The 144,179-nt window shown below is 41.3% G+C and overlaps 6 protein-coding genes, 1 long non-coding RNA gene and 3 pseudogenes across 13 annotated transcripts in view; 5 read left to right on the plus strand and 5 right to left on the minus strand.

The window, feature by feature from the left end:
- Positions 1-17,088: 17,088 nt before the first annotated feature.
- On the plus strand, positions 17,089-25,829 carry LOC139421954 (ectodysplasin A2 receptor). Of its 5 annotated transcripts, none has more exons than XM_071173093.1 (9): positions 17,089-17,574; positions 18,585-18,684; positions 19,913-20,091; positions 20,289-20,377; positions 20,733-20,894; positions 21,099-21,212; positions 21,343-21,959; positions 22,442-22,487; positions 23,190-25,829. In XM_071173093.1, exons 2-9 carry the CDS (start codon positions 18,601-18,603, stop codon positions 23,480-23,482), a joined length of 1,584 nt encoding a protein of 527 aa, XP_071029194.1. In that variant the 5' UTR covers positions 17,089-17,574; positions 18,585-18,600; the 3' UTR covers positions 23,483-25,829. The 5 variants fall into 5 exon arrangements, with proteins under 5 accessions (XP_071029194.1, XP_071029196.1, XP_071029193.1 ...); XM_071173095.1 differs by having other exon boundaries at positions 21,099-21,200; XM_071173092.1 differs by having other exon boundaries at positions 17,241-17,390; positions 21,099-21,200.
- Positions 25,830-28,760: 2,931 nt separating this feature from the next.
- Positions 28,761-35,826, minus strand: LOC139422426 (G-protein coupled receptor 83-like; annotated as a pseudogene).
- A 266-nt stretch (positions 35,827-36,092) lies between these two features.
- Positions 36,093-38,309, minus strand: LOC139421955 (uncharacterized). Its single transcript, XR_011635690.1, has 3 exons — positions 38,206-38,309; positions 37,979-38,046; positions 36,093-37,654 (listed from the first exon to the last, which is right to left on the minus strand). It is a non-coding gene; the product is annotated as an uncharacterized lncRNA (long non-coding RNA).
- Positions 38,310-46,205: 7,896 nt separating this feature from the next.
- On the plus strand, positions 46,206-63,560 carry LOC139422427 (uncharacterized; annotated as a pseudogene).
- Positions 63,561-75,791: 12,231 nt separating this feature from the next.
- LOC139422961 (moesin) lies at positions 75,792-101,270 on the minus strand. The gene is made up of 13 exons (XM_071174481.1): positions 100,743-101,270; positions 87,318-87,401; positions 83,753-83,848; positions 82,639-82,913; positions 82,413-82,496; positions 81,923-82,069; positions 81,654-81,750; positions 81,054-81,217; positions 80,521-80,651; positions 80,078-80,238; positions 79,764-79,856; positions 77,197-77,427; positions 75,792-77,001 (listed from the first exon to the last, which is right to left on the minus strand). Exons 1-13 carry the CDS (start codon positions 100,752-100,754, stop codon positions 76,837-76,839), a joined length of 1,740 nt encoding a protein of 579 aa, XP_071030582.1. The 5' UTR covers positions 100,755-101,270; the 3' UTR covers positions 75,792-76,836.
- A 1,480-nt stretch (positions 101,271-102,750) lies between these two features.
- LOC139422962 (LAS1 like ribosome biogenesis factor) lies at positions 102,751-108,210 on the plus strand. 2 transcript variants are annotated; one of them, XM_071174482.1, is made up of 14 exons: positions 102,751-102,807; positions 102,924-103,078; positions 103,285-103,410; positions 104,954-105,023; positions 105,193-105,274; positions 105,454-105,621; positions 105,717-105,763; positions 106,190-106,299; positions 106,429-106,514; positions 106,681-106,887; positions 106,981-107,128; positions 107,245-107,576; positions 107,683-107,833; positions 107,965-108,210. In XM_071174482.1, the coding sequence occupies exons 2-14, from the start codon at positions 102,933-102,935 to the stop codon at positions 108,053-108,055; spliced, it is 1,764 nt and encodes a 587-aa protein (XP_071030583.1). In that variant the 5' UTR covers positions 102,751-102,807; positions 102,924-102,932; the 3' UTR covers positions 108,056-108,210. The 2 variants fall into 2 exon arrangements, with proteins under 2 accessions (XP_071030583.1, XP_071030585.1); XM_071174484.1 differs by having other exon boundaries at positions 102,782-102,807; positions 106,687-106,887.
- Positions 108,211-108,568: 358 nt separating this feature from the next.
- LOC139422963 (probable ribonuclease ZC3H12B) lies at positions 108,569-117,629 on the minus strand. The gene is made up of 6 exons (XM_071174485.1): positions 117,255-117,629; positions 114,211-115,007; positions 113,934-114,073; positions 113,323-113,557; positions 113,131-113,237; positions 108,569-113,033 (listed from the first exon to the last, which is right to left on the minus strand). Exons 1-6 carry the CDS (start codon positions 117,450-117,452, stop codon positions 111,598-111,600), a joined length of 2,913 nt encoding a protein of 970 aa, XP_071030586.1. The 5' UTR covers positions 117,453-117,629; the 3' UTR covers positions 108,569-111,597.
- Positions 117,630-118,780: 1,151 nt separating this feature from the next.
- On the minus strand, positions 118,781-119,762 carry LOC139422428 (shisa family member 2a). The gene is made up of 2 exons (XM_071173610.1): positions 119,516-119,762; positions 118,781-119,310 (listed from the first exon to the last, which is right to left on the minus strand). Exons 1-2 carry the CDS (start codon positions 119,760-119,762, stop codon positions 118,781-118,783), a joined length of 777 nt encoding a protein of 258 aa, XP_071029711.1.
- Positions 119,763-123,855: 4,093 nt separating this feature from the next.
- On the plus strand, positions 123,856-128,558 carry LOC139422429 (phosphatidylinositol-3,5-bisphosphate 3-phosphatase MTMR8-like; annotated as a pseudogene).
- Positions 128,559-139,578: 11,020 nt separating this feature from the next.
- Positions 139,579-144,179, plus strand: part of LOC139422964 (APC membrane recruitment protein 1-like) — a 6,739-nt gene continuing 2,138 nt past the window's right edge. The window contains exons 1-2 of one of the 2 annotated variants that reach the window (XM_071174487.1): positions 139,579-139,791; positions 140,591-144,179. The exon at positions 140,591-144,179 is cut by the window's right edge and continues 2,138 nt beyond it. In XM_071174487.1, coding sequence (XP_071030588.1) covers positions 140,624-143,887 — 3,264 coding nt within the window. In that variant the 5' untranslated portion in view covers positions 139,579-139,791; positions 140,591-140,623 and the 3' untranslated portion in view covers positions 143,888-144,179. The remainder of the gene's footprint in view (positions 139,792-140,590) is intronic. The other variant, XM_071174486.1, reaches the window with a different exon arrangement.

A 144,179-nucleotide genomic window follows, 5' to 3' on the forward strand; every position in this document is an offset into this window, starting at 1 on the left:
GGCACTGGTGGTACTGGGCCGAGGACACGCACAGGAAGCCTGGTGCGGGGAGCTGCTACCAGAGGGCTGGGGTGTGGAGGTGGTACTGGAAAGACCGGACCGTGCAGGCGCACTGGAGCTCTTGAGCACCGAGCCTGCCCAACCTTACCTGGTTGAATGCTCACGGTCGCCCTGCCAGTGCGGCCGAGCGCAAGGCTGGTGCCATGTAAGCCGGCCCAAGGAGACGCACTGGGGACCAGATGCGTAGAGCCGGCTTCATGGCACTTGGCTCGATGCTCACTCTAGCCCGGCCGATACGCGGAGCTGGAATGTACCGCACCGGGCTATGCACCCGCACTGGAGACACCGTGCACACCACAGCATAACACGGTGCCTGCCCGATCTCTCCAGCCCCCCGGTAAGCACAGGGAGTTTGCGCAGGTCTCCTACCTGGCGTAGCCATACTCCCTGTTAGCCCCCCCCCCCAAGACATTTTTGGGGCTGCCTCTCGGGCTTCCTTGCCAGTCGTGTTCCCTCATATCGCCGGCTCCTCTCTCCGGCTGCCTCTGCTCTCCTAAGTGCCTCCACCTGTTCCCATGGGAGGCGATCTCTTCCAGCCAGTATCTCCTCCCAAGTGTAACAGCCTTGCCATCCAAAACGTCCTCCCATGTCCATTCCTCTTTACGCTGCTGTTGCTGCCTGTTGACACGCTGCTTGGTCCGTTGGTGGTGGGTGATTCTGTAACAGTTTTCTAGGTGAGAAGGAGAGTCGGACCAAACTGCAGCGTGTCGATTGCGATCCATGTTTATTTAACAAACGAAACACGAATCTAAATACAAACACTACAAAACAATAAACGTAACGAAAACCGAAACAGCCTATACTAGTGAAAACTAACGCATAGACAGGAATAACGACACATAGGACAATCACCCACGACAAACTCAAAGAATATGGCTGCCTAAATATGGTTCCCAATCAGAGACAACGATAAACACCTGCCTCTGATTGAGAACCACTTCAGACAGCCATAGACTTAGCTAGAACACCCCACTAGCTACAATCCCCATACATACACACCACATACAAAAACCCATGCCACACCCTGGCCTGACCCAATACATGAAGAAAAACACAAAATACTTAGACCAGGGCGTGACACATAGCCTATAATAAAAAGGTTAGAGTTGGCTGAGTGTAATGGACATGCACACAGCAAATTCTCCAGTGTTAAATCAACACTAATAGTGTTACATTTAACACTGGTCCAGTGTCTATAGGGGTCTACACTTTTTAGTGTTCAATTAGCACACTGCTTAGTGTAAAGCCTTATTTGCATATTTCCCAGAGTACGTTGCCTTTCAAGTGAATTGTAGCGTTACCACCCATGACAGTATTTGTTAGTGACATGGTTGTTGCAGTCATTCATCTTCAGTCCTGTGATCTTCACCAAGTGAAATCCTAAGTGAATATATTACCATTAAAATTACATTCTTTTACACAATACAACAAGTATTTACCCTAATACAGTGGCCTGAAACTCAAGGATTTCAGGACCCAAGTCATATTATGATGGCTTACAAAGTTACAGTGGCTTGCAAAAGTATTAACCCCTCTTGGCATTTTTCCTATTCTGTTGCCTTGCAACCTGGAATTAAAAATGATTTTTTTTGGGGGGGGGGTTCATTTGATTTACACAATATGCACTTTGAAGATGCAAAATATATTTTATTGTGAAACAAACAAGAAATAAGACAAAAAAAACTGAAAATTTGAGCGTGCAAAACTATTCACCCCCCCAAAGTCAATACTTTGTAGAGCCACCTTTTGCAGAAATTACAGCTGCAAGACTCTTGGGGGATGTCTCTATAAGCTTGGCACATCAAGCCACTAGGATTTTTTTCAAGGCAAAACTGCTCCAGCTCCTTCAAGTTGGATGGGTTCCACTGATGTACTGCCATCTTTTTAGTCACACCACAGATTCTCAATTGGATTGAGGTCTGGACTTTGACTAGGCCATTCCAAGACATTTAAATATTTCCCCTTAAACCACTCGAGTATTGCTATAGCAGTATGGTTAGGGTCATTGTCCTGCTGAAAGGTGAACCTCCCTCCCAGTCTCAAATCTCTGGAAGACTTAAACAGGTTTCCCTCGAGAAATTCCCTGTATTTAACGCCATCCATCATTCCTTCAATTCTGACCAGTTCCCCAATCCCTGCCGATGGAAAAACATCCCCAAAGCATGATGCTGCCACCACCATGCTTCGCTGTGGGATGGTAGTCTCGGGGTGATGGAGGTGTTGGGTTTGCGCCAGACATAGCATTTTCCTTGATGGCCAAAAAGCTCAATTTTAGTCTTATCTGACCAGAGTACCTTCTTCCATATGTTTGGGGAGTCTCCCACATGCCTTTGGCGAACACCAAACGTGTTTGCTAATTTTTTTCTTTAAGCAATATTTTTTTCTGGCCACTCTTACATACTATGGACAGATACTCCATTCTCAGCTGTGGAGCTTTGCAGCTTGTTCAGGGTTATCTGTGGTCTCTTTGTTGCCTCTCTGATTAATGCCCTCCTTGCCTGGTCCGTGAGTTTTGGTGGGCGGCCCTCTTTTGGCAGGTTTTCTGTGGTGCCATAATCTTTCCATTTTTTAATAATGGATTTAATGGTGCTCCGTGGGATGTTCAAAGTTTCTGATATTTTTTTATAACCCTACCCTGATCTGTACTTCTCCACAACTTTGTCCCTGACCTGTTTAGAGAGCTCCTTGGACTTCACGGTGACGCTTGCTTGGTGGCGCCCCTTGCTTAGTGGTGTTGCAGACTCTGGGGATTTTCAGAACAGGTGTATAGTATATACCGAGATCATGTGACAGATATTGAGAAACTTAAATAGATTGCACACAGGTGGACTTTAACTCATTATGTGACTTCTGACAGTAATTGGTTGCACCAGATCTTATTTGCACCAGATCTCAGTGTTGTTGTTTTTGTCACAATGCTTTGCTTTATCTTGGCCAGGTCGCAGTTGTAAATGAAAACTTGTTCTCAACTGGCCTACCTGGTTAAATAAAGGTACAATAAATAAATAAATACTAATAACATTTAGGGGCTTCATAGCAAAGGGGTTGAATACATATGCATGCACCACTTTTACGCTTTTTATTTTTTAGAATAAAAAAATATATATATATTTTTTTGAATTTCACTTCACCAATTTGGACTATTTTGCGTATGTCCATTCCATAAAATCCAAATAAAAATCAATTTAAATTACAGGTTGCAATACAACAAAATAGGAAAAAACGCCAAGGGGAATTGTCACGGACGTCGTCGTGGAAATGACCGGACCATGGTGCAGCGTGGTGAGCGTACATTTTCCTTTATTTATATAAATGTCGCCAACAAAACAAGAACCAAAGGTGAAGCTTACTAGGGCTATAGTGCCACTAACAAAGTAAACTACCCACAAAATACAAGGGAAAAAAGGCTGCCTAAGTATGATTCCCAATCAGAGACAACGATAGACAGCTGTCCCTGATTGAGAACCATACCCGGCCAAAACATAGAAATAAAGAAACTAGAATGCCCACCCTAGTCACACCTTGGCCTACCCAAAATAGAGAATAAAAGCCTCTCTATGGCCAGGGTGTGACAGGAATGAATACTTTTGCAAGGCACTGTATGTGTAATTCCTATTGGAATCCAGCCAGAGTGGGGATACCCAACATTTTGAATTTTTACACACCTGCATTCAGAATGACTTCTAGGTTGGAAAGACTAAGATATGAGCCTACCTTAACCATCTAAACTGGAAAAAACATTTCAGTAACATGTGCAATAAGTCCAAGTAACAGATTGTATTAGTAAAAAAACATGTATGTAATTTATATTTGAATAGAAAAATATTAATTAATCAATGTACATGCAAAAACATAGGTATTGAAACAAATAATTTTTAAAAATCAACCTGCAATGGAGCACTGAAAAATCAACACTAGGTAACGCTGGCCAATTTGCTGTGTAATGGCAGAGTACAGGTCTAATTACATCATTATGTAGGATGATGACACATCTCTGCTCATCATACAATGCTTGTAGCTACTAGAAATACGTGTCTGTTTCACCACAACAGGCTTACATTGCTGACACAGTTATCCAAAACAACCTTCATTCACTTTAGAGTCTAGGCAGTAGCAGGTAACGCTTCCTTCACAAGAGCATGTACTTGTGCCACCTGGGATAAGAATCATCAAACATGAATGCAGAGTACATGGGCAAAGATCTGTCTTTCCTAAAAACACAGGTTGTTATATAACAACATTTTAAATAATTCCTTGTAAAAAAAAAAGTTATAATTCCAACACCCTTTGAACACCCGCTGTAAAGTAATAACTATGCAAATGTCATCTAATGTGTCCAAAAAACATATGTAAAATGAAAATCCCCAAAATTACACACAACAAATATTAAAAGAACATTCTTGCACAGTGTAGACCTAATAGATACAAAATACAGCAAGGATGGTTTGGTAGTAAATTATATTCCTATTCCGCCTATAGAAAACACAAAAAAAGGATATACCACATGTAGGGTATTTTTGAATAGGAGGAAACTGAGTTACTTGTCAGAATTCTGAATACTTACACAAGTACTAAATGTATGTATGTAGCTTCATATTTATCAACACCATGAACTTTTGTATATTAATTAACAAACATCACACCACCACCCATCTATTGTAGGCTGGGTCAAATCTCTAATGAAAGTCAACCTTGAAACAGAACATTGTATATAAGAGGGTTAACTCAAGGCTGTCTGCAGGCTCAGTAAGGCCATCCCATTCTATACATGCCTGGTTAGGAATTAGTGATGTTTTTTGTGGAACTATTTCAATATTTGAATGTATAGACAAATAGTATATAATAATCCATAAAACAAAACACCTTCTGTTATCATTATGCCAATCTGGTGAGGAGACAAAATAATTGGTTGCAGCACAAATAACTGGTATAATAGAGGCAATGTTTTAACCAAGAGTTAAGTTAAGCGTAAGTGACGATGGTATAATAGCTATGGGGTTCAATATGGGCAACATGTCCGATCAGATATCAATGCAATATCACTGTGAACCACTGGGGCATCTGGTCTTCAAGATCTCTCTGAAACAATATCCTCCTGATCCCAACCCCCTTGTTGCTTCCTGGTTACAAACTGTAGGCTACAAACCAACAGCATATCCATATAATGTATTTTATTATGTATCATCAGTAGGGACAGGAGTTTTCCAGATCACTTGACTTGACCAAGTAACCTCTGGGTACTAGTTGTCAGACATAACAAGAAACACTTTTCAGCTTCGGTCTTTACCATATCCTTGTCTTTTCAGAATTGGGCTTACAGTAAGCTAAATAGTTGCCATAGGATATAGTAGATGAGATTCATTAACATCACTTCAGTTTATACCTAAACTGACTGTTAGAATATGTATCGTCCTCCATTTTGAAGGAGAGTAAGAACAGGGAGTTCTATTATGTGCAAAAGACAAAACATGCAGGAAATAACTCGATGGGGAGTACTGTTGAAATCATTGAATCAAGAAGGGCTTTCATCTATGAATTACAATTACATGATTGAAAAACTATGAAAAGAGTCATCTTTTGTGGTTCCATGCTTAGATAGAGATGTTGTCCATGGACTATCCAGACCACCCTGAAACATACACAATAGAACCATCTACAATGTATGTACTATAAGTCCCATTGTATTATGCGATTAATTAATTAATTGACTTCAAAAGAAAATACAAAATAAATTACTGTCCCAGAATGCTGTAGCAAAAAAGTTCATTTAAATTGCACTTTGTCTTGCTCCAAAGGCATACTTATGCACTAGTTAGAATGTCAGCTCCAGCGAGGTACCCCTACAGTAATAAGCAATAGTGACATTGTTATTCACACATTTGATCAAAAACAGTGTCTCAGCTGAAATGACTTGTCTCTCTGTACCCTCGGAATTTATCTTAGGGATTCAACTTACGACTCCCAATTTAGCTCAAAATGAGATATGAGACAAGATTTGTGAAAAAAATAGTAATGTGCTTTGTTCATGCGAGTCTGTGATTTTCATTCTTTAATGTAAGGCTGGCCAGCTGAAACAGGGTGAAGGGAGAGGAGTGAATGTGTGGGAGAGGGAAAGAGGAAAAAGGCAAGGTTTCCAAAAGAGGAAATGCCAAGGCTAAAGCATTTTTTTAAAATTAAAGGTTACAAACAGTGAACAGAGTAATAAATAGTTTTTCCACCTATGGCTGGGATTTTAACCCACTGCAGTTTTGTCCGATTGATACAGTATTACAACTTTAATAGGTATTTGGTAGCATTGCCTTTAAATTGTTTAACTTGGGTCAAACGTTTTGGCTAGCCTTCCACAAGCTAAATGAGGGGATATCTCATTAAATATGCACATATTTGCATATCCTGCAAATCCATTTTTTTGGTCTCTGTGAAGTGAGCCTTAAAATGTTGGTTTCCTTTTTTTGAGAAGCTACAGGACCAGACATTTACATTTCTATCTGTAAAATACTGAAGACGTGTACATGAAAAGCATTTTTGGCACATTTTTCTGAAGAAAATGTTATCCGGGATAAACAATTCCCTCTGTAAAAGTCTTGTCACGACTTCTACCGAAGTCGGTCCCTTTCCTTGTTCGGGCGGTTTTCGGCGGTCGACGTCACGACCTTCTAGCCATCACTGATCCATTTTTCATTTTCCATTGGTTTTGTCTTGTCTTCCTTCACACCTGGTTCCAATCCCATCCCACATGTTGTTTATTTTAACCCTCTGTTTCCCCTCATGTCCTTGTCTGAGATTTTTTGATTGTATGTTATGTGCAAGTTATGATTTGGTGTGCGACGGGTTTTGTACCCACTTTTATTATTTTGTATATTTTGGTTTTCTGAGTTTTGTGAGCACCATCTGTGGCCGCAGAGGTCACACTGCCGGTCGGTGCCGGGTTGGTTCCTCTGGGAATCGAGGCAGCAGGCAGGGCGCTCTGGCGTCACCCCAGGTGAGCCGACACCATTCTCACCCAGAGCCCTCTGTTGCACATATGTTTGTGTCTGTCACGTTCCCTGAGTTTTGCGCGCATTCCCAGCATAAGGCGCTCGTAAATTCAGGCTGGGAATTTTATTGATAGAGCTTTAGCCTATAGTTTAGGGATCCCCATCGTTCCCGTGGATGTGCCCTTCCCCGTTCACGCCTTAGATAGTCGACCTTTAGGGTCAGGGTTGATTAGGGAGGTCACCACGCCTTTGGGCATGGTGATGCAGGAGGGGTCTTACAGAGAGAATTAGTATCTTCCTCATTGACTATCCTGCATTTCCCGTGGTGCTGGGCCTACCCTGGTTAGCTTGTCATAACCCCACTGTTTTTTGGCCACAGAGGGCTCTCACGGGATGGTCACGAGAGTGCTCAGGTAGGTGTTTAGGGGTTTCCGTTGGTGCTACTATGGTGGAGAGTCCAGACCAGGTCTCCACCGTGTGCATTCCCCCTGAATATGCAGATTTGGCTCTCGCCTTCTCCAAAGAGAAGGCGACTCAATTACCACCTCATCGACGGGGCGATTGTGCAATAGATCTCCTGGTAGACGCTGCACTTCCCAGGAGTCACGTGTATCCCCTGTCACAGGCGGAGACGGAAGCTATGGAAACATGTCTCCGAATCCCTGCGTCAGGGGTACATTCGGTCCTCCACTTCACCCACCTCCTCAAGTTTTTTTTTGTGAAGAAAAAGGAGGGGGGTCTGCACCCGTGTATTGACTATCGGGGTCTGAATCAGATCACTGTGAGGTATAGTTACCCGCTACCGCTCATAGCCACAGCGATAGAGTCAATGTACGGGGTGCACTTCTTCACCTAACTAGATCTCAGGAGCGCTTATAACCTGGTGCGAATCCGAGAGGGAGATGAGTGGAAGACGGCTTTCAGTACCACCTGTGGGCACTATGAGTACCTCGTCATGCCATACGGGGGACATGACGCGGGACAGAGGGACATCAGAGACTGTAACGTTCTTTGCTTCACGGAAACGTGGCTCACTGGAGAGACGCTATCCGAGGCGGTGCAGCCAACGGGTTTCTCCACGCATCGCGCAGACAGAAACAAACATCTTTCTGGTAAGAAGAGGGGCGGGGGCGTATGCCTTATGACTAACGTGACATGGTGTGATGAAAGAAACATACAGGAACTCAAATCCTTCTGTTCACCTGATTTAGAATTCCTCACAATCAAATGTAGACCGCATTATCTACCAAGAGAATTCTCTTCGATTATAATCACAGCCGTATATATCCCCCCCAAGCAGACACATCGATGGCTCTGAATGAACTTTATTTGACTCTTTGCAAACTGGAAACCATTTATCTGGAGGCTGCATTCATTGTAGCTGGGGATTTTAACAAGGCTAATCTGAAAACAAGACTCCCTAAATTTTATCAGCATATCGATTGCGCAACCAGGGGTGGAAAGACCTTGGATCATTGTTACTCTAACTTCCGCGACGCATATAAGGCCCTGCCCCGCCCCCCTTTCGGAAAAGCTGACCACGACTCCATTTTGTTGATCCCTGCCTACAGACAGAAACTAAAACAAGAGGCTCCCACGCTGAGGTCTGTCCAACGCTGGTCCGACCAAGCTGACTCCACACTCCAAGACTGCTTCCATCACGTGGACTGGGACATGTTTCGTATTGCGTCAGACAACAACATTGACGAATACGCTGATTCGGTGTGCGAGTTCATTAGAACGTGCGTTGAAGATGTCGTTCCCATAGCAACGATTAAAACATTCCCTAACCAGAAACCGTGGATTGATGGCAGCATTCGCGTGAAACTGAAAGCGCGAACCACTGCTTTTAATCAGGGCAAGGTGTCTGGTAACATGACCGAATACAAACAGTGCAGCTATTCCCTCCGCAAGGCTATCAAACAAGCTAAGCGTCAGTACAGAGACAAAGTAGAATCTCAATTCAACGGCTCAGACACAAGAGGCATGTGGCAGGGTCTACAGTCAATCACGGACTACAGGAATAAATCCAGCCCAGTCACGGACCAGGATGTCCTGCTCCCAGGCAGACTAAATATTTTTTTTGCCCGCTTTGAGGACAATACAGTGCCACTGACACGGCCTGCAACGAAAACATGCGGTCTCTCCTTCACTGCAGCCGAGGTGAGTAAGACATTTAAACGTGTTAACCCTCGCAAGGCTGCAGGCCCAGACGGCATCCCCAGCCGCGCCCTCAGAGCATGCGCAGACCAGCTGGCCGGTGTGTTTACGGACATATTCAATCAATCCCTATACCAGTCTGCTGTTCCCACATGCTTCAAGAGGGCCACCACGTTCCTGTTCCCAAGAAAGCTAAGGTAACTGAGCTAAACGACTACCGCCCCGTAGCACTCACTTCCGTCATCATGAAGTGCTTTGAGAGACTAGTCAAGGACCATATCACCTCCACCCTACCTGACACCCTAGACCCACTCCAATTTGCTTACCGCCCAAATAGGTCCACAGACGATGCAATCTCAACCACACTGCACACTGCCCTAACCCATCTGGACAAGAGGAATACCTATGTGAGAATGCTGTTCGTTGACTACAGCTCGGCATTCAACACCATAGTACCCTCCAAGCTCGTCATCAAGCTCGAGACCCTGGGTCTCGACCCCGCCCTGTGCAACTGGGTACTGGACTTCCTGACGGGCCGCCCCCAGGTGGTGAGGGTAGGCAACAACATCTCCTCCCCGCTGATCCTCAACACTGGGGCCCCACAAGGGTGCGTTCTGAGCCCTCTCCTGTACTCCCTGTTCACCCACGACTGCGTGGCCACGCACGCCTCCAACTCAATCATCAAGTTTGCGGACGACACAACAGTGGTAGGCTTGATTACCAACAACGACGAGACGGCCTACAGGGAGGAGGTGAGGGCCCTCGGAGTGTGGTGTCAGGAAAATAACCTCACACTCAACGTCAACAAAACTAAGGAGATGATTGTGGACTTCAGGAAACAGCAGAGGGAACACCCCCCTATCCACATCGATGGAACAGTAGTGGAGAGGGTAGCAAGTTTTAAGTTCTTCGGCATACACATCACAGACAAACTGAATTGGTCCACTCACACAGACAGCATTGTGAAGAAGGCGCAGCAGCGCCTCTTCAACCTCAGGAGGCTGAAGAAATTCGGCTTGTCACCAAAAGCACTCACTAACTTCTACAGATGCACAATCGAGAGCATCCTGGCGGGCTGTATCACCGCCTGGTACGGCAACTTCTCCGCCCTCAACCGTAAGGCTCTCCAGAGGGTAGTGAGGTCTGCACAACGCATCACCGGGGGCAAACTACCTGCCCTCCAGGACACCTACACCACCCGATGTCACAGGAAGGCCATAAAGATCATCAAGGACATCAACCACCCGAGCCACTGCCTGTTCACCCCGCTATCATCCAGAAGGTGAGGTCAGTACAGGTGCATCAAAGCTGGGACCGAGAGACTGAAAAACAGCTTCTATCTCAAGGCCATCAGACTGTTAAACAGCCACCACTAACATTGAGTGGCTGCTGCCAACACACTGACACTGACTCAACTCCAGCCACTTTAATAATGGGAATTGATGGTAAATGATGTAAATATATCACTAGCCACTTTAAACAATGCTACCTTATATAATGTTACTTACCCTACATTATTCATCTCATATGCATACGTATATACTGCACTCTATATCATCGACTGTATCCTTATGTAATACATGTATCACTAGCCACTTTAACTATGCCACTTTGTTTACATACTCATCTCATATGTATATACTGTACTCGATACCATCTACTGTATCTTGCCTATGCTGCTCTGTACCATCACTCATTCATATATCCTTATGTTCTTTATCCCCTTACACTGTGTACAAGACAGTAGTTTTGGAATTGTTAGTTAGATTACTTGTTGGTTATTACTGCATTGTCGGAACTAGAAGCACAAGCATTTCGCTACACTCGCATTAACATCTGCTAACCATGTGTATGTGACAAATAACATTTGATTTGATTTGATTTGATTTGATTTGATGAATGCACCATCAGTCTTCCAAGCCTTTGTAGACAAGATTTTCAGGGACCTGCATGGGACGGGTGTAGTGGTGTATATTAATGACATTTTTATATACTCCGCTACACGCGCTGAGCATGTGTCCCTGGTGGGCAGAGGGCTTGGTTGCCTGTTGTAGATGGAGAGTGACCGCATTGCAGCCGTGTGTAATTGGCCGACTCCCACCCACCAGCCATGTGTAATCGGTCAGACGGTGCGCTGTCTTAGTGGGAAGTACTGGTGGCCCACTTTGGCTAAGGATGTGAGGGTTTATGTTTCCTCCTGCTCGGTGTGCACTCAGTGTAAGGCTCCTAGGCACCTGCCCAGAGGTAAGTTACAACCCTTACCTGTTCCACAACGGCTGTGGTCGCACCTGTCGGTAGATTTCCTGACTGATCTTCATCCTTCACAGGGTAACACCACTATCCTGGTCGTTGTGGATCGTTTTTCTAAGTCCTGTCATCTCCTCCCTTTGCACGGTCTCCCTACGGCCCTACAGACTGCGGAGGCCCTGTTTACACACGTCTTCCGGCACTACAGGGTGCCTGAGGATATAGTGTCTGATCGGGGTCCCCAGTTCACGTCGAGGGTCTGGAGGGCGTTCATGGAACGTCTGGGGGTCTCGGTTAGCCTTACCTCAGGTTTTCACCCCGAGAGTAACGGGCAGGTGGAGAGAGTTAACCAGGATGTGGGTAGGTTTCTGAGGTCTTATTGCTAGGACCGGCCAGGGTAGTGGGCAGCGTTTGTGCCCTGGGCAGAGATGGCCCAAAACCCGCTCCACCACTCCTCCACTAATCTCTCTCCCTTCCAGTGCGTACTGGGGTATCAGCCGGTTCTGGCTCCTTGGCATCAGAGTCAGACCGAGGCTCCTGCGGTGGACGACTGGTTCCGGCACGCGAAGGAAACATGGGACGCCGCCCATGTCCACCTTCAGCGCGCCGTGACCGTCACCGCAGTGAGGCCGGTGGACCGGGTCTGGCTCTCGACCCGAAACCTTCCCCTCCGCCTGCCCTGTCTGAAGCTGTGTCCGCGTTTTGTAGGGCCATTTAAAGTCCAGAGGAGAATGAACAAGGTTTGTTATAGGTTACAGCTTCCCCCCAATTACCGTATTAACCCCTCATGCCATGTGTCTCTCCTCAGGTCGGTGGTGTCTGGCCCTCTCCAGGAGTCTGAGGTGGACATCAAGGGGGCCCCGGCGTACTCCATTCGTTCCATACTGGATTCGAGACGTCAGGCGAGGGGCCGTCAGTACCTCGTGGACTGGGAGGGGTATGGTCAGGAGGAGAGATGCTGGGTCCCAGTGGAGGAACAGCTCCATCACTCTCTTTCTTGATCAAATAGCCCTTGCACAGCCTGGAGGTGTGTTGGGTCATTGTCCTTTTGAAAGGCAAATGATAGTCCCACTAAGCGCAAACCAGATGGGATGGCGTATAGCTATATAATGCTGTGGTAGCCATGCTGGTTAAGTGTGTCTTGAATAAATCGCAGACAGTGTAACCAGCAAAGCACCCCCACACCATCACAACTCCTCCTCCGTGCTTAGTGGTAGGAACCACACATGAGATCATCCATTCACCTACGCTGCATCTCACAATGACACGGCGGTTGTACTCATCAGACCAAAGGACAGATTTCCACTGATCTAATGTCCATTGCTCGTGTTTCTTGGCCCAAGAAAGTCTCTTCTTATTGTTGGTGTCCTTTAGTGGTGGTTTCTTTGCAGCAATTCAACCATGAAGGCTTGATTCACACAGTCTCCTCTGAACAGTTGATGTTGAGATGTGTCTGTTACTTGAAATATGTGAAGCTCTCATAAAGGATTGTCATTGTATATTGCATAACGCCTGGCAGGTACCTTTTGGCAAAGGCACCTCTTGTTTAGGACTCTTGAACCATAAGGGATTTGTTGTTTGATATCATTGACCGAAAGCTCATTCACTATTAAAGAAAAGTGCATCTGACTGGCAGTCTGCAGAGACTTCTTCCCGTTTCTCCAGTTTTGCCTTTTGCCTCCAGCACCTCCCTAATCACCTCTGGGTGTGCAGTAGATTCTGTCTATTGTCTGATATCATTTAAAGCTTGGCTTTATAAACATCTTAAAAGATAAGCAGGATTCTGCTGAACGTCAGCAAGTTTGCTCAGTTCAACCTGTCATAAGCAGGTACAGTGTAATTAATTACGTTGTTATAGGCAATACATTCTTCACCAAGCCATGATGAAGGCTACTGAGGATAGTAGAGCTCCTCAGTTAGATTTTGGTATTACAGGTCATGAGCGCCATCAACGGAGGTGACTTGCAGTGCATTGAGCTATTAGTGCCTAGTGGCCTACAGCCACTCTTCCTGTAAGGCAGTGGTTCCCAAACTTGGGTTCCCAAACGTGGGGTCCCTTGAAATTTAAATGGGGTCACCTGAAAAAAAATCTGTAATCTTATCAAACAAAATAAGAAATGTTTTCTCTTCAAATGGGTATAGAATATAACCTTTTAGCGTCATCTAATAACTTACACTATTAGAATGCGCTTTCATGTCATTATTATATGTTGAGACAGTGTGTAGGACCTACAATTGAATGAAAATGAACACACAGGGTTAACTAGGGAATATAATTTGTCCATGTGTGGTTCCCTGCATTTTCTAGTGTCAATTTGGGGTCGTGTCGAGTAAAAGTTTGGAACCACTTCTGCAAGGCTCTGCTGTGGTTGTGTTGTGCTGTACTCTGAGGCTACCCACAGATTAAATATTAACATCATCGGTACCGTAACCATCCTTTCAAAAGAGAAGAAGTCTGATATTCCAATTTAATTTTGGGCTCTTCCTTCCTAGTCACATCCAACATGTCTGGTGTGTAAGAGATGTGGACCAATACACTTGTGCCAACAACCATTGTCTGCAATGGGCCTATGAGAATAAAGGAGAAGCAGCCAGATGGAACTCACTAAGATTTATCAACGTCATCTGGTCAGTGTTCACTGTGCCATTGGATGATCTAAAATCACATACAGTAGCTCAGAAATTTGATGTGGTAAAAGTAGAAAGTAGTTCATATTTTTTATGGATTCATACAAGTCACCACTAACTCTGCCGTGACAGGCACACTGCGACAAAACAGTATAAATCCTCCCAGGGGTAACATTAAATTACTCTATGTCTTGTTATATATACTACATTTGAAAGACACTGACTGTGTCTGCTGACTGTCCAGTCAGTAAAATGAAATTTATTAGACCAAAATGACATCGGCATCTTTGTCTTTGATAAAGTAATATGGACAAGTATATCAGACAATAGCGCAGCCTACATCATATCTTACTTTCATAAAATGCTGTCCTTTTGTCGGTAATCTTTTGAATGATGTTTAGGCTTCAGAATGGATGGGATGATTACTGTAATGCTCTGTTTTATACCCTTGAAACCACTTAAGACAAAGCATGTTCCAGGTTATAATATTATCAGAACACTGGAAAATTCCTATTTCCCATGGTGATGAGGAGCTAAGGATAAACTGGTGATAGTCTCTTTATGGAGCTGGCGAGGTTACTTGGGCAAGCAACAAATGTGTTTGACAAAAATATAACTTTTTCCCTTTGGCTGCAGGTGTTAAATGTTTCCGTCAGGGTTCTTATCTTCAACATTTCTGTGTCCGCCTGTCTGTGTTTGGCAGTCCTTCATGGCCTTCGGAGGACCAGCTCCCACTGGATTAAAAAACAGTCTTTCAAGTAGGCTACACAACACTAGGTAAAAGACCACTGGCTACTTTCTGTCAGCACTCGAGATTCCTTCCAAAGCAGCTAAGACAGCATTATGATGCATTGTTAAAACGGTCACATTAATGCTGCGTTTGCTTATGTTTATGGTTAGGTACAGAAGCCTCTTTGTTGACCTAGCAAAATATGGCTACATGTTTGAATAACGCTTTGACATTGACTTATTTATGTATTTAAAAAATAATGACTCTCCTTTGGTGGTAAACAAAGTAAATAAATCCATGGTTAACACCACATGACAGTAAACTAAACATAAAACTATTGGTGAGCACTGGGTGACAGTTCCTTTTTGAGTTTGAGAAATAAACATCTTGAAAAGTACTTCATGACACCAAAAGGAAATGATTGTGTTAAATCTTGAGTTTAGCTATTTTAAACATTGTTAAAGAAATGGGAAGAAAATGCTTTAACTGCAATATTAGAAAATTGAGAAAAAAAAACGAATTAGCTACAAAATAACATTCCACACTATACAAAGTCAGCACTCCACTTTCTTAGGTGGTCTGAGTGCTTCTTCTGAATAAGAGAAGCACAGTGAATTAGCCAGTCTCCCTGCTGGGTCTAAGGGAGACATTGCAGGCACTCTGAGACAGTGGGCGGAGCTTCTTTCCATAGTAGAGTACAGTTGTAGAAAGTAACATTACTGGTAATCAAACTGTTTGCATACATTCACACAATAAATTGCCATCAGCCTATTGTTATTTTTTTTATCATAATGATGTTTGCATTCTTAGAGGACTACATTTGATATTAAGAAAATGATGTTGCAATGACAAAGACAGTAAGCACAACCGTGTAATACCAAGGTCACATCATTCACTGCAAATAGTTAAGATTATGAATATGAGAGAATTCACTATCTTCTTGTTTGTAGTCTACCAGAATACAGAAGGCTCATCCACCTGTAACAATAGCATTTAAGTCTGACGTAGAGTGTGCATGACCTCTGTTTCCTCGTCCAATGGAATTCTCTAGTTCTCACAAAACATAACAACTGTCCAACAGCTACAACATACATATTGGCGACAAACAATACTTAGCTTCCCATAACATTCTCGAAAAGATTATGCAAGGCACATTCAACAATCAGACATCTCTATGTTATCTATATCAAACAATGGAATTTGGAGGCTTTTCAGAAGAACATTATGTCACGTCTATTGAATCCATACATACCCTATACTATAGCAGCTGTGGTGTAACTGACCCGATATTGATAGAAGGTCGTCCTCTTGACTTACATAATGCTGCGTTATCCCACTGCCCTGTATAGTTTCTGGCTCTAAGGAGATGGCAGGAGTCTTCAGGTCTAAAGGAAACATCACTCATCACATAAGTACAGTTCACCTCCATTACCAATGGTCCACTCTGACCTGCTCCTCTCCACATCACCCTCTGCAAATGATAAACATCAGCTGGGCTATATGAACTGAGTCACATCTACATTGTTTGGCTGCTTTAAAATAAAGGATTTAGTCTACAGTTCAAATGAGAGGATTGAGCATTTTGATGTCCTCTTACAATGCGAGGATATTGATTCTCTGTAGCCTACCCCAAAGGTTTGTTTTAGGGGGTTATGAAGACTGTGTGAAAGTCATCCCACACTTGGATTACTCCCTGTCCTTTGTGAAAGATGATAAGTAAGTAGGCCTATGTAGACTGAACAATGCTTGGCTTGGAAAAAGATAACTTGTTTCAAGCAGTAACCAGGTCAGCGATGGAATTTAGTGGATGGAATTTAGTCGTAAACAATGGAGATGGCACAAATTGAAAGTACACTATTGAGAGAAGTATCAAAACTTGACAGAGATTTAGTCTACCCTGGATGAAGGGAAAATGCATTGTCCAACATTAGCCAACATGCTGGTGTGTTATGTTGTGAAATTATGAGGAAAGATTATTATGTTACGGCAGTTTTGATCCTACTGACAAGCACATATTAAAACCCCAATTGAAGCAATTTGATGTTTACTTTTCATACTATGACAACAATTTCTAATTAACTCAAATTAGCCATAATTCTCTAGCAGAGAGAAACAGTAAAATGTTTTCATTGTCACAAAAACAATTTTATTTAATTCATATTATTTTTGATCATTTAAATTACACAGAGACATACTATTAGCCCACACAGTCCTTATCTATTACATACTGTACACATGCTATTATAGGTCTACTATATTGCATAGAGTAGCTCTAGTATTACACAGACAGACAGGCAGTCTTCTACCGTTTGTTTATTCTCTGTTATTAGCCAATATTCCAGCACTGCTCTAACAAAAATACGGCTGCATATTCTCTATAGATAATTTTACGCAGAACTTCAGACGTTTCCCAATTAGAGCGCATTGAGGATGGTTTTGGCCGCCCGACGTGCAGTCTGTAAGGCATGTCAGGGCATGTCCAGATTGGATGAAGTGGCACTGTCTATCGATAGCGTGCTAAAGTATAGGCTCGTGAAAACGATTTTAAAAAGTGTGCTTAAGTATCTTCGTAAAACTTATGGATCAAGGTAATGTGACAGTGAATATATATTTAAATGTGTTGTGATACTACGGGTGGGAGGTGTAATTTATTAGCTTGTAGCCTAAATGATGGATGTATCAGATACGCACCGCTGGTAATGAATGATCTTTCCAGTTGCCAATGAGCTGTTCAACCTTAGCGCTTTTGCTTTGTAGCATTTCATAAAACTGGTAAGTAATCTCACCAATCAATGTTAGTATAGCAGGGTTGTAATTTAAAGTAGAGGATACAGTATGCTAAAACCTCTGCATGTATTATTTGTCAATAGTTTTCTCTTGCTTTTCACCCCTCAACACAACACATAGAGATGACGATGGAGCCTATCTGATTTCAGCTTTAGACATTCTTTGCCTGTAATTCTATATACTCTTGTTTGTGTTTTGCATTTTTACTGTACTTCAGTGACATCCAGTTATGGGATATTGAAAATTGTTCAACATGCACACAAGCAAAACTTTTAATTCAATGTGTTCAATACTCCCCCCTATCTGAGATATCTACTGCAGCCCACATCCTCCACATACACCACCCGTTCTGCCAGTCACATTCTGTTAAAGGTCCACAAAGCTCACACATCCCTGGGTCGCTCGTCTTTTCAGTTCGCTGCAGCTAGCGACTGGAACGAGCTGCAACAAACATTCAAACTGGACAGTTTTATCTCAATCTCTTCATTCAAAGACTCAATCATGGACAGACAGTTGTGGCTGCTTTGCGTGATGTATTGTCTGTACCTTGTTGCCCTTTGTGCTGTTTGTGCCCAATAATGTTTGTACCCTGTTTTGTGTTGCTACCATGTTGAGCTGCAGCCATGTTGTATTGCTACCATGCTGTGTTGTCATGTGTTGCTGCCATGCTATGTTGTTGTTTTAGGTCTCTCTTTATGTAGTGTTGTGTTGTCTCGCATGTAGTGATGTGTGTTTTGTTTATTTGTATTTTTAATCCCAGCCCTGCAGGAGGCCTTTTGCCTTTTTGTTGGCCATCATTGTAAATAATAATTTGTTGTTAACTGACTTGCCTAGTTAAATAAAGGTTAAATAAATAAAATACAATATTCAGTGCAGTGGTTAAGATACAGCAATCTCTATGCATTTTGTTTCCATTTTACTCAGTGTTAATTATAAAGATAAAAAAGGAGCTAACTACTGAGCTATAAACTATCATACATATTACATTTTCCTAGGAGTTACATTGCTGTCATGGATTGTTCTGAAACCCAGTACTACTTGAATGGGAACTGCCACCCTTGTCTGCAATGTGGACCAGGACAAGAGCTCTCAGAGGTGGGTATTATTACATTATAGAGGAATATTTTTGTTTTGGAAGAGAATTTACTGTATTTTCACTAAGGACAACAAACAGATAGGCCATGTCTAGTAGCCTATCCACTCAGCTGAGCAGTAATTGTGTGACGAATGGAAAACATTTATTAACGTTTAAATGGGCATTTTGTTATGGGTTTCGAGTTAATAATAAGGAAAATAAAAATATTTAAAATTCCACGTGAATTCACAATGCAGCTGTACCGCTGCCTGCAACGGTTTGGGTCTCATGTTTGGGTCACACGGTGCATCCCTTTCAAATGATTAAGCATTACACCTGTACTACCATTACTGTAACTCGATTCCACCTTGCATTAACTTCTCATTGGAGTTCTCAAAGTATTGCCAAACAGGATTTCACAGTTGTCGCTTGCATTTCTCTGCCATTTTTTCAACTGACTTCAAAATAATTGATTAATCGACTACTTGCACGTCAACTCCCGGTGTCGACTCCCATTTCCCCATTTCTGAGTGTCAAGATTCGACTCCTCTAGGAACGGAGGAGACTGATTAGCTCTGGTGCTTATGATAACTCGGTTAGGGATTTTTCTTAATGTTTAGGATCCCAATTTCCTTTAAACGTTTTAAGGTTTAAATGTTCACACCCTTTACTGCAGAACCAGGATTTCTCATTACAGGTGTAGGATCTTAATTGTATCCTTAATTTGCAGGATATCTTTCCTGCAATGCAGGAAATGTAAAACGTGTAGTGTATTTTAGGTTTAAAAATTGAGAAATGTCCGCCTTGATTTTCCCTTTAGAAAAATATAGCCTATCAACCCCTACAAAAATGTCCATTGGTTATCCACATAATAATTCACATTTCCTGTTGCTGTAGCAAACTGGTTCAAATGAACATCCTACAATTTTATGAAACCACAAAAAGCTTGGTTTGACTGTCTGTGGTGATCTCACTCTAACATAATCCCACTGGCAGAGAACCTTGTTCCAAGTTCACACAAGTCCACATGGCAGGCATGCTAAGGATCTTCACATTTGGGTTAACCCATGACCTAAAATAACCCCAGTGCTCATTGGAAGGGGAAACAGTAATGTATTTTGTAATCTAGACCTCTAATCATCATATTCATTTCTGTTTTGCAACCGTCTGCTTCAGAAATTAACTTCAGTGAAATCCTTAGCTGTAAACAGATCTGCACTGTATATTTTGATTCTTATTTCCCGGCAGGACTGTGGTTATGGAAGTGGACGGTCGGCTTATTGCATCCCCTGTAATGTCAAGACTTATAAAGAGGGTTGGGGTTACCACTTCTGCAGATTCTGCCAGTCATGTAAACGCATAAACAGGCACCAGAAGTCACTGTGCACCTCTAAAAGCAATGCTGTCTGTGGGGAGTGTTTACCAGGGTTTGTACTGTGCATTATCTCATCGCTTTCTTACATATAGTATCTACAGATCTTTATAGTTAAGACATAGCTGTGCTTTTTAGTCATAAAAGCTCTTCATCCAGACCAGAACATGTGGACTTAGTTTTACTAGCTTGTTTACTTGAAATACCACTATTTCAGACTTTTTTCCCTGCTTTAATTTGATCTGATTTCAGCTTTTACAGTAAGACACGGATAAATGGCTTGCAGGACTTGGAGTGCATGCCATGTGGTCCCTCCTCCACCACTGAGCAGCAATGCAGCCGTAAGTCTCAGTAAAGCTTGGACGGGACTCTGAGAAAGGAAAACAACTTCATTATTGAAGTCAATTGTGTAGCCTACTGTTATATTAGAAAATTATCTCCATATGCTGGAAACTTAATTACCCATGTTTTTATTAGCCTAATTTTCTGTGTGCAATTGTTGACGTAGATAATTAATTGTTTGGGTTATGAGATATTTAAGAATTATAACACTGTTCTTTATTAATAGAATAGTGTTATAATAATTGTATTTGCCAAAGGATCAAAGTCAGAAATTGAAAACATCAAATAAATGTTGTGTGTAAGCATTTGCTCAGCCATTTGCTCAGCACCAACCTCAATTCTTTTGTTTTGCAGGAAGCAGAGAAGTTGATGTGGAAAAAGTCTGGAGCCCAGAAGGCCCAGCCCATAATGCTGCTGTTACCGCCACCATTTCTGTAGCCCTGGTTACCATGGCAATCCTAGCTGCTGCCTTGTTTATATACTTCAGACATACCTTACTAAAGAAAATATTTAAAGGTATCTCATTATCCACACGCAAATCTCTCCTCTAATGAAGTTTTTGTTGCATGAGATGTTCACACAACCACTGATGAAACTGTAATAATGTGGATTCTGTCAGTGTGTTTGTTGAAATCTCTTTTATAGTAACACGCAGGGTACAAGTAATCCTCCTCAAACTGTGCCTCCTCTGGCTCATTAATTATCTTCTCTCTCTGAAAGGATGCCTGGCTCCTCAAAGCACAAGTCAGAATGACATGGAGTGTGCAGCATACCCAGTGAACAGGGTCACACTGAACCTGGAGCAGGAAGGCCAAGGCTCAGGTAATTATCAGAGTAAAACAGCATCCACCACGCCTTAAACATCCCCTAATTGACTCATGTTCTAGTCAATTTGTGAATGCATGGTTCATAAGGGGTTTGTTAGGGTACTAATGTAACCCTCTGATGACCTGTCTTCCTACAGGTGCATGTGCTAACTCTACCACCACTGCAGAAACATTGGCCAGACTGCAGTCCAAAGTGGACATGATTGTCCCTCTGGGGTCCATTGTACTAAGCCCTGACCTTAAAACTCAGGACCACAGATACCTCCTGGAGACCCAGCCGCTGGTGCAGAACTCCACCTGCAGTAACTGCTCATCTGGGTTTGTCTCTCAGATATCCTCTGAGCCGCCCTCAGTCAGTGGGGACGTCCCAATCACAATGGAGATCCCTGTGGGTCCAATAGACAGTGGGGAGTATGTGGCAGGGTCCTTGTTCCTGCAGAGCAGTGAGGGATACTGTGCTTCTGAGCTGCAGGAGAGCCCTCTCCATCAGCATGTCCCAGTGGAGTGCACTGAGCTAGACTTCCACACCACTGCAGCCTCAACACTGGACCTTGACAGCACTACAGACCCAGACTGTAGCTCTGTGAGCCTGGGGATTACTGAGATATCTGAGATTAGGGACGGCTCCTCCGGAGAAACGTTAGGAGGAAGACAACTGAGGAGGAGTCCATCTGACTGCCCAGAGGAGCAAACTGACAGCTGTTGGAGCAGCCATCAACAACCCTGCAACAGCAGTCTGCGAGGCAGTAATGCGGTAATTACCTTTAGGAAAGACAGAGATGTTTCACCTGCTGTTCTCACACAGGTGACCATTTACTCAACAGTAGTGAGTTTGAGTGAGCAGTCACTAGATGTAGCTGTATTTTATGCTTACACAGATTATTTTTTTTAAAGCAAATGGCACCCTTCATTTCACTCTTAAGTTGTGGCCCATGGGATGCAATGTAAACACACACACGCACACACACACACACACACACACACACACACACACACATTACACACACACACACACACACACACACACACAGGCTGATATCATAAGTTGTGATATCCTCCCATTATAGGCAAGAGACTGGATGCCCATAGATAATTTGTTTCATGTTTCCCACTTGTCATTTAAGACATAATTAGCTAGATATGACAAGCTAAGTTTACAGCTTCACTTATTTAGTAGAGAATGTTTCCCTGGACGGAGCAAAAAAAGTATTCATTCATTAATATTTATATTTGTAGATGGAAACAGTGAGCCTGCTGAAGAAGTGTATCCGAATCATGCAAGGTGGGTTATTCTTCAGTTTACTTGATATCTAAAGCTTATTTTAATGCTGGAGCACATTCAACAGAAACCAAACGAAACATTGCAAATCTCAAAGAAACCACAATACACAGTAAATGTGACTGATGAGGTGAAGTTCTGTTGCTGGATTTAGTTGAGCTACGTATTCACAGAATCTAATCTTGTTCTTGATGGTTCTGGATTTCAAAGTTAATGCAGCAGTTTACACCAGTAGTTTTTAAAGTTGTTTTTCGTTGTGTCTTAATGGTTTTAAAACGTTTCTTTATCTTGGCCAAGAGGAATAGTCAAATATACAATGTCTTACTGTTCTACAGGCCACATGGAGAAACAGACAATCGTTGTGCCAAGAGACTTAGCTGCATACTAGGCACCACTGGCTAAATATTCAAGAAGAGGATAAATGTTTTCCCTTTACAGCATGGGCTAGTCCTGAGGTAGTAATGATGACAGCATGATACAATTTGCTACCTGTAGGCTTCCTGGTGAAGCAACACACCAACTGACCTGGTGTGGGGTCCGCAGAGGATTAAGTTATTTGCACACTGTCACTGTCCATGAGACATTCTCAAATGTTGAATGTAGAAACAGTAACATCCAGTAATAGCTGAATAGTTAACCTCTTGTGGTAGGTGGACAGGGGGATCTGTGCTTATTTCCCCATTGGCCTGTGTATCTTCTGTCCAGGGGTCCGTCTAGGCAGGCTGCCGCAGGCCTTGGTGGATTCTCTGGCTCTGAAGCTGGACCCAACGTTCCCAGGAGTACAGAACTACCAGCATGTGGCGCTGAAGATGGGCATATCTCACGAGTTGCTGAAAGACCTGCGCGGGTTTGAACAGGTCTTTCGGTACCTTTCCTCCTGCACTCTGCTGACAGTACCTGAACTGCTCCACACCTTCTATCTCCTGCAAAGGTTTGACACCCTGCTCCTGCTGTGTGAATATGCCCTGCAGCGCTATGTCACAGGATGCACATACTAACTGTTGATGCTAACAACACTTCTGCCAACACAACCTAGAAGGCTGACATCAACAGGTATGATATGATCAGTATGCGTACTACTGAACTAGAACCTACCTGGAACAACATAACTGCTCAAACTCAGATGTGGATGTGTAAACATTTAGGGGTTCACAGCAAAGCTGTAAAACCTATTGTTATTAGATTATTTGTTTTCCTTGACATGGTCAAATAACGCAAGCATAGATTGGTAACTTTTTTCTAATTTTACACACAGAAACTAGAGACCTGAATAACTTGGTCAAAAATAATGGCACTGATTGACCTATATGTGGCACTGTTATAAGCAGTCTCACTTAAACCCTCATATCCGCCATCTCGTTTGACCTAGAGACGTGAAACGTTGTATCTAGGTGGTGTTCTTCATACTGAACAAATTTGCCTCAAGGACCCATAAGATCTGTCGGGACAGATTTTCCTCCATCTTGTACATTTTGGAAAACCTTTGAAAAATTTCTCATGAACCATAGGTCACTTTTCATGAAATTTGGTATGTAGGCGCATGGTACATTTCATAAGTTAGTTTGAGAAAAGCTAAGCCATTGGTTAAGAGATGGCTGAGTTATTGTTAAATCAGGAAATCCCATTTTACGTGTCCATTTAAATCCTTTGTAAATCCGCCCCACAATGGCCTATCAACTTGAATTTTTTTAGAATAATCAAATACATTACCACAATGAGCCATGCTACACTTGGAATTGATATCTTAAAAATATGGACACTGTTAACAATTATCTTTTTTGACTATGTAACGCTAAACTTAAAATAATTTTTAAAAATCCTCTCATGGACTAAAAGTCAGATTCACTCCAAATGTTGTCTTTGGACAGTAGTCCATAAAGCATTTGAGAAAATAATTATTTGAGGAAATAATGTTGGTTCAAAGATGGCCGCACTATACCAGTAGATTCATATTTGAAATCTAAGTCTCATGAACCATAGGACCAAATGACACCAACTTTGGAATGTAGACCCATGGTGCATGTCTTAACTTAGTTTCAGCTAACGTATTGGTCGAAAGATGGCTGAGTTATTGACAAATCAAAAATCGGATTTTACGTGTCCATTTAAACCACTGTAAATCCACTACATAGTGGCCTATCAACTTGAAACTTCATCATCGCTATCATGGATGTCCTTGTGGTTTTGAGACATAAACATGGTAATGCTTTCACTGATTCCACATGAAGGAAGATAGTTCCTACATGATGGGGTGCTTGATTTTATCCTATTAATCTTGAGTCCTTTCTGTCATCGAGCTTGGTCAGCTATATTTGTATTTTTTATTCGGAATAGATCAAATGTTATTTTTTACCTGGTTTCACATGTAATGTATGTGAATGTTAATGTGACATAATTTACTCTATGTTTCAGATATTTAGTCATGCATCAAAAGCTATCCATGAAAATGATGCATTCATATTTGAAAAGTTTGTCAGAAGATACATTCTTTTAAATGCATACTGTTCAAACTATGTTAATGGCTGTACTGAATGAATGAAGAAAAAGTATTTCATTTTGTATTAGTATTACTTTTTATACATGTTTTGGACTTTTGTAAACAAAACTAAAATTACATTCCTATTCATGGAAATTATGTTGTGATGTAATTTGTTATAAACCTTACTTAATAAAGAAGTATATAGTCATAGACAAATTTGAACAGAAAACATGGCCAGTTGCTGTATTTCTGCAACACATAATTGAAAAGCAGACTTAAAATTAAGATTTGCAGAACTAATGCCACACTACTGACATTTCTACTAAGCTACCGTTTAGCAAGGATTTTACATTGTGTAACAACACAAATTTTTTTGTTTTGAAATTAAACTTGAGTTTTTCTCAGCATTGTTCATTTACTTTTCCAAACAAGTACAGCATAGAATCACAAGAAATATCCACAAAGACATCACAATACACAGTCAAAAATAAGAAAAAGTACAATAATTATACATCTGTAGGAGACTGGATATTATTACTTTTATATTGTATGGTCAAATTAAGCAATTTTACTGTTTTACAGTCATAAACAAGCTGATGGAGCCCTCTGATGTTCTCTATGTGTATTACAGTAGATATCATGGTTTCAGTGACATCAATGAGACAACCAATTTGTATTAGCAACCAAAATCATAATGTATTGTTTACAACCATACCAATATCAATTGCTTATACCTTATTGTGTGTTTTTTTTTGTGTGGTAAAACTGTAAACTGTTACAAAGCTGACTTCCCTGAAATACCATCTAATTTGAGATTGACAAACATGCCATATGTAAAATAAAATGTGTCTTATTTTGTGATATGACATTTCTAGTTGATGATCTATTGAAAATAACAATATAATTCTGACACTTTAATCCATAATATGATGAAAATATGGTGGAAATTCAAATGTGAGGTAGTTCACAATATTTTACACCAGGTGGCATGAGTAGGATGATGGTCTACTGCGATGAAATATTTTCTTATAGGCTTTTAAATCAAATCCAATTTTATTTGTCCGGAGCGACAAGTCTAGGTCCAAAATTGTTGTATTCACATGCGCCAAATACAACAGGTGTTGTATTACAGTGAAATGCTTACTTACAAGCCCTAATTAAAGAGCAGCAGTAAAATAACAGTAGCGAGTCTATATACAGGGGTACCGGTACAGAGTCAATTTGCGGCGACACCGGTTAGTCAAGGTAATTGAGGTAATATGTACATGTAGGTAGAGTTAAAGGGACTGCATAGATAATAAACAGAGAGTAGCAGCAGCGTAAAAGAGCGAGGGGGGGGGGGCAATGCAAATAGTCTGGGTAGCCATTTGATTAGCTGTTCAGGAGTCTTATGGCTTGGAGGTAGAAGCTGTTAAGCCTTTTGAACCTAGATTTGGTGCTACAGTACCGCTTGTCGTGCAGTAACAGAGAGAACAGTCTTTGACTAGGGTAGCTGGAGTTTTTCACAATCTTTATAGTGCCTTCCTCTGACACCGCCTGGTTTAAAGGTCTTGGATTGCAGGAAGCTGGGCCCCAGTGATGTACTGTGTCGTACATCAAATCTTTTCAGTTTCCTGAGGGGGAATAGGCTTTGTCGTGCCCTCTTCATGACTGTCTTGGTGTGTTTGGACCATGATAGTTTGTTGGTGATGTGGACACCAAGGAACTTGAAGCTCTCAACCTGCTCCACTACAGCCCCGTCAATGAGAATGGGGGTGTGCTAGGTCCTCCTTTTCCTGTAGTCCACAATCATCTCCTTTGTCTTGATTACATTGAGGGATATCCTGGCACCACACAGCCAGGTCTCTGGCTTGTTGGCGTTAAAGGTATAGATCACCCAAATAACAAAATTACATATTGGTTTCCTAACCATCAGTCTATTGACAAGGTATGACAGCAATCCATGCATTGGACCAATAGTAGCATTTTTCTGTAATCGGAACGATATTAGCATTTTTCCCGCATCATGTTCAAATCATCTATAAATGACTTTGTTGAGCTTCACAATACATTGTAGATTGTTTTGGATGATTTTACATGATACGTGAAAAATGCAAATATCGGTCCCATGACTTGAATGGGATTTGTGCCACAAATGTTATGTGGAAACAGTTCCAGGGAAACTAAACCAAAGTATGGATTGATGTCATACCTTGCTTTATTTTTCTAGATCAAATAACATTGAAAACAACCACTTTCTGTGCAGTATTAATTTACCATCCTTACAAACCACTTAATGTAAATATTCATTACTGTATTGTACATAGGCTGGTCATCTAGGTTTGTACCTGTAGACTTTCCATCACCATGAAGAAAAACAATGCACAATACAGTAATTGATTACATTGAGACATCGAGTGGTTTGTGATGATGTAGCTCAGTTGGTAGAGCATGGCACTTGCAACACTAGGGTTGAATGCACTCACTACTGTAAATTGCTCTGGATAAGAGCATCTGCTAAATTGTAAAAGGAATGAATAGACCATTTCAGTTTTCAAATAGAAATACGTTCTATTTGCAAAGTATTTCAAGAAACTGGAAAACAAGCAAGTACTTTTATATTCCACAAGTATTATCAGATTAACTGTTTTGTACAGATAATTATCGGACTCAAGTTACAAATGCTGGTAAACACTCAAATACAAATACATTTAGTTTAAATACAAATGAAATACTCACACATAAGCACATCTGATTCCCCTGGCACTGACACTATTTCATAGTGTATATTCAACCAATTTTATACATGAAGATTGTCTATGATTCAACCAGCAGATGGTGTCGTGAGAAAAGTACATTTTTCTATCCGTCATGCTGATTGGTCAATCCAAGCCATTCAATAACTTTGTGATTTTTAATGATCATCTATATATCTAATGATATAAATTCAGGAAATTATCGAATTAAGCAATTCTAATATTTTTTTTATGGAAAAGCAATTATATTGGTAGATAGTTCTGCTCAGATTATTTGAATGATTTCAAGTATCATTATGGGTACTCCTTTAAAGGTAATTCAGTGAAAAGTATTCACACTTGCTTAATCTTGGCTCATCAGATCTGACTAATTGCATAATGCTATGGCAGGGCCAGGAAAAATCCTTGAGGGCCACACACATAACTGGTGGTTTTACTTCCTCCATCTGATCAGGGACTGAATGAATCAGCCCTGAGAATACATTGTGGGTCAAATCTAAGGTCAATGACATACACTGATCAACTAACTACCAGGGAGGAAAGAAAAACAGCAGTACTACTGTACATCTCTTGAGGGACAGAATTGAATAGCCCTATGCAATAGTGTGCACTAATGAATGATTGTGAATGTTTCGAGTTTACTCTGTGCACAGTTACACATTTACAAACATTATACTATAAAAGAACGGTAGACACTGAAACAAATATTTTTTTACTTGAATTGTGTAGGCTATCATGTTTTGAAAAAACACATAACATGCTAAATCACATTCGTTTTATTTACCATTATGGTATCCATACAAGTGTTTCACTAATATTCTCTTTCCTGATTATTTACAAAATATTTTACTACTTCACCATTTGATTATTTATTTTTTACCTCCCCTTAAAGAAATAGACTTCCGTTATTCTCTAATATTTCATATTATAGGTCGACCTAGATCTAATTATAAATTACATCAACCGAATGGAGCCTTGACAGAATCTTATGGAAAAATGTTAACCTCTGTATTAACCTCTATATCTTTATACATAATCTATGTAGTTATAGAGATGACAACCTCAGCATGGATGTACTGCCCTCTTGGAACGCCAAATGAAAGGCAGGGACTTGAGCTCAGTCCTGAAGCTTCCGTTCAGCCAGCAGTAGATAAAAGGATTGTAACAGGTGCTACTCATGGCAAACCAATGGAAGGTGAAGTAGATAGCATTGTTAGTGTTAATGGCCTGGCTGGACACCAAAATCACATAACAGTTAAAAGGGAACCAGCCAATAGCAAAAACAGCCACCACCAACATCAGCATCTTCAGAGTCATCTTCTTCCTTTGTCTGTGGGCAACATCCCCTATAGCATTACGCATCCATAGCTTCTTAGCAACGATAATGTAAGCTACGGAGATGATAGAAAGTGGCAACAATTAGAGGAGGAAAAACGTGGCCAGGTCCAAGTATTTCCAAAACACATCTGACGGCTGTGGAAAGCTGGGCAGACACACCATTCAGACCTTTCTGTGATTAGTGAAAAACAGGATGTTTGCTTACAGTCTCTACTTTTATGAGTAAGTAGTTATGGGTTTATAGAGGCTTATATTAGTTATTATAGAAGCTATTAAAGGTAAAAGGTACATTCAAAATCAGAGGCTGTGTTGGCTAAGAATGACTGTAATTGGGTTTTACTCAACTCTGGAAACAGGAGCCATTTATTAGTGTCTAAAAGGAAGCATAAATATTACTGTATGGTACTGATTGTCTGGAGAAAATATGTAATTTACATAAATATATAATATTGCTCCCTTACCCAAAGTCAAACCACAGCAGCTTCTGATAAATGGCATGAGGTAGAGAGAAACACGAGGCCGTCACCCAAATCATGCCACAAAACATTGATATCCGCTGCCTCATCGGATGCATAACTACCTGCAAAGAAAATGTGTTTAACTGAAATCATTGTTTAATTCAAGTTGAATAATCTTTGGATCCCGACAGCATTCGCACTTTTGGAAGACATAACTTGGACTGTAGACTACAAAAATCTATTCCTGCTCTTTTTCCGCGATCCATCAAACACATTTGTTTGGTGTGTCGTCATAGTGGTCTCTGACTTGTGGTCAGACTCGCTCAGGCGGAAAACAAACTTGCGCCATTTTCCAATACCGATTTGAATGTCATAAAAAAAAACAGAGAAGTGTCAAACATTTTTTTCGAAAACATCCTTTCTGAATTTAAAAGTAATCCTCGACGTAGTCATCTAATTTTTCTAAAGTATCTGTAATCTGATTACAATATTTTTGCTGGTAATGTAACGGTTACAGTTATCGTTTTTGTAATCCCTTACATGTTCATCTGTCACCCCAGACAGGCTCAAGCAAATACATTTGAATGGTTTATGAATATTATTTCAAATCACACGCTTCGTAAGCAACAAGTGTAGACTAACAGTGATGCTTACTTACGGACCCTTCTCAACACAAAGAGAAATAAATTAGAGAAATAATAGAAAGGTAATAACAAGTAATAATAAATACACAATGAGTAACGATAACTTGACTATATACAGTATATGGGTTACAAGTACCGAGACGATGTGCAAGGGTACGAGGTAATTGAGTTAGATATGAACAAATAACTAGGAATAGTGTTACTAGCCAACATGATAGATAAGAAACAGTAGCAGCAGTGTATGTGATGAGTTACAAAAGTTTGTGCAAAAAGGGTCAATGCAGATAGTTAAACAATTAAGCAAATAGCTACCCAGAATAAACATTTAGCAGTCTTATGGCTTCGGGGTATAAACTGTTCAGGGTCCTATTGGTTCCAGGGCATCAGTACCGCTTGCTGTGCGGTAGCAGAGAGAACAGTCTATGACTTGGGCTGCTGGAGTCTTTGACAACTTCCTCTGACACCAACTGGTATAGTGGTCCTGGATGGCAGAGAACGCGGCCCCGGTGATGTACTAGGCCGTACGCACTATCCTCTGTTGCGCCTTCCGGCTGGATGCCAAGCAGTTGCCAAACCAAGCGGGGATGCAGCCAGTCAAGATGCTCTCAATGGTGCAGCTGTAGAACATTTTGAGGATCTGAGGGCACATGCCAAATCTTTTCAGCCTCCTGAGGGGGAAAGGTCGTTGTCATGCCCACTTCACGACTGTGTTGGTTTGTGTGGACCTTGATCGATCCTTAGTGATGTGGACACCGAGGAACTTGAAGCTCTCAACTCACTCCACTACAGCCCCGTCGATGTGAATGGGTGCGGCCTTCCCTTTCCTGTAGTCCACGATCAGCTCTTTTGTCTTGCTGATGTTGAGGGAGAGGTTGTTGTCCTGGCACTGCCAGGTCTCTGACCTCGTCCTTATAGGCTGTCTCATCGTCGTCAGTGATCAAGCTAAGCACCTTTGTGTTGTCAGCAAAGTTAATGATAATGTTGGAGTCATGCGTGGCCATGCAATCGTGGGTGAAAAGGGAGTACAGGAGGGGGCTAAGCACACACCCCTGAGGGGCCCCCGTGGTCAGTTTGGCGAATGTGTTGTTGCCTACCCTTACCACCTGGGGGTGGCCCGTCAGGAAGTCCAGGATCCAGTTGCAGAGGGAGGTGTTCAGTCCCAGGGTCCTTTTCTTAGTTATGAGCTTGGAGGCCACTATGGTGTTGAAAGCTGAGCTGTAGTCAATGAACAGCATTCTCACATATGTGTTCCTCTTGTCCAGGTAAGAGAGGGCAGTGTGGAGTGAAATGGAGATTGTGTTTCCAATTTATGTACAGAATAATACTAAATCCGCTGAGACCAGGTTGTCTCCATTGGTGGATAGGTCGAGATAATGGTTTATTTCATTACATGGTATCAATAGACACTAATGCTGAATTATTTGACAAAATAATCACAAATACACAATAAATCCATCAATACAATAATCATTATAATATCCTAATAATACATTATGTAGGCCTATACTCCCATTCTTTCATTCTAAATTAATGGATTTTACATTATAACATATTTATATTTTATGGCCACCTATGGAAACCATTGAAGGTTTGTTGTTCAATGTAGGCCTAGCATAATACCTTATTTCTGGTGCGAACGTAAGTCAAACAGACGACCTGAAAGAATAGCGCTGGATCTGTGGTTAGCTGTGCTTCGAGTCAAATGATCTGACCAACCAGTTTAGACGAGGAGGAATACATGCTACAGCATCTGTCTAAATACATTTTATAGACACAAATGATCAAGAAATGGTGAAGTGAAGTTCCTCATTGCAAATTCGCATGTGTTAGTTTTCAATGATGGAAAGAACAAATAGTTCCGCATACTTTTTATAAGATTTTTACACACAGTCAGATAATTTATCATTTTTGAATTTTTATGTTGATGAAGAAATGTACGGCAACGGAACTAAATATGAGACAGCGTCACAGAATTCATCAACCAAGACTTTACTCATTATAGTTTATAATTTCACTTTTTGGGAATATTGTGGTTTGCTACGTTGTGATAAAGAACAAGAATATGCATTCTGTCACAAGTTTTTATTTTTTTTTATTTGGCGGTTGCTGATTTAATGATTACTCTACTCAACACTCCTTTTACTCTGGTAAGTTACCCGAGCTAAATAGTTACCACAGATATGGTCTATACTTGTTTGTGACTATGTCGTAGGCTTGTTGTTTTCAAATGCATTTCTGTGCAGTCTTTAAAGGCACAGTCTGTCATTTTAAATAATGACTATATTTTGAATAGGCTTCTTATAAAGACCTTACTAGTAGCCTAAAACCCAACTTGTTAAAATGTTTGTTGACACTTGAGAATTTATTCACAAATGTAGCATAATGTTTTCTCTCATGGAAAGATACAAATAATTTGCTCTATTGTTTACATTTTTATGGGTGGACCACTCTTTGGGGTAGACTGTGGTGTAATTACATATCATGTTTTTTTTATTTAGCCTTTGCAACTAACAGGCTACTGTAACAACTACTGTAACAGGTGTACTGTGTGTAAGCATTGTACTGCAATTACATCTGGGCTTTTGTGGTACAGTCTGATAGCTCGCCTATGCACTGTATGAGTTACAGTTGAGAGCTCTCACTCCCTCCTGCTACACTGGTGGCAGCGGTGGGATACACCCCATTTCTCTCAAGTATTGGGGAAGTGTTTTCTGGTTCGCAGCTAGGGCTCCGTGCATGAGGACACTTTTCCTGATACGGGGAATACTGTAAAAGGTGTACAGTATGTGATTGTTGTACTGCCTCACAGAGGTCCAGGTTTTTGTGGTAGGCTTCAGGCTGTTAGGAGCTTGTCACTGCACTGTAGGAGCTACAATTTGAGTCCCCCTTACAGATTTTACTATGTCCTGCTACAAACTATCATCAATTTTATCCTTCTGATAAAGGTGATGAATAATTATTTGATTAAATGCACATCAAATGCATAATGATCAATATGACGTCTGTGCCCTGCACTCTTAGAAAACAGGGTTCCAAATGGGTTCTTCCACTGTTCCCATATGAGAACCTTTTTTGATTCCAGGGAAAAACCTTTTTGGTTCAAGGTAGAACCTTTTGTGGCCAGAATATCTATACTGAACTAAAATATAAACACAACAGGTAAAGTGTTGGTCCCATGTTTCATAAGCTGAAATAAAATATCCCAGAAATGTTCCATACGCACAAAAAGTGTATTTCTCTAAAATGTTGTGCACTAATTTGTTTACATCCCTGTCAGTGAGCATTTCTCCATTGCCAAGATAATCCATCACCCTGAGAGGTGTGGCATATCATGAAGCTGCATAAACAGCATGATCATTACACAGATGCACCTTGTGCTGGGGGCAATAAAAGGCCACTGTAAAATATGCAGTTTTGTCACAACACAAGGTCACAGATGTCTTATGTTTTGACGGAGCATACAATTGGCATGCTGACTTCAGGAATGTCCACCAGAGCTGTTGTCAGAGAATTAAATGTTCATTTCTCTACCATAAGCCAACGTCGTTTTAGAGAATTTGGCAGTACATCCAACCGGCCTCACAACAGCAGATCACGTGTAAACCCGCCAGCCCAGGACCTCCTTCTTAACCTGCGGGATCGTCTGAGACCAGCCACAAGAACAGCTGATGAAAATGTGGATTTGCACAACTGAAAAATTTCTGCGCAAACTGTCAGAAATTGTCTCAGGGAAGCTCATCTGCATGCTCGTCTTCCTCAACAGGGTCTTGACCTGACTGCAGTTTGGCGTCGTAACTGACTTCATTGGGCAATACTAACCTTTAATGGCCACTGGCATACTGGAGAAGTGTTCTCTTCATGGATGAATCCTGGTTTCAGCTGTACTAAGCAGATGGCAGACAGTGTGTATGGCGTTGTGTGGGTGAACAGTTTGATGATGTCAGCGTTGTGAACAGAGTGCACCATGGTGGCGGTGGGTTATGGTATGGAAATCAGTCAATAGAAATACATTTATTAGGCCCTAATTTATGGATTTCACATGACTGGGAATACAGATATGCATCTGTTGATCTTATGGCTGCCGCAGGCATAAGCTACAGACAAGGAACACAAATACATTTGATCAATGGCAATTTGAATGCACAGAGATACCGTGATGAGATCGTGAAGCCCATTGTCGTGCCATTCATACGCCTCCATCACCTCATGTTTCAGCATGATAATGCACGGCCTCATGTCGCAAGGATCTGAACACAATTCCTGGAAGCTGAAAATGTCCCAGTTCTTCCATGGCCTGTATACTCACCAGACATGTCACCCATATTTTTGTTTAGTGTAATTGACTTATTTTTAAAATATGTCTACACTGTTCTAAGCATGGCTTTGATTGTGCAAGTTTGAACAAATGTTTCAATTTGATGGTCATCCAAATTGGCATAATTGTAAGGGTTGACTACCACTTGTTTTATATATTAATAAGGAAATGTTAGGAAGTGTTTACTAAATGAAAACCTCAGATTGTGTTTGTATTAAATGTGTCCTGTTTTTCAGGTCAGGTTTGTAAACAGCACCTGGGTCTTTGGGAAGACCATGTGCCATGTCAGCCGATTCGCACAGTACTGCTCTGTTCATGTGTCAGTGCTAACCCTAGTGGCCATTGGCCTAGACAGACATCAAGTAACTCACTTATTGTATCTTCTTACTTTCTTCACTTGAACTTACTTAACGCTTGGAGGTAAGGATGACAGCAGTGGTGTAGTCTATGGCAATACGGATATAACTTATTATTGATATCTACATAGCACATTGATGTGAATCATTCTTACTGCTGCTCTCTCATTTAGCTATTTGTGCCCTTACGGATTGTGGTTGTTGTGGATGGCTGTTCACAAATCTAAATGTGTATTTGAACCCAATAATGGTTGAATTCAAGAAGTTTAAGCTGCCTATCAATCATTGTTTTTTAAACCAGTGGACAGCCAGTGAAAAATGCGCTCTTGCAACAGCTGCACAGTGCGGATCCCAGCTAGTGAAATAAAAGTGGGGCTTTTATTGCTCAATCTAATTCACGCTGATAAAAAAAATCCATAGGCCTAATGGACACATGCTCAAATTTACACACTTTTGACAGATTTAAAGGGGCAATCTGTAGTTGCTACGTCAATTTCTAGACTTATTTTTAGACTGATATATATATTTATATATATACAGTGGGGCAAAAAAAGTATTTAGTCAGCCACCAATTGTGCTTATTTTCCACCATAATTTGCAAATAAATTCATTAAAAATCCTACAATGTGATTTTCTGGATTTTCTTTCAAATTTTGTCTGTCATAGTTGAATTGTACCTATGATGAAAATTACAGGCCTCTCTCATCTTTTTAAGTGGGAGAACTTGCACAATTGGTGTCTGACTAAATACTTGTTTGCCCCACTGTATTCTAATGCCTCTTAATTCTTTTTTATTTCTTTTTTATTTAACCTTTATTTAACGAGGTAAGTCAATAAAGAACAAATTATTATTTACAATGACAGACTACCTTGGCCAAGCCCTAACGACACTGGGCCAATTGTGCGCCGCCCAATCACGGCCAAGGCCTGATACAGCCTGGAATCCAACCAGGGTCTAGCACAAAGTGCCTTAACCCGCTGCGCCACAGGGAGCCCTGTGTAGGCTTGAGAGCCCATGTAATCTAAAAGTAATGGAATGTAATCAAATCAAAACTTTATTTGTCACATGCTCCGAATACAAGTGTTGCCCTTACCGTGAAATGCTTATTTACAAGCCCTTAACCAACAGTGCAGTTCAAGAAGAGTTAAGAAAATATTTACCAAATAAACTAAAGTAAAAAATAATCAAAAGTAACACAATAACATAACAATAACGAGGTTATATACAGGGGTACCGGTACCGAGTCAGTGTGTGGGTGTAAAGGTTAGTTGAGGTAATTTGTACATGTAGGTAGGGGTGAGGTGACTATGCATAGATAATAAACAGCGAGTAGCAGCAGTGTACAACACAAATGGCGGTGGGGGGTCAATGTAACAGTCCGGTGGCCATTTAATTAATTGTTCAGCAGTCTTATGGCTTGGGGGTAGAAGCTGATCCTTTTGGTACCGCTTGCTGTGTGGTAGAAGAGAAAACAGTCTATGACTTGGGTGACTGAAGTCTCTGACAATTTTATGGGCTTTCCTCTGACACCGCCTATTACATAGGTCCTGGATGGCAGGAAGCTTGGCTATTACCTTACTGAGTTTGGGTAATCCAAAAGATACATTACTGATTACAATTTTGGACAGGTAACTAGTAACTGTAACAGATTACATTTAGAAAGTAACCTACCCAATCCAGAGTATACCTTTACCTGACTGATTGAAGACTCCCTTCGAGGCCAACCAACAGGGTTGAATTAGTCTAATCTCAGAGGAAATCACAATGGGAAAGTTACTGTATGGAAATACATACAGTATAGTCATATTTTGTGGTTTTGGTACCATGTCGGTAAATTACAACGATATTCAGTGTTACTGATGACACATGACACTGATGGGTGATGACTATATCTTTTTTGACCGCCATTTCAATGCAGTATGTGAGTCACACACTGCTATCTAATCACAAGATAGCACAGACATCCGCTCTTATTCTAGCTCATATGGCTTTGTGAGCACAGGAAAGCATGTGGGACTGACAGATAAAGGGTGGTGTTTTATATAAGTATCCAAAGGCAGGTTATTGACCATAATAATAGGCCTTGTAAAAGCACAGAGTGCAAGATAAATAAGTGATATATCGTCCCTATATCTCCCTTAATTAGTTGAAAGCAATGTTTAGACTCTGCTTCATATTAGCACAAACTCTCCTTTAATTTCCTCTGTCATAACTGCTTGTGCTGAGAATTATAGAGCAATGTGCCACCACTCACTGTTCCTGTGCATCACCCAGTGATTACTTTACATTGGTAGTAGTGGGTCAGTCACCCTTACACATAATGCAGGCCTACATAAAGTGCATAGAAACCTGATGAAAAGTTATCTATATAAATGCAATCGTAATTCCATTTCTATTCATTCCTATTAATCTATACACATCGTCTATAAATATACTAGGGACCTCAATGTTTTATAACCCAGTACTTATTTAATGCAGTATTTAATACAGAGACACACACTTGTTACACAGTGTACTAAGTTCCATCATACAAACTTACACAAAATACATGAGACATTTGTGACAGTGCGTGATCAATTGCACATAATCACTCATAGTAGATAAACATAATAATTTTCACATAATCAAAATGTTTTGCCTCTGAAAAAGTCTTAACAGTGAAAGTCACTTGGAGGTTAATGAAGTGTTCTTCTTTGAAGTTAGTCTGATGGGAGATGCTCAGCAGACAAGTGACCCCTCACTTGGGGTATTTGACAAACTGACACCCTGTCATACTGAGTGTCCAACTCAGCTTGACAAATACACTAAGTGGGGGGCCTGCTCTCACAGTTGCAGACTATAAACCTGTAGTATGAACAGAAGAGACATTTGGGTAATGTTTAAACATGAATGTATTCCATGTCCAAACAATTAACTCCAGGTTATTTTTTATGTACTTTTTTGTTTTGGTGTACTTAACTGTACTTCAGTGAAACCAGTGGACCAACATGGACCAGCTCATTTCAACTGTTTGTTTAGGGTAGATATAAGACTTCCATTCATATCTTCATGAAACTACAATTATTATTTATTTAACTAGGCAAGTCAGTTAAATAACAAATTCTTATTGTCAATGACAGCCTAGGAACAGTGGGTTCCTTGTTCAGGGGCAGAATTACAGATTTTTACCTTGTCAGCTGAGGGATTTGATCCTGCAACCTTTCGGCAACCTTTCGGTTACTAGTCCACTAGGCTACCTGCCTCCCCAAGTCAAATAGAAACAATGACTGAAGAAGACCCATTACATTTAGAAAAAGCAATACATTATACTGTATTATATATTCCAAAATTGTGCAGATGTTTTATGTAAATTTAATGAATTAGAAATTAAACCATGAAATAATATAATGTTATACCTGAATGATTTGACCTCTAGTTGAAATGGTGGATGTTTAGTTGGTGCCCCAATGATTCCTTAGTTGAGTTCTCTCCTTTAACCAAACGGCGACAGGGACGCTGATGATACTGTGCATCTGACAACACGCCTGATCATTAATAAGCCTTAACATCACAAAGAGGAAGCTAAAATGAGGAAGACAACTGCAAGGCTAGTTAGCAGGAAATATCTGGAACCACAGTGACAACATGCCACGGTTGTGAAATGCTTCAGATGGCAGTTTGAAATTGAGCCACTTTGTCAAAACAGTTTCAGAGATCATGAAATACAATGTGGAAAAGGAATTAGCTTTTGATGAAAGTAAAAGCACATTATATCTTATTTGCGTTCAATAGTCCACAGCTACTGTGACAAACAATATATTACTTACAGTGCATTCAGAAAGTATTCAGACCCCTTTACTTTTTCCACATTTTGTTACGTTACAGCCTTATTCTCAAATGGATTTAATATTTTTTCCCCTCATCAATATACACACAATACCCCATAATGACAAAGTGAAAACAGGATTTTAGACATTTTTGCAAATGTAATAAAAAACAGAAAAATGTTATTTACATAAGTATTCATAAGTACCCTTTACTATGAAACTTGAAATTGAGCTCAGGTTCATCCTGTTTCCATTGATCATCCTTGAGATATATCTACAACTTGATTGGAGTCCACCTGTGGTAAACTCAATTGATTGGACATGATTTGGAAATGCACACACCTGTCTATAAGAGGTTCCACAGTTGACAATGCATGTCAGACCAAGCCATGAGGTCGAAGGAATTGTCCGCAGAGCTCCAAGACAGGATTTTGTCAAGGCACATTTTAGAATAAGGCTGAAATGTAACAAAATGTGGAAAAGTGAAGGGGTCTGGGGGTCTGAATACTTTTTGAATGCACTGTATTCTTTACCAGCCTGACAATCCTTGTTACTTGTCAATGCAATAACATTAGAGGGACTCGATAACCTTGTAATAGAGTGTGGGTTGTGTTTGTTTCAACATGTCTGCCATGTCATAGGTAATGTCATACAACACAATTGATGCATGTCACACAACACAAGCAATTTTCTTGGTACTTAAAGATATTGAACCATAGAAGTCCATGTTCTACAATAGCTACAGAATCACCCTGCGTATTATCATGGTTAAATTGTTTATCAATGGTACCGCAATTATACAACTGTCAAAATGAATGTGTAGTAGTAACGTGTAGTCATGTTTAGTTAGGTACAGCCTAGCAGCTTCTACTGTAGTATCTTTCAGTTGATTTCTAGCGTATATGATTCCCTTAATTGAGGCGAGTCTAAGAAATGTCGTCCATGATAACTGAAAATGAGTGCATGTCAGAGATAAATATATAAACTCACAGCTTTGTTTCACATGGTGTGTGAGTGTGAACATTCAGTTCACCTCTAAAAGAAAGAAAAAAAAACACTTCCTCAGATCATTCATTCACTTCTCTCTATTATTACACTGTGTGGTTGAAGGAAATTACAAGCCACTTAAGACACTGTTGAAACAAGAAATGTTTGACATATGAGTGTAAAAAGGCTCAGTAGAATAAGTAATATCTTCTTACAGCAAATAAGGTGTCATCTCCTGTAGGGTAGGCCTATCATGACCCTATGACCCATGTTCATAGCACTGGATCTTTTAAATGCTTTGATGGGTAACACTAGTATATTTGGGAGTGAGCAAGCTGCTCAAATATGCAGAACTGTAAAAGAAGAGGGGGTGGAAAGAGGGGGGAATAAAAAGGCCTTTGATTGAATGGTTAGAGAAGAAAGGTGCTCTTGCACTTGTGTGTTGACCCCAAACTGTGTGGTATTCATCTTGAAGCTAAAACCATTTCAATTCCGCGTGCACCTCTTTCGTCCTACAACAGTAGCTCTTCCTAGGCCTACACATATTTCTCAGCAAGCAAATCAGATCCTATTAACCCATGTCAAGTCACTATTCTTGGGGCTGAAATATATAGGCTAGCTCCGCTCGCTTGATCATTCATTTAAAGCAAAGCTACCTTGCTTAGCTGGCTATACCGTCTTCTAACTCCTTAGCTTTGCACATCTCTCTTTCAATGCTGTACTTTCTACACCTTACGAAATACACATGCCTATACCATGTGAAAATTATTAGAATGCATGCCAATCCATTGAGTTCCCATTGAGTTCACTATCTTAGAACAAAAAGACAATTTCTCTGCCAGATTCATTGATTGTTATTGTTCCCTCTAAAACACTGATCTATAAATCTGCTGCCTATACAGTGTGTATGATGTGTGTATCACTGCATTGTAATGTAATATTGTCTGTTGTTTCCTCTGCTCCTCCTTTTTTCACAGTTTTGAACTTTTTTTTTAAAGTACAAAATTCTGGCTTGAAATGTAAGCCCATTTTAAAAATGTGTTTTATTTTTTACCTTGATATAACTAGCCAAGTCAGTTGACGGCCTACCCGGGCCAGACCCGGACGACGCTGGGCCGATTGTGCGCCGCCCAGTGGGACTCCCAATCACGGCCGGATGTGATACAGCCTGGATTCGAAACAAGGGACTTTAGTGACACTTTGTTAAAGTGAAACTTTGCAAGGGCAGTGTGTGGTAACTTTGATTCATGTCTCTGCAAATGAAGATCATTCATCATGAGGTGTCACAGTATAAGCTGCTAAAAACACATATCTGTTATGTCAGTGCTGCCTTAGATAGCTTATTCACAAGGGGATGCCGTATTTATGATGAATACCAATTACTCTATAAACATTCAGAAAATGCATCACGTAAGATGGCACCGGAGAAGATGGCAGATGTTTTACATGCCCCCAGCCGATTGTGTTTTTTGTTTGCTTATTTGCATTGTTTGTAACTTATTTTTTAAACTTATTTTGTACATAATACACCGGCTCTGACGTTCGTCGGATGTGGCAGGGCTTGCAAACCAATACGGACTACAAGGGGAAGCACAGCCGAGAGCTGCCCAGTGACACAAGCCTACCAGACGAACTAAACGACTTCTATGCTCGCTTCGAGGCAAATAACACTGAAACATGCATAAGAGCACCAGCTGTTCCGAAAGACTGTGTGATCACGCTCTCCGCAGCCGATGTGAGTAAGACCTTTAAACAGATTAACATTCACAAGGCCGCAGGGCCAGGCGGATTGCCAGGACGTGTACTGCGAGCATGCTCTGACCAACTTGCAAGTGTCATCACTGACATCTTCAACATCTCCCTGTCCGAGTCTGTAATACCAATATGTTTCAAGCAGACCACCATAGTCCCTGTGCCCAAGACAACTAAGGTAACCTGCCTAAATGACTACCGACCCATAGCACTCACGTCTGTAGCCATGAAGTGCCTTGAAAGGCTGGTCAACACCATCATACCAGAAACCCTAGACCCACTCCAATTTGCATACCGCCCCAACAGATCCACAGATGATGCAATCTCCATTGCACTCCACACTGCCCTTTCCCACCTGGACAAAAGGAACACCTATTTGAGAATGCTATTCATTGACTACAGCTCAGCGTTCAACACCATAGTGCCCTCAAAGCTCATCAATAAGCTAAGGACCCTGGGACTAAACATGGATCCTTGACTTCCTGATGGACCGCCCCAGGTGGTGAGGGTAGGTAGCAACACATCCGCCACACTGATCCTCAACACAGGGGCCACCAGGGGTGCGTGCTCAGTCCCCTCCTGTACTCCCTGTTCACTCATGACTGCACGGCCAGGCACGACTCCAACACCATCTTTAAATTTGCAGATGACACAACAGTGGTAGGCCTGATCACCAACAACGACGAGACAGCCTATGGGGAGGAGGTTAGAGACCTGCACCATCGAGAGCATGGTTGAATCACTGCTTGGTATGGCAACTGCTCGGCCTCTGGCCACAAGGCACTACAGGGGGTAGTGTGAACGGCCCAGTACATCACTGGGGCCAAGCTTCCTGCCATCCAGGACCTCTATACAAGGTGGTGTCAGAGGAAGGGCCTAAAAATTGTCAAAGACTCCAGCCACACTAGTCATAGACTGTTCTCTCTGCTACTGCACAGCAAGCGGTACCGGAGCACCAAGTCTAGGTCCAAGAGGCTTCTAAACACAAGCCATAACACCCCTGAACATCTAGTCAAATTAGTGACGCCTTGTTAAAGTGAAACTTTGCAAGGGCAGTGTGTGGGAACTTTGATTCATGTCTCTGCAAATGAAGATCATTCATCATGAGGTGTCACAGTATAAACTGCTAAAAACACATATCTGTTATGTCAGTGCTGCCGAAGATAGCTTATTCACCCCCTCTTTACACCACTACTACTCTCTGTTGTCATCTATACGTAGTCACTTTAATAACTCTACCTACATGTACATACTACCTCAAATAACCGGTGCCCCCACAAATTGACTCTGTTTCTGTACCGCCCTGTATATAGTCTCGTTATTGTTATTTCACTGCTGCTCTTTAATTACTTGTTACTTTTATCTCTTATTCTTATCTGTATTTTTTTAACTGCATTGTTGGTTTGGGGCTCGTAAGTAAGCATTTCACTGTACACCTGTTGTATTCGGCGCATGTGACAAATAAAATTGGATTTGATTTGTGTGTACATGTTCTCAATTAGAAAATGTCCCAATTTTCATAAGAACAACTTAAAAATATATATATATTTAAAATCAAGCTGAAAATGCCATCCATGTGCATTACTACTAAATACAGGGAACATTTATATTATTACAATTGGGATCGTCTGATAAAAATAAATGTTTGTAGCAAACAGGGAGATGTAGTGACTCAGACTTGACATGTGAAATGAGCATGTAATTGTTGATACCTGACTTGTGTTATCTACAATATGATGGTGAATATTCAGGTAGTTCAAACCAGGGCAACCATATTGTGTGCTATTTATCTTTCAACACCTCAAGTTTTGGGTTCCTCCCTCATGTCACACGGGAAGTACCAAACCACTACCCCACTTTGCTGTGGTTGGAAGGGTTGGTTGCTTGGTTGCTTCAGAGATACAAGTGGTTGTTTTCCATTGTGTACTACATTAACAATTAACTTCCTATTACACTACTACTACATGTACTACTTTCAGGCCTCAGGGATCCTGGGTTTTTGCATTTTTCAAAATGTTCAAATATACATTATGTTGATTATTTTTTTTTTTTACAGGGACAGGGCACATTAATCAACGTTTCAGTAAAAGTGCCGGTTTTAGCCTGCCGGCTAATTTTCAACCGCAGTCCCTGGGACAGGATAGGATGTACCTATCCTTGACTTATTGCTAAACCCATGATGGATTTTTGTTATATGCAAATGTAAAGGTTTGTTTATGAAATGGTGGACACAATGTTTACGAATATTTTATGGATGCAGGACCAATCTTGGACTATTTTACTGTATCAAAATATGTTCTGTATGCAACCAACATCAATAGTCTTGGCTCCAAATTGACTCCATAAATTCAAATATGTATTATAAACAGTCTACATTGTACTAATGAGAGATGGTATGTTGAGGGAGATTTACAGTAATAACAACAACAGATGCACTGCTCCTACAAAACATGAGTAGTGACATTTTCATGGATTTACTTTCCATCCCCAGGTCCACAGCTTGGGATGGGGAGCTCCAGTCCCGGGAAGGGGGTGGTGTCACACATTTTACCCATCCCTAGCAAACACAGCTGATTGAACAGAACTAGGCCTTTATTACTACAGTATGAGTTGTCGTGTCTTTACTATCATTAACTGAAGAATTATAGTTTTTTTTATCAAAGATTCTCTGTAATTAAGTATTACACGATTAGACTGATTAATCATCAAATCAAATCAAATGTTATTTGTCACATACACATGGTTAGCAGATGTTAATGTGAGTGTAGCGAAATGCTTCTGCTTCTAGTTCCGACAATGCAGTAATAACGATGAGTAATCTAACCTAACAATTCCAAAACTACTACCTTATACACACAAGTGTAAAGGGATAAAGAATATGTACATAAAGATATATGAATGAGTGATGGTACAGAACGGCATAGGCAAGATGCAGTAGATGGTATCGAGTACAGTATATACATATGAGATGAGTAATGTAGGGTATGTAAACAAAGTGGCATAGTTTAAAGTGGCTAGTGATACATGTATTACATAAAGATGCAGTAGATGATATAGAGTACAGTATATGCATATACATATGAGATGAGTAATGTAGGGTATGTAAACATTATATTAAGTAGCATTGTTTAAAGTGGCTAGTGATATATTTTTACATCAATTTCCATCCATTTCCATTATTAAAGTGGCTTCCCTGATCAAGGCCCTTCTCCCCTGATTGCTCAGTTTCACCGGGCGGCCGCCTCTTGGAAGAGTCTTGGTGGTTCCAAACTTCTTCCATTTAAGAATGATGGAGGCCACTGTGTTCTTGGGGACCTTCAATGCTGCAGACATTTTTCAGTTCCCTTGCCCAGAACTGTGCCTCGATAAATTCTGTCTCAGAGCTCTATGGAGAATTTATTCGACCTCATGGCTTAGTTTTTGCTCTGACATGCACTGTCAACTGTGGGACGGTTAATGTCCAATCAATTGTATTTACAACAGGTGGACTCCAATCAAGTTGTAGAAACATCTCAAGGATGGTCAATGGAAACAGGATGCACCTGAGCTCAACTTCAAGTCTCAAAGCAAAGGGTTTGAATACATATGTAAATAAGGTATTTCTGTTTTTATTTTTAATACATTTGCGAAACAAAATCTAAAAACCTGTTTTCACTTTGTCATTGTGGGGTATTGTGTGTATATTGATGAGGAAACAAATGTATTTAATATTTTTTTTTATAAGGCTGTATCGTAACAAAATGTGGAAAAAGTCAAGGGGTCTGAATACTTTCCGAATGCACTGTATCTGCCTAAATAAAGGAAACACCAACATAAAGTGTCTTAAAAGGGTTGGGCCACCACAAACTGCCAGAACAGCTTCAGTGTACCTTGGCATAGATTCTACAAGTGGACCTAAACCATGCCAAGAAAATGCACCCCACACCATGACGCTAACTTTGTATCCCTTGTTGACTCAAGTGTTTCCTTTATTTTGGCAGTTACCAGTATGCCTACAGTCGTGATGAAAAACGTGAGCCTGCAGTTTGGAAAGCAAATGCCGACTGCTGAAAAGAGAAGACTAATCTGTCTGTAGAACCAATAGAAGAAAAAAATATCTCAACAATTCCCATTTTTTTGCTAATAGCAGCATTGTTTTTCAAAGTAGCTCATCTTGATATAGGCTATTGACACAATGGGCGCATCAGCCATCACCATGAGTAGCCCTATGGCTTCATCTTCATCATTAGGTGAGTCAGTGTGCCACTGGACATGTTATTTAGTAGCCTACTGTAGCCTATGATATATATATAGGCTACTGTATATTTCTTCCTAATAATGTACAATCTGTGTAATAATAGATATTTTTAAGCTACCTGAGCCTATGATTTCTTAAACCGGCTCTGTAGGCACTTTTATTCTCACCAACCTCAGTCCTACCACAGGCCTGAGCGGTTGAGAGCACTGTGCAGCCTCAAGTCCCCACAACTTCCTCCTTAGTGCCCCCTGGATGAAGGCAGGGTAATGAATTGTAACCTGAGAAGGTCCTCTTGACCGACTGTCTGCCCCAACCTACAGTGTGAGGAGACTAGGCTGGGATATTTTTATTTAGTTAGTGAGGAGGAAAGAGGGAGGCCCAGCCCAGAAAGCAGTGGGGTTTGGGAAAAAGCAGGAAAAGGGTGCAACTGTAGAGGGCTATCAGCAAAAATGCAATTATTTTGTCAAAAAAAGTGTGACTTTGATTGCTTGCTACCTCTCTGCAAGACTTTTACAAACATTTTAAATGTTCCTCTCTAGTGAATGTCAGCATCGAAGTGCACTAGGACATTACAGTAGGTGACTTCGTTTGTGACCTTACCGGGCTTAAAAAGATGACCCCTCAACAAAGCACTGGCCCCTACCCCAAAGTAAACCACAATGAGTCAAGTATTCAAGAGAAGGTGAAGGTAAGTACTAATCATACTTCATTGTCATTAATGTTCTACAGTAGGTACTGTGCTATTTCAATTCACTGTGTGTGTGTGTGTGTGTGTGTGTGTGTGTGTGTGTGTGTGTGTGTGTGTGTGTGTGTGTGTGTCCACTCCAGGACCTTGAGATGCTTCTTACGGAACCACTCCTTAGTTGCCCTGGCTGTGTGTTTCGGGTCGTTGTCATGCTGGAAGACCCAGCCACGACCCATCTTCAGTGCTCTTACTGTGAGAAGGAGGTTGTTGGCCAAGATCTCGCGATACATGGCCCCATCCATCCTCCCCTCAATACGGTGCAGTCGTCCTGTCCCCTTTGCAGAAAAACATCCCCAAAGAATGATGTTTCCACCTCCATGCTTCAAGGTTGGGATGGTGTTCTTGGGGTTGTACTCATCCTTCTTCTTCCTCCAAACACGGCGAGTGGAGTTTAGACCAAAAAGCTCTATTTTTGTCTCATCAGACCACATGACCTTCTCCCATTCCTCCTCTGGATCATCCAGATGGTCATTGGCAAACTTCAGATGGGCCTGGACATGCGCTGGCTTGAGCAGGGGGACCTTGGGTGCGCTGCAGGATTTTAATCCATGACGGCGTAGTGTGTTACTAATGGTTTTCTTTGAGACTGTGGTCCCAGCTCTCTTCAGGTCATTGACCAGGTCCTGCTGTGTAGTTCTGGGCTGATCCCTCACCTTCCTCATGATCATTGATGCCCCACGAGGTGAGATCTTGCATGGAGCCCTAGACCGAGGGTGATTGACCGTCATCTTGAACTTCTTCCATTTTCTAATAATTGCGCCAACAGTTGTTGCCTTCTCACCAAGCTGCTTGCCTATTGTCCTCTAGCCCATCCCAGCCTTGTACTCAGCTCTCTGGTCTTGGCCATTGTGGAGAGGTTGGAGTCTGTTTGATTGAGGGTGTGGAAAGGTGTCTTTTATACAGGTAACGAGTTCAAACAGGTGCAGTTAATACAGGTAATGAGTGGAGAACAGGATGGCTTCTTAAAGAAAAACTAACAGGTCTGTGAGAGCCGGAATTCTTACCGGTTGGTAGGTGATCAAATACTTATGTCATGCAATAAAATGCAAATGAATTACTTAAAAATCATACAATGTGATCTTCTGGATTTTCTGTCTCTCACAGTTGAAGTGTACCTATGATAAAAACATGCTTTGTAAGTAGGAAAACCTGTCAAATCGGCAGTGTATCAAATACTTGTTCTCCCCACTGTATATAGAGAGATGTGCAATACCATAGAAAACACTTGCACAGCACACATTACATAGCAAGTGAATCAATATTTATATTTTTGTGTCCATCCAAATGGATCAAGATATTTGACCCGATATTTGACCAGATTATATAGCTCTATCACCATGGGCTAATAATACAGATGGGTGCATCTGTGGAGTGAAGGAAGCCCTCAACATCCTATCCCACAAGTTGCTTTCCATCAGCTATGGACAAAACATGTTATTTATTTATTTATTTATGCAGTACTACAATGCCTTGATAACAGCTTTGCACACTCTTGGCATTCTCTCATCCAGATTCACCTGGAATGCTTTTTCAATAGTCTTGAAGGAGTTCCCATATATGCTGAGCACTTGTTGGCTGCCATGCTAGTTAAGTTTGCCTATAAATAAATCACAGACAGTGTCACCAGCAAAGCACCCCCACACCATAACACCTCCTCCATGTTTTACGGTGGGAAATACACATGCGGAGATCATCCGTTCACCCCGCGTCTCACAAAGACACGGCGGTTGGAACCAAAAATCTCCAAATTGGACTCCAGACCAAAGGACAGATTTCCACAGGTCTAATGTCCATTGTTCGGGTTTCTTGGCCAAAGCAAGTCTCTTATTCTTATTGGTACCCTTTAGTAGTGGTTTCTTTGCAGCAATTCGACCAGTCTCCTCTGAACAGTTGATGTTGAGATGTGTCTGTTATTTGAACTCTGTGAAGCATTTATTTGGGCTGCAATTTCTGAAGCTGGTAACTCTAATGAACTTATTCTCTGCAGCAGAGGTAACTCTGGGTCTTCCATTCCTGTGGCGGTCCTCATGAGAGCCAGTTTCTTGATGGTTTTTGCGACTGCACATGAAGAAACTTTCAAAGTTCTTGAAATGTTCTGTATTGACTGACCTTCATGTCTTAAAGTAATGATGGACTGCCATTTCTCTTTGCTAATATGAGCTTTTCTTGCCATAATATAGACTTGGTATTTTACCAAATAGTGCTATCTTCTATATACTTCTCCTACCTTGTCACAACACAACTGATTGGCTCAAACGCATTAAGAAGGAAAGAAATTCCACAAATTCCCTTTTAAGAAGGTACTTAATTGAAATGCATTGCAGGTGACTACCTCATGAAGCTGGTTGAGAGAATGCCAAGAGTGTGCAAAGCTGTCATCAAGGCAAAGGGTGGCTATTTGAAGAATTTCAAATATAAAATATATTTTGGATTTGATTTTTTGTTGTTGTTTTGTTTCCTTGCCACGATATTAATGAATATCGCAAAACTTATAATGTCCCAGCCCTACTAACCATGTGCACAGTAGGCCTACAGATATCAATTCCTAGTATTACCAATTTGAAATGGGCTCTACCCAGTGGGCAAAATTGTCAGTGACTGCCTGACTGCACCACAAATAACATCAGTATGATGTCTCATTTATTTCATAAAATATTTATTTAACCTTTATTTAACTAGGCAAGTCAGTTAAGTACAAATTCTTATTTACAATGACGGCCTAGGAACAGTGGGTTAACTGCCTTGTTCAGAGGCAGAACAACAGATTTTTACCTTGTCAGCTCGGGGATTCAATCTAGCAACCTTTCGGTTACTGGCACAACGCTCTAACCACTAGGCTACCTGCCGCCCAAATTGTGCCTGCTGGCTTGTAGATTTTTCAATTATAGCCAAGAGAGAGCATAGTCTGTAGTTCAGATTTCTTTTCTTCTCTGCCACTGACTGCAAACTTATTTTCCTGCTGCGTTAACGTTTTCTAAATTACAGTGCAGAGTCAAATTAAGGTTCTCCTTGGCAAAATGACATGAAGGTCACTGCACACCAAGTCATTATGAAACACAACCCAATCACTTTGAAGGTTGGTTGTATGTAATTAAATAATAACAATAATTAATAACAATGAAAACATGATCTCCTCTCAAGAAGTGTTTTCCACAAGCGTGATTAAAGCATAATTAAACTGGTAAAGTTAGCAGTTGGTGTCAGTGTAACAAATGCAGTCTGTAGGTCTGCGGTCTGTGGGCATACGCCACAAAAAATCAACTGACACTCGACTTTTCCTACTAGCACTGACTTTGCTGATAGCTCCTTTATTGAGGGAAAATGTACTGACTATGACTGAGATATATGGTTGTCTCACCTAGCCATCATAAGATGAATGCACTAACTAACTGTAAGTTGCTCTGGATAAGAGCGTCCGCTAAATAACTGAAATGTCAAATGTAAATGTAAACCGTCTCTCATGTTCCATAGAATACTTACAAGTTAGGGAATCATCTAATGTTGTTAATTTGGGTGAACTATCCCTTTACCAAGCCACTTTTGGCTCCAGGAATGAATGATTTGTTTATCTCATCCTTGATCACAGAAAATGAGGACAACACTTCAGCGAAAACACTCTGGCAAATCGGCCATGACAAAGGCCTTCAGCAAACCGAAGGGCCACAGCAGGTCAGCTATATGAAGAGTACTGCCACTTACAGTGTCTGTCTGTCTGTCTGTCTGTCTGTCTGTCTGTCTGTCTGTCTGTCTGTCTGTCTGTCTGTCTGTCTACACACTTGTCTCCAGGCTTGTTTCCCCTTTTTACTCATGCTATTTGTATTAACAGATCCATTTGTCTCATGTCAGTTACTGTTTGTGTTTACTCATTGTTCAGGCATAATCATGGTCTCATCTGACATAATAACGGTCTCATTTCCAGCCATTGTTATTGTTCCGTAATTCAATACTTGTACTGCTGCCAGCTTTGCACAGACCCTGCTGCTACATTTGCCATGAAAGCAAACTCGAAGCAGACTAGTGATAGACTTATGTTGTGATGAGTTATTGAACGACATCATGTCATACTTCATAAGGTATGTTTTGTTAGTATTCAGCAGAAGAATGCATACTGTACTGTCAGTTTCATCAATCTAGTTTCTCCAAAGACGTTTGTACGGCCCTTGAGATGTGCAGTGACTAGCATTTTGTTTTCATGTTCAACTCTCCTGTCGTCTCCAAGCCCTGCTCTAGCTCACTGTCTCAGTGATGCATAATGCACACGGCACTCCACAGTCCCAAGGTCTGTAGCGCTGCCATCTGCAAAGAATTCCTGCCTTTATTTGGCCTCAGAGCTTCTCTATCATGGTAATGGCAGATAAACAGTGAGGGGTAACACAAACAGCCCCTTTGAAACACAGCACGTGGGGCTATTGCAATCTCGGATTAGCTCCTATAAAAACTGAAGAGAATTTAGTCTCTATCTAATTTTTGGTTGGCTTGGTTTACAAAAGATGGCTATCAATCCACACTTCATTCTGTAGACGACTGGATTCCCTCTCTGTGTCCTTTCTTGTCTCACAGTCATGTACAAATGAAGAACGTTTTCAAGGCAGATAACCATTACTGTAGTACATGCTTTTGTATTTGCAGCAACAATCATAGTGATTTCAACATGGATACTAAATTAATCATTGTCATTTGACATGTTTGTGTGCTACTGGGAGCTCCGTTGTTGCTCCATTTCCCTTAGGCAAGTATTTGAGTTGTCAGATCAGACACAGTCATATTTGTTGGACATTGAATTATTTAATTAAAATGAAACTTAAATTAAACAGGCACTTATATACAACCGGTGCCCAGAAGCCATGCATTCCCATGAGTATCAGACATCTAAATAGTTCAATTATTCAAATATGTAACCCCTACAAAGAATGTAACCCCTGTGTGTTTTTTGTGCAATGTGATAAATGTATTGTAAATGCCTGTTTGATGGGAGACTCAAGGCAAAGTCACCCAAGGGGATTCAATTCAATTAAAAGTACAATTAACTGAATCATTGCCAGAGACATGATATCGCCTTTACAGAGTGGTTTTTGTCTTTAGGGATGGCGTCCCAGTCCCATCACCAAGAGCACGGCTGATCCAAAGCCTAACGTCCCAGAGTGCAGAGTTTGTGATGGAGGAGCACATGCAGCTCAGCACTGGACTGTAGACCCAAGAGAGACACTTTTCAGTGACACACTCATCATCACTAAATCAAAGTTAGTCCTCAGCGTCTAAGGCTAGTGTAAAATATAAAAATTACTTCTGAAATTAAATGTTGACACTTAGGAAAAAAAAGTGTTATCTAGAACCTAAAAGGGTTATTCGGCTGTCCTCATAGGAGAACCCGTTGGAGAACCCTTTTTGGTTCTAGGTAAAAACCCTTTTGGGTTCTATGTAGAACCCTTTTCACAGAGGTTCTACATGGAACACAAAAGGGTTCCTTCTACCTGGAACTAAAAAGTGTTATCCTATGGGACATCCGAAGAACCCTGTTGGAACAATTGTTTTCTAAGAGTGTAGGATTATGTATCTACCTGATGCAGGCACATTAAGATATCAGACATGTATAGCACTAATATATGCCTATTTGCCACAGGCACATCACCAAATCCAAGAAAGTGGAATATCCCAGCAATCTAACCATGAATGTTGTTCTCCGCTACCACTAGCCTACATCTTTACTCATAGATCTTTAGAGTAAGCCAGAAGAGTTACCACTAGCCTACATCTTTACTCATAGATCTTTAGAGTAGGCCAGAAGAGTATCACAAGAGGAACAAGATTAATTGACAACGTTTTGTGGTCTCAAATGGCATTTCCTGTCTCTGACCATTCCTGGGGGTGTAGATATCGCTGAGTTTCCTTTCTTCCTCCTAAACATAATTGTATTTTTCTATTCCCACAGGGCAGACCCACTGACTACCGGCTCTGGGTTGTCTCAGGGAGAGAGGAAGCCCCATGCCCTCTTATTGGTGAGGAAATGTGTCAGAACTATCACTTTGCACTGAAACACACCTCCAAACACAGTCAGGATGGAGGCACACTTGGCTTGGCTCTGGTTTTACACCATAGTGTTTCTGTGTAGGCAAGGGATTACCCAAAGCAAACCAATATTTCAGTAGGGCAGGTTTTCGGTCTGTACTCATCCTTGATGTGTTCACATGTAGGGTTTGTGACTTGAAACTGTAATCTGGCGACATGGCTACAGGAGCCTCTCTAGAAAGCCAAGGCATATTTAAGAATCTGATAAAAAGGATTCATGAGGGCCTTTGGGTGTCTGGAATGAATGCCTCATACAACTGCATGCTATTCTGTCTAAAGGGCACATACAGTACCTCATTGTCTCAAGTCAATACTGGTAGAAAATAATATAATTTAGTACCCTGAGAATTGTAGGTGATCTCAGTTCAAAAGAAAATTGCAAAGGATTGGTAAGACTCCAACCATGTTTATCTAATATTTGCTTTACGCCCATGTAAATATAAGGGGCATCATTTAATTGCTCCTTTAAATTCTTGACTTTTGCCTTTTGACTCCTTCCCATTCCTTTCATTTTGTTGGTTTATTTGAATAGATAGTAAGCTGATGACAGATTACCAGGCCGGATTCAAACCTACTGTGACAGTGGTACATACATGTACCAGGAGCAACAGCACTAACTACTTGACCATATAGGCCACATCCTCATTCATGATTAAACAGAAATGGTAGAAGCAGTGACTGAACGCATTCTCCCATTCTACACAAAAACCTGATTTGATCAGATCTACATGTGTCATGTCTGTCAGGTCATGAGCATCCCTTCAGTATTATCCTAAACTCCTTGAGGGAAACAGACTGCCAAGTCTCAGCAGTCACCAACAACATCCTGACTGTAGATGGGAGCCTCTACCTTGATCACCTTCTCAAAGATGCTTCCGGCCCAAACTTCATCCTCAGGCTAAAGGCTGATGTGGGAGGACTTGGCCGAGCAGGTGAATCCTTTATTAACTTTCAATGAGAGAGCGAGAGAGAGAGAGAGAGAGAGAGAGAAAGAGAGAGAGAGAGAGATAGGCTAGCATATATTGATTTTTAACAAGTTCCATTGATATACACAACAGGAATAGAAAATACCATTTTCTTTAGTGCATTTTGTTGAACGTTTTCTACTTTTTACACATCAATTATCTCACCCTCTTTACGGAAGTGGTTGACTTGGAGATAGTAAATAACTTCCTGTCACGCTAGCACATCTAGTTCTATAGACGTTATCGGAATCTGCTTCCTGTAATTTGGATAATTACAGTGTTTTAAATGTGCCATTGCTTGTTGGAGGTATAGCACGCAGTCTCTCTGTCTTAACATTGTGGGAAAAAATTATACAAATAATTTTATAACTAAGCTTTTTGCTGCTCTTTAAAATTAGTAATGTTTTCTCAAATGCCAAATAAATTATTCTGCCAGGTCATTTTGTATGAACGGTATATCTGAAAAAACATTATAAAGGCATTGTGCCTTTATAAAAAAATATATATATATATATTATAAAATATATATATTATTAAAATATATTATTAAAATATAAAATATATATATTATTATTATTTATTTTTTTGTCTCATCGCGTACGGGCTCGGGAGAGACGAATGTTGAATGTCATGCGTCCTCCGATACACAACCCAACTGCTTCTTAACACAGCGTGCATCCAACGCGGAAGCCAGCCGCACCAATGCAGGCTACACCGTGCACCTGGCAACCTTGGTTAGCTTGGACATCCCTAGCGACCATCCCCTCCCTAACCCAGACGACGCTAGGCCAATTGTGCGTCGCCCCACGGACCTCCCGGTCACGGCCGGTTACGACAGAGCCTGGGCGCGAACCCAGGGACTCTGATGGCACAGCTGGCGCTGCACCACCCGGGATGCCTGCATTGTGCCTTTTAAGGGTGTTTTTAGCAGCTGCCTTGTAATGCAAAAGTTTTCTAAGAAACAAGACTCAAGTATTTTACTTTTTCCACCAGCCATCAGTATTCACATCCATGTCTTCTCATGTTTGCCTTTGTAGCTCAAATCAAATCAAATCAAATCAAATAGATTTATATAGCCCTTCGTACATCAGCTGATATCTCAAAGTGCTGTACAGAAACCCAGCCTAAAACCCCAAACAGCAAGCAATGCAGGTGTAGAAGCACGGTGGCTAGGAAAGACTCCCTAGAAAGGCCAAAACCTAGGAAGAAACCTTTGGCCAGTCCTCTTCTGGCTGTGCCGGGTGGAGATTATAACAGAACATGGCCAAGATGTTCAAATGTTCATAAATGACCAGCATGGTCCAATAATAATAAGGCAGAACAGTTGAAACTGGAGCAGCAGCACGGCCAGGTGGACTGGGGACAGCAAGGAGTCATCATGTCAGGTAGTCCTGAGGCATGGTCCTAGGGCTCAGGTCCTCCGAGAGAGAGAAAGAAAGAGAGAAAGAGAGAATTAGAGAGAGCACACTTAAATTCACACAGGACGCCGAATAGGACAGGAGAAGTACTCCAGATATAACAAACTGACCCTAGCCCCCCGACACAAACTACTGCAGCATAAATACTGGAGGCTGAGACAGGTAGCTGTATTGTCCCTGTCTGTATCTGCATACCCTGAAAACAAGGTTCATCAATGGTTCTTTGCTAAGGTGATGGTTCTATGTGCAACCATAATGACTCTTTCTTCTTTAAATTATAATTAACATGTAGGAACGGAGACTCATTTTAATTTTTTGGGGTGTGGTTTGCTCACTGCTCTTTTTATGCAACGGGAGTGCCATTCCAGTTGATTTGTTGTGTTATACCACTACATTTTTTTTGAATCACTTCGGTGCAATGTTCACAAGTATATGGTATATTTTCACAACTCTAAGCTCAAAAATCTTAACAGATCATCAAAATGGCTCATGTTTCAAACCCCCAAGCACATTTTCAATTGACTGATTACAACAAACAAAATTAAAGTTACTTGTTCACTGCACCAAATTACTCTTTCAATTTGGACACAGTTTCAATCTAAGTCTCTACTTTACAAAATGCAAAACTCAATTTACATTTGATTTTCTTGTAACTTGTTAAAAATATAATTCAATATCACTTAATTAAACTGATAACTACTGAACCAAAACTAGGTAGTACCTAGTTAATGTACAGTACCAGTCAAAGGTTTGGACACACCTACTCATTCAAGGGTTTTTCTTTATTTTATCTATTTTCTACTTGTAGAATAATAGTGAAGACATCAAAACTATGAAATAACACATATGGAATCATGTAGTAACCAAAAAGGTGTGAAACAAATACTCTTCAAAGTAGTCACCCTTTGCTTTGAAGACTGCTTTGCACACTCTTGGCATTCTCTCAACAAGCTTTACCTGTAATGCTTTTCCAACAGTCTTGAAGAAGATCTCGTACATGCTGAACACTTGTTGGCTGCTTTTCCTTCACTCAGCGGTCCAACTCATTTGGGTTGAAGTCAGGTGATTGTGGAGGCCAGGTCATCGGAAGCAGCACTCCTTCACTCTCCTTCTTGGTCAAATAGCCCTTACACAGCCTAGAGGTGTGTTGGGTCATTGTCCTTTTGAAAGACAAATGAGCGTATACCAGATGGGATGATGTATCGCTGTATAATGCTGTGGTAGCCATGCTGGTTAAGTGTTCCTTGAATAAATCACTGACAGTGTAACCAGCAAAGCACCCCACCCACACCATCACACCTCCTACTCCATGCTTCACGGTGGGAACCACACATGAGGAGATCATCCATTCACCTACTCTGCGTCTCACAAAGACCCGGTGGTTGGAACCAAAAATACATTTGGACTCGTCAGACCAAAGGACAGATTTCTACTGGTCTAATGTCCATTGCCCGTGTTTCTTGGCCCAACCAAGTCTCTTATTCTTATTGGTGTCCCTTAGTAGTGGTTTCTTTGCAGCAATTCGACCATGAAGGCCTGATTCACGCAGTCTCCTCTGAACAGTTGATGTCGAGATGTGTCTGTTACTTGAACTCTGTGAAGTATTTATTTGGGCTGCAATTTCTGAGCCTGGCAACTCTAATGAACTTATCCTCTGCATCAGAGGTAACTCTGGGTCTTCCTTTCCTGTGGCGGTCCTCATGAGAGCGCTTGATGGTTTTTGCAAAAGTTCTTGAAATTTTCCGGATTGACTGACCTTCGTGTTTTAAAGTAATGATGGACTGTCATTTCTCTTTGCTTATTTGAGCTATTCTTGCCATAATATGGACTCTGTCTTTTACCAAATAGGGCTATCTTCTGTAAACCCCCCTACCTTGTCACAACACAGCTACTTGGCTCAAACGCATTAAGAAGGAAATACTTTTTAAACTTTTAACAAGGCACATCTGTTAACTGAAATCCATTCCACCTCATGAAGCTGGTTGAGAGAATGCCAAGAGTATGCAAAGCTGTCATCAAGGCTTTTGACTGGTACTGTATACACCGTTTTTTTCAATAATTTTGTTGCAATTTTCATAATTATGTGGTACATTTTCACAAGTCAAAGCACAAAAATCCAAACAGATCATCTAAGTATTCACTTGACTTTTGATGAGATTTTCTGGTCATTTGTTAACAATACTGCTGAATGTTTTTAAATAAAATGTATTATAGTCAAATACTGTATGGAAATTATATTTACCATCTACTATTATTTCTATTCAGGACAAAATAACAGTTATTGTATTTTTTGCAATTGGATTAAATGATAGTTAAAGTGACTAAATGGTGAGCCTATCATTACATGACTTATTGGTGACTAAACAAAATATACCTCTCATGGCGCCCCCGGCACCTCTTTTAGCCACACGCACTGATTTGGCTGGTAAATACTTTGTTGAGAGAAAATGTACATGAGATGATTGTGATATGTTGTTTTCTCACCTATCTATCTTAAGATGAATGCAGTAATTGTAAGTCGCTGCGAAATAGAGTGTCTACTGAATGGCTTAAATGTAATATTCTCATGGTATTTCACAGAAAACGTTTATTTTGCAGGGGTGAAAGATGTGTGAAGGTTCTGAACATAAAATAGGGAGCATTACAAGGGTTATCAGTTTAGAATTTTGTACTTTGAGGTTTAATAATATACCACTTACATCTAAAAAAAAAACTTTGAATACGGCCAGCAACAGTGTCTTCCTACAATTCTACACATTTTCCCATGGGGGGAAGAGAAAAATGTGGTAAGGCCATGTGTCTCAATTAATACTTATCTGGGATCGGTGTCCCTTCCATGGGACAGTTGTAGGCTAATGCGGCTAGCATGAGGTTGAAAGTATCAAGAACATTTCCCAGGACATAGACATATCTGATATTGGCAGAAAGCTTAAATTCTTGTTAATCTAACTGCACTGTCCATTTTATAGTAGATATTACAATTAAATAATACCATGCTATTGTTTGAGGTGAGTGCACAATTTTGAACATGAAAAGTTATTTTAATAAACAAATTAGGCACTTAATTTTTTATATTTTTTTTACCCCCCTTTTTCTCCCCAATTTCGTGGTATCCAATTGTTAGTAGTTACTATCTTGTCTCATCGCTACAACTCCCATACGAGCTCGGGAGAGACGAAGGTCGAAAGCCATGCGTACTCCGAAACACAACCCAACCAAGCCGCACTGCTTCTTAACACAGCGCGCATCCAACCCGGAAGCCAGCCGCACCAAGGAGGAAACACCATGCACCTGGCGACCTGGTTAGCGTGCACTGCGCCCGGCCCGCCACAGGAGTCGCTAGTGCGCGATGAAACAAGGATATCCCTACTGGCCAGACGACGCTAGGCCAATTGTGCGACAGAGCCTGGGCTCGAACCCAGAGTCTCTGGTAGACCACTGCGCCACCCGGGAGGCATACATTAGGCACATTTTGAACAGAAATGCAGTGGTTCATTGGATCAGTCTAAAACTTTGCACATACACTGCTGCTATCTGGTGGCCAAAATCTAAATTGCACCTGGGCTGGAAATATACATTATGGCCTTTCTCTTGCATTTCAAAGATGATGGTACAAGAAAATACAAAATAATGTTTTTTTTCTTTGTATTATCTTCTACACTATCTATTGTTTTATATTCTCCTACATTCCTTTCACATTTCCACAAACGTCGAAGTGTTTCCTTTCAAATGGTACCAAGAATATACATATCCTTGCTTCAGGGCCTGAGCTAGAGGCAGTTAGATTTGGGTATGCCATTTTAGGCGATTTAAAAATAAAAAATAAAAAAGGGGGCAGATCCTTAAGAGTTTTTTAAGAACTGTTGTCTAAATGAGTGGTTCTCAAACTTCTTTTCTCTCTCATCAAACCTTTTTTCTCCTCCATCAATCTACACACAATACCCCATAATGACTAAATATTAAATTTACATAAGTATTTAGACCCTTTACTCAGTACTTTATTGAAGCACCTTTGGCAGCGATTACAGCATCGAGCCTCATTGGGTATGACGCTATAAGCTTGGCACAGCTGTATTTGTGGAGTTTCTCCCATTCTTCTCTGCAGATCCTCTCAAGCTCTGTCAGGTTGGATGGGGAGTGTTGCTCACAGCTATTTTCTGGTCTCTCCAGAAATGTTAGATTGTGTTCAAGCCCCGGCTCTGGCTGGACCACTCAAGGACATTCAGAGACATGTCCCAAAGCCACTCCTGTGTTCTCTTGGCTGTGTGCTTAGGGTCGGTGTCCTGGTGGAAGGTGAACCTTCACCCCGGTCTGAGGTGCTGAGCGCTCTGGAGCATGTTTTCATCAAGGATCTCTCTATCTTTGCTCCGTTCATCTTTGCCTCGATCCTAACTAGTCTTCCAGTCCCTGCCACTGAAAAACATCCTCACAGCATGATTCTGCCACCACCATGCCATAGGGAGGGTGCCAGGTTTCCTCCAGACGTGACGCTTAGCATTCAGGCCAAAGAGTTCAATCTTGGTTTCATCAGACCAGAGAATCTCATGGTTTGAGAGTCTTTAGGTGCCTTTTGGCAAACTCCAAGTGGGCTGTCATGTGCCTTTTACTGAGGAGTGGCTTCCATCTGGCCATTCTACCACAGCTGGACAAGATGGAAACGAAAAGTGACAGTGCGCACCGAGCAAGAGAGGCCACGGACAAACAAAGCTGAAACTTCACTGCTTGACATGTATGATGAAATCCTGGTTGAGAATGAAACGACTGAACAAATTAACAACAAAACAGCACAGCAATTAAGTGAAATAAATAGGTTTTGATTATGATTTACTGGTAATGGGGACATACGTAAATGCCAACAAAATAACTTTTTGGTCTGTGTGTGTGTGTGTGTGTGTGTGTGTGTGTGTGTGTGTGTGTGTGTGTGTGTGTGTGTGTGTGTGTGTGTGTGTGTGTGTGTGTGTGTGTGTGTGTGTGTAACCTTTATTTAACTAGGCAAGTCAGTTAAGAACAAATTCTTATTTACAATGACGGCCTACCACTGCCAAACCCAGACGACGCTGGGCCAATTGTGCGCCGCCCTATGGGACTCCCAATCATGGCTGGATGTGATACAGCCTGGATTCAAACCAGGGACTGTAGTGAAGCCTCCTGCACTGAGATGCAGTGCCTTAGAGCGCTGCGTCCATGTGTGTGTGTTAACTATTTAACTGTACTAGAATGCTTAAAAGGCCGCTAAAATTTTAAATATCAGTTATCGGTATCAATATTGTTTTTTTGGGCAAGGAAAATATTGGATATCGGTATCGGCCAAAATGATGTATCGGTGCATCACTAGATATTTTATAAGTACCATAAATCATCTTCAATAATTAATTAATTATTTTTTTCTCTGTATTTTGTACACAGAGAAATAAATGAATTAAGATGATTATGGTATAATAAAATATCCATAGAGTACTATTGTGTGCTGACCATGTCTTTCACTATGGACTATAAGGATCCAGCACCCAACTACCTCTGAAAAATAATATGAGAGTGAGCATGTTAACTATTATTCTATTTGATAAATATAGTCAAAGATATAATATTTTATTAAGGCTTCAATGAAACACACAAATGCAAGAATGCATCCTATTACCAATAACAGGGGAGGTAAGCATGTCTTGGTGGTATGATCTTTAACGCTCTGCAATTTCCTCACTCTTCATTATTCAGGATTAATTCAGGATTATCTGTAGTCATGGTAGCATCCAAATTAATGTAGAAGTGTTTAGAAATGTATTATGTTCTTATTTACAATGACAGTGACTCCAAAATTACACAATGCATTATTTAGTGTTCATTTCTATTGGGCACAAAATAATCTTAAACACAACCAAAACAAACTGCAAATCCATCCAACAAGTTTGTAGAGTCACAAGCTTGATGTACTCAATGTGTGCTAGGAATATGGGACCAAATACTACACTTTTGACTACTTTATTTATAAGGATATTTACATATGTCAATCATTTTGACTCCTACCTTTTTGAGAAAAACAATTATTACCTGTTAAACAAAATCTTTCTTTTAGCAATTGTATTAGTATTAATATAATTTCCCTTTTTTTTAGCATACAATTGCTCAGTATTGTTTTATACAGTCATTTTTGCTCATCAGATTTATCAAGGGTGTCGGTAATTTCGGACCCCACTGTTTACGCTGAATTTGTCAGTTCGTATTTGGTACTGCTTTTGGAATAGGCTTCATTTTCTATCTATTCTGCAGCTTACTGCTAAAATGATCATTTTAAAGAGCAACATGATGTCAAGGCTAAGAAATGTATTAAGTTTAATTTGCAGAGGACCAAAAACAGTCTACGTGGTACATTGTTGTCTACAACACAATTTGGCCTACACAATTATTATGCCAATTAAACGTCAGCACATTAATCTAGTATTTGACATTTGTGTTGCTGTGAAACATCACCAAGATTTTTTTTAAAAACAGTCCTCAAGAGTTCTAAACACATCAACACATCAAAGTTGTTTCTGTGTAAGTTGGAATAATATGTTAAATTGAAAGTATTTTTCATTGGACCCCAGTAATGACTCTGGTGTTTTAGCTAGCGAAAAATATAATTATCATCCATGAGCAGATAGTGTACGTTCATCTCCTGTGCTTCCTATTTGTTAAGGGTTTCTGCCTCAATTCGTTTTTCATGTCTCCCATGCAGGTTGCAGCTCTCATTCAACATCTAATTGAAAACACCCCAGCCATTTTTGGTGAAGATGTTGAGTGCATTTTTACTGAGCCAAAGAAGGAACAAGGAACTGCTGAGGATGTCATGGGTGAGATCTATATTAGATAAGTGTTTCTTCACTATTTTAGCATTTTCATGGTAACCATGTGCTCTCATTTGGATCTTTTTGTGTTTTTTCTTTCTGTGGAGTCTTACCAGCAGATCGACTCGTCTGATTATTGGGACTGAGAGAAGCAAGAAGGACTTCACTCTCCTAACAGGGAACCTTTTTCCTGCCATTGGAGAAACTGGTCTTGAAAGAGATTTTGGGGCTTCTGAATGAGGTTGACTCCTTGAAAAAGCAACATGTGACTGAGGACAGTGCTTATAGCTGTGGGAATCTAGACTTAATGTCTTCCTTGTCCAGTAGGTATATCTGCTCCCTGATGGGGACACAAAGTTTTTGCTCAGCCCGCTGCTCCTCAGAGCCCATTGTGTGTCTAAGCTCCCCCCGGTTGGGGTCCCACAGCCAGCTCTACACTCTTGTCGCCCGCCAGTCCAGTTGCGATGCATCAGTGATGTGTGGCCGTGCAGACCACTCCCAACACACACACAAATCCCACACTAAGGAGCTACTAAAGTGGGACAGCAGCCCCAGGGTAGGTGGCAGCAAGTCTAGGTATGCCTTCTGGAGGTCCCCTCATGTAGCCTCGAGGTTCTGGCACCTTGCACCATAGACAGCGCCTTCTCCTTCTGCACCGACTCTGTGTCCTCTCCCAACGAGCCTAACTCCCTCCCCTTCCTGTTCGGCATGTCGGCACAGTTACGCCCTCTCACTCCAGACACCACATAGAAATTCCTAAAAGATTGGAGCATGACATTCCCAGTGGAAGTTGCTCAGGCACCCAAGGTTTTGGACGGGTATAATTGGTCTGATAAGAGAAAGGGAGACTAGAAGCATTGGCATTCTATTAGCATTCAGAATAGAGAAGACCACCAGATGCTCACCCAAAGCCTCTGTAATTTAAAAGGTGAGTATATTCAAAGCCCTGTCTCTCAACCAGACAGTGAAAGGATTCTCTCTGATTGGAGAGGGGAGCAGGTGCACCAGAGCCAGAAGGGTAAAGTGTTCAAGATGTCAGAGTGAAAAGGGCAGACCAAAGAAACATCCATTGCACACATACAGCTGAGAAATAAAAAAACCTTGCTGTCAAGAAGGAAGAGGTAAAGGGGACAAAAATTACATTTTACACCTCCTCTAACAGAATGCTGGTGAAAAAAACAGTCTGATCAATCTGTGGAAGAGTGTGGAGTCTCTCTGGTATCTGACACAAGGAGAGAACATCAGGAAAATGTGGAACTGCTGGCCCAAAGTGTGCAGCTCCACATACCCCAGACAGTGTCCTATGGTCAAAACACTCCACTGGTCCTGCAGTCTGTGTCAACCAGACAATTTGCAAATAACAAGAAAGGATCAAAGGCCAAAACAGATATTCACCTTGGTGAAGTGGTCCCTGAACAGTTGGGTAGTTGGTGCACTCCTCTCTCCCACACATCATCTAAAACTCATGCCAAAACTGCAAGCACAATCAGCCACAAGACTGCAAGCACAATCTGCCAAAAGACTGCAAGCACAATCTGCCAAAAGACTGCAAGCACAATCAGCCACAAGACTGCAAGCACAATCAGCCAAAAGACTGCAAGCACAATCAGCCACAAGGATGCAAGCACAATCAGCCACAAGACTGCAAGCACAATCAGCCACAAGACTACAAGCACAATCAGCCAAAAGACTGCAAGCACAATCAGCCACAAGACTGCAAGCACAATCAGCCACAAAACCGCATGTGCAATCAGCCACACTATTAGAATAAAACTGCAAGCAACTGTCAGAAATACTGTGAGAGAATACTTCAACTCAAGTGACAGCAAGAATGGCCACTTAGATGCAAAACTGAATGAAAAAGAGCTCCTCCAGTGGCAAAATAAAATGTTGGAACCAACAGAAAATGCCACAAAGCGATCACATGGTGAGGAGTTGTCTGATTGTTAATGCTCATCATTTGGTGTTTTGTAATGGGCTGTCAGAATGTAGATCATCCTGGGTTATTTCACCCTCCTCTTTGTGTGTATTTTTTGCTAAATTATAAATTAAGTCAATGAAGGATCCCACTGGGCAGTGTAATAACATATTAAAACATGTAATGACGCATTCACTGACTGTTGTCTGCCTGGGCTTAACCATGCAATTTTGGCTTGTACTCTGTGTTATACCTTCCCCATCTCTCTGTTTCTCAATATACTAACTGCACGGGAAACCCCCACCAGGGTGGCGGAATAAGATAAACACACTAAAAACTCATAAATATACACACGCTCAAAACCCTTTGGGATGGGCTCCAAAGACAAAGAACTCTGTCAAGAACCAATGGGATACTGACACCAGGCTGGAGAGGACTGTCTATCACCTACAAACAACCTACCAGGAGCCAGGACTACCAGAATCTACCTACGTCATTTCAATGTATAAATGAACTGCACAAATATGTTGTAGGCCTCTTTTTCTTCCGAAAGCTCCCTAAGAGTTGGACGAATAGGAGCCGTGCAGCACGTTTTGCCAGATATTATTACGCTTGAATAAACGGCCTTTAATATATCGTATCCGCCTTGTCCAGAGTCTCATCTTGGTCTCGTTTCTCCAATAACTAATCATTAACAGCAGAGACATCAGTTCAAAGTCTAATTTTGATTAACTTTAAGTTGAGTTGTTATCTAAGGTGAATTCAACGTGAAATCAAGAAAACATTTCACCATGTCATTGGATTTAGGTAAAGAAAATAGGGTGAAAAAATTACGAAATGATCTTATATTGATACATTTTGCAAATCCAATCGGTTTTTACACATGGATTCAACATTATCACATTTCGTTTTTTGGTTGAAAGTATGTGGAAACAACATTGATTCAACCAGTTTTTGCCCAGTTGGATGGTGCAGATTGAATGCAGGCACTCAAACCACTCAGACAGAGCACTTCCTCCAACTGAGTGGGGATTCATAACCTTAATCATTTTCTATACAGAAGCATTATGAATAAGGACCAGAAATCTTGACATCACTGTGATGTATGTGTTTCCTAATGGGGCTGTGATAATCTGTAGGTGAAAAAGTAAAAACAACCCAATTTGAGGCACATGAGGTATAAGATGCACAACTTGTATATGGGCAAACACACACATTTATTTAAGTTTTCATGGCCTGGATTCTGTTTTGCAAACAAAAAAAATATACAGAATAATTGTAACAATATAAATACCTGAGATGGAATATTATCCAAACTGAGTTCCAAATAATGTAAAGTGATTGTATGGTGTGCAACACATATTCCTGCTGTATAGTTAATATCTGGTTAATAAGTAATCACCTACTTCTCACTTTTATCGCTAAAGAGAAATGACCAACGTAAATCACATTGCATTTAGTGAGTTGAAATGTTTGTTTTGTTTTTGCACAGTTCAGTTCTATTTTGCATTTGCAAAATGAAGCCTCATGTATAGATCTCATTTAGACGCATTGATATAACGGTCTTAAACACATAATAACATATACTGTACCACTTTTACCACATCAGTGTTTGTTTTTATGTTTGTTTTATCCTAGAACTGTAACTTTGAACAATAATCATATGTAGCAGGCTGGATGCCTTGTTACAGAGCAACAAACAATGATTTGTAACACTTAACTTACTATTTCTAATTACAGAAATGACTTCTAAAGGCATTCTACTTTAGGCAATGGCCCGCTGCTGGCAGTATTTTCTTTTTAATGCTATGTACCCTTAACATGTAATTGCTACAACTGATTCTACAACCAAACCTACTTCAAGCTAGTTGATTGATAGGGCAAAGGGTAGTGATATGTTCCTGAGTGATATGTTCCTGGGGATGTTTGATTATTATAGACTTGGTACAATAGGTGCGAGGGGCAGCAGGTTACATGAAGGATCACTGGCTGCCTTTAGATCCCACAGCGTCCCTCAACTATTGGGGCACTTAGACAGTCATACCATCCATCCACTTCTGCACTGTCACGTGGCAACCAAGATGGGACCTGTCAATCAGAAGCAGATTAGGCTCAGACAGATAGTTTCAGAGCATTTACATAGACAACTTCAGATTTGTTTTACTGAATTACTGAATTTACTGCAACCTGTTGCTTCTACGTCAGTTCAGCAGTCCCTGTCTGGAGTAAATCAAGAAAATGTGTGTGTGCTTGTTTTGCTTGAGCCTTGATCATGTATGTAAATCATAACATTTCGACAAGCAAACACATGTAAATTGTTTATGTAACCTAGTACCATCATCTTTGAAATGCAAGGGAAAGGCCATAATGTATTATTCCAGCCTAGGTACAATTTAGATTTTAGCCACTAGATGGTATAGGTGTATGTGCAAAGCTTTAAACTGATCCAATGAACCATTTCATTTCTGTTTAAAATGTTGTATCAAGACTGCCCAAATGTGCCTAATTTGTTAATTAGTAACTTTTCATGTTCAAAATTGTGCACTCTCCTCAAACAATAGCATGGTATTATGTCAGTGTAATAGCTACTGTAAAATGGAAAGTGCAGTTAAACAACCACCCCTCATCACTATCAAACGCTCCCTAAAACACTTCAGCAAGCAGGCCTTTCTAATCAACCTGGCCCGGGTATCCTGGAAGGATATTGGCCTCATCCCATCAGTAGAGGATGCCTGGTTGCTCTTCAAAAGTGCTTTCCTCTCCATCTTAAATAAGCATGCCCAATTCAAAAAATGTAAAGCTAAGAACAGATACAGTATATAACCCTTGGTTCACCCCAGACTTGACTGCCAGCACAAAAACATCCTGTGGCATTCTGCATTAGCATCGAATAGCCACATATGCAACTTTCAGGGAAGTCAGGAACCAATATAATCTGTCAATTAGGAAAGCTAAGGCTAGCTTTTTAAAACAGAAATTTGCATCCTGCAGCACTAATTTCAAAACGTGTTGGGTCACTGTAAAGTTAATGGAGAATAAGAGCACCTCCTCCAAGCTGCCCACTGAGGATAGGGAACACTGTCACCACCGATTAATCTACGATAATCGATAATTTCAAAAAGCATTTTTCTACAGCTGGCCATGCTTTCCACCTGGCTACCCCTACCCCGGCCAACATCTCAGCACCCCCTGCAGCAACTTGCCAAAGCCCCCACACCCCCGCTTCTATTTCACCCAAATCCAGACAGCTGATGTTCTGAAAGAGCTGCAAAATCTGCATCCCTACAAATCAGCTGGGATAGATAATCTGGACCCTCTCTTTCTAAAATGATCTGCCAACATTGTTGCAACCCCTATTACTAGCCTGCTCAACCTCTCTTTGGTCTGAGATCCCCAAAGATTGGAAAGCTGTAGCGGTCATCCCCCTCTTCAAAATGGAGACACTCTAGACCCAAACTTTTACAGAGCAATATCCATCCTGCCCGGCCTTTCTAAAATCTTTGAAAGCCAAGTTGACAAACAGATCACCGACCATTTTGAATCCCACCGTACCTTCTCCACTATGCAATCTGGTTTCTGAGCTGGTCAAGGGTGCACCTCAGCCACGCTCAAGGTCCTAAACGTTATCATAACCGCCATTGATAAAAGACAGTACTGTGCAGCCGTCTTTATTGACTTGGCCAAGGTTTTCGACTCTGTCAATCACCACATTCTTATCGGCATACTCAGCCTTGGCTTCTCAAATTACTACCTCACCTGGTTCACCAACTACTTCTCAGATAGAGTTCATTGTGTCAAATCGGAGGGCCTGTTGTACGGACCTCTGGCAGTCTCTATGGGGGTGCCACAGGGTTCAATTCTCAGGCCGACTCTTTTCTCGGTATATATCAATGACGTCGCTCTTGCTGCTTGTGATTCTCTGATCCACCTCTACTCAGATGACACCATTCTGTATACATCTGGCCCTTCTTTGGACACTGTGTTAACAAACCTCCAGACGAGCTTCAACACCATACAACACTCCTTCCGTGGCCTCCAACTGCTTTAAAATGCTAGTAAAACGTAGTGCATGCTCTTCAACCCGATCGCTGCCCGCACCCTCCTGCCCGACTAGCATCACTACTCTGGACGGTTCTGACCTAGAATATGTGGACAACTACAAATACCTAGGTGTCTGGTTAGATTGTAAACTCTCCTTCCAGACTCACATTAAGCATCTCCAATCCTAAATGTAATCTAGAAGTGGCTTCCTATTTCACAACAAAGCCTCCTTCACTCATGCTGCCAAACATACCCTCGTAAAACTGACTATCCTACCGATCCTTGACTTCGGCGATGTCATTTAGAAAATAGCCCCCAACACTCTACTCAGCATGTAGTCTATCACAGTGCCATCTGTTTTGTCATCAAAGCCCCATATACCACCCACCACTGCGACCTGTATGCTCTCATTGGATAGCTCTCACTACATAGCCGTCACCAAACCCACTGGTTCCAGGTCATCTATAAGTCTTGGCTAGGTAAAGCCCTGCCTTATCTCAGCTCACTGGTCACCATAGCAACTCCCACCTGTAGCACGCGCTCCAGCAGTTATATTGCACTGGTCATCCCCAAAGCCAAAACTTCCTTTGGCCGCCTTTCCTTACAGTTCTATGCTGACAATGACTGGAACGAATTTCTAAAATATCTGGAGCTGGAGTCCTATATCTCCCTCTCTAACTTTAAGCATCAGCTGTCAGAGCAGCTTATACTGTACCTGTACACAGCCAATCTGTAAATAGCACACCCAACTACCTCAAGCCATATTATTACTTACCCACTTGGTCTTTTGCACCCCAGTATCTCTACTTGCACATCATCATCTGCACATTACACTCCAGTATTAATGCTAATGGTAAGTATTTCACCTCTATGGCCTATTTATTGCCTTAACAACTGCCTTGCCTCCCTACTCTTCTACATTTGCACACACTGTACATAGATTTTTCTATTTTTCTTTTCTATTGGGTTATTGACTGTACGTTTGTTTATGTGTTGCTGGTTTTGTCGCACTGCTTTGCTTTATCTTGGCCAGGTAGCAGTTGTAAATGAGAACTTGTTCTCAACTGGCCTACCTGGTTAAATAAAGGTGAAATAAAAAGAACCTGGAAGATATGGCGCACAACGTCCAATTAGGGTAAAAGGGACACAAGGGCACTATGTCCCATGGGGATCACAGGACCTGGACGACGGAGCTGGAAAATGGATTAGAACCTTTGAAGCACAACCATGGGGAAACTACTGGCTGTGGGGGATCTAAAGTCACTGTTGGAGAGAGTAGTGGGACCGGTAGAAATGAAGAATGTACTGTGTGCCAGTGGCCTAACAGCGGCAGTATGGGATTCACTGGGGGATGGAATGGACTTTGATACATACCGTCCTGGATTCTGGCAGGCCCTAAGAGCAGAGTACCCCACAAGGATTGTCCCAAAGTCGCTAAAAGGAAAACCACTGGGGGAGTCAGAGAATCCGGCTGCGTATCTACATGGTCAGCTGAAACGATGGAGGCAGGAAACAGAACGGGATCCAGAGGGAGACCCACTGATGACGATACTGTTCCGAAACTCGGTGATAGAAGCCTTGCCCCAACCAGTAAGAAGCAGGTCGGAGGATGTGGTGGGACTGACTTCAACATCACACAAGGAATTCTGTGACCCTATGCTCCATGCAGTGGAAAAATACAGAAAGGATGAACAGAGACTCACAGAACAAGGAAAAGACGTTCAGAGAAAACTGACCCAGCTTCAACTGGAAGAACTGATTGCTGAAGTACGTTCAGGGAACGTTATTAAAATCATCATGTCATGGAGTCACAGTAACACTGTAATGTTTCATGAGAACCACTTCTATTGCTCCCACATTACTGGAACATTGAAAGAGATCCTTAGGGGAATGTTCTGTGGTAGTTTTTACATATGTTTTGAACAACATTTTAGTGAATGTTAAGAGAACATTCCAAGGATATTTCATTTCAACTTTTCTTAGAAAAAAATATTTGGTGATGAAAAACATTCTTTGAATGTTTGTGGGATGTTATCATCTTAATGTTGGCTGAATCCCTAACTATAACTTAATGGGAATGTTGGCTAATGTTCTGGGAATGTCCCATTTTTCCTGAGTAGCTTACAAAAAACAACCCACATATCATCCTCTAGGAATGTATGTGTACATTACGTGTATGTGTACATTAAGTGCACATTAGGTTGTACTCAATGTAACATTTGTTAAAGCTAGACACCTTGGAGTACAGGTTCAGCCATTGAGTCAATGCCTCTGGGGGAGTTTAGGGGTTAAGTGCCTTGATTAAGGACACAACGGCAAGAAAAGGCAACTAGAATCTCAAACAACTAATCCAACTAAACAAATTATCTTATTGTTTTTGGATTGTACGAGATCAAGTAAATTATTCGGAGTTCAGTACTGATGGAGGTCACTGACCTTTACAAGAGCTCACAGCAAACTTCCGACATATTTTAGAAAATGCAGGTATGACCTAAAAAGTTCCACTAATCCAACTGTTTTGTGACTGAAGGAAAATGTTGTGCTCAATGTGAGAGTAGTAACTTCATGTCAATGGATTTAGTCAAAATTATTTTAGGACTGCGTTGCATGGCAACTGGTGTCCTTGTTGCCATGCAGCTCTGTCCTTTTTTTAAAATTATTTTAACTTTATTTTTTATTTAACCTTTATTTAACTAGGCAAGTCAGTTAAGAACAAATTCTTATTTACAATGACAATCCTTCATGACCAATGTCTTTGAAGTTCTGAGTATCCATGACAAACCTGCTCAGTGATAACAACATCCTGACAAAACATTGACTTGGCACTTAATTAGGTCATTATAACTGGGTAAAGTATTTATATTTTGACATTGCGGGACAGTTTTGTATAAATTAGCAAGGAATGGACATTTGAATAAGAAGTATGTTTATGTTTTTCCCATCTCCATCTCATAAATAGGATAATCATTATAGCTAGATTTTTTAACGGTGAACAACATGAGGCAGCATGTGTAGTAAATTAGACACAGGTGGCCAAAATACAATTTAGTTACAAATAATAACTGCAAGCGTCAATGTGAAGCAGTGGCTGCCCAATGACATGTGGAAATATGCGGAGAGGCAGGATACTGAATACAATAACCTTCAAAGACAGACATCAGATCACACAGCATTGTGTTTCAGCTTGAATCATTATCTCCAGCTATGTTTTGCTTTAGAACTCCTGCACACAAAAATAGAACTACAGGAGAGTGTGACTCCCCTCTGTTCTTCATTCTTTTCATCCTAAATGTTTGTATCTTTCTGGGTGCAGATGTTCTGAGCGTGACTATTCTTCATTCTCCTTTGATCATTTGCATCGACTCCATACACCAGCTGTCTGGAACCCAGGGTAATCAACTACTCTCGTCCCACTAGGTACAAATACATGAAATATGACGTTCTCTATGCGTCATATTTCATTTCCCCCCAAAGTAGCAGTATTGCTTCCGTCCCTCTCCTCGACCCTACCTGGGCTTGAACCAGGGACCCTCTGCACACATTGACAACAGCCACCCTTGAAGCATCGTTACCCATCGCTCCACAAAAGCCACAGCCCTTGCGAAGCAAGGGAAACAACTACTTCAAGGTCTCATAGCGAGTGATGTCACCGATTGAAACGCTATTAGCGCGCACCACCGCTAACTAGCTAGCCATTTCACATCGGTTACACCAACATATTGATGTTTAGCATCGATGGAAGAAGTAGTACACGTACACAGTTTGAGTCATTTTGAACCACATATTAATGACAGGATCTCAAGGGTTAGTTTATCTGCAGGCCCAGTGGAGTCAAAAATGTGATTTTTCTGTGTTTTATATATATATATATTTTTAAATTATATATATTTCAAAAATTTCCCCTCCCCTCACACCACTCCCAGACAGTCCTAGCTACATTTTTGCTCGAGAAATTGCTCTTTGCTAAGAAGCTATTTTTCACAGTAACATATTTCATTGTTTCTGTCACGCCCTGACCTTAGAGAGCCTTTTTATGTCTCTATTTTTGGTTTGGTCAGGGTGTGATTTGGGTGGGCATTCTATGTTCCATTCTATGTTCCATTTCTATTTCTTTGTTTTGGCCGGGTATGGTTCTCAATCAGGGACAGCTGTCTATTGTTGTCTCTGATTGGGAACCATACTTAGGCAGCCCTTTTTCCCACCTGTGTTTGTGGGTAGTTAACTTTGTAGCCCTTAAGATTCACGGTTGTTTTCTCGTTTGTTGTTTTGTTGGCGTCATTTTTATAATAAAAGGAATATGTACACTCACCACACTGCGCTTTGGTCTTCTTCTTTCAACGGCCGTGACAGTTTCCCAGAAATGATTTGATATTAAGATAAAAACGGCTGCATTGGACCTTTTAAAGTAGAATTTACATTTGTTGACAGCTCAAATAAATATCAACCAACTTTTGATGTTGATTTGATGGTAACAGGGTATCCATAAGGTATTCATAATGTCTTTATAAGACCAGTCATGATGACACCTTCATGAATGTTGTAGTATCCTTCATACAACATTCATAAGACATTTATTAAACATGATTCATAAGCAGTCTTCAAAATAAAAGTACATTTTACTGACTGGGTGGGTTCAAGCCCGGGTCTTCTGTGCACCACAAGACTGTGTAGGCCTGCTGAGCTAAGGACTAGGCATTAGTTTGTGGAGCTAATGTAAGTCTTCAGGTCTCAGCCAAGGTTTCAGACTACCACATTACAATGGCAAACAATTGGTCAGTTGCCACCCAGACCTGGGTTCAAATGGTATTGTGCTGACCAACTGGCAGGTGTCTTCACTGACATTTTCAACATGTCCCTGATTGAGTCTGTAATACCAACATGTTTCAAGCAGACCACCATAGTCCCTGTGCCCAAGAACACAAAGGCAACCTGCCTAAATGACTACAGACCTGTAGTACTCACGTCCGTAGCCATGAAGTGGTTTGAAAGGTTGGTAATGGCTCACATCAACACCATTATCCCAGAAACCCTAGACCCACTCCAATTTGCATACCGCCCAAACATATCCACAGATGATGCAATCTCTATTGCACTCCACACTGCCCTTTCCCACCTGGACAAAAGGAACACTTATGTGAGAATGCTATTCATTGACTACAGCTCAGCGTTCAACACCATAGTGTCCTCAAAGCTCATCACTAAGCTAGGGATCCTGGGACTAAACACCTCCCTCTGCAACTGGATCCTGGTCTTCCTGACGGCCGCCCCCAGGTGGTCAGGGTAGGTAGCAACACATCTGCCACGCTGATCCTCAACACTGGAGCTCCCCAGGGGTGCGTGCACAGTCCCCTCCTGTACTCCCTGTTCACCCACAACTGCATGGTCAGGCATGACTCCAACACCATCATTAAGTTTGCAGACGACACAACAGTGGTAGGCCTGATCACCGACAACGACAAGACAGCCTATAGGGAGGAGGTCAGAGACCTGGGTGGGTGGTGCCAGAATAACAACCTATCCCTCAATGTAACCAAGACAAAGGAGATAATTGTGGACTACAGGAAAAGGAGGACCAAGCACGCCCCCATTCTCATCGACGGGGCTGTAGTGGAGCAGTTTGAGAGCTTCAAGTTCCTTGGTGTCCACCACAACAACAAACTAGAATGGTCCAAACACACCAAGACAGTCGTGAAGAGGGCACGACAAAGCCTATTCCCCCTCAGGAAACTAAACAGATTTGGCATGGGTCCTGAGATCCTCAAAGGTTCAACAGCCAACATCGAGAGCATCTGACTGGTTGCATCACTGCCTGGTACGGCAATTGCTTGGCCTCTGATCGCAAGGCACTACAGGGGGTAATGCGTACGGTCCAGTACATCACTGGGGCTAAGCTGCCTGCCATCCAGGACCGCTACACCAGGTGGTGTCAGAGGAACGGCCTAAAAATTGTCAGACCCCAGCCACCCCAGTCATAGACTGTTCTCTTTACTACTGCATGGCAAGCGGTACCAGAGTGCCAAGTCTAGGACAAAAAGGCTTCTCAACAGTTTTTACCCCCAAGCCATAAGACTCCTGAACAGGTAACCAAATGGGAACCCGGACTATTTGCATTGTGTGCCCCCCAACCCCTCTTTTTACGCTGCTGCTACTCTCTGTTTATCATATATGCATAGTCACTTTAACTATACATTCATGTACATACTACCTCAATTGGCCCGACCAACCAGTGCTCTCGCACATTGGCTAACCGGGCTGTCTGCATTGTGTCCCACCCACCACCCGCCAGCCGCTCTTTTACGCTACTGCTACTCTCTGTTCATCATATATGCATAGTCACTTTAACCATATCTACATGTACATACTACCTCAATCAGCCTGACTAACCGGTCTCTATATGTAGCCTCGCTACTTTAATAGCCTCGCTACTGTATATAGCCTGTCTTTTTACTGTTTTTATTTCTTTACTTACCCATTGTTCACCTAATACCTTTTTTGCACTATTGGTTAGAGCCTGTAAGTAAGCATTTCAATGTAAGGTTGTTACAGGAATTAAATTCCTCTGTTTTAATAGCCAATTAAAATTAATCACTCTGTCAATTCATAAGAGTTTGTAAGACCCTTATTTGTATAAAAATGGACAGAGACCAGCCTTTGAACCAGCTGCGTTTATTCTCGTGAGTACTGCCCCTTACACATTTTACCACAGGTTATAAACTGAAAATGACGTCATTAGTTTTAGTACCAGCCCCTGTCATCTCCGCTCTAGTACAATGGCTGTATGGTTCTCACATCGTCTCTCCCTATTAAGATGATATATGACCGAGCCTAGGCCAGCTTGTGTAGATAAGCCTTCTAGCCAGTCTGGCTATAAGTTCATTCATTTCTACCATGGTACAGACAGTCATTGTTCTAATTCTTGATTATATTTGCACACATTATATTCAGTACTAAGATTAAAAAGAAAATTCATACATATACAGTAACATGATAGTATTCTGATTAGTCAGTCCTGATTGAAATGTATACATAATTAGTCATCATTGATAAAAATTCCCTTAACAAAGGTCTACTAAACCTGTTGTATTCGGCACACGTGACAAATAAACGAATTGATTGATTGATATTTGAAATCTTTCAAATACTTTGAGTGTTTTCTTGCTGTGACAGATGGGTGGGTGGGGTTTGCACTTTTGGGAATATCCATTTGATTCCTTTGCACCAGGCAAGCTCAATGAAGCCCAGGTATTTAATATTTTTAAATTATACCACACCCAGGGTTGTGCCATTCCCTATCGCCATAGTGGCCTCAAGCAAGGCATTTAACACATACACTACTACAAGGGTTATGCTGTAAGGGCTACTATGTGCTTCTCCCAACCTGTTGTGTTAATAGTGTGTCAGCAGGCTGTGTACTGTGAAGGTAAAAAATGAAAATGTTCTTTATACAAAGGTTTAATACAATGTCATTTGAGTTAACTTTTATTTTGAAAGCATCTTATGAATGATGAATGTGTTATGAAAGTTATGAATGATACAACACTCATAAAAGTGCTATGACCGGTTTCATAAATGTGTTATGTATACCCCCTTCATATCAAGTGTTACTGATTATATGCACATTTTTGCCCAGAGGGATCTCTTTGCGCGGCACTCTTTGGTTTGATACTTCATGTGCATGAGATATCTGGCCACTCCGGGGAAACGGAAGTGCTTGTTAATGATTAAAAATCATTACGTTGAACTGAACCGTCAAAGTTAAGTCATCCGTCAAATTGTTAACTGAAACCGGATTTGATTTCTGAGTTTAACATATTCAAGAAGTCTACATGCAAACAAGAGAAGATATTTCTGAAACCCTACCTTCGTATTGTGCTGAGAATAAACCACTTTCTGAAGAGTTTGAAATATATGTATTGGTCAACCAAGGACCTCTAGGGTCCTTGCAGGATACTGCACCTATTCCAATGGATTTCATATGAGATCAGACAGGAGATGGACTGGACCAGAAATCGTCCCAGTCATTTTTAACAAACCTGCCTATTTTTAATCGAGGCACGCATTATTAGCTAAATAACGGTACATTTGCGCAAAAACACCAATTTAGACATGCCCGCTTTGCTAAAGATGGACCTGCCCATCGGGCATTTACCCAAACTTACCTATGGCCAGGTAGTTTCTGAGCTCAAACAAAGATAAGAGAAACAGGAAAACAGAACACATAAAACAGTGTAGTTTCCACTTTTAATGACAGTTGAAATGAAGACTCAAGCAGCAAAGGTCTGCTGAAACATTCTGCAGATGACAAGGCACTGCCCAGTACTGTAAGAATTACAATATTCATCCTTGTTTTAATTCTGGCTGGTGGCTTCCAGTCATTCATATAATTTACTGAGAAAAGGCTAGAGGGACACTTACAATCCGTAAGACATCCATCTTTTTACACATAACTTGTTTTATTAAAAAATCCAAATGACAAAATAAATCTTTCGAGGCAGGTCTTCGAATCATATTGCTTCAAATGCCATATAATACAAGATTTAGCAAAAGATTGATATACAAAAAGAAACTCCTAATCATGGCAGCTACTAGTGTGCATGGCTATACATCATAGCAGATACACTTGGTCTATAAAGAGCCATTCAAATGGACTTAATCAAATCTTACGTAAAAGCAATACTGCTGGGGGTTTCCAAACAAAGATGTCCTTCTCTTAGAAAGACAACCATCTATTTAAATGCTTAAAATTAGAATTAAAAAATGCTAATTTAAATACAGTTTGATGTTCTCTTCATTTGCTGAAAATGCTTAACGGTCCACCTCAAAACAAACAGACCTGTTCTGAAACAATGACACCCAAATAGTGACCAACCATAATGTAATTCAAATTGCAGCTGTCCTGCATCGAGTTGTTATTTAGTTCGTTTTCAGTTTAAAACAGTGTGAGGAATGAATCAATTAAAAATAACTTGTAAAGGATAATCAATAAAACACCCTCCATCTATAATAAAATGGATCACTTTAAACTGTTCTATTAAATATCTCCCTTATTACCTGTTGCACTTATTTCATTACTTGTAATGTAATTTCTGCACCATTATTCAAATACATTGTGCTGTACTTTTTTGTTGTTGTTGCTCTTTGATATGTATACTGGTCTTGTTTGGGTAGAAGGCACTGTAGCTTGTGTAAGGCAGTGTCTGCAGTCTAGAATGAATGGACCAAGTATGGCACCGCTGTGGGGCCTATAGCAGTTGCAAACAAGATGCATCACATGCACTCAAACTCGTCTATACGCTGCTTGGTGTTGCCCGAACGAATCTGCCGGAGGGTCTTGTACTTGTCCCGTCCCGCTTTCACATTATCTGCGTGGATGATGTCATTTGCGGTTTTCTTGGTCTCATCCCGAGCGATGGCCAACTCCGAGCTCAAAGCCTGGTAGAGGAAACATAACATTACGGCCATGTCTCACTATGGCACACACAACAACACAGGTATAACATGATACATTTCTAAGCACCATTCTTGTGATCTCTACACTTTCATAAACAGTGATAGAACCATTATAAACATCTGTCTCCAGTGCTGGGTGGGATTTGATGTGGGCAGCAGCCACAGTCGGTCACTCACCTGCAGGTGTTGCTGTACACGCTCGTTCTTCTCGGCTTCGGTCATGCGCTCCTCCTCGCTGCGGTCTTTGTGGGAGACACCACCTGTGAACTCGGCGCTGGCCTGGTCGCTGGTCTCGTCGTTCTCGTCATGCTCGTTCTCGGCCTGCATAGGCTCCTGTATGTGGGACGCCATGATTTTGCTCTTCAGCTCCTCTTTGGTCTTCTCCAGGTCCTCCTGTACCATGCAGGCCTAAGGGGGGCAGCCACTCATGTTAATGACTCATGGTATGAACTGATTCAGGAGAAGGAATATCAATAGGTTATGTGATACATAAAAAACGGGTGAACTTCAGGTGAACTACAGTGTCAGCTATCAGGTTTAGCCGAGTTCAGTATAATATCCATAAAGGATTTTGTTTCACCATAGCACAGTGTTGGCCAGTGTTTCACCTGTCTGGTTCTGTTTTCCCCAGCAGAAGGAATACACTATATATAAAGAAGTATGTGGACACCCCTTCAAATTAGTGGATTCGGCTATTTCAGTGCACCTGTTGCTGACAGGTGTATAAAATTGAGCACACAGCCATGCAATCTCCACAGACAAACATTGGCAGCAGAATGGCCTTACTGAGTAGTTCAGTGACTTTCAACATGGCACCGTCATAGGATGCCACATTTCCAATAAGTGAGTTTGTTACATTTCTGCCCTGCTAGTGCTGCCCCGGTCAACTGTAAGTGCTGTTATTGTGAAGTGGAAGGGTCTAGGAGCAACAACGGCTCAGCTGCTAAGTGGTAGGCCACACAAGCTCACAGATCGGGACCTCCGAGGGCTGAAGCATGTAGAGTGTAAAAATCGTCTGTCCTCGATAAGAACACTCACTATCGAGTTCCAAACTGCCCCTGGAAGCAACGTCAGCATAATAACTGTTCTTCGGGAGCTTAATGAAATAGGTTTCCATACCCGAGCAGCCGAACACAAGCCTAAGCCTAATCACTATGTGCAATGCCAAAGCATTGGCTGGAGTGGTTTAATGCTTGCTGCCATTGGACTCTGGAGCAGTGGAAACGAGTTTTCTGGAGTGATTAATCACACTTCACCATCTGGCAGTCAGACAGACAAATCTGAGTTTGGCGGGTGCCAGGAGAACGCTACCTGCCCCAATACATAGTGCCAACTGTAAAGTTTGGTGGAGGAGGAATAATGGTCTGGGGCTGTTTTTCATGGTTTGGGCTAGGACCCTTAGTTCCAGTGAAGGGAAATCTTAACGCTACAGCATACAATTACATTCTAGACGATTCTGTGCTTCCAACTTTGTGGCAACAGTTTGGGGAATGACCTTTCCTGTTTCAGCATTACAATGCCCCCATGCACAAAGCGAGGTCCATACAGAAACGGTTTGTCGAGATCGATGTGGAAGAACTTGACTGACTTGCACAGAGCCCTGACCTCAACCCCAGTGAACACCTGTGGGATGAATTGGAACACCGACTGCGAGCCAGGCCTAATCGCCCAACATCAGTGCCCGACCTCACTAATGCTCTTATGGCAGAATGGAAGCAAGTCGCCGCAGCAATGATCCAACATCTAGTGGAAAGCCTTCCCAGAAGAGTGGAGGCTGTTATAGCAGCAAATGGAGGACCAACTACATATTAATAACCATGATTTTGGAATGAGATGTTCGACGAACAGATGTCCACATACTTTTGGTCATGTTGTGTATAATGACCTCTATAAGATTATACAGTTATACAGTCCAAAATATACATTAATATCCTGTGTGACAGTATGGTGCACCAATCAGCTCATAAATCTTTCAGATTAAAATGGAGGGGGGGGGGGGGGGGGTAGATCTAGACAGCACAATCACACAACATTTGGGACCTGCCATTTAGATTAGCATTCTTTCAAATGTGAAAATAGGTCAGATATAACAATGGGGTGAGATAAATCCTCCCAGGCAAACAGGATTTCCCTAGTGTAAAGACAGAGAGAAACCATCCCTTCCAGCCAGGCCCACAGCTTGAGTCACCATGCACACAGGGGGAGAGAAGAGGAGGGGCCCCTCCAATGGAGCAATTCCCTCCACCAGAGGGCTCAGACGCGCCAATAGCGTTTACTGGATGATTGTATTTAGCACCTTCTGAACAGTCTCATCCATGATGTAGAATCGTGTGATTTTTTGGGTCAGTCAGACGATTACAGCGGGTGGTCCCTTAAACACAGCACACTGAACAATCAGAGACAAACGCTAGATCCACATTCGGTGCTGTGCGCACACACTGCACCGATTGTCGTTCTGCTGTTTGTTTGCAGTTCGTTCGGCAAGGTGTGCTTTAAGGACCATCCCTGCCGGTGGGCGTCTCTGACTGCCGTCATTTTGCACTCATTTTGCAAATTACGACTGGCACTCTGTTCAGAGATGCTAGTACTCTCGGCTGACAAAAGCTACCAGTGTGTCCGTGCCTGAAGTATGGTCTGCATGGTGACATTGGATGTAGTTGTAGTTAATGACACATGGGGACTAAACCATTTGAGAAGGTGGGGGAGGTCAGAGTGAATGAGGAGAGCAGTAGCTAAGACCACACCTTCTGTTGCCACTGCGTTGCCTCATCCTCCTTCCTCTGCTTGGCGTCCTCCAGTAGGGAGATCTTTGAGGTAAGCTCAGCCAGTTCCGTGGCCTGTGAGAAAAATAGGTTATTTTCACTTTCTTTCTTAGCTATCATGATAATACATGTTTCTGTACAATACAAACAATTATTTATTTGTTTTATTCCAAAAAATGAACTACAGTAATTAACAATCATCACATTACTCAGTAGCTCATCACTCTGTAGCACAATGCTACATGCTGACACTGCGTGTGCTGTTGATGAATGTGTGTAATATGTGGGTAACTCGCCAAGTGTTCCTGGTTTTTCATCTGGTTCTCAGACTGCTGGAGCAGGGCAGTCTTGGCCTCCTCAGCCATCCTGCGCTCCTTCTCCAGACGCTCCGCCTCCTCCTGAGCACGCTTCCTCTCGTGCTCCAATTCCAGAGCCTTCCGCGTCTGTTCCTCCAACTCTGCACACACACAGTAATGATGATAATAGACAGAATGGACTACGTGTACTGTAGCTTTCATTAAGTCTCTCTTGTAAAATGGAATTTCTCTCAACAAGACTAACTTCCTTAAATAAAGGTTACATTAGATCTTACAGTGCTTTACAGTGTGTTGGTTGTATTTAGACAATAATCAATAATAAGCAATGAACAATCACTCTCTTATAAGACTCTAAGCTTTAAGATAAAATATAATAGGTTTTCTCTTATTTATTCATACTACAGCAATAGGGGGTTTCCAACCTTGCTGAGCTTTTTTAGTCTGTTCCTCAATCTGTTTCAGTTTCTCCATAAGATCCTCCTTCTCCTTTTCAATCTTTTCCTTTTCTTTTTCAGCAAGTTCTCTCTTCTTCTTTTCGTTCTCCAGCAGTGCCCTGGTGGACAGAGGCCGTAGAGTAAACAGGGAGATAGAAGGGAGGGAACATGGACAATTTCCTAACATTTTCAAGCCTTCTTTTTCAGACAATAGGCCAACCTAAACATTAGCTAAAGAGATCTGTCAATGTTCTGATGGCTACTGAAGTTAGAGGGACTTTAGTAAGAAGAAGTAATAATGTCTGGCCAGTGGCCACTATTTTCCACCCAAAACAGACTGCTGTGATTTTAATGTTAGAAATTATCAATTGATGCTCTTCATGTTCAGCTTTCTTTTTGAGCATTACTGTTGGGCAGATACAAGGATGATACAAAGACAGAGGCTGGAGTAACCACGGGTCTCTGAAGTCTTGAAATAGTCTTGTAAGCAGTAACTACAGTGCGGTGGTGGTGATACTGACCTCTCCATCTTCTTGTGGTTCTTCTCCTCTCTGGCCTGGGCCTTCATCTGCTGTACCTCAATGGTGTCTGGTTTGCGGCGACGCATATACAGCTCATGATTGCCCATGCAGAGTGCCAGGATGCGCTTGTTGATACGCAGTCGTGGAGCATAGAATACAAAGTCCTAGGAAAGAAAGTATGTGTGAGTACCAGTAATCTTAAAAAAAAAAAAATTATGGCAACAATAATAATTTCTCTCCCTAGTAAATACTTTATAACTTTATCAAATCAAAGTTTATACAGTTTAGCAGATGCAAGATTCATTTTCTACTTACCCAGAGTCAGATGAACTCATGGATACCATTTGTATGCCTCTGCATGCAGTAGAAAGGAAGTTAGAGGTAGTTTTGCATATGCTGGCATATCTGTAGACTTCCCGTTGTTGCGCTAACGCTAGTTAGCATTGGCTCGCTAAACTACCTCTAACTTCCTTCATACTGCACACATAGAAATAAAATGAGTATCCACGAGTTCATCTGACTCTGGGCGCATCTGACTCTGCCATAATCTCACAGTATTCCATTAACCATGAGTACAGAGAGGGCATTGGTGGTACATACTGGTGCTTTCTTGTCAATGGGTTTGATAACAAACTTCTTGTCATTGAAGGAAATATTCCTTATTTCACTCCATGGGAATCCAATTTTAGGTGTCATCCTGTTGAGGCAAAAATGTGATATCAACACATTGATATTTGCGTTTTCATTTACACTTTGTCACAATCATAAAACAACCATTGGACCAGAGTTTGTACGGCATATGTATAACAGCTTTCAGTCCCATATGTGTGAGTACCCCTGTTGAGTACATTTCTATATGAGTCACTCACTTATCATTCTGTTCGTAAATGTTGAGTCCCAGGGCGTCCACTCCTAACCATAGCTCTGATCCTTTCTTGTTCTTGATGCTGAAGTAGTTGACACCGTACATCTCCAGGTCCTGAGCAATCTTCAGGTACTCCATCATTGAGTCCTCTCTGTGTGGGTATAACAAAGCAAGTCATTAAGCACAGAAGGAACACAAGCTGTTAAGTTATTAAAATACTACCAGCAAGGTAGCTGCCAAAATAATTCTCAATAAGAGCTGATTGTCAAGATGCTTCAAAATCACAGCATATGCTTTCACATACTCAAGCTCTGAGTGCAAATCTATTCACTCTATGAGAGAAGCTAAAGCAATTTTCCACATGGTATGTTGTACTGTAAAGAGAGATATAGAACTTTCAATTGAAACCAACAGCTGCAGATTTTTTTTTAGGCCAGGAACAACAGAACTAGGAGGGGTAAGTAATGTGTGTGTCTGTGTGTGTGTTTCACTACCTGAGCATGCCCTTGTGTTCCTCATGCCACACCTGGATCCTCTCCTCCCACTGCTCCTTGTTGAGCTTGTGCTGGTCCAGGACTCTAAAAAGAGAACATTACATTACACCATAAAAACATGACACCATCAAAAACTGTAGGCCATCATAGACTGTTTACGGTAAAGAGAGTATGGAGGTCCAATCAAAAGGTGTTATGTAAACTCTAGAGATGGTGGAGGCCTTACCTCTGAGGCAGCAGTTTGTCACTGGACAGGTATCCTGTCGAGTGGATGTCCTTGTTGTAGTCAGCATACTTGGCCTGTACGGCGTAGGAGGCCAGCAGCACAGCAGTCTCCGGGGGGCAGTAAATGTCATCGTTGAGGATCCCCTCCTTCACCTGCAAGAAGAACAGCCTCTGGGTGGCCTCCTGGATCAGCTCCTCTGACACGTCCTCAGGGAAGAACTTTCCGCGGAACTTGAACAGTAGTGGGCTTTCCTTCCTCACATCCTGGGCAGTCACCTAGGGTCAGGGGTCATACAGCTGAGTGGAGGCACCAGGAGCAGTTTCTCTTTTACCTACACTCTTAGAATTAGTGGTGACTAGAGGATCCCCAGAGATCCTAAAGGAACCCCTGGAGTTCCTCAAAGAACCATTGCTAGTCAATGGTTCATATTTGCACCTTCGGTTAGTTGAGGGGTTCTTGGAGGAACCATTATGGATTCAATGTAGCAACAGGTTCCTGGATAAACCCTGGAGTGGAGGCGTGGCTTAGTAGGGGTGTGGCTTTAAGATATTTTTGGCTATCTGTTAGAATAAATGTCATTCCTGTTAATGTGATGACAATACAACAGAAAAGATTAAGGTTGAACACTGACAATTTTGTAGCTTCAATGAGGCTAACACAGATGTATGAGTTCCTTAAGAGCCTATGCAAATCTGAAAGTTGGAATAGTTTCCACTATATTACTGTATGTCAGCAATGTTCAGCAATGTTAATATCATTAATATTATATTAGAATATGTAATATGCATAAATATTCAAGGAACATTTTAATATGCAGTGTACAAACTTAAGACGATGAACAGGAATGACATTTAACCTAACGGGTGACCAAAAACAACTATCTGAAAGCAACGCCTACAATAAGCCACGCCTACAATCTGATAGGCTGCCACCTCTACAATATATTATCAAAAAGGTTCAGGTTCGACCTTTACACAGGGGTTCCTTTTTCAACTGGAAATGTTCCGCCGGAGTGGCAACCCAAAAAGTTTTTTCCGGGCACGTTTACTTTTAAGAGTGTAAGGTGGCATAGAAGCCTTGTTCACTATATCCTTGTTCAAATGGAGGCACTCACCTTCTTATTAAGCTTGAGCCAGGTTGAGAAACCTTTTGTATCCTGGTACTGCAGTCCGAAGAACCACACCTCCCGCAGTCCGATTGTCTTCACAACCTTAGAGCACAATTTTTTTTTAATGTAAGCTAGCTCTCAACAGGGGTTAATTATGTTAAATTGTCTGTGAAAACAGTGTCATGCGACATTCTTGTTTCATGTCAGGTTTTAATTTACTGTTGGTAATGGTGCATGATGGTTGAGTCATTAATTGAAAAGAATATGACAATCTAATAGTCTTTAGTTTAGTCTTTCTTTAGAGTTATATTAAAGCACTTTTACTGAAGTATGAATACAGAATCATCTTCGCTTAGTGCATAGATATTCTACTTATCTTTTACATTTTATATTTCATTTTCAGTTTCAAACTAACACTGTATCAAATAACCATTTCTAAGCTAAACCTAACGCCCAAAATAATACAGTTGGCAGCCATTTCCTAAGAGTAATTGCGTGGACCTACGTGTAGAAGAGCAGTTTCAACTTTATCAACATAACTTAACTCTTCATCTTCTACCCTAGACACTGGTACTCTTTTTTTGTTATATGAGTAGATCATCCCTCTCTCACACACACAAACAAACAGAGGCTTTAGATCCAATATGCTAACTTGTGAAAGGCACCCATTTTATGTATTACGACAATCATAACCACATTGAAATAAGAATTAAGTCACATATTAAACTTAGTGCTTTAGCATTGTTTCCCCATACGGCTCTCTTTCTGATTGCCTGAGTAAAAATAGAGGGGAAACTCTGTAATCTTATCTAATGGTTGTGGAGTGAGTCATCCAGTCCCCTGCCCAGAATGCCCACTACATCAAATGCCACTTAGAGGGGTCTGTGGCTGTCCTGACACAGATATGTCTGGACAGCAAAGTCCACATTAAGTTTAAAAATTCAGAATAATAAAAGTAATAGAAACAAATAAAAAATATATGTGTGATTATAAGCATTAAGTGAGATAGGGACAGCAGCCAAAATACAATTGGTGATGGAGTGACTCTGCTAAAACGATAGAGACGTAATCTTAAACCGGGCTGGCCTGCCATACAGCCATGGCAAGTTTGTGTCTAAGAGAGCCACTTTAACACTGGTGGGACCCAAACGGCTTGCCAAGCACAGCACCAACCTCTCCTCTCTCCTCTCCTCACACAGACAGGCAGCGTAGAACAGCTTGAGACGGCTAGGGACTGATGACCACTCAAGGAGGAGACACATCTGCTGTGTAAATAGCCTTGGGGAGGAGTTGGTGGGGGTGTTTCCCATATAGAAGACAGTGTTTAAACACACTACCACTGCCTGCAAATCATCCAGTTCTACACAGTCATCTGATTTGATTTAGCCGCCATTGAGTTGAGATGGGTTAGCTTAGGGTGGGTAGGGAGTTTAATGGCAAATCCAAAGCACCGCTACAACGTGTAATATTTTACAGCGAACACTGCAGCAGAAGCGAACGCGTTCCTCCACTACCCTTTCCTCCACGTGAGGCTACAATAAGTTGAGTTTCCCCAGGAGGCTGTGAAGCGCCAGGGGAAGCTGTGAAGCCAGCTGTAGCCTATTGCATGATTCTGTTTATGAGTTGGGTTATTACAAAATGTGAAACAATGCTGTGTATGTTAACTATTGCTTGATTGTGTTTATGAGTCTGTTATTAAATGTGTATGTTCACTGCTTTTCATTAAATCATGTACAGTACCAGTCAAAGTTCGGACACACCAACTCATTTAATGGTTTTTCTTTATTTTTACTATTTTCTACATTGTAGAATAATATTGAAGACATCAAAACTTTGAAATAACACATATGGAATCATGTAGTAACCAAAAATGTGTTAAACAAATCTAAATATATGTTGTATTTGAGATTATTCAAAGTAGCCACCCTTTGCCTTGATGACAGCGTTGCACACTCTTGGCATTCTCTCAACCAGATTCACCTGGAATGCTTTTCCAACAGTCTTGAAGGAATTCCCACATATGCTGAGCACTTGTTGGCTGCTTTTCCTTCAGTCTGCGGTCACTATCTCAATTGGGTTGAGATCAGGTGATTGTGGAGGCCAGGTCATCTGACGCAGCACTCTATCACTCTCCTTCTTGGTCAAATAGCCCGTACACAGCCTGGAGTTGTGTTGGTTCATTGTCCTGTTGAAAAACAAATGATAGTCCCACTAAGCGCAAACCAGGTGGGATGGCGTATCGCTGCAGAATGCTGTGGTAGGCATGCTGGTTAAGTGTGCCTTGAATTCTAAATAAATCACAGACAGTGTCACCAGCAAAGCACACCCACACCATCTCACCTCCTCCTCCATGCTTCTTGGTGGGAACCACACATGCGGAGATTATCCGTTCGCCTACTCTGCGTTCAAAAATCTCTCATTTGGACTCATCAGACAAAAGGACAGATTTCCACTGGTCTAATGTCCATTGCTCGTGTTTATTGGCCCAAGTAAGTCTCTTCTTCTTATTGCAGTATTCGACCATGAAGGCCTGATTCACGCAGTCTCCTCTGAACAGTTGATGTTGAGATGTGTCTGTCACTTGAACTCTGTGAAGCATTTATTTCGTCTGCAATCTGAGGTGCAGTTAACTTTAATTAACTTATCCTCTGCAGCAGAGGTAACTCTGGGTCTTCCTTTCCTGTGATGGTCCTCATGAGAGCCAGTTTCATCATAGTGCTTGAAGGTTTCTTTTTTGCATTTGAAGAAACTTTTCTGGATTGAATGACATTCATGTCATTTCTCTTTGCTTATTTGAGCTGTTCTTGACATAATACGGACTTGGTCTTTTACCAAACAGGGATATCTTCTGTATACCACCACTACCTTGTCACAACACAACTGATTGTTTCAAACGCATTAAGAAGGGAAGGAATTCCACAAATGAACTTGTAACAAAACACACCTGTTCATTGAATTAAATAAGAATTTGTTCTTAACTGACTTGCCTAGTAAAATAAAGGTTAAATTAAATTAAAAATGCATTCCTGGTGACTACCTCATGAAGCTCATTGAAAGAATGCTAAGAGTGTGCAAAGCTGTCATCAAGGCAAAGGGTGGCAACTTTGAAGAATCTCAAATCTAAAATATATTTTGATTTGTTTCACACTTTTTTGGTTACTACATGATCCCATATGGGTTATTTCATGGTTTTGATGTCTTCAGAATTATTCTACAATGTAAAAAATAGTAAACATAAAGAAAAACCCTGGGATGAGTAGGTGTCCAAACTTTTGACTGGTACTGTAGATATAAATACATATATAATAAAAATCTTCAGGAGCCCCCCAAAAATGTTTTGCTCTCGGGTCTATGCCATAGCGAACAGCTTGACTCAATGAGAAGAACAGCGAGAGAGTGAGAGTTCCTAGAAAAATAAACCATTCACTCCAGTCCCACAACTGGGCTTCCATTCCCCAACTTTCAATTTAGACTGATTAGCATTAGAAGAAAAGCACCACAAGAACATGTCATTTGCCACTGAGGAGGCAAAACCGTTAGCATGTTTCAGCAGAGCAAGCATTGTTCTTACCTGGTCGAAGAGTTGCTTTCCCGTTGTGTTGGGCTGGATGGCAAACTCCAACTCTGCATCCATCGTGGTAACTCGCACACTAATCTGTTGATGAAACCAAAATTAGTTAGTACGCTGTTACTGACAACCAGTGAATTCCATTTAAAAAAAGTTACATGACAACCAGTGAATTCCATTTTAAAAAAGGTACATGTGTCGTCGGTGTACCTAATTTACAACAAATGTGATTATCGAGTTAGATGCCTCTGAGAATTCGAGATTGAGAATCAATAGCATGTTGGAGCAGACTACATTGATTAGAGACTGTTAGAGTTACTTACTTATGATTTATGCTAATAAATATATACATGTATGTACATTTATATGCAAAATTTCGTTTTGGGATTGATCAAAGGGGAATAGGTCTCATAAGCATTAGAATGAACCCTCATTCTATGACCGGAGGCAGTAGAGTTTCACAGCAGGGTAGGAGTGCACCTACATGACAACTTGGGCCAGGCATATGAGCACACTAACTTGTCAAAATCTTTATTTTATTAAACATTTTGGCAGTGTAATTTATAATTGTCTACATCTCATGAAATATTTATGGTTATAGCAGGGTGGACACACATACTTTCAGAAAAAAATGGTGCTTATGTGGGTTGTCAGATATGTTTAATCCAAAATGTCAGTGGTTTGTAAACTGATAACTACTGAACATATTACCAAAGAGCAGGCAGCAAAGGCATCATAGTACGTTAGGTTCCAAATACTGCTTTCATCAGGCGGTAAGCAAAAGTCATAATACAACAATTTAGGCTGACATTCATCTAGTTTTTCTAGACAGTTGGGTTGCTTCCGGCAATGTTCCAATGCTCCAGTGCCATTGCCTAGCTTACATTGTTCCCAGGTCTGGGATATCTGAGACTAACACTCAACCATTACTTTTTTCAAAGCAGTGTGAAAAATGTTTGTCTTTATTTGAGAGCTGTTGCATGTCCATACTACTTTATTAAATTTTCTTTGGGTATACTCCTTTGAGACGTAATATGCATGTTCATTTCAACTCCCTTACTCACTAGAGAGGGGAGGGTGGGGCAGACAATTACAATGTTTCAAAGATGTGCAATGTGGGAGAGAGGCCATTTTCCGTGCCTGGTACAGATGATTGCACAAGGGGAGGTGCTAGACTAAAAATGATTGATCAGCCTCAAACCCTGGAAAAAACAATTGCAGGAAACCCGCTGAGGGAGACAGTGCACCAATTCCTGCCACAATGAGGTATTATTAGCTTATATTGGAAAAAGAGGCACACTGACTTCACAGAAACCAAAGGGGAAATAAATATTTTTATCTCAATGATGCGATAAAACCTGTCCACTACACTAACAGAATTTTAAACAGAATTTAATCGGAGTAGATTTGACACAGAAATAAAAACTTCCTACAGTTACTATACTAATACTGTGTCAAATTAAATAGTTTTGCATCTGGCAATAGTGATGAGTATATCTCTCTAAATGTAGCAGAAATACTTTGGGGGTTTTAGCATGCTAAGTGAACATGTTGTCCCCCAGCTCACTCTCTCTCTCTACCGAGCTGCTTCACTACAGGAAGTAACCACATCCTCTGGTAGCTGGGCCTCGCAAAGCGAGGGTGGCCCGCCCAACATGGAGCTCACTGACATTACATCCTGTAATGCATCACATTGCTGCTTGCCTGCCTTTCTCTCAGAGTTATCGTGTGCTCAGTGATTGCACCAGCACAATTTCTCTTTTTGATTTCTTAACATCCATACACACGTGCATGCAAAAAGGACTTGTAGCTCTCTAACGCACTGTTTTGCCCTCATATGACATTTACTGTAGGCCTATGCGTAATTATCATAAAAAGTTGCTCTTAGACTGTTCTAGTGACACGATGATAACGTGATCATTTTGTAATTGCAAGTTCTGCCATTTTTGTAATTACAAAAGTGGAATTAGGAAAAGTGGCCTTATTTCTAGAATGATTTATATAACAGCAGGCATACAAAACCTGATGAGCTAGCCATCATGGATACCTCAGTCTTTAGACCACAACATCATGGCCCAACACTCACAGCAGTTTTACAGCCAGTATGAATTAGAAACAAATGGAATATGCCCATAAAAGGAATGCAACAAAATGAGTGTATGCTGCCTGCCTCGTGGTATACAAGCTTCCTCCTGCTGTGCACCCTAAACATATTTCCATCCCACGCTGTGAGTGATTAATAAAGCTATATTGACATGGCTCCATGTTCAGTCCTCTCAGAGATGACATGAGTGTGTGTGTGTGGGGGGGGGGGGGGGAATAACTGAGCAGGGCTGAGGCCCACGCCTGAGCTGAGCCACAATGGCATGCTTTATTTCCCAGCTGTGTGGCTGATTAGGGCTGCGTTCTTTCCCCTTTGTGTCAGCAGGCCCCATTTGCTGGTCAGTCCACTTGTCACCCTGCCACTTCCTGTCATCACCGGCAGCACAGAGCAGACTGGAGTGGCTGGACTGATGCGGCCCACAGAGTAGAGGGCTGTAGAGTAGAGCTGTGACTGGACCGAGGCCTGTAGGAGCTAACTACTATGAACATTAACCTCATTTAGGCTTCACAAATGACCCAGACACATCCAGCCATCTACAAGTAATTAGTACAAACATTTAACATGGTTGGTTCTCAAACAAATTCTATGCCACTCAACAGTGCATAGTTGAGTTCCTTGTTTTCTTAAAATGTATGACTAAACAAGATCTGAACACATCTCAAAGGTGTTATCTAATGTTGTAGGGGAGAGATTAATAAATCAACTTTTTATTTCACACAAAATGAAGGCCCAGTTTTCTAGGGAGTGGTAGGCTGAATGTTTCATTTCCTCTTTCCATGTTCCGGCAACTTCTACCAGTGAAATTAAGCTTTATGTGCACTTGCAGGCTATACCAATAACTTATGTTTGTAAACAAGTTAGGGCCTATATCTGTCCATTGCCATTGTCACGTTTCCCAATAACCAACCAAAATCGTTGCTCAACATAAAAAGGTAACTAACAAATGAGTCACTGACAAACAAAACAAAACCAGGTGGGGGTTTAAAATAGGTTCTGAAAGGCATCCACTGAATGCTGACCAATCAACCTCGACTAGGGTCTTAAATATACACCCACAATGGACGCTCCCGTAGATTTGCTTGATAAACTAAAGGAAAAGAACACACGGCAACTTAGGTTAGGGAGTGAAAATAAACATCAATCAAACCAAATGGCAAAAAAAAAAAAGATGTCGCATTAAACTTGAAGCAGGAGTGTTAAACAGCAGTCTAGCTTTTCCAACATCTCTCGTGCCAACTGGAACACTGGCTTTGCCGCTTTTAAATATCACCTGTGCCAGCAGGTGATTAACGAGGTGCAACACATCCTGACCAACAAGGATGATTCCAATCAGGGCAAGCCACAAACTCGAAGTCGAAATCCCAAAGCCTATAACATCTTCCCCCTTAAGACAACAGAAAAAAACTCCCATTTCACAACAAGATCGCCTTCTCTAATATAAACCCGGTATTTGCTGCCAGTCTATTGTACAAGACAAAACAGGCACAAAAAAATGCTATATTATATTTTTCATGTTTGTAAATATATATATATCCAGTGCCTTGCGAAAGTATTCGGCCCCCTTGAACTTTGCGACCTTTTGCCACATTTCAGGCTTCAAACATAAAGATATAAAACTGTATTTTTTTGTGAAGAATCAACAACAAGTGGGACACAATCATGAAGTGGAACGACATTTATTGGATATTTCAAACTTTTTTAACAAATGAAAAACTGAAAAATTGGGCGTGCAAAATTATTCAGCCCCTTTACTTTCAGTGCAGCAAACTCTCTCCAGAAGTTCAGTGAGGATCTCTGAATGATCCAATGTTGACCTAAATGACTAATGATGATAAATACAATCCACCTGTGTGTAATCAAGTCTCCGTATAAATGCACCTGCACTGTGATAGTCTCAGAGGTCCGTTAAAAGCGCAGAGAGCATCATGAAGAACAAGGAACACACCAGGCAGGTCTGAGATACTGTTGTGAAGAAGTTTAAAGCCGGATTTGGATACAAAAAGATTTCCCAAGCTTTAAACATCCCAAGGAGCACTGTGCAAGCGATAATATTGAAATGGAAGGAGTATCAGACCACTGCAAATCTACCAAGACCTGGCCGTCCCTCTAAACTTTCAGCTCATACAAGGAGAAGACTGATCAGAGATGCAGCCAAGAGGCCCATGATCACTCTGGATGAACTGCAGAGATCTACAGCTGAGGTGGGAGACTCTGTCCATAGGACAACAATCAGTCGGATATTGCACAAATCTGGCCTTTATGGAAGAGTGGCAAGAAGAAAGCCATTTCTTAAAGATATCCATAAAAAGTGTTGTTTAAAGTTTGCCACAAGCCACCTGGGAGACACACCAAACAGGTGGAAGAAGGTGCTCTGGTCAGATGAAACCAAAATTGAACTTTTTGGCAACAATGCAAAACGTTATGTTTGGCGTAAAAGCAACACAGCAGAACACACCATCCCCACTGTCAAACATGGTGGTGGCAGCATCTTGGTTTGGGCCTGCTTTTCTTCAGCAGGGACAGGGAAGATGGTTACAATTGATGGGAAGATGAATGGAGCCAAATACAGGACCATTCTGGAAGAAAACCTGATGGAGTCTGCAAAAGACCTGAGACTGGGACGGAGATTTGTCTTCCAACAAGACAATGATCCAAAACATAAAGCAAAATCTACAATGGAATGGTTCAAAAATAAACATATCCAGGTGTTAGAATGGCCAAGTCAAAGTCCAGACCTGAATCCAATCGAGAATCTGTGGAAAGAACTGAAAACTGCTGTTCACAAATGCTCTCCATCCAACCTCACTGAGCTCGAGCTGTTTTGCAAGGAGGAATGGGAAAAAATGTCAGTCTCTCGATGTGCAAAACTGATAGAGACATACCCCAAGTGACTTACAGCTGTAATCGCAGCAAAAGGTGGCGCTACAAAGTATTAACTTAAGGGGGCTGAATAATTTTGCACGCCCAATTTTTCAGTTTTTGATTTGTTAAAAAAGTTTGAAATATCCAATAAATGTCGTTCCACTTCATGATTGTGTCCCACTTGTTGTTGATTCTTCACAAAAAAATACAGTTTTATATCTTTATGTTTGAAGCCTGAAATGTGGCAAAAGGTTGCAAAGTTCAAGGGGGCCGAATACTTTCGCAAGGCACTGTATATATATAATAGCTCCCTAAAACTCAAAAGTTTTGAGAACAGAGGGAAAATCTCAATCTGTGTACCTTCCTAGTACTCATCCCATTGGGACAAGCCCAACCAAAACAAAAATAATACAGCAAAACGTGTAGTCAAAACAAAAGCCAGGATACACATTGGCTAAACACAAAACAAAACTTATTATCTGCCAAACCTTGAAAAACAAAATCGACAACAAAGTTGTCCTTACTACGCATTTCAAGGGGAAACTCCCACAATATCCGTAGTAAATTTCCTCTCAGGATTTTCATAATTTCAATTGCCTCAGGGAAACGAGTGGCAGAACACATAACGGTTACAAGAAAATGGTGACCACTCTTTGTTTTTGGCAAAGGACCAACACCGTCCACCAGAACCCTGCTGAAGGTTAATCAAAAGCAGGAATAGGCTGCAAAGATGCAACTGGCACCTTTGCAGCTTACAGTTTGGTTTGGTTTGCCTGTGAGCTGGCAAATGTGACAAGATTTACAATAAGCCACAACATCCCATTTCAGATCAGAAGAAGTTACACAAGATACGGTCATACATCTTGTTGACCCCAAGATGGCCTGCCATACTACCACCGTCAGCCAACCTCAGTATTTCTTGTCGACAATTTGAAATACACTGAGCCAATCGCCTTGCCCGGTTTTGGCGTGGGAATGCCATTTTCTCATCAGAATACCATCTCTGTCAAAGTAACCCACACGAACTTCATCAAACTCCTCCTCTGGACGTATCTCAGCAAAAAAAGGAGAGAGGAAAACATCTTTACTATATTCAGCAATCAGCTGCTTCCTAGACATCGAAGTGTCAACTGTATGGACCCTCTCTCTTTCAGAGATCCTACAAACTTGCTCAACTTTAGGGTTTTCAAAGGAGAGGTCAGATCAGGAGGTATAGCGAAATCAGGACCACACATAAACGTCTCAGACAGATCAAACATGGTGGGATCACTGACATCCTCCTGAACACTAGACTTGCTCTTGGCAATCTTGTTTGACATAACACATATAACCGCACATGCTGGAAACACTCTAGGGTACATTTCTGATAACCCATCAAGTTCCTCTACACTTGGTTCCTTCATAAATAACAGGATTTATTAGCCACTTTAAACAATACCACTTAATATAATGTTTACATACCCTACATTACTCATCTCGTATGTATTTCTATATACTGTACTCCATATCATCTAATGCAGCTTTATGTAATACATGTAATACTAGCCACTTTAAACTATGCCACTTTGTTTACATACCCCACATTACTCATCTCATATACTATACTCGATACCATCTACCGCATCTTGCCTATGCCGTTCTGTACCATCACTCATTCATATATCTTTATGTACATATTCTTTATCCCTTTACACTTGTGTGTATAAGGTAGTAGTTTTGGAATTGTTAGGTTAGATTACTCGTTGGTTCTTACTGCATTGCGGAACTAGAAGCACAAGCATTTCGCTACACTCACATTAACATCTGCTAACCATGTGTATGTGACAAATAACATTTGATTTGATTTGGATTTGGCACAACCTTCCCTCCAGCCAAATCGTTGCCCAAAATGAAAGAGACCCTCTTCACCAGTATGCTAGGCCTCACTCCAACGATAACGGACCCAGTAACAAGAACAGACTCGAGTTCCACATTATACAAAGGAACTTCCATGCAACCCATCTTCATGCCTTGAACGAACACACTGTAACAAGTTGCTCAAGTGTCAGACAAAGGCAACACACCCAAATATAAAAGGTTGGACTGCCCCAGTGTCTCGCAGAAGACGGGCTGCCCAACCTTTTATTTTGGAGGGTGTTTTGTCTTTGTCTGACACTTCAGCAACTGGTTACACATACAGTATGATCCAAAACCTTGTTTAGGCGATAAACCAGTCCCAGCCAGAGACCTAACGGGCTGGAGTGATCCCACAAAAATAAACAGTTTCTCTCTCATTTTTCTGTTTCAACTTAGGACACAGAGACAATGTGTCCTTTGTCACGGCAGTAGTGACAAACTGGCAGATACAAAGCACAAGTTTTCTGCCTTGTCTTTGGGCACTGCAGAAAATACTTAAACCTCACAGAGGGAGGTGACTTCTGTAGATTGCTTTTTGTGTAAGAATAACTACTGGGCGCTTTGTTTGTGAAGGTAGTTTTATGTGTCAACACAAACTCATCTGCAAGGACTGCATCTTTCTCAAGAGTGAGATCCTTGTGCTCATAAATGTAGGTAGCAACCCTTTCGTGAAGGCAATTCTTGAACTACTTGAGTGGTAGGAGTGCCTTTAACTCTTGAAGGACCTTGACCTCTTGAGAACGACACCACTGATCAAAAAGACATGCTGGTTCCCTTGAGAATTAAACATGGCTTTTTAATGTCTATCGTAATTTACTGATCTGTTGTCTGTATGCCTCTGGGACCAACTCATAAGCCAGAAGGATAGCAGCTTTAACAGTGTCATAATCTGAACTCTGATCAAGAGATAAAGCACCGTACACTTTCAGAGATTTCCCCACAAAAACACTTTGTAGAGGAGGACCAGATATTGCGCTGCCATTCTAGCGACGTGGCATTCCACTCATAGTAGAATATACCTCCACCTCCTTTTCCTTGAAAGGCGGTACAAGCTGACCAAGATCAAACTCTGTTGAGGGTGGAGGATCATGGCCTGACTTGATTGTGAGAGCATCCACTTCTGGTGCTGCTTTGGTGGCCAACAGTTCTATCTGTTTTAACTGAATGGTGTGCTCGAACTCTAATCTCTGTTGCTTCAATCTTGCCTTTAGTTCTACCTCTCACAGTTGCACCTCTATGGGGTGTATTCCACCATCCGTAGGACCCTTCTCATCATCCTCCCTCTCCACGAGGATTTCCTCTTTCACTAAAACAGTAGTGATTAACTCTTTGACTAGTGCTTTTGAATCGGCAATTGCCACTGTCACATAATGCTTTGCAATGATGAGCAGATTCCCCTTTGTACATTTTATCCAGTACCTCCCAAGTAGGGTTCCCCACAAATGCTTGCAAATAAAAGTCCATATTTATTTTTATTTACAGTATGAGTTTTTATGCAACTTCCCACTGATTTCACCAATTTTATAACCCATCTGAGTGGTTGTCAGTGACAAACCTTACAACAAAAGTGCATTTTGAAAACTCAAATATCTGGGCACAGTAACACTTCAGAGGTGATTGGAGTGACTACCATACTCATAGGAAACAATGATCCTTCCTGGCTGAGCCCCCATTTTGTTAAGTTCCCCAATAACCAACAAAAATCATCGCTCAACATGAAAAGGGAACTAACAAATGAATCACTCACAAACAAACCGAAACCAAGTGGGGTTTTAAAATGGATTCTGAAAGGCATTCATGGGGGTACCTACTGAATGCTGGCCAAGCAAACTCGAGTCTTAACACACACCCACCATGGACAACCACTAGATTTGCCTCATGCCAACTGGCACATAGGCTCAGCACAGGTAAAACTTAAACATGTTTAACAAGGCAACAGGTGCAACTCATCCAATCTGGGAAAGCCACACCCAAACAGAACCAACCTCAAAAATGAAGTAGATAAAAACCCCAAAGCCTTTAACACCCTAGCTATTCCTTTTATGGTTTACTCTAACTATGAACTAAGCCACACCACAAATGTGAGTTGAATCTAACTGCAGTGGCTGTGAGTTGAATCTAATTTCAGTGACTAAGATTTGTTAAATTACACTAATTTACAAGATCCAGTAAGACATTGAGAGTAGATTTGCATGTAAGTCCCACATTGTGCCTCTGTCACCATGTTAAACATATATTTGCATCACTGTTTTGATGAATCCCCTAAATCAATGGTTCCCAAACAGGGGTACTAAGACCCATGGGGTTATTTGGCCTATCTACAGAAGGTACTTGAGAAGACTCGTGACCATAGGCTTACTGGTAAAATGCACATGAGGGGGTACTTCAGGCAGACCAAAGTGTTGTTGCTGGTACAGTAACTGAAAAAGGTTGGGAACCACTGCCCTAAATCATACCACTTTTATATTTTCTCTAAACACTATACTTTATTTTCCCAGTCAACCAAACAAACTGCTTAACATGACATAGCCTACTGATTAGATATTATTTTGTTGTGTAGTTCAGGCCTACAGGTCCTTGGCTACCAGTCAAGGGTTGTTAAGAAGAGCCTTTCCTGGGTAAAAATAGTTCATCTCACACAGGAAAAAAATAACTACGAATGGGCAGTTCTGCCTGGTAAGGGTGTGTATCGCATGGCTAGAGCTCAGAACACTTCTCACACATTAGTATTAGAACAGCAGCAAAACATCACTCTCAGTAACAGGACCAATGATAGTTTTGTGGCTGATTCCTCACAAAACATGAACAAATCTGACTATTTACACTAATCGTATTATTGTGTACATACAATGCCGGCGGTGTTACTATTGGTCAGTCATCGGGATCAGCTCATAACACCAGCCGCACTACACGATGAAGCCAAAAAGTTTACGACCGCATGTAGAGACACTTAAATCGGCAGGCCTAGACCATGCCACACTGAACGAGCGAAGACATCCGACAATTGTTTCCGACATAAGAATTTGCCCACGCCGTGGAAATTTTGTCTGGGACAGCAAAATCGTGGCATAAGACGGCTAAAATTGTACAGTCTACAAAGGCCTTTACCCAGGCCTCCTTTAAGACTCTATAATGTTTAATTTGTATGTGCTACAAAATCACGATGTTAATGTTTCCATTCTGTCTTGGGAACATTCAATGCCTTTTCTGTCTTGTAAAGGGCGTTGGGTCATACTGAGGAGCAAACAAAGCTACAACAAATCTTAGCTATAGACTGTATTTCAGTAAAGTACGCAAATTATTATAAACTGGGACACCAATCACTGGGAAAAAAGGAAGTGACATTTTCCACTTTCCAAATTCTCTTTCCAAAATGTTGGAATGTCTCCTTCAACTGCATCCCCTCAAGACATCTGATTGAAATACACTTTGAAAGGGATTTAAAAATCATAAATATGTGGAAATCAGGAACTGATGGATAATTCTTATACTATGTTGTTAGATTGTTGATCACACATACTTTTATCAGTTTTGGAGGTGAATGTTAACCATTCACAAACATATTCACATACACAAATGGAATACAATCAATTAGAAAAGTATTCATAGTATGTTTTTAGGTCAAAATCATGAACAGGAAGATTAGAGCCACAGGCACTAATGAAGAACTAAAAGCTCTCTCTGGGTTTAATTCTGAGAATGAGGTTAGCCTCAAACAGCTAATGCTACTCTCCGTAGAGCCAAAATGTTATAAACTTCCACTATAGACAGTTTTTCAGAATCAATATAAGAATTTCAATTATGTTGATATTTGTTCAGATTGAATGTGATTGCGAGTCTTATATTAGTTTCAAGTTAGTTATGACTTGCCCTTTTTCAAATCAGGTTCATGAATCACAGATAATGCAAGGTCCTTTGTAATTCAAACACCTTAAAGCAACCACTTATCAGTACAAATTGATATGGTCGTTATCACAATCATTACTGTTCACTTACCAACGTAGTAATAGTGCAGTGATTTATGTTAACCTAGGTTGAGATCCTATGTAAAAAAAATAATAAAGTTCTGTTTTTAACAAACCTCATCTAAATCAACTCAAAAACACACCAAAAACAACAAAAGACAACTCACTGGTTGGTTTTCTGCAGCCAGAGAGATGTTTCAGAGCTGCTGCACAGTTACCCTCCATTTACGGGCTGAAGCCCCCAAAGGTTCGGATCATTTCTGCCTTTCATACACTCTACCACCGGTAGCTTAGTTTATTACAAATTGTTAATCTCAGCTCTGCTATGTGCGTTTACAGAGCTGCTTAATCCCCTTCTTACATACCACTGGACTTTCCTCTTCACTTGGTTCTGTTATTTGTTGTTTGTGAAGAACTAAGGCTTTTCAACTAACAGAAGTATACTCATGCAAATATAGTATTTCACTTCACTGGACAGTAGTAAGTAGAAATTGCTGTTGATTAGAATATCGTAGTTCTGAAGGAAAGCAACATCACTGAGTAACACATTTATTAGTGATGTGTAGAGTTCTAGAGTCTAAAGGTACATCTGAAATAAAATTAACCAGACTGCAAGTACCTTTTTAGTGATGAGAGGGTCTTATGAATATAATCAAATTGATTGATGTAAAATAGCATATCATAACATATGTATTATGACATTATCTGGGAAATGAGACAGGAGTCAATTTGGTGTGTGACATGGGGTGGCCTGTAGAAGTGCTTAAAAACCTAAATGGTGAAACACTGGCTGAGGAACGTGCAATTGCGCAAGACGGAGAAGGGGGAGTCTGTGCTGTGAAACACCAAATAAGGCTTTCAGTGGCAGCGTCAAGAGACTGCAGGCCAGGAAATGGCTCAAAAGTAACTGACGCAATCTTAGAAACCTTGAGTCACTAGATTACAGTTCCTTGGGAAGCTGTAAAATTGCCAAAAGAAGCACAGCCAAAGCCTACACTAATGGTAGGGGGACACATGGATGACTGCTGTGAAAAGACATGTTAATACATAAATACAGATTAAAATAAATACAACTATAATCTTCTCATGCGTTCACAATTGATTCTTAAAAGCTAAATGTCACAATACTGCACATTATTTTACTGTCATTACCTGGGGTGCATTTGATCACAGTGACTGATTAAGCAAAACATATTTTTCAAATCCTCATGTCTGACATCCTGACCTAAAATATGATGCTATACAGAGTGTTTTATTCATTGTTCCTAATTTGGAGTAAATACTTGATTAAGATAACGTAACAATCAAATAAATTACAAATGCAATGCTATTTAACATCAATAGAACTGATCCAGTGGATTCTACATTCAACTAAATTTCCCTGGGCCGGGCTCTATATTGGGCGGCAGGTAACCTAGTGGTTAGAGCTTTCAACTATTAGAAACCAGAAGGTTGCCAGATCGAATCCCGGAGGTGACAGGGTAAAAAAAAAAATAGCCCTGTCCCTGAACTAGGCTGTCATTGAAAATAAGAATGTGTTATTTTAACTGACTTGCCTAGGTAAATAAAGGTAAAATATAATAAATATAGCAAATATCTAAATCACGCAGGCCTGGTAATCTTCTAGGCTAAGGTTTGCCATAGATCAAACTTTAAAAACCTACATTTCTAGATACTGTACCTCCTAGAATATCCTATACTTTGATAGAGCACAATGCAAGTGATCTAACCTCCATCACTCAATAGCAGGCCTATAGGACAGGATAACATGGGAGTCCACTGTTGAAGAGTGCATAGGCTAGCTATTGTACTACGGGGTACCACAAAGACAAACACAACGTCATCGAATGGGCCATGGGAACCTCCGGTAGGCCTACAGCAAACAAAATCAACACTAATAGGCCACATTGATATGAATTGGGCCCGGTGACGCGTTAATGTTGTCTAGAGACTACATTTGAACAACATTTAAAATGTCTGACATAATTATTCATGAATATGGATCGAGTTGATATGAACCCAACGCTGGTCTATTCAACTTCTTGAACGTTCATTCAAAAGCCAATCACGTTCCGAGGAACGGGGGATTGCCGATGGCGCATAGCTTGACACAAAATAACGGTTCATAGGATAGACACAAACCTAGGGTAGCCTAACAAAAAAGAACGTTGGGCAACATTGTATCAATTCCTTGTAATTCGCAATAAAAACAAGTTTAGGGGATGCTGGAGAAAAAAATATAGGCTACAGCGTCCTGCCCTATATGAAATACATGTTTTAAAATACACTTTTCATTCATTTGAGGGGCGCTAAACCTTTTCTGAACCTATATGGCTCTACATAGGCTATACAACGTCAGACACATTCAGTAGTCCAATTGAGTTAAATCTGCCAAATATATGCTTTCGAAGAATTATAGGATATCAATTCAAACATTTGACTTTATGGCCTGTTATGGGCTAAATTATCTTTCTCGACCAAACAAGACAACAAGTTGGAAAGCTACATTTTGACCAGAGATAGCGTTTTATATAATGTCTTATTTCTATGTAAACGTCAGTGTTTTAAAGCTGGTCCCACACACGAATAAAGGCTACTCACCGTCTTCGGCATTTTCGCAGTTATCTGTCCTTGGTCACTGATGTCAGGAATTGGATGGTAGCAACAATGGAGTCAACAAAAACTTGTGTCCATTAGATAAAGTGCACAATCTGAAAATCGTCCGTCAAGTTCAGTTAAACTTTGATTTCAAACTTTTCAAACTGCTCGTATTTTCCTATTTTCTTTGTATCGCCTCAAAGTGGTGATCCAGAGCTTAATTTCCTGCTAACGGCACGGTGACTGAAAAACCACACCCAGCCCAATGAAGACATACTAAAATGAGTTTTTCAGCAGACTCCGCCTGTATTCTCAATGACCCGTTATTCCTTTGTCAAGCTCCAGTTGAACGTGAGCAGCTAAACTAAATTCCTGGACTTTAAATTTAAGCCCGGATACCCCACAAGATTCCGATATAAGTAATTTCCCGCATACCATAAGTATATAGCTAGCGACATTTGATTTTACTCCAGTTTTTCAATCTAAGATATAATACCATTTTGAGGGTAACACACTGTTTGGGACAGGCGCACCGGATAGGGTGGTTAGGCATATTTGATTAAAACAATTGCCATTGCATATTATTTTCAACAAACACCTAGTCAGAACTATATTTTATAGGCTAATGGATCGAATAAATATAAAGCAGATTTATTTTCCCAATCAATTATTGAACCTCAGACGAGTTTTTTCTAATGACACGGTCTGACACCCCCATATGACACAACTTCCAATCAATACAATAATCACCATTTCATATGATGTGCATTTTGTGTACGCAAATGCATCATTGATATCCATTCAAAAGGAATCCAGACAGAAATAGCCTCATTCCACTTCCCCTGACCCATGGACAACCTATTGTATATGGACAGCTACTGAAATAATTACAGAAATGGGATAGGCCAAGGTCTACTATAAAGGCCTGTCACGATGCATACAAATATAAGCCATATTTCGATACCAGTAAGCTAAAGTAGTGTAATGACCCTGGGTTTATAAGCGCGGAAATCGACCCTGCCGTACGAGCATGCTTTTGCGGCACAGTCGATAACGCGCTAGATCTCGGGCTAGAAGGTCGAAGGTTCGAGACCTGCTCCCTGCATGTTTCATTACAGTAGCTTACAATATATTTGATTTCCTGTCCATAAATATAAGTTATAATTCACAATACGTTTGGCCAGGGATGGGCAACTTTTATGGGAGTGGGGCCATAACAAGTCTGATCTCAAGGGGCTGCAGTGACTCGAGGGTCTGCATACCCACGCACGAGCCGGCTCGGGGATTTTGGGGGCCCTAAACAAAAATGTTGCCCCCCTCTTGACATCGTTTTAGAGTTCATTTCCTGCAATTCTACACATTTTGCCATAGGGCGTAGAGAACATGTTGCAGTTTTAAATAAAATATTGCAATTCTACACATATTGCCACGAGGCAGAGGGAGGATTGTGCAATTTTATAACTAATTCCATGCAATTCTAGTAATTTTGCCATAGGTTGGAGAGACATGTTTGCCGTTTTTAATATGGATCTGAGTGAGGGACAAACTAAATCAACGAGGGCCCCCTGGTTGGTAATTTGACCATGATTACTACACGTTTAGATAGGTAAATGCATCTAGCCAGCTATCTAAAAATGTTTTGCTGACATGGCCTAATTGAGTGACTGTCAGTGACTGACATGAGAGGAAAAACTGCTGATGCACAACCAAATTTCGAAATTGCACTTTGTGTATTCTACTATTCTAACTCTCATCAGTAAGTAGAGACCCCAACTGAGTTCCAAACAAAATGTTAGTTTTTGTTTTTATTTTATCTGCGGGCCTACAAGAGGGAAGGCTTTAGCCTACATTCATGCTCAACACCTATGACAATACATTACACACTATAATTGTATGATTGAATGGCAGACTAGATGTTAACTGTTATATTTGCTTATTATTTCGTTGTGTTTTTCTATTTATAGCATTATAATTTGGAGGGTGCAATAGCGGAACATTTCTGCGCGGTATCGGTTTCTTGCTGTTGCATTTAACCGACCCCACTCTAGTCTGTGGATGATGTTGGCAGGTTAGCATAGGAACATCCCATTTTGGTTAGCCTAGCTAGCTACATGCTTAGCATTAGAGCTAAACTAACTGGGTAAAAACGGTTTGTCTCTAATTGTCTTTCTGTCGTTTCTTTAGCTGGTAAATATGAAGAAAAAAACAACAGAGAAAAAGGGCCATGTAGTTGCATGGATCAACAAAGCAGAATGGGACCAGGTGCTCGAGTATCTGTACTCAAAGGATTGTGCTTTACAAAAGTATGCATTACACCGAATATCGGCGTGGAAGGGCAGGTAAGGCATACACGTATTTGATCTTCAGATAATGTTTTCCTGTTGCATAATTACTATTTTGTTAGCTAGATAATTGCAGAATAGTTGGTTAGCTTAGCTTGTAGCTAACGTTAGTTCGTGTCCAACTCATCCCACCACTGCTGTTTTCTAGTGGACAAAGCCGTTCCTAGATGAAAAATATTATCACATTTGATTTATTTTTTCAGATTTGCCCACAACACTCCCATCGCTGTAGAAAGCACAGCAGACCTGGTCAGATGTCAAATACTTGACAGATCAGGAAAACTTGACGCTGACGACCTGGTCTTGCTTTATGGAACAGCACTCATGAGGTTGGAATCGCTTTTTAAGTGTTTAAATGTCCTCATACGAGTCCGATTCATTGTTACATTTTCTCACGTGGCTGCATACTGTTGCAATCAATGATGTGTGTATATACAGTGCCAGTCAACAGTTGGACACCTACTCATTCCAGGGTTTTTATTTTTACTATGTTCTTCATTGTAGAATAATAGTGAAGACATCAACTATGAAATTACACACATGGAATTGTGGTAACCAAAAAAGTGTTTAAACAAATCAAAATAGATTTTAGATTCTTAAAACCTTTGCCTTGATGACAGCTTTGCACACTCTTGGCATTTTCTCAACCAGCTTCATGAGGACTGCTTTTCCAACAGTCTTGAAGGAGTTCCCACAAATGCTGAGCACTTGTTGGCTGCTTTTCCTTCACTCTGCGGTCCAACTCATCCCAAACCATCTCAATTGGGTTGAGGTCTGGTGATTGTGGAGGCCAGGTCATCTGATGCAGCACTCCATCACTCTCCTTCTTGGTCAAATAGCTCTTACGTAGCCTGGAGGTGTGTTGGGTCATTGTCCTATTGAAAAACAAATGATAGTCCCAGTAAGTGCAAACCAGATGGGATGGCATATCGCTGCAGAATTCTGTGGTTCACCTACAGTCTCACAAAGACACGGCGGTTGGAACCAAAAATCTCAAATTTGGACTTTCCGCCGGTTTAATGTCCATTGCTCGTGCTTCTTGGCCCAACCAAGTCTCTTATTCTTATTGGTGTTCTTTAGTAGTGGTTTCTTTTGCAGCAATTCGACCATGAAGGCCTGATTCACACAGTCTCCTCTGAACAGCTGATGTTAAGATGTCTGTTACTTGAACTATGTGAATCATTTATTTGGTCTGCAATCTGAGGTGCAGTTAACTCTAATGAATATCCTCTGCAGCAGAGGTAACTCTGGGTATTCCTTTCCTGTGGCGGTCATGAGAACCATTTTCATATAGCACTTGATTGTTTTTGCGACTGCACTTGAAGAAACTTTAAAAGTTCTTAATTTTCCGGATTGACTGACCTTCATGCCTTAAAGTAATGATGGACTGTCATTTTCTTTGCTTATTTGAGCTGTTCTTGCCATAATATGGACTTGGTCTTTTACCAAATAGGGCTTGGTCTTTTACCAAATAGGGCTATCTTCTGTATACCACCCTTACCATGTCTCAACACAACTGTTTCCCTCAAACGCATTGAGGAAAGAAATTCAAGGCACACCTGTTAATTGAAATGCATTCCAGTTGACTACCTCGTGAAGCTGGTTGAGAGAATGCCAAGCGTGTGCAAAGCTGTCAAAGGCAAAGGGTGGCTACTTTGAAGAATCTTGTTTAACAATTTTTTTGGTTACATGATTCCATATATTATTTCATAGTTTTGATGTCTTCACTATTATTCTACAATGTAGAAAATAGTAAAAATAAAGAAAAACCCTTGAATGAGTAGGTGTCCAAACTTTTGACTGGTACTGTATATAATTTAAAAAAAACATGTTTTATTGATTCCTCTATTGGCTTGATATTTTTCTCAATAGGTTTGTCAACTTAATTACAGAGCGTCAGCAGGGGAAAATTGCTCGTCCCCTCAGAAGGCTAGCCAGCAATGTGAGTAATTTAAAAAAATATATGTAATTCTTGCGTCATGATTAATAAATCTAATATTACATTTTCCTCTGCTCACTACTCATGAAATGATCATGTCATCTGGGGGACCTCACTATACAGGTGATGGAATAATAAATACATGTTTTTATTCTAATGGCTTTTTTAACAGTTGAAGATCCCTGAGTGGATTGTAAACCTCAGACATGACATTACTCACCGCAAGCTCCCTACCTTGAAATGGTGTCGCAAAGGTGAACATGAACGAACAGATTCATTTTTCTCTTAAGAATTTCATAATCTCAGAGACCATGGATTTTTATCCTCATCATCCTCAATAACAATATGATATCATTCCTACTTTCCATTGTGACTTTGGACTTTCTGCAGTGATCTTACTCTTAGTTGTGTTGATGTCTTTTCTATGTGGCAGGTTGTAAGTTTGTGCTGGAGTGGCTTCAGCAGGAGTACTGGTCCAGGCAGCTGGGCAGTGGGCTGGCTGAGAACTGGGAGTCCCAGTCAGAGGGGGAGGATGGAGAAGATGAGCTTCAGAGGCAGGAGGATGAGTTCATCACCAGACAAAAAGAAATTGAATCCTACAGTAAGTTGGAAACATTTGAACACTTTAGATGCTGCTTATTACCCAGTTACATTTTCAAAGGGTATTTAAAACAGCTTTTTCCCCTCTCTTTTCAGAGAAGGCACGAGAGTTATTGATATCTTTTGAAAAAGAGCAGTTTCAGGTATTTACACCCCCCGCATTACCCTTTGCCTGTTACATTTTGGTATTGATTTGTGAAATCCCTTAACAGCAGGATTGTTAGGTTTATTTGCACTGTATGCCATTTACATCAAATGTATGTGAACCATGCATAATCAACATCAAGGACGATATGGTTGTGGGAAGTCCTCAAAACATTTAATCACAATTCATAACCACGTAATAATTTTCCTATGATTGTGAGACTTGCTCACTCAACTCAACCCACTATATTAGAGGGTGAAGACGTCTGTTCTCTAGTCTGCACAGCATTTCCTCTTCCATCTATAAATGAGGGCCTCTCAAGATAGGCATTTTGTTATTGACATCACTCTTGAGGGATTGGGTTTTCTCTACTGCCAGAAATGTTTATAGTGGTTGGTGGTCATTACTCTTTTCTTTTGTTTAGACGTTTGAAGGATTTCTAGAGGAGGACAAACAGGCGAGCTTGTGGCCAGAACCCTCTGCAGACATGAGCTGGATCCTTGCCCAGATCAAGCACTTTGCACTAGAGTCTAGGTCAGTTAACACATTTATTGGTATTGCAGTGATTGTCAAATCCACAAACTGCATCAGATTGTATTCTACAAGAATAACGTAATTTAAAAAGCAAAGCTCCAGGCCCTCATTGTTCTTTTTCCCATATAGTGAAATACTAATAGATGCATTGATTGAGGATGGATTCATGGTTCCAACCATTGAACAACTGGTGTCACTTAGTGTCGACAACTCAGGTAAGACTGGGATTAGGTCGATTTTCTACCAATACATTTCTTAAAATAAATCTGTGTGTAAATCCCATGTTGATTTTATTTACAGATGTTGTAAGACTGGGAACATGTTAAATACTGTAAGCAATACCCACTTACCTGAGTGACTAGAATGCCTTTGTTTTTGAAGATACAGACCCCACTGCTCCCCACCTTCCTCGAGTTGTCCTGCGTTTCTGGCTGCCCCTCCTGAAGGATCTCAACTCTCAGCTCTTCATTCATCTCCTCCTGGAGAAACTGTTTGTGGAGCTGCAGCAGCTCTCTGAAGACAACCAGAAACACAGATCCTTCTACATCGCTGGGTGGATTTCTGAGGTCATCCTCTGCAACTCCAACAGTACGATCATTTTCTACCCCAAAAACAAAATAACTCTATGTAAATACAAAAATGTGCTGGATTTACTGGTGTGGATTAATTTTGTTTCTACAGAGAATGAATACCATTATGAATCGAAAATCCAGAGGAAAGCCAGACTGAAGGACAAGATCTTTATGAAACGCATCCAGCTGAGGTGGCAGCAACTCCTTGCAGCATGTCTGAATGCTCCCTGCGTGGCCACGCCTCACCTGCTCCAGCAGTAAGTGACTTCATAATGTACATACATCACTTACTGTGTTCTCTACTGTGTTGTACCAGCTTATGAAATATCATTTGTCATTATGTTTGAAAATTACTTACTGTTTGAACTTTTAGGATCCTGGAGGACATGGAACATCCGATGCCCTTGGACACACGACAGAAGCTACTCAGACTGAGCAGTATCTACACTCAGGGGGCAGACTCGGGGTGTGATCCTCCCATGGAGCATTCAGGCCAGCCTAGCGGTATCTACACCCTGGAGAGCCTGCATGAGAGGCTGCGGGTGCAGTCCAGACGCCAGGTCTACATGATGCACCCAGGAATCGTGTCTGACTCACGCAAGGCCCTGCCAGAGAGGACCGAGGACTTCCAAGAGCACCTGAGCCCAGATGTCCTGGCCGAGAGGGCCGCGGAACTCAGGGGTTCTCCCTGGCAAGTTTGCACAGGTCAGTTCAGTTGTCATGCCAATTTGCAGAACATGAATCTGATTCCACAATATTTCATTAGAATATTACATTTGATCTAAATAGGTTTGTTTTCTCACCTGTCTAGACAAAGTCCAGTGGAAGAACTATCCTCTTGGGAAAGTTCCAGGCCAGTCAGAGGACCCTTCCTGCCTAATGGTAGATAACTTCTCTACCATTATGGTGTTTGACCAGCAGGTGGAAATGGAGAATGCCACTCAAGACAATACGCGTGCAGGGTAAGAAACAAAATGTTATACTATATATATATGTAGGCATCCATAGAAATAAAAGTATGAGTAAGTAAGATCAACCATCACTAAGCAATTGTACTTCATCTGATCAGTAATGTTTCTCTTAATCTCTCCAGTGTCTCAATGCCACACAGAGTCACCACGGATGGGCTTCTCTGGACACACAATGACATCAGCAAATTGAAAGCTGGCCTGCAACTGTTTTAAACAAATATGCCAATACTGTAAAATAAAGGCCTTCACTGTCATTGATCTTCATCTGCAAATGCATTGCATTGTTTCTACTCTGACATGCCAAAAGCATTTATTTTATTTTTTTCCAGCAAAGGCACGTGGCAAATAAAAGTACTTAGAGTACCCAAGCCATTGTATTACGTTCTTTTGATTTTAAATATTACATTTCATCTTACTTGCAAATTTAAGGTTCCTGAATCCCTGTTATGCCACTGTCAATTACAATTGGCTAATTCTTTTGAATTTAGTCAGTCAGAACAGTGTTCTGGAAATCAGTGTGTGGCACAAATAAATCAAAGTTTGTCACATGCACAGGACACAGAACCATTTAATTGCTTACTTACAAGTTCTTATAACAAAGGTGACTAGTTTCAGCAGCCATCTGAACCCCTCTGCTGACCCTTGGATGTGGAACTGCTATAGAATATCAAAATTCCGTTGGACATCAAAGAGAACACTTGACACGGCCAACAAAAGAACACTGTATAAACATAGTCTTGCTTTATTTGAGGAAACAAACACTTTGTCATTGAGACTTACATTTTGTTTGAGCCAACAGACCCAAAGAGTTCGTTTTGTCTTTTGGTAATTGTTTTGTCACTTAAAACAATTTTAAAAGCAATGCATTTAATTCAACATGGAATAGAACAAACTACTGCAGCTCATAACACATGGCCTAGTTGTCAACTCACTCACACTAACCCTTTTACATTGCAAAACCACAATACAAGACGGTTCAATGTAACTTTAGGACATGAGAGCTGCACTAATTCACAAATCTGACTTGGTAAGCGCATTTATCATTCATAATAGCACACATCAATATTGTTTTTGTTGTAAATCTCATAGTACCTGAGAATTGACATTGTGGGTGTATGAGAATTTACCATTTCAGGTAAGCTGATATATTTAGAACACAATTCAAGGTTAATCTACACATTGGAAATGTCTGTAGTTTTTCAAACATCTACCTGCTGTGTTCAATTCCAACAAAATCAACTGCAAGTTGCTCAGACCAATATCAGACTGAAATCAGTCAGTCATCACAAACAAGCCTATCTTGTAAATTCAATGTAATTACAACGGCTCACAGCAAAAATACAATTTATCATTTGAAACAATAGAATTTAAACCAATATACTCTCACATGCTTTAAAATACTTAAGGCTAGATCAAGTGCCATTGGTGAGAGTCACAGATTTCTAAAGTAAACCACAAATCAATAGTTATAATCTTGTCACCAAAAAAGGGGGTTATCCATCAAATATTTTTCCACAGGTTTTACCCATGTCCAATCAGAGGTAATTGACGCGGTCTCAATACTAAATCATACTGACACCGTCACTCGACTTTACTGTGGCAGTAGCCTAAGAGTTGAATATAGTATTATGTGGGTCAAATTATTTTTTGAAAAAGTATTTATTTAATAAATAACCCCCTAAGTGTTGTAACCCAAGCATATATGACTGACATTGCAACCTATTCAGTTTTCTGTGCAGCAATTAAAAGTTAACCAGTTTTGGCATGTTTTTCAATATGTCAATACATTTAAATATAGATGGTATCAACACAGGAATAGAGCAGATATGGATAAAAAGTTAGAGGTCACATTTTTTACCAAGCTGCTTGGGTTACAACACAGCAAAAATACATTGATGCAACAAGTTAAATAGCGCATTGAAACTGTACAATGAGTGGTCATTTCAGTATTAATACATACACAGAGAAAGGACACGATGCTTACAGCTGCACACAGGGTATCTATGCACTTCCATGTAGCGCGTAAGTGTCCCTGTAAATAAACTACTGTGCCCATTAAGAAAAAGTACATACCAATGGGCTACTCCCAGTGACACACAGTGTCACAAACATTATGGCATTGTATTTTTTTTTCTTAAATAAAACTTTTAATGATACTGTACATTTCATAAATATATTTTACAATCAAGAAATAGATACAATTTGTATCAACAAACAAAGGTCATTTCTAGACATTTTAGGCTTTGTTGTTTGCGGCACTTCAAAATGGGGGGGGGGGGGGGGGGTGGCTCTCTTCTACTCTCATCAAAAATATGAAACATGCACGTCATGTCAAAATAAACTAAATATGAACGTGCATTAGATATGGCCCAAGACCTTGATTTCAGATCATATTTTACTCACTGAGAAAAGAAACAATTCCATAAGTCTTTAGAAATGATATTATAACCAACATATTTCACATCATAATGAAACCTTTCAAACATGATGGAAAGTAGTGAGGGGAAAAGGTAGGCACGCAAACTGTAAGCCAAATGCCAGAAACAACCCTGACGGCAGCCTCGCATTCTGAGTGTTTCACAGGAAGAAACATTTAGGCAGTGTGTCACACCTTCTCATGAAGAGACAACAGGCCCAACATGGCCTGCTCTTAGTTCATGAAAAAACAAAAGTCAACAAAGCCCCAAAATTATTTTGGGCAAATAACATTCAGAAATGTTTTTTGTTTTCTTTACATGTGTTCATTTATATGGGTTGTCTCTCAGCATTAATAAGGAAATGGATGCTTTTCTTTAAAGCATTTTGCCAAAGAGACTTCACCAGTTCCTTAGTAATTACAAATAAGTCATGTTAGACACAATGGAAGTGCCATTCTGTGCCATTAAGTCACATGCCAGGTCCCAATGATATATACACATGCTCAAAATGATTCCAATAATGTTCATGTAACACAGTTACATTAATGTAACTAATCAACACAGCAAGCCATACAATATACCATAGAAAAGTCTTACAACACTGGTGTGATGTTACACTACTATCCAATCAATTGTCTGCATCAAAACTATAATTGCTTTATAATGACAAGGTCAATTATCTATATTTTTGGCATTATTTCAGCAGCTTTGAAATGGCTTTCATGTGTCATACTAGCACAGGTGTTTTAAGTCTGATCTTTCCCAGTTCTAGTTTGGCTTGCTTATATACGTGCACTCACAAGTTCTACCAAAATAGTAGCTTTGTAAAGTGAGATTGAGAAAATATATATATCATTCTAAATACTTACAGTGCTTAACATTTAAAAAGCAAAAGAGACTGACCTCAACAACATAAGGATATTCATTGAAATCCATTAAACAATGACTGGAGAAGTGAGGTCATTCAGATATAAGGCCATTAAAATGTCAAAGTTCATGCTCTGAGGTATGGTTGCACTCACTTCCCTCTGTCTTTTACCACAAATCATTGCACAATAAACAACAAAGTCACATAGTATTTACATCAGTGTCAGATATGCACAATATTATCTAGGTATAGTGAACTAATTCCTCACTGTATCAAATGATAGAGGACTACGTTTAAATTCAAATACATAATCTTACCATCAGTCAAAGTTTCCCTTACATTTGATTATAATGATTTGGGGTTTCTGAATTTCATGAGGAGAAATTGTTTTGATGACAATCAAATAACTTCAAATATAGAATACTAATACTATTCAGACAATTGTAGCTTCAAAAATAAAATAAACACACTTAATGGCAAGACCTCAGCTTCGTGACAATGACAGCAGCGAGTTGTTGTGGGTCCGTTAGATGAGGGTTTTTCTCCATGACAGAGTGCACCACGAAAGCGGGGAAGATGTTGCAGAGGTTGCGGTATGTTTGGTACTGGTGCTCTGGGATGACATGGCGCTCGGCTTGAGGCGGGTTCTCCCACGGAGACCTCCAGATCTGCTCCATCTTGTCAGGCATACTGCGGACCATCACCCGCTCACAACACGGCTGCATCAGGCTGTTACTCAGGGGGTACGAGTGGTATCCATAGGATTCACTGCCGCAGGGCAGCGGGTCCCAGCTGGCATGCTGCTCGCGGCACAGTGGGGGTCTCCGCTGCCTCATGGGGTTACTCTCGTACAGCCTGGAGTCTGAGATGCTGTCCATGCGTGTCATGCCCAGGGAGCGTCCCGGTTGTGAGGACTGTGACGGGAGGACATTCTGAGGTAAGGGGTAGTCCCCTGGGCAGCTGGACCTGGCCCCAACAGCAGGGTGCTGGACATGCGGTGCCAGGTGGGATATGGACTGCTTCCTGCTTGGACCCTGCTTAGGCTGCTCAGGGCCATAGCTCTGCACTCGGGTCAGGGCCTCGTGGTGGAACCCCCCATGGGAGAAGGCCTGGAGTCTGCTCTGTGCAGGAGACTGCTGCCCCTTTATGCTCTCATCCAGGCTACTGTCCACTGAGCTCATGTATAATTCCCCATAAGAGGAGAAGGAGTCACTGTTAGAGTGGCTGAGGCAGGGCTCAGGGCAATGCTGGCTAGGATTTCGCTGATAAATCCCATGCTCATGCTCCATGCTACAGAAGCTGTCCACGTTGTGCATGCTGCTCATGCTCATGTTAGAAAAATCACTAAGCATAGAGTAGTATCCGTGGTCTGTGCTCACAGAATCATACTTAGGAAACTGTTCACTGTAAGTGACAGAAGCACCATGGCTGTTGGTGACTAGGATGGGTGGGTGTGGGTACTGTACACTAGACATGTGCTCCAGGGAGCTGTGGGTGAACTGGAGGGAGCCGGGTACTGGGCTGCTGGCTGATCGAGTGTTCAAGGCACCAGCCCCGTGGCTCTTAGCAGGCTGCATGGTGGGCACACTGAGGGCAGACACGAGGGAAGGCACAGAATTTGCCTCAGGCTTACGGACAGCAGACAGTCTCTCCTCTGGCTCGCAGGCCACTGAGCGGATGCTGGGATCAGACTGGCGCTTGGGGGCCACACGTTTAGCCTCAGAGCCACTGTCCCCCTTAGCTGTGGTGGGTCCAGTGCCACACTTGGCCAGGGCCCCCTCGCTCATTGTCTTTACAGCAGACAACTTGGCAAACGCTCTCAGTTCATCAGCCACTGACCGCTGAGGCTGGTTTGCACGCTCTGGGTGATAGTACTTGCACTTATGTCCATAAGTGCATTTTTTCCCTGTTTAAGGTGATATAAAAGAGAGCACAAGTTAAACAATATTGACATCAGCAGTACAACCACAAAAATAAAATCATAATTTGTTGAGACAACCTACCATATGGACAGGGTTGCTTTTTGTGCTCTGGAACAACAGGACGCTTGCGGAGGAAATTCTCTAAACTTGGACCATGTCTTCCTAAAGGATCATCAGGTGGCATGAATCTGAAACATAAAAGGAGAATATGCTTAGTCATTCTGTAGTTAATTATACTCCCTACCCAAGTCGCTGAGGGCTCTGATGACTTACTTATCATTGACAAATGAGTACATCAGCAGTCGCTCCTCTATGAACTTCTTCCACTCTGGCTTCTCATTCTGTAAGTCCCTGTAGTTGTCATTTGACACAATAATGCCATCAGAGTCACAGGCCAGCTTCACTATGAAGCGATCATCATAGCACACCACTCTCCTTCCTTGGACTCTTCTAGATGGGGTGAACACTAGGATCTTTTCTTTCTCTAGCTTCCGCAAAATGTCTTGGTCTGTGAAAAGAAAAGCATTAAATCAGTGAAGAACAGCAGTGTACAAATTGTTACATAGAACTATGTAGGCCTATGTACCTGTGGTTTCACATTGACATTTTCATATGCATTGCATTTGAAAACAAACTCAAATTAATTGTGGCTAAACATTTATCCAAATTCATGTTATTGTTCATTCAAAATTATATACTTAAAATGTTAGTTATTTTTTTAACTGTGGGTCGTGCTTTTTTGCATGGGGAAAATGGAGCTCAATGTCAAAACATGTTGATTAAAAAAGCACACACACACAGATGCCCCCCACCCCTCCCCCAACACAGACAATTTTTAGAAAACATCTTGTCTAATGTGGCTAATTGAAGTAGAGCTTTAGTACCTGTAATGGGGGCGTCAGGTCTCGACTGCTCTTTCCTCCAGGCAGGAACAAACACTGTGATGTCTTTGTGTCCTTTCTCCACAAACCAATCAACAGCCAATTGGATGCCAAGGCAAGAGAACACCTCTTTGTTTCCATGACTACAAAACAACACAACCAACTCTAGTAAAAGGTCTGCTTGTAAAGCTAATTCAATTACAGCCATAAAAAAGATGGTTCAGAACATTCTGCATGAGGCGAGATTTGTTTTGATTGTGTGCGTCTAATAGAGACTTACCTCATCGCCACATTTGATCCATCAATGACGATAGGCCTGAGATTATCATAAGGATCCACAGAATCATCTTCAAGTGACACCTCCGGACTGACAGCCTCTTTGACACAGGGTCCTCCACGGGAGACGAACGTGCCGGTGTTACTGCTGGCTTGAACCTCCGGTTCTCCTTTATTACCAAGCCTTACAAGCTCAGCCAGAATGTCATTGATAAGGGCAGCAGCCCCTAATTTGTTCAGCACGGTCTCCACCTGTTCACCTGAGTATCCCAGCTTCAAGGCAAACTCCATCTTGGTTTGGTACTCCTTGTCACTGGCATGTTTAAGCACTGCAGTGGCCTTGGTGTCTTCAATGCGGAGCTCTGGTAGAGTGCAGCTCTGGGAGAAGCTGGGCCGGTCCAGGCATGGAGAGCGACAGAGCTGCCGGTGAGGCTTGGTGGCACTGAAGGGCTCTTTCCTCTTACAGCCGCCGCTGTTCAGCTGCAGCTGATTCTGCTCCTCTGACTCGCTCTCTGAGCTGCTTCCCTCCTCAGACTCCCCACTGGGCTGCTGGGCCTCAGTCAGCTCAGGGGCCTCTTCCCTGCATGGGTGTTTCTCCATTTTGATCTTCTCCACCATCGACCATGCCGTCATCACGTTCCTCTCGCCACCAGAGATGTCCACCACATGCTCCCTCACCTCCACCACAGCCTGAGAATCATACTCGATGGCTGACTTCAGCGCAGCCAGCTGTATGTGTAAAGCCAACGTTAGACGCTCCCGCTTTCGGTGAGCTGGCGAAATTAAGGACACTATGTAATCCTGGAGGAAAACAAAGGGTAATTGTCAATAAATCACCAAACTGGCCAAATGTCATCCCTGTCTATAAGTACAAGATTCAATGCATGTCTAATTCATGTGTAAATGTTAAGTATGGCCTCAGAGGAAATCTAAGGCCCCTGAACTCCCCATGAAATGTAAAAACTGGAATGGTGCAATGCACCAGACTCTTCAATAAATTGATGTGTCAATGTTAATTGTATCCATTCCTGTTCAAATAAAATATAAATCTTATCCATTGTCATTGACAATGTAAAGGCTGAGATGCATGAGATTACATGAGCATTTAAACAATAAATATGCATACAGACCCAAGTGCTTTAAAACAAATGGAAACGGATTGCATGTGCTCCTGAAACCGGTACTTCCCCAGGTCTTGCAGATAGTAGATTGCTAGCTACTTCCATTAGTGCTTCAAGAGGCTCAGCCCATGAAATGGGTTGCCTAGCAACACAGCCCTGTCATCAGCTAACTGCTTTTTAGCAGTCACGACTAACAGAACACAGTCCATCTTTCTCTAGGCAGCCTGGCAAACATGGTTAACGTAGCATGCCTCAAAATATGAGATTTACAATGTAAAACACTAGTAATATAAGGCGCATAAATCAATGTAAGAAACAAACACAACAAAAGCATTAATTCAGTACATTGCTACATATTTTCCCCAGTTTTATACAGATTGTATCCTAACCACCACATTGTCAAGAGCCAAAGCTAAGGGAAAAACAGACATTTGATAATCACATAAAAACAGAAAATGTCCATCTCTAGTAGTCTTTCTATGGTGTTCTTCTATCAAAGGGTAAAAATAATATAATGAGCCTTATGCTTATGATGAGCCTAAAGGTTTTATTTACTTACTTACTTAGAGAGCCTAATTATTTCCCTCATATCAAAGAAAGTGAGTCAAGACTATATAAAACATAAGATAATAGAGTAGATCTGACCTGAGAAAGTGGTGGAATGAAACTACTGTACTTTCTCCTTAGAAAAAATATAGCTAGGCTATACATGATATGAACAATAACCTATTGGGAAGAGACGAGCACATTCAATAACAAAAGTGGCAGATTATTTTCAGATGCCCTCACAACATCAACACAAAGACATTTGTGTATATGTAGGAAACCTGGTAGCTACCCCACACAACAATACTGATGTGTTGGAATTTCCTGGCACTACATGGCATAACAGCAAAGAAGCCCCATCCTTTCCCCCCTCCACAGAACAGGCTGAGGCACAGCAAGGCCACAAGACTAAAGCACTGCACATGCACAGGCTTGTGCAGCCCTGTCTCATAGCAACAAGTGGAACATGTGCCTTCAGAAGCACTAGATGGTTGGTCAAGCTGAAACGTAAATGGATGCTGAGGCCCCACAGCGAAGCTGCAAAGTACATATATGCTGCAGTAATGGAGGTCTCTAAAGCACACAACACCATGAGTAAGTCAAAACGATGTCATTTAAGTAGCTATGATGAGGTTTGCAACATTAGTGCGAAATGTTCGTAGCTGGTGCTGCTTACAGAATGAACGTTAGACACCAATGAATCCGTTCTAAGGTGAGCTAATACTGATTAGATAGATAGCAAGATCCTACGAGTTTATTTGGCATCACGTTTCAGAAACATTCGTGCAAAGTGTAGTTAGCTGGGCTAGTTAATACTACTAGCTAGCTCACAATCATATCAAATAAATAAATACCTGTGATCATATTTCCCATACATTACTGGTAACGTTAACGTCGTTGGCTAGATGAGATCGAGACCTGTAGACACTAGCTAGCTAACACATTAGCTGAAAAGCGTCCAACAGAAATTAACCACATCATTCAGGTCAATTTTGGCACTGTAAAAATGGCATCTATTCAGAGCAAAAAAAATACTCAAACAAGTTGTATAGCACTAGCTAACTACGTTTGCGAAGTAGCTAACGTTAGCTACTATTAGCTAGTTAGCTAAGAATGTAGCAGTAACGTTAGTTAACGTATACTAGCTAGCTAACGTTAGCAACATAAGACGGAAAACAAAAAGGACAGTACGTTACATGTAACTCTAGTCAGACGTTACCAACTCCACTACAATAACAGATGAGCTTAATAGGCTAACCTTCGTTGGTACTAGTTAGCTGCAAACATTAGCCTGCTAGCTAGCGAACGTTACTCTCCAGTCCAGAGATAGATAGACTGTTAAACACAAAGCATATGTTAACGTCCCAGAAAAGTTACATACTTTTGCCTTGGTGCAGTCATCTTCCTCGCCCTCTCCGACACGAACTATGATTATATTGCTGGTGCTGACATTTGCGCTGTCGCAGTTTGACTCAGCGGACCCGTAGCTGACCCTCACCCGGAAAATACGCTCAATGTGCTGGATGGAGCGGTGAAGCAATGGGCCTGCATTTGCGGGCACTGCCAGCTCCAAAACCATTTATTATGATAAATCAACGACTCACGAATACAACGCACTCAGCTGTCTAACGAATTGCTTAGCTGTGATGTTTTGTTCAGAATGTAGTAAAGTATATGTATTTAAGTTATATAGCTGGCTAGCTATTACAGTCTATTCACGAACATTACAGCTAGCTAAATATCATTCATCATCCCCTCCCTTCATCATTTCTGACAGCCTCCCACATACTGTCTCTTAGCAACAAGTAGGACGCCCTCTGACGCCGATTCCGTGCAATGTCTGCTAAACTAAAAATAAACATTCTGGGGCTGTTCCAGGTCGTCTTTTTGCAATGCCGCTGCATAGAGGATCATATTTTAGATTATCTGCAGAAGGAATTTGCAGAAGGAATTACCACCTCATAAAGCCAGTCCACTTTAATCAACACAGACTGTTTTAACTGCAAATTCAATTTGGCTATTTATTTTCAGCAAACTTTAAAAAGTATTAGCAGACTCACATGGCCTCAAATATCATAACTCTTGTTTTGGTGGGCATTCCATCTACAGGCTGTTATCATTTGAAATGTGCATGTTGAACTGAAATGTGCATGTCTTACTAAATACTACCCCCCATTCCTTATTATCTAGGCTACTGTATCACAATGTCCTATGTAAAACTGTTTTTAGCCTCGACACTAATGACTGTCATAAGGTAGTTGATTATCTGTGTGCATCCCCTGAACCCCAAGCTGTGCCCTCCTATGTACTTATCCTTCACTTCCCCCAACTCATTTTCAAGAGATTACCACAATCCCCTCTTTACCTAGGTTTATTCAGAGATTGCAACCTCCGTCCATTGTCCTTCCCTCCCGCTGTTTTTCCCCACACACCAGTAAGTACACTCTTTTGAAAACATCTGGGATACATCACAAAAGACTTTAACTCCAAATATTCTGGCCATCCTGAAGACAAAGCTTGTTTGCAGCCCAAAACATTGGTAGGCTATTGTTTTAGCATTCTATCATGGTACCCATACGTAAAAAGTGTCTTCGAAATAGCATATGATTAACTTTGCAATATCATGAGTAGGGCTCCTTTTGACAATATAGGCCTATGGGATGATTGTCATACTATGTATTAGTCACTATAGTACAGTGGGATTTCAGACTGTTTGGAATCCTTATTACAGGATCAGAGTTAAGACTTAAGACAAAAAAAGTTCAAAAAAAACATTTTATTTACACTCATAAATATACACTGAAATCAGTGGATAATAAACATTCCATAAATAACTCTTAGACAAGGCAAGTGGGCACTCAAAAAATGACTGTCATGTGGCAAAAAGTTGTCCATAGAGTAATCGCCTCATATTGTGACACCTGTGTACAACTGTTCTGTGTGCATTGGAGTCTGAGGGATGGAATGGACCAGTTGGTGTCCGTACATTGAGCGGTTATCTAAGAATGGAGCCATTAGCAAAGTGTGCTCTGGGGGCATCCCATAGTTTAGATATGGCTGATAGAATGGACCAGGGGGCTGCGGATGAGGCACATACTGGTTAGACTGTGTGCTTGAAACAGGGTATCCATTATTCAAAGGCGCAACATACATGTTTACGTTGACATCAGTGCCAGGAGTGGAGGTGGTTGGTTGTCTTGGGGGTGCCAAGGTTGATCTTCCTGTTGAGCTGGAACTAGACTGGCGAGATGGAGTCATGCTCTCTGGAGATGGCCCTCCAGATTCCATCAGGCTGGTCTGGAAGGGTGCTGATGCATTTTGACGATCCTGTGCCTTTGGCTTTAGGCACTGGCAGCAACATATGGACACAATGGTACCAAGTAGCACAAAGGACAGAAATGTGCTCACAACTATCACAAATGGCAAGTAGGCAGGTACTGGAGGGGAAAAAAGATAGAACAAAATGTAAATGCTGAACCACAAACCACGATCGATGAATTGTATACATTGAACCAAAATTACTATGCCTGCTATTTACTTCTAACAGAAATGCTTTAACCGTTCCAAGGGAGAGATAATTTAGCCATTAAAGTTTAAATGTTGAATAAACCAAAAATAGAAAATGTTGACACAAAATCTTACCCGTTGGTGTCATGTTGATTGTGTTATCGTTTTCAAATTCAAAAAATTCTTCCAGGTCACAGGAGCTCTGATCCAGCCTCGCCTCCGCAGCCGTGCAACAGTAGCGGAGAGCACAGGTCCCACAGCAGTACTTTGCATCCTGGCCGTCATACTTCTCTGGACACTGGAAGCCCTTGTGCCAGATCTTATAAGAGTCGGACCAGCCATGGCAATACTCTCCTGAGCTGGCCACAATATGTTTGTGCATCAAAGAGAAAAATAAATATAAAGCAATTAAAAAACGCATATTGTATGACAGGAAAAACCCTCACACCCAATTGGTGAAACAGTTGTTTGGAGCTTCAAAAAGTTCAAATCAAAAGCCCAATGACATGCTCACAATTGGGAAGAAAATGGTCAATGAAATATCAACAACAATTCAATGAATGAAAAAGTGATGTTATCCAGTCAATGGTCAAGTGGTGAAGCAAGGCGGATCTGTGACCATAATGTGAGTATGTGGCTATTTCACTTCTGTTTTATCCTCTGTCCCCCTCCCTCACACCTATTGTGTGCCTAATATGGGAGGGGCTTGATACATTACTTTGCTAATTTCATGTAGGCCTGCCCCAGGCCAAGACCTGTCTGCACTTTTGGATAAGGAGACAATACTATATGGGCTTATAGGCTACTGGAGATTTTTTTTTATGTTCATTCAGATTCAACCAGCCTTACTCAATTAGATATTCAAAATAGCAATGTGAGGTCTGGGTGTTATGTGTTACCTTGCATATTTCTTTGAAAAGTTGTTGGAAGAAAATGAAGAGGTCTGCATTCAGTGCAAACAAAAATAAAGTGAGGAGTTGGGGGGGGAGCATGTGTTTGATACTACAATGTAGACTTTCAATCTTTAAAATGAATGAAATATACCCTCTGATTCTTGAAGAATATAACTTAGAAATGCCTCATGACCTTACTTCAACTGTCATACACCATCAAAACTCCAAATATAACCTAAAATCAAAGGTTATTGGTAGCGTACACAGTTTAGCAGATGTTACAGTGGGTGCAGCTAAATGCTTGTGTTACTAACTCCTAACAATGCAGTAAAAATGTAAAACAAGTACACAAATAATAATAATCCAATACTAAAAAATAAGAAATCAGGAATGTTAGGAGAAATCCATTTAACAACCCAAATAACACTGTATCAGTAATCCAAATGCATGCTGTGTATATACACCAGAAATATATACTAAGAATGATATGTACAGCAGTAGATACAGTATATTACAGTGAGCTAGGTTAAGAATCCGGTAAATAAATACAGGCGGTGTATATAAACATTGTAACAAAAATGCAATGTACAGTAGTAGATATATAAGAATGAGCTATGTGAAGAATACAGTATATGAATGAGAATCCAGTATATAATCCAGTATATAAATAAGAATCCAGTATATAAATATGCGGTGAGTATTAACAGTGTAACAAAAATGCAATGTGCAGCTGTAGATATATTTGAATGAGCCATATGAGATCACAGTAAATGAATATGCAGTGTGAAAAACAATCTAAAATAAACGGTCCAGTGTTTAATGTCTATATATACATGGGTCAGCAGCGTTGACTGTGTGTGTTTGTGTGTTATGTGTGAGTGAGTCTATTTTTGTCTCTTACTTACTACTACTGCTTACAAATCTTACTTACTACAGGAGATGGCGTGATGGCTGTTCAACAGTCTGATGGCCTGGAGATAGAAGCTGTTTTTCAGTCTTTTGGTCCCGGCTTTGATGCACCTGTACTGTCTCTGCTAGATGGTAGCAAAGTGACCTTATTTTACTCAATTTTTTTTTAACAATGTAATTGTAAACAAACACAATAAAGCCTCAAAACATGGTTAAAACTTTCATTTTGATTTCTAGGATGGTCAGTTCTTGCATCCATAGATATGTATTGGCGGGGACACGCGTTGTTATTCTTTTAAATGCAGATTGCCCCTTTAATATTCTTCTAATTTACTGTGGTGGTTGCGTTAACCGTTTAGGGTTTCATGGACTGGCTATGTCAATGTAGGCCTAAGCCTGGTCTGTCTGATTATTATACTAACTGGATAGCGTAAGATACTAGGCAGAAGAAATACTGATTACATTTAGTCATTTAATCCTTCAACCCCCAACCAACAGGGTAGAGTAAACAAACTGTGCAAACAGTACGCTTGTCAGAGCTTGGAGCCGACTGGGGTGGTGATAATGAGTCTGTTTATCTTACCACAAATTTTTAAGTCTAGATTTAGGAGGTCAAACACTATCTGTACCACACCCGGAGAAGTGCTGTATTCCCATTTACCTAATGAGCTGTAGCCAAGTGACGTTGTTTTGTATATGCTTTCTCAATAATAAACAGAAGTCAGGTAAATTGAATAATATCAAACTTTGACATCAAACACCTAGCTATCCTAATCAAATGTTGTTGCTGTATTGCAATAATAAAGTGGCAGGTTTCTTATTGATAGCAGTCAAGATACAATAAATGTTTTATGTCCTTATATAAGCAGTGGTGGAAAAAGTACCCAGAAGTCATACTTGAGTAAAAGTAAAGATACCTTAATAGAAAATTACTCAAGTAAAAGTGAAAGTCACCCAGTAAAATAATACTTGAGTAAAAGTCTAAAAGTATTTGGTTTTAAATATACTTAAATATCAAAAGTAAATGTAATTGCTAAAATACACTAAAGTGTCAAAAGTAAAAGTACAAATAATTTCAAATTCCTTATATTATGCAAACCAGATGTCCCATTTTTGTATTTATTTTATTTATGGAAAGCCAGGGGCACACTCCAACACTCAGACATAATTTACAAACGAAGCATGTGTGTTTATCTGCCAGATCAGAGGCAGTAGGGATGACCAGGGATGTTACCTTGATAAGCGTGTGAATTGGACACTTTTCCTGTCCTGCTAAGCATTCAAAATGTAACAAGTACTTTTGGGTGTCAGGGAAGTAAAAAGTTAATTATTTTCTATAGGAATGTAGTGAAGTAAAAGTTGTCAAAAATATAAATAGCAAAGTAAAGTACAGAAACCCTAAAAAACGACTTAAGTAGTGCTTTAAAGTATTTTTACTTAAGTACTTTACACCACTGTATATAAGCACCTAACCTCCACATTCATATTTATCAGACAAGAGCAGGGAGAAAAAATACATCTCCTATATGCCATATCGCTGAAATCCATTGCAACGTTTAAGGGCCATTACTAGCAAGTCAGCCTCCGTGAAACAAGCTTGCTGAATTAGCATCACAAACCCTAAACTGGCTGGCATTGTTTGTTGAATGCTAATTGGAAGGCACTTTAGACAATTGCAATTTACTCTCTTTGTGCTATACCTAATCTCTGCTAATAACATGATGACATGACCAGGATTCTCCAGCCGCTCAGGTTTAGAGTTAAGTCAGTATTATAAATTAAATTGAAATAAAAGTAGTTGAGGACTATGAAGAATCATTTAGACTTTAAAGTATGTACTAGCATTCACTAAATTCTTTCACTCAAATATATTATGAGAATATAACAAATCTGGTGTAATAAATTAGCAACAGAGCTCCCCAAGGTAAATTTACTCAGATTCACTAATTCAACAGGTTGTTTTATTTGTGATTATTTTGACAAAAGGACAATCAATGCCCTAAATTGTATTATTTTTCAATCAGCAATGACATTTTCTCAGTTATCAGGTTATACATCTGGAGGTAAGTAAAAGAGTCGTTCAGATGATAATAGGGCTATCAATGGGGGGCCTCCCAAGTAATTAGGCAAATCATGGGCCACCCTGCAACACCTCACCATAACGGGTTTGACTAGATAGAGTACAGTTTATGTTAAAATTGCCTTTTCGTAGCAGGTTAGGAGAATTAACATAGCAGGTTAGGAGAATTAGGTTATGGTTAGGAAAAAGGCCCCCATGATAATAAGAATATCCATCTTGACGTTCTAATACAGTAAGTGATATTCCATGAATGCATTCATAACCTTTTACACAGGCAGGACAATTCTGATCTTATTCCACTAATTTGTCTTTTGATCAATCAGATCAGCGCTGATGTGATTGGGCAAAAGACCAATTAGTGGAAAAATATCGGAATTGGCTGCCTGTGTAAACGCAGCCTTAATTCATCGTCTACAGTTCCCCACAAATAAGGCGACCTGGAACGCATCCACCGTTTTTTGCTCGGCGGGGACACAAAATTGCTTAACGTGCAAAATCGTTTCCTCGGGAAATGGCAAAAGACTATAAGAAAAAAACTAGCTGTGAAAAAATGTATCTGGTTTAGACCAGCATCCATTTCTCGGCATAGGACAATGGAGCACATTTTAACGCCAAAGGTAAGTGACCACTAGCTTGCAACTACGCGAACATTAACTTCACTAGCCAGTATAACTTGTTCAATTTCCTAGGGGAGCTTTAACTGAGTCGTTCTTTGATTTAGCTAACTATTAAGTATGTTATAGCCGTTTGGGCATTGGTTTAAGTTAGTAGCTTGCTAGCTGTGTCATCAGAGAAATGTATTAGAAATACATGGCTCTGGGTTTCATGAGACTAACACAGTCACTACAAGCTAGTTAACTAAATGACATCCCTGCAAATAATGTATAACTAACCCAAGGTAGACAACGACCTGTCGAGTCCAATGAGAACAAATTAGTCCTAGTGGGAAGAACCAGCAAGGACCGGGGGCAGAGCCAAGCACGAGCTAGCGAGATCCCTTGGAGTGTTCTAGCATGAATTTGCATATTCCATTAGGGAACAGCTACTCTATTACACATGCTCACTTCAGAGCAAAATGTATCTCACTTCAGAGAAATGTAATGTATCTCACTGTTCCGTGTGTGTGTGTGTGTGTGTGTGTGTGTGTGTGTGTGTGTGTGTGTGTGTGTGTGTGTGTGTGTGTGTGTGTGTGTGTGTGTGTGTGTGTGTGTGTGTGGAACAAATTCTGATTTACAATGAAGGACTACATTTTATTGCTTTGGCAAAGGGTAACATCTACCAAACTTAGTCCACTCTGTTTGTAACAGATTCTAGTTTTGGGAACAGAAAAGTACAGTTTTGAGATCAAATGTTTTATTGATGAGAACATTTGCATAATGTCAGCCATCTTCTACCACTGCTGGCCACTGGGCTTCCTCATTACCATATTTGGTAGTAGTGAGTGGAAACATGGATGCTTCACACTTATGCATCTGGGGAAATATCTGGCTCATTGTTCTGTCTGTGATCCCTGTGTTGGAACCTCTAGGTCTCCAGGATTTCCTGTGCTTGGAAATATTTCTCAGCCATTCATTCACCTGCTGATATTTGTTTTTCAGAGAACTGACTGTGAACCTCAATCTGGCCTAATATATATATATATATATATTTTTTATTTGAAATGACAGGTGGAAGAAGTGAAATTGTTAGAGTGATACACTGCAAAGAAGCCAGCCACTGGCACTCTATCTCACAGGAACCCATCTCATCTTTGTGGAGACATCCTGTAACACTCGCAAGGAAACATGGGTATGACATTTGTTCAGATATCATGGCAAGGGGTGAGAGCCAATGTACGTGCTATGAAAACACCCCTGGCCCTTTCTAAAACCATGTACCCCTTTGATGTTCACAGCTATGAAGGCACTGGATAGATGTACGCTTAGTTGGTGTGTAAGCAACCATGCCCCTTGGTAGGAGGAGTGGTGCCACACTGATTACGCCTACACTTATCCAGGTTTCTGCCAACTTTGAAGTGGTAGGGGTAAGAGACTTAAAAGCCAGGACTCAAGATTAATAGTTTTTGTTTCACTCATAACCAGGTTTTACACCATCTCATAGCTACAGTAGAGAAACTCCCTCTTACAGCCACAGGATGCCCACTTCACATTTCCTGCAAGAATTTCCATGTGGCTCACTTTGTCATTCCCAGTGGGAATGTGTATCAGTCCCTGCTCAGACTCTCTCAACCAGGTACTTACAGTAGACTTCCAGATCACCTCTCCTTTAACATTACACTTTGGAGAAAACAAGATTGTGATCATTGTGAATATTCATAAAATTCTTACCTACAATAACATTGGGCTTTTTTATAAGGCAAGTGGATGATTTGTATTTTTTTCTTTACAACCCAAAACAAGACGAAGATGAGAGAAGACATGGTTGGGGCTTTGACTCAGCCATGAATTTCAAAAGAATGGGATTGCCCAACGAGTTTTGGGAAATGACAGAATTCAACAAGAACTATGAGGTAAATTGACCAATTCTATGTCAATTGACCAATTCTCAATTAAATTCTATGCACATGTTTTCATGGCTATTGTTATAGTCCTAAATGTTTTGTTCCCTCTGATGGATTGCTTAGCTTTGCAGCACATATCACTCAGATCTGGGCATTCCTAAAACTGCAAGCAAGGGCACAGTCTTGGGGAGTGCCAAATTCAGGAGCAGAGGGTGCATTCCTACTCTCTCCTACTTCCACAAGCGAAGTAATGTAAGTTCAGACTCTCCTTTATTTCATGCAAGGGTCAGCGACTCATCTCTGCTCATGCTATACTTACAGTATATGTTAATGATTACAAAGGCATTCCAAATGCACTTCATGGTGACGCTGTTCTGGTTTTCCTCTCACATACCAGGCTGCCATTTGCCGTTGTAGCCAGCCCCTGTCTGGGTTAAATGTTCGATGTGTAGAAGATGAGGCGATGCTACAGGCAATCAGCTGGGCTAATCCCAAAAGCACCTTCATGTATGGTGGATACCAGACCTAAGGTAAGAACCACATTTTAAGATAAATGTATTGCTAATTTCCCCTCTGTTGTATTTTGCTCAACCCTAACCCAAACTGTCCTGCCTTTCTTTTATTTCAAGTTTAATGCCATGGCCAATAGAGCAGCAGGGAAGGAATACGAGAAAGAGGACAACTAGTCAAACATCCGTTTTCAGTTTGTGGGCATCGAGAATATCCATGTCATGAGAAACAGCCTGCAGAAGCTTCTAGAAGGTTACTATCATTGGTCTCACATAAAAAGGGATGAACCATAATCTTTGGGTGTAGTGGTTTTTATTTATTAATCATATACTTGTGTGTAAAACTCAAGTCATTTTGCAGCATGAAAAGACGAGGCAAAGTTCATGCTTAACAAAGCCTCCAGTTTATAAGGTGCCTAGTTGTCTGTTTTCAGTGTGTGCTATGAAGTCTCCAACAATGAGTGACTACTTGACGGGACTGGAGAATTCTGGTTGGCTGCGTCACATCAAGGCTGTGATGGATGCTGGAGTGTTTCTTGCTAAGGTAATAGACATCCTTCCATGTAGCCATCTCCTTTGTGTTGCTATGTTTGAATTAAACATTTTTATTAGGTATCTATAACCTGTGAAAAAATGTATTAAAACCTCCAAATGATCATGTTTGCATCTACTTTTTACTCTAGCATGTGGTTCTGAGCTATCCCTAGTCTCTACTAAGGCTGTGGCTGAGGAGAATGCTAGCGTGCTTGTGCACTGCTCAGATTGCTGGGATCGCACAGCCCAGGTGTGCTCTCTGGCCAGAATCCTCTTGGACCTCTTCTATCAGACCATCAAGGGACTCATGGTGAGAACAGTCTGGTTTACTAACAGTATCTTGACAATATGAGTTATTATCTACTAAATCTAGGAATTATATTTGGGGAAATATCTTATTCTATGTTTAGTTGCCTGTCTGCACTATTCATATAGCTTCACGGTTCGTTTTGTTATTTTGTTAGTTTGTTCAGTGTTTATTCTATGTTTATTCTATTTAATAAAGAAGAATGTACACATACCACGCTGCACCTTGGTGACAGAAGAACCCACCATAAAAGGACCAAGCAGCGTGTTCAGGAGGAGCAGACATCATGGACATGGGACGAGATTTTGGATGGTAAAGGATCCTGGACGTGGGAGGAAATATTGGCAGGAAAGGATCGCCTGCCATGGAAGCAGGGGGAGATAGCGCAGGAGGAACGGCGACGATATGAGGGGACACGGTTAGCACGGAAGCCCGAGAGGCAGCCCGAATAAAACATGTTTTTTTGGGGGGCACACGTGGAGATTGGCTGAGTCAGGTTGGAGACCTGAGCCAACTCTTCGTGCTTACCGCGGGGAGCATGTGACTGGTCAGACATTGTGTTATGCAGTGATGCGCACGGTGTCTCCAGTTCGCATTCATAGCCCGGTGCGCTCTATTCCAGCTCCTCGCATTTGCCGGGCTAGAATGGGCATCCAGCCAGGACGGATGGTGCCGGCTCAGCGCTCCTGGTCTCCAGTACACCTCATTGGACCAGGATATCCTGCGCCGGCTCTGCGTACTGTGTCTCCGGTGCGTCTGCACAGCCCAGTGCATCCTGTGCTAGCGCCCCGCACTTGTCGGGCTCAAGTGAGCATCCAGCCAGGACGCATTGTACCAGCTCTACGCTCCAGATCTCCAGTGCGCCTCCACAGTCCAGTACGTCCTGTGCCTGCTTCCCATACTCGCCCTGAGGTGCGTGTCACCAGCCCGGTGCCACCTGTACCGGTCCCACGCACCAGGCCTCTAGTGCGCTTCCAGAGTCCAGTAAGTCCTGTGCCTCCTCCCCGCACTCGCCCTGAGATGTGTGTCTTCAGCCCGGTACCACCAGTACTGGCACCACGCATCAGGTCTCCAGTGCGCCTCCATAGTCCGGAGCTTCTGGCGACGGTCCCCAGTCCGGAACTCCCAGCGACGGTCCCCATTCCGGAGCTCCCGGCGACGGTCCCCATTCCTGGTGCTCCCGGCGACGGTCCCCATTCCGGAGCCTCCGGCGACGGTCCGCAGTCCGGGGCCTCCGGCGACGGTCCGCAGTCCGGGGTCTACGGCGACGGTTCCCAGTCCGAGGCCTCCGGCGATGCAGCGATGATCCGTAGTCCAGAGCCTCCGGCGATGATCCATGGTCCGGTTCTACAAAGGCGGAGGGATCAGCGTAAAGAGGGGCAGGGGCGGCGTCCAGAACCAGAGCCGCCACCGAGGGTAGATGCCCACCCAGACCCTCCCCTATAGGTTCAGGTTTGCGGCCGGGAGTCCGCACCTTTGGGGGGTATGGGATACTGTCACGCTCTGGCCTGAGATATCTCTGTTTTCTTTACTTTTTGGTTAGGTCAGGGTGTGACTAGGGTGGGTACGCTAGTTTTTGTATTGTCTAGGGGTTTTGTATTGTCTAGGTGATTTGTATGTTTATGGTGGCCTGATATGGTTCCCAATCAGAGGCAGCTGTTTATCGTTGTCTCTGATTGGGGATCATATTTAGGTAGCCATTTCTCTTTGGTGTTTGTGGGATCTTATTCTATGCTTAGTTGCCTGTCTGCACTATTCATATAGCTTCACGGTTCGTTTTGTTAGTTTGTTAGTTTGTTCAATGTGTATTCATAATAATAAAGAAGAATGTATGCATACCACGCTGCACCTTGGTCTCCTTTGTTTTACAAACATGACAGGTTCACTGTTATAAGCTAACTTTTTTGATGAATTTAAGCAAAATTCCCACATTTCCCGGGCTTAACTTCCCATGGAACATTTCCGGAAAAATTCCAGCCCTTTGCAACCCTAGTTATTGCTCTAATGCTCTATTATCATTACTCTATTTTATTATTCTACTATGAGAGATACTAGATACATACTATGACAGAAATTCACTGTAATAGGTACACAGGTTGTATCTGGCACAAGTGACGATTAAACTGATTTGGATTTCAAAGACTGCCATTATTGTAATGTTTGATATTACAACATTGATGTGTGATATCTTTTTTATCAAGCATATGCTTTTTGCAAATGTATGCCTTTATTACTATATGATTTATATTGCCTGAATACTCAATTATTATTAACACCACAGTTATGTGTGCTTCTGTCAGGGTTGTGGTCAATTTAATTTTTAATTTTTTTATTTCACCTTTATTTAACCAGGTAGGCAAGTTGAGAACAAGTTCTCATTTACAATTATAGACCTGGCCAAGATAAAGCAAAGCAGTTCAACACATACAACAACACAGAGTTACACATGGAGTAAAACAAACATACAGTCAATAATACAGCAGAAAAAATAAGTCTATGTACAATGTGAGTGTAACGGATGTGAAATAGCTAGCTAGTTAGCGGTGGTGCGCGCTAAATAGCGTTTCAATCGGTGACGTCACTTGTTCTGAGACTTTGAAGTAGTGTTTCCCCTTGCTCTGCAAGGGCCGCAGCTTTTGTGGAGCGATGGGTAACAATGCTTCGTGGGTGACTGTTGTTGATGTGTGCAGAGGGTCCCTGGTTCGCGCCCGGGTATGGGAGAGGGGACGGTCTAAAGTTATACTGTTACATGAGCAAGTGAGGTGAGATAAGGGAGGTAAAGGCAAAAAAAGGCCATGGTGGTGAAGTAAATACAATATAGCAAGTAAAACACTGGAATGGTTGATTTGCAGTGGACGAATGTGCAAAGTATGGAGAGAAATAATGGGGGGCAAAATAAATAAATACAGGACGGAAAGAGGTAGTTGTTTGGGCTAAATTATAGATGGACTATCTACAGGTGCAGTAATCTGTGAGCTTCTCTGACAGCTGGTGCTTAAAGCTAGTGAGGGAGATAAGTGTTTCCAGTTTCAGAGATTTTTGTAGTTCGTTCCAGTCATTGGCAGCAGAGAACTGGAAGGACCTAAGGAAGAATTGGTTTTGTGGGTGACCAGAGATATACCTGGTGGAGCGCGTGCTACAGGTGGGTGCTGCTATGGTGACCAGCGAGCTGAGATAAGGGGGGACTTTACCTAGCAGGGTCTTGTAGATGACCTGGGGCCAATGGGTTTGGTGACGAGAATGAAGCGAGGGCCAGCCAGTGGTGGGTAGTATATGGGGCTTTGGTGACAAAACAGAGGGCACTGTGATAGACTGCATCCAATTTATTGAGTAGGGTATTGGAGGCTATTTTTTAAATGACATCGCTGAAGTCAAGGATTGGTAGGATGGTCAGTTTTACAAGGGTATGTTTGGCAGCATGAGTGAAGGATACTTTGTTGCGTAATAGGAAGCCAATTCTAGATTTAACTTTGGATTGGAGATGTTTGATGTGGGTCTGGAAGGAGAGTTAACAGTCTAACCAGACACCTAGGTATTTGTAGTTGTCCACGTATTCTAAGTCAGAGCCGTCCAGAGTAGTGATGTTGGACAGGCGGGCAGGTGCAGGCAGCGATCGGTTGAAGAGCATGCATTTAGTTTTACTTGTATTCAAGAGCAATTGGAGGCCACGGAAGGAGAGTTGTATGGCGTTGAAGCTCGACTGGAGGGCTGTTAACACAGTGTCCAAAGAAGGGCCAGAAGTATACAGAATGGTGTTGTCTGCGTAGAGGTGGATCAGAGCAGCAAGAGCGACATCATTGATGTATACAGAGAAGAGAGTCGGTCCAAGAATTGAACCCTGTGGCACCCCCATAGAGACTGCCAGAGGCCCGGACAACAGACCCTCCGATTTGACACACTGAACTCTATCAGAGAAGTAGTTGGTGAACCAGACGAGGCAATCATTTGAGAAACCAAGTCTGCCAATGAGGATATGGTGATTGACAAGAGTCGAAAGACTTGGCCAGGTCAATGAATACGGCTGCATAGTATTGTTTCTTATCAATGGCGGTTAAGATATCGTTTAGGACCTTGATCGTGGCTGAGGTGCACCCATGACCAGCTCTGAAACCAGATTGCATAGCAGAGAAGGTATGGTGGGATTCGAAATGGTCGGTAATCTGTTTGTTGTCTTGGCTTTCGAAGACCTTAGAAAGGCAGGGTAGAATAGACATAGGTCTGTAGCAGTTTGGGTCAAGAGTGTCCCTCCCTTTGAAGAGGGGGATGACCGCAGCTGCTTTCCAATCTTTGGGAATCTCAGATGACACGAAAGAGAGGTTGAACAGGCTAGTAATAGGGGTGGCAACAATTTCGGCAGATAATTTTAGAAAGAAAGGGTCCATATTGTCTAGCCCGGCTGATTTGTAGGGGTCCAGATTTTGCAGCTCTTTCAGAACATCAGCTGACTGGATTTGGGAGAAGGAGAAATGGGGAAGGCTTGGGCGAGTTGCTGTGGGGGGTGCAGTGCTGTTGACCGGGGTAGGGGTAGTCAGGTGGAAAGCATGGCCAGCCGTAGAAAAATGCTTATTGAAATTCTCAATTATAGTGGATTTATCGGTGGTGACAGTGTTTCCTATCTTCAGTGCAGTGGGCCGCTGGGAGTAGGTGTTCTTATTCTCCATGGACTTTACAGTGTCCCAGAACTTTTTTGAGTTTGTGTTGCAGGAAGCATATTTCTGCTTGAAAAAGCTAGCCTTGGCTTTTCTACCTGCCTGTGTAAATTGGTTTCTAGCTTCCCTGAAAAGTTGCATATCACGGGGGCTGTTCGATGCTAATGCAGAACGCTATAGGATGTTTTTGTGTTGGTTAAGGGCAGTCAGGTCTGGAGAGAACCAAGGGCTATATCTGTTCCTGGTTCTACATTTCTTGAAGGGGGCATGCTTATTTAAGATGGTGAGGAAGACATTTAAAAAAAATAACCAGGCATCCTCTACCGACGGAATGAGATCAATATCCTTCCAGGATACCCCGGCCAGGTCGATTAGAAAGGCCTGCTCGCTGAAGTGTTTCAGGGAGCATTTGACAGGGATGAGTGGAGGTCGTTTGACCGCTTACCCATTACGGATGCAGGCAATGAGGCAGTGATCGCTGAGATCTTGGTTAAAAACAGCAGAGGTGTATTTAGACGGAAAGTTGGTTAGGATGATATCTATGAGGGTGCCCGTGTTTACGGCTTTGGGGTGGTACCTGGTAGGTTCATTGATAATTTGTGTGAGATTGAGGGCATCAAGCTTAGATTGTAGGATGGCTGGGGTGTTAAGCATGTTCCAGTTTAGGTTGCCTAGCAGCACGAGCGCTGAAGATAGATGGGGGGCAATCAGTTCACATATGGTGTCCAGAGCACAGCTGGGGGTAGAGGGTGATCTATAGGAGGCGGCAACGGTGAGAGACTTGTTTTTAGAGAGGTGTATTTTTAAAAGTAGAAGTTCAAATTGTTTGGGTACAGATCTGGATAGTAGGACAGAACTCTGCAGGCTATCTTTGCAGTAGATTGCAACACCGCCCCCTTTGGCCGTTCTATCTTGTCTGAAAAAGTTGTAGTTAGGGATGAAAATGTCAGAATTTTTGGTGGTCTTTCTAAGCCAGGATTCAGACACGGCTAGAACATCCGGGTTGGCAGAGTGTGCTAAAGCAGTGAATAAAACAAACTTAGGGAGGAGGCTTCTAATGTTAACATGCATGAAAACAATGCTATTACGGTTACAGAACTCATCAAAAGAGAGCGCCTGGGGAATAGGAGTGGAGCTAGGCAGTGCAGGGCCTCGATTCACCTCTACATCACCAGAGGAGGAGTAGGATAAGGGTACGGCTAAAAGCTATGAGAATTGGTCATCTAAAACGTCTGGAACAGAGAGTAAAAGGAGGTTTCTGGGGGTGATAAAATAGCTTCAAGGTATAATGTACAGACAATGGTATGGTAGGATGTGAATACAGTGGAGGTAAACCTAGGTATTGAGTGATGATGAGAGAGATATTGTCTCTAGAAACATCATTGAAACCAGGTGATGTCATCGCATGTGTGGGTGGTGGAACTGAAAGGTTGGATAAGGTTTTGTGAGCAGGGCTAGAGGCTCTACAGTGAAATGCATGTCATTTAAAGTCAATTTAGCAATTGAACAAAAATCAATTTTTTTCGCCACCTAGCTAACGTTAGCCACAACAAATTGGAATTTGTAACATATCATTCATTCATATCATTCTTTCATCACATTCCCAGTGGGTCATAAGTTTACATACATTCAATTAGTATTTGGTAGCATTGCCTTTAAATTGTTTACCTTGGGTCAAACATTTTGGGTAGCCTTCCACAAGCTTCCCACAATAAGTTGGGTGAATTTTGGTCCACATTCCTCCTGACAGAGCTGGTGTAACTGAGTCAGGTTTGTAAAGGCCTCCTTGCTCGCACATGCTTTTTCAGTTCTGCCCACAAATTTTCTATAGGATTGAGGTCAGGGCTTTGTAATGGCCACTCCAATACATTGACTTTATTGTCCTGAAGTTATTTTGCCACAACTTTGGAAGTATGCTTGGGGTCATTGTCCATTTGAAAGACCCATTTGCAACCAAGCTTTAACTTCCTAACTGATGTCTTAAGATGTTGCTTCAATATATCCACATACTTTTCCTACCTCATGATGCCATCTATTTTGTGAAGTGCACCTGCAGCAAAGCACCCCCAGAACAAGAGGCTGCCACCCCGTGCTTCACAATTGGGATGGTGTTTTTCAGCTTGCAAGCCTCCCTTTTTCCTCCAAACATAACGATGGTCATTATGGCCAAACATTTATTTTTTTGTTTCATCAGACCAGAGGACATTTCTCCAAAAAGTATGATCTTTGTCCCCATGTGCAGTTGCAAACCGTAGTCTGGCTTTTTTTATGGCGGTTTTGGAGCAGTTGCTTCTTCCTTGCTGAGTGCCCTTTCAGGGTATGTCGATATAGGACTTGTTTTACTGTGGCTATAGATACTTTTTTACCTGTTTCTTCCAGCATCTTCACAAGGTCCTTTGCTGTTGTTCTGGGATTGATTTGCACTTTTCGCACCAAAGTACGTTCATCTCTAGGAGACAGAACGCGTCTCCTTCCTGAGCAGTATGACGGCTGCGTGGTCCCATGGTGTTTATACTTGCATACTATTGTTTGTACAGATGAACGTGGTTCCTTCAGGCGTTTGGAAATTGCTCCCAAGGATGAAGGAGACCATTTTTTTTCTGAGGTCTTGGCTGATTTCTTTTGATTTTCCCATGTTATCAAGCATAGAGGCAGTGAGTTTGAAAGTAGGCCTTGAAATACATCTACAGGTACATCTCCAATTGACTCAAATGATGTCAATTAGCGTTTCAGAAGCTTCTAAAGCCATGACATCATTTTCTGGAATTTTCCAAGCTGTTTTAAGGCACAGTGAACTTAGTGTACGTAAACTTCTGACCCACTTTAATTGTGATACAGTGAAATAATCTGTCTGTAAACAACTGTTGGAAAAATTACTTGTGTCATTGTAACGATCTTCGTCGGCAGAAAGATAGGAGGACCAAAGCGCAGCATGGTAAGTTTTCATGATGATATTTAATTAAAACTTAGAACACTAAACAATAAATGACAATGTGAATTTACAAAACCGAAACAGTACCGTGTGGCCCAAACACTCACACGGAAACAAACACCCACAAACCAAAAGTGAAACCCAGGCTACCTAAGTATGATTCTCAATCTGGGACAACAATTGACAGCTGCCTCTGATTGAGAACCATACTAGGCCGAACTCAAACCAACATAGAAAAACAAACAGACTGCCCACCCCAACTCACGCCCTGACCATACTAAGGCAAAAACAAAGGAACTAAGGTCAGAACGTGACAGTCATGCACAAAGTAGATTACCTAACCGACTTGCCAAAACTATAGTTTGTTGACAAGAAATTTGTGCAGTGGTTAAAAAAAATGTTTATGACTCCAACCTAAGTGTATGTAAACTTCTGACTTCAACTGTAGCTTTAAATGGCATTTCATAGATGTAGTTAGTTATGTATTTATATCAATTCAAAACTGGAATTTTTCCTCAAAACAAAGGTTCTAAAGGTATGCCAGACATTTATGGAATAAATCATACCTAGCTTGATGATTCTGTGACAAACAGTGAATTAGTTATTGATTTTAAATGGCTTTTGGCAAATGTCTGTTGAATGTCTGATGAATGTTTGTTGAGTGTCTGTTGAAAGTCTGAATGTGTGAATATAAAACCAACTTTACCTCGGTCTCTTTTTCATAGCACGTCGATACAAAGTGATTTTCTTAGCAAATTGGGGGAGGATTTTTCGACTATTAGGTTAACGCGGCATGAAGTCGGAAATTTCGGGGTTCCCAGTTGTTTTGAATGCGGCACACCGAAATAATCGAATGTGGATTGTCATTCAGGAAGTCAACTACTAGCTAGCTATAAACATAACTAAAATTGATAAAGAAGCTATTTGCGGGAAAACAGACTAACATTTAAGTGATTATTAAAGATTCTTCCATTTATTGTTGTGTGCATAGCATAACTAATTTTCAATTGGTGAAAATGTCCACCTCGTCCTCCCTCATAAAAAAAATAGCTAGCTAACGTTAACTAGATAGCCATCAACAGCCTTTTAAAAAAGGCCTTTAAATGCACATCATTTGATGAGCCTTATTTAGGCTTTAATTTAGGCTCTAGGCTTTAATTGAACTTATTTAGGCTTTATTTTTTTGTCCTTTGTTTTAGAGAATATTTGTGTAATGTACAGTGCCTTGCGAAAGTATTCGGCCCCCTTGAACTTTGCGACCTTTTGCCACATTTCAGGCTTCAAACATAAAGATATAAAACTGTATTTTTTTGTGAAGAATCAACAACAAGTGGGACACAATCATGAAGTGGAACGACATTTATTGGATATTTCAAACTTTTTTAACAAATCAAAAACTGAAAAATTGGGCGTGCAAAATTATTCAGCCCCTTTACTTTCAGTGCAGCAAACTCTCTCCAGAAGTTCAGTGAGGATCTCTGAATGATCCAATGTTGACCTAAATGGCTAATGATGATAAATACAATCCACCTGTGTGTAATCAAGTCTCCGTATAAATGCACCTGCACTGTGATAGTCTCAGAGGTCCGTCAAAAGCGCAGAGAGCATCATGAAGAACAAGGAACACACCAGGCAGGTCCGAGATACTGTTGTGAAGAAGTTTAAAGCTGGATTTGGATACAAAAAGATTTCCCAAGCTTTAAACATCCCAAGGAGCACTGTGCAAGCGATAATATTGAAATGGAAGGAGTATCAGACCACTGCAAATCTACCAAGACCTGGCCGTCCCTCTAAACTTTCAGCTCATACAAGGAGAAGACTGATCAGAGATGCAGCCAAGAGGCCCATGATCACTCTGGATGAACTGCAGAGATCTACAGCTGAGGTGGGAGACTCTGTCCATAGGACAACAATCAGTCGTATATTGCACAAATCTGGCCTTTATGGAAGAGTGGTAAGAAGAAAGCCATTTCTTAAAGATATCCATAAAAAGTGTCGTTTAAAGTTTGCCACAAGCCACCTGGGAGACACACCAAACATGTGGAAGAAGGTGCTCTGGTCAGATGAAACCAAAATTGAACTTTTTGGCAACAATGCAAAACGTTATGTTTGGCGTAAAAGCAACACAGCTGAACACACCATCCCCACTGTCAAACATGGTGGTGGCAGCATCATGGTTTGGGCCTGCTTTTCTTCAGCAGGGACAGGGAAGATGGTTAAAATTGATGGGAAGATGGATGGAGACAAATACAGGACCATTCTGGAAGAAAACCTGATGGAGTCTGCAAAAGACCTGAGACTGGGACGGAGATTTGTCTTCCAACAAGACAATGATCCAAAACATAAAGCAAAATCTACAATGGAATGGTTCAAAAATAAACATATCCAGGTGTTAGAATGGCCAAGTCAAAGTCCAGACCTGAATCCAATCGAGAATCTGTGGAAAGAACTGAAAACTGCTGTTCACAAATGCTCTCCATCCAACCTCACTGAGCTCGAGCTGTTTTGCAAGGAGGAATGGGAAAAAAAGTTCAGTCTCTCGATGTGCAAAACTGAAAGAGACATACCCCAAGCGACTTACAGCTGTAATCGCAGCAAAAGGTGGCGCTACAAAGTATTAACTTCAGGGGGCTGAATAATTTTGCACGCCCAATTTTTCAGTTTTTGATTTGTTAAAAAAGTTTGAAATATCCAATAAATGTCGTTCCACTTCATGATTGTGTCCCACTTGTTGTTGATTCTTCACAAAAAAATACAGTTTTATATCTTTATGTTTGAAGCCTGAAATGTGGCAAAAGGTCGCAAAGTTCAAGGGGGCCGAATACTTTCGCAAGGCACTGTACATCTGTTTGTAAGTATAAAATAAAATGTGCTGTAAAAATTACAGCAATTGAAATGAAATTTTGCAACAGAACATTTATTTTATTTTTACACTTTATGTGCATACACCCCTTGCATTTTTTTCCACATTTTGTTGTGTTGCAGCCTGAATTTAAAATCAATTAAATTTAGAGTTTTTTTGGTCACTGGTCTACACACAAAAAATACCCCATAATGTCAAAGTGGAATTCTGTTTTTAAAATGTTTAAAATTAATAAAAAAATGAAAGCTGAAATGTCTTGAGTCAAGTATTCAACCCTTTGTATATGGCAAGAAGTAGTGGAAATGTGCTTAACAAGTCACATAAGTTGCATAGACTTACTCTGTGTGCAATAATAGTGTTTAACATAATTTTTGAATGACTCCCTCATCTCTGTAGCCCTCACACAATTATCTGTAAGATCCATCAGTCGAGCATTGAATTTCAAACACAGATTCAACCACAAAGACCAGGAAGATTTACCACTGCCTTGCAAAGAAGGGCACCTATTGGTAGAACAGTAAACATCATAAAACAGTCATTGAATATCCCTTTGAGCATGGTGAAGTTATTAATTACACTTTGGATGGTGTATCAATACACCCAGTCATTACAAAGATACAGGTGGTCCTTCCTAACTCAGTTGCCGGAGAGGAAGGAAACCTCTCAGGATTTCACTATGAGAATGGATCAACAACATTGTAGTTACTCCACAATTACTAACCTAATTGACTGACTGTTCTGAATACAAAGTGTTATGTTCAGGCAAATCCAATACAACACATTACCGAGTACCACTCTCCATACTTTCAAGCATAGTGATGGCTGCATCATGTTACGGGTATCCTTGTTATTGTTAAGGATGGGGGAGTTTTTCAGGATAAAAATATATAAATGGAATGGAACTATGCAGAGGAAAAATTCTGGAGGAAAACCTGGTTCAGTCTGCTTTCCACCAGATCTCCACTGGGAGATTAATTCACCTTTCAGCAGGACAATAACCTAAAACACAAAGCCAAATATACACTGGAGTTGCTTTCTAAGAAGACAGTGAATGTTACTGATTGGGCAAGTTACAGTTTTGACATAAATCTACTTGAAAATCTATGGTAAGACCTTAAAATGGTTGTCTAGCAATGATCAACAACCCATTTGACAGAGCTTGAATAATTTTGAAAAGAATAATGGGCAAATGTTGCACAATCCAGGTGTGGAAAGCTCTTAGAGACACCCAGAAAGACTCGCCGCTGTAATCGCTGCCAAAGATGCTTCTACAAAGTATTGACTCAGGGAAGTGAATACTTACGTCAATTATTTCATTTTCAATACATTTGCAAACATTTCTAAAAACATGTTTTTAGTTTGTCATTATGAGGTATTGTGTGTAGATGGGTGAGAAACAAACCTATTTGATTCATTTTTAATTCAGGCTGAATAAGTCAAGGGGTATGAATACTTCCTGAAGGCCCTGTATATTATTATGTCCATGGTGCATTCCACCAATGAGATACATATTTATAGATACATATCTCATTGGTGGAGTGCACCATGCAAGTGATAATATACATAATTGACATTACATTGATGGTGTAGCTGACGTTCCAGTAGTCTACTAACAATACAATTTCAACTGAGCTATGATAATAGCCATGTAGACCTAACAACGTTTCAAGTGTGTACAGTGAAACGCTAAACTTGCAAACCCTACTCAACAGTGCAGTATTCAATGTATATAAAAACACGTGAAATGGGAAATAAGAGCGGAAGCTATATGCAAGGTCTGCCAGTAACACATGTGCAATGTGCAGGCATACTGGAATATTTGAGGTAGGTACTACGTAACTAGAATGAATGAAAGATAAATTGACCATCAAATTATTTAATGAACGTCTTGTTGCCGAAATTTTCCTAGTTTGAGCATCCGGAGGCCAAGAAGGGTGCAAGCTCCGACCCTACTTTTCTGTTTTGTGATTATTTTGTCGTTTATTTTTACTTTATTTTCACAAGATGTATCAGATATGATTTCTTACAACTGACAAGTTTCTAATTTCTCGTGTTTTTTTCTTCTAGTATTTACAATAGACGATAACTAAAAAGAAAGACATACCCCATCCTCACTACGACTACCAGAATTCAATGCGCATATGAACAAGAGGCTCCAGACTGTTAACGCGACTGAACAAAGTGAATCGGATTTATTGTGTATATTATCCTGGGGTGTAGCAGCCAAACAACAAGGTTGGTTAATTTATATATCTCCCCATCGCCTAAACACGACTTTTATTGGGAAGGTGTTTTGAAAAATTTCCCTCGTTGTTAGTCTAGCCACCGTTTGACGCTTGCAGGGAATTATTGTATTCTAGGCTAGCTAACTAGTTAGCTAACGTAGTTTATCACCTCTGCTGCCAGTGTGTATATTTCCCAACAATGGTAGTTACTGTAGCAAGAAAGTAAAATGTTATTTCTTGGAAGTAGCTAGCTAGATTGCTAGCAAGCTAGATTAATACAATCACCTCAATTTCGGAATATTAGCTAGGTAGATGATAATTTGCTGGTAGTTTACGTCCTTCAGATTTACAGGCCACACACAAGCTAGCGTTAGGCATTAATTTAGCTACACATAGCTAAGCTTTGTTGTTGTCCTAACCCGACGACTGCTTGGGTAACAAACGTCATGCTTCTCTGTTTTCTCGCGTAGTATAGCATAATAAACAATTATCCCTACATAGCTAATGATTTTGTTTCCAAAACAGGTGGTGACTTGATAGCTATGCCAAGTTAAAACAGTTTTGGCACATCCTATTGTTTATTTATTTGCGCATAATGTTGCACCTAGATAATGGACAACTTGCTTTACACTTTTTATGCAGATAGCATGACATTGCTGTTGTGAAGGTTTGTCAGATCATTAACTATAAACGTGTTATTTCCTCTAATGTGAAGAAAACCATTCCAACATGCTTGATGTAGGCCCACCAGTGTATAAAACAGAATCGAATCATTCTATGCCTAATCCTTCATTTGTCCTACATTTCAGAAAACATGGAAGCAAATGGTTTTGTAGGATGGCATGGCAGCAGTCTTCTTTGCACCTGATGGTGATGACTGTCATGCTCTCTGTTCATTTCATCTTCCTGTAGATTGTGTTGCCATGGAGCCCTGCGGAGGAAATGAGCCAGCAAGTTATACAAAGCATTTGTCTGCTGGCTGCGAGCAGACAGCCATTGGTGGCCAGGATTCACAGACTGAGGTAAAGCCTCCATCTGACACATTTGATGCTGTGCCCCCTGATCCTCAGCCATCAGGGAAACTGAAGAGGACTGCATTGAGATTCTTTGGAGGACGTAAAAGCATTTGTGTTTTGCCCAACTTCTTTGGAGGGAGGAACAAAAATCAGAACAAGTGTGCCTCTAAAAAGGGAGTAAGCAAGAGTAAAACGCATGATGGACTTAGCAAGGCAGGTTGGGAGGACAGCCTGGGAAGTGGATATGTTCCAGCAGGAGATTTTGAGTACCACAGCCAGACTCCTAGCACTTGTTGTAGTGAATTTGGTCACTCTACTGGTGATCAGAAGTCCTTTTCCCTCCCCCGTCAGAAAAAGGGTTTGAGGGGACTTTTTAACAGCATCAGGCGTCATAGAAAGAATAGAAATTGTGATTTAGAAAAAAATGAAATGGTTGCAATGTCTCATGTCTGCAACAAAGAGGTGCCTATTGCCCAGACTAAGATTGACCAAAATGACACTGAGTGCCTGAACAGTTTGTCTGAATCCAATGTGCCTGTTTCGGCAAATGTCGAAGATTGTTTGACTATTGCGCCTGAATGTATTAATGTTGATGTCATAGTGTCTGAGAGCAATGTGGTGAAACAAAGGAGTGTGGACTCTCTTGTAGGGGAACTGATGAAAGGCAAGGACGTTGTTGCAAAGAATGATAACCCAAATAAACATGAAGAGACACTCCATGAAACCACTGAACCTGGTTCTCTCCCAAACACCAACCTAGAGTCTACAGTGAACGTCCAGCTGCCTACTGGCTCATCTCAAATAAGCTTGCTTTATGGTGATGTGGCGTCTCTGAAGAGTTTTGACTCACTCACTGGCTGTGGTGACATAATAGCTGATCAAGATGACGACAGTATTGCAGAGAGCACAGTCTCGGGGGAAAGGAGTCGAAATGCAGGCAAAAGGAGTTCCTGTTATGTTACCTACCAGGGTGGAGGAGAAGAAATGGCCACCCCTGATGAGGTGGCTGGAGACTATCTCCATGACCTCTGGGAAAATGACGCTGTAGAGAACATTTGCTATACAGACAGCCAGGAACCAGACTTTCTAGAACACAGTGAAAGTCCTAGGATGACACCTGAAGAGCCATCTAGCTCCTATAACATGGACATCAGCAACAACAGCAATGGTGATCTTGAAGTTACAGAGACCACCCTTACATCTGCGGATGTCATGACCCCTCAGAGCGACCATCAAGAGTCAGTTCCTAACAGCGATGAGGGTTACTATGACTCTACCACCCCAGGACAAGATGAAGACGGACGTGACAAAGTTGACAATGTCAGGACGGATAGACTACCAAGGGACAGTTACAGTGGCGACGCTCTGTATGAGCTTTTTGAGCCTGATGATAGTCTTATCAGTCCACCTCTTGAAAAATCTAAGCTGCCTGATCCACTTGAGTTTTTAGAAATGCCAGCTCAGTGTAGTGATGTAAATGATATGTTCACTCCTGAAACAGATCTAATGGAAGAGGACAGGCTGACTTTGATCCAGCAGGACCTTCTCTGCGCGGAGTTGAAAAGCATGTGTAAACTTTCCAAAGAGCAGGCTCTGTTCACCAAAGGGAGGATCCACCAAGATAATAGCTTCCAGGAAAGCATTTCTAAGGTCAACTCAAAAACTCAAGCCTCTATGAAAGAGGACCAGGTCAACCCAGAGGCTTTGAATAAAAAAGAAAACCGATCGCATGCCATAGAGCAGAGATATTTCAAAGCCTGTAATGGTGGGAATAGTGAGAGAATGTCAGATGCAGCTTTTAGCTCCCTTGCTTCAAAAACATGTCAATCACAAGAAATGTGCCCTGAGCAAAACAAGCCACAGTCCCCCAACTTAAGAGGAAATCATGATATTTCTAAAGAAACAAACAATGATTTGAAGGATGACCAGGCAATTTGCTTCTCCCAAGCCCTAGTGGACTTTACAAAACAGTCACAGTTTTATAGTGATTCAAATGAAAGCATGGGAGGCTCTGAGTCAGACTCTCCCTTTTCCCAAAACATGCAATCCCTCCCAGCCATTGTCACATTTGATGTCGTGGACATCGATAATGAGGGGGAATATGATCAGCAGATGGATATGGTAATGGAGGAGGAAGACATCACGTCGCCTTACGAAGTGTTTGAAGAAAGCTACCTGCAAAAGGATGCGTTTGCTGAATGTGACTTACAAATGTTTGACCTCTATGAACGGAGTCTCCTCAGTAATACTTGGGGAATCGCCAGCCTGCCACGTCACCTTAGCCTTACACGAGTCCATCAGTCAAGTCCACTGGCTCCTCTGTCGAGTCCTCTGGCCTTAAATCGGAGGAGTAGATCCCTGGACACAGAGAGCTTGGAGTTAGAGATGACTGACATGTATTTAGGGAGTGGGGCAGCGCTAGCATCATGCCCTAGAACTGAAAGAGTGTCAAAGATGGCGTCCTCACTTCAACGCAAAAATAATGGTCACATTTCCACTTCAGAAAATGGGGACAATAGAAACATGTTGCAGTCATGGCAACCAGATACTGAGGGGACTGTAACCCACCCTGGAGCAGATGGGAAAAGAAAAGAGCAGACGCACAGTCTCTATCAAACCCAAGACGGACACGTGGTATCATTCAGTCAGTCTGTCAGTCGAGTCCCAAACTGTAAACCTCAACTGATCTCAGCTAGCAAACTGACTGACAGAGTATCCTGTAATTCTATCCCTCAGAATACAGGACCGTTGCATAGGCCATCTCATCTTCCTTTGCAATCAGAATCCTGTCGGCCTCAGGCCCCTGGTCGACCTCATGCTCACTATGGGAGATCAGATAAGGCATCAGGTGGTGGGGGTGAGGCCCTTTTTTACACATCGACTGTTGACTCTCATCCTTACAATCAACACAGTAAGATTAGGCCAGTGGGGATCACCCATGGAATGCCTCATCTTTGCTCTGAGTCTGGGAGTCCTGTAAGCCCAGTGGACTATGAGCAGCTGCCAGACTTCACCAGTAAAGGAAGAAAAGCAGTGGAAATGGTGCGCCCTGTTGAATGTAGCAAACACATGTCTGGAGCAAATCCCTAAAAATGGGATGAAACCTCTACAGTTAGCATATAGGCCTGTATCCCACGTTTTCATACTATGTGCCACCAAAAAGACACCATCTAGTACGTTTACATCACCGAAAATAGAATGATTGTCTGTTACCGTTATCACACATTGCAAATATGCTGTTTTGATTAATAAGCTATTGTATTTCAATGTGATGTACAAGCCTTAGAATTTGTGTTGCAATGGATAAGGAAGCCTGTGCTCTTCTATCATGCTGCGTTATCTTGTGAACAGTCATCAAAATAAAAAACTCCCATGCAATCTT

This window comes from Oncorhynchus clarkii, chromosome 12 (genome assembly GCF_045791955.1).
Source record: "Oncorhynchus clarkii lewisi isolate Uvic-CL-2024 chromosome 12, UVic_Ocla_1.0, whole genome shotgun sequence".
NCBI lineage: Eukaryota > Metazoa > Chordata > Actinopteri > Salmoniformes > Salmonidae > Oncorhynchus > Oncorhynchus clarkii.

Bases quoted from the DNA above. Each gene is read 5' to 3' on its own strand.
- LOC139422961 (XM_071174481.1), bottom strand. The intron at 80,652-81,053 runs GTCAGTATCACC...TCTGTCCACCAG, and splicing joins AACCACAAGAAGATGGAGAG to GGCACTGCTGGAGAACGAAA. The intron at 77,428-79,763 runs GTGTGGTCTTAG...TGCCCCCCTTAG, and splicing joins CAACGCAGTGGCAACAGAAG to GCCTGCATGGTACAGGAGGA.
- LOC139422963 (XM_071174485.1), bottom strand. From the start codon at position 117,452: ATGGTTTTGGAGCTGGCAGTGCCCGCAAATGCAGGCCCATTGCTTCAC. The intron at 115,008-117,254 runs GTATGTAACTTT...GTTTTCCTCCAG, and splicing joins ATGACTGCACCAAGGCAAAA to GATTACATAGTGTCCTTAAT. The intron at 113,238-113,322 runs GTAAGTCATCAG...TTTATGTTTCAG, and splicing joins TACTCATTTGTCAATGATAA to ATTCATGCCACCTGATGATC.
- LOC139422428 (XM_071173610.1), bottom strand. From the start codon at position 119,762: ATGCACAAACATATTGTGGCCAGCTCAGGAGAGTATTGCCATGGCTGG. The intron at 119,311-119,515 runs GTAAGATTTTGT...TTTCCCCTCCAG, and splicing joins AATCAACATGACACCAACGG to TACCTGCCTACTTGCCATTT.
- LOC139421954 (XM_071173092.1), top strand. From the start codon at position 17,278: ATGTCCAGATTGGATGAAGTGGCACTGTCTATCGATAGCGTGCTAAAG. The intron at 20,895-21,098 runs GTATCTCATTAT...TCTCTCTGAAAG, and splicing joins ACTAAAGAAAATATTTAAAG to GATGCCTGGCTCCTCAAAGC. The intron at 21,201-21,342 runs GTAATTATCAGA...GTCTTCCTACAG, and splicing joins GCAGGAAGGCCAAGGCTCAG to GTGCATGTGCTAACTCTACC.
- LOC139422962 (XM_071174482.1), top strand. From the start codon at position 102,933: ATGAAGAAAAAAACAACAGAGAAAAAGGGCCATGTAGTTGCATGGATC. The intron at 107,129-107,244 runs GTAAGTGACTTC...TTGAACTTTTAG, and splicing joins ACGCCTCACCTGCTCCAGCA to GATCCTGGAGGACATGGAAC. The intron at 107,834-107,964 runs GTAAGAAACAAA...TAATCTCTCCAG, and splicing joins CAAGACAATACGCGTGCAGG to TGTCTCAATGCCACACAGAG.